Raw genomic sequence first — 144,179 nt, 5'->3', positions numbered from 1 at the left:
TTGTGCCTTTAACCACAACACTCAGAAAACAGAGGTGGGTATATTTGCCTCTGAGTTGAATGCCAGTCAAGTCTATGCAATCAGGTCCAGGACAGGTGGAAGTACACATTAAGTCACTGTCTCCTTTGCAAAAATCAGTGAAACAAACAAATGGGATAGAAAGAACTGAAAGGCTTTTATTGAAGTTCTTAAAAATAATTTTGCATTCACTCCAGTTCTCTATTTATCTTCCAGACATCTGAAGTGCCATAGTTTAAACTGTAATTCCAATAACATTCTGTAGAAAGGAATTTCATGTATAAAGCAGTTAAAATAGACAGATGAAAGCACTAGAAATATTAATGTTGGTCACAAATAATCAACACAGAGCTGGAGAGAGGGCAGAGCAATTCAGAGTTTTGCTGGTCTTGAATGGAGGTGGGCACATTTTCCAGTACTAACATGGGGATCGCAACTTTCCATTGTTCCATGATCAGGAATTCTGAGATCTTTTTATCACTTTGATGACCAGGTACCCATGTAATGAATATCCATGCAGACATATAAAACAGTCACATTGATTTTTTTTTTTTAAAAAATCAAATCAAGCATAACAAGCCAGAAGAAGTTCATGCACCTGCAATTAACTGACTCAGAATGCTCAGGCAGTATTAATGTCATAAGTACATGGCATCCTGGGAATCAGAGTGATACCCTCTTTCAAATTTTAAAATTCAACATATACAAGAATCTCAGCACAGCAGCATATACTTGACAGATAAAAAGCCTGTATTCCGCCGGCGGTGGTGGCACATGCCTTTAATTCCAGTACTCGGGAGGCAGAGGCAGGCGGATCTCTGTGAGTTCGAGGCCAGCCTGGTCTACAAGAGCTACTTCAAGGACAGGAACCAAAAGCTACAGAGAAACGCTGTCTTGGAAAAAAAAACCGTATATTCCAGGGCTGTCATGCAATAATATAAAAATGAATAGAGCCAGAAATGATGCCCCCTTTGTAGGGATAAGTCCCGCATCTTAGGGGGCGTGTTCGCCTCGGGCTAATGTCTGCTTATAAATTTGGCGAGCGTGCTCCAAGCTCTCGCTTCTGCTTTCCTGGTCTCCGCGGGAACGGTGGTTCTGTAAGTCTATTTCTACATTAAAACTATATATATTGTTACAATCTGTCTGCGTTAGTTTACGCCACTACATTTTGGCGTCCTACGTGGGGCTATTTTGCCCCCGACTCAAGCGGGTAGCCCGCTAGCTAACACAGCACCCTCCTGGGTGCTGTTTTTCAGTTCGTGACTCCGGCCCCAGTGCCGAGTCCGAGACATACTAGGCCACACAGGCCCATTCTGCCTGCCTTGGCTAAGTTTTGCAGCGGAACCCCAATGCCTGAATTAGCAGAAGCTCAAGTACCTGCGGTTTTGCAACAAAAGCTGCCACAGCGTCAGATTTGGTCTGATATAAAGTGACTTGGCCGGGCAGTGGTGGCTCATGCTTTTGATACCAGCACTTGGGAGGCAAGGGCAGGCGGATCTCTGTGAGTTTGAGGCCGGCCAAGCAGTGGTAGCGCACGCCTTTAATCCCAGCACTTGGGAAGCAGAGGCAGGCGGATCTCTGTGAGTTTGAGGCCTGCCAGGCCGTGGTAGTGCACGCCTTTAATCCCAGCACTTGGGAGGCAGAGACAGGCGGATCTCTGTGAGTTCGAGGCCAGCCTGGTCTACAAGAGCTAGTTCTAGGACAGGCTCCAAAAACACAGAAACCACCACTGGCAGGAACCGATCATTGCAGGTAAAAAAATTTTCTTTTATAAATAAAATGTCTGAACACATTACTGTTCAAGAATTTAACAGTTTTTTTTAATTGTACCATGTGGGAGATTTTACAAGAGGTGTCTATCACCCCACAACTATGGATCCTTCTGGGATTTGTAGTTTACATTGGCACCAAATGGTTTGATAATAGAAATATGATAAAGTCTTTACGAGACAAATCCAGGATTCTTAAGGCAGAGATTGAATGCTTAAAAACAATTGAGAATGATAACAATCTTCTCAAGAATCAGTTTGAAGTTCTCCAGGCTGATAACAATCTTCTCAAGAATCAGTTTGAAGTTCTCCAGACTGATAACAATCTTCTCGAGAATCAGTTTGAAGTTCTCCAGGCTGATGTTAAGGAGAAATTCATTACTATGGAAGAGGGAACAGCTGATCTGGATCGTAAGGTTCAGTCCCTTTCTGTAGGAACTGAAACATTAGTGGCTGATATTAAGGAGAAATTCATTACTATGGAAGGGGGAACAGCTGATCTAGACCATAAGATTCAGTCCCTTTCTGTAGGAAATGAAACATTAACTGAGAGAATCAAAACTGCTGAATGTGACAATCAGATTTTGTCTAAAGCTTATGACAGATTGACAGAAAGATTGTCAATACAAGAAGGCACAGTTTATGCCATAAAAATTATGTCCAAAGATGACATGTTGTCTCTAACGGACAAACTTCAAACTTTAGAATCCTCAATGAAGGCTTTGGAACATAATTCTGGACAGGAGATTCAGACATTGCAGAAGGCAATGGTGAATAGAATTGAAAATATTGAGGAATTTCTAAATTCTGATGAAGAAGAGCAAAGGGTAGAAAGGCAAATTTTAACTACATCTGTGGGTAAGTCTCTCCGGGACAATTTCCACAAAGCTCTACCTACAGCTCTACCTGCCTTTCCAGTAATAACAACAGAGAAGGTGATTGGTTCCAAAAACCCTAGGGTCATCAAGGAGGATACAAGGGAGCCTGTCCGTATGAATGACCTCAAGGAAATTAAACAGGCTGTCATGACTTTTGGGATGCAAGCCTCTTTTGTTAAAGAGATGCTAAGATCTTGGGCCACGACAAGCAGAGCAACCCCCTCGGACTGGCTCCAGCTGAGCTCTGCGGTACTCGAGAGTGGACCACAATTGAAATGGAAATGCTTATTCAGGCAAGAGGCTAGACTCTTAGAACAGCAGGAAGAAGCGAATGGAATTGACATTTCCCTAGATCAAATTCTAGGTGAAGGGCCCTTTTCCAATCCTCAGGAACAAGCTAATTTAGATGAAAACACACTCTCCATGTGTACTACAGCAGCCTTAAGGGCTTGGGACAGGGTACAAGACCCAGGACAGAGAATGGAATCATTTGTCGGAGTTAAACAGGGTCAGAGAGAACCCTTTAGTGACTTTTTACAAAGATTAACTAAGGCTGTACAAATAGGGATATCTGACCCAGAAGCAAGACGTATAATGATTGAGTCTTTGGCTTATGAAAATGCAAATGTGGAATGCAAAAGGATTTTGGGGCCATTAAAGCTCAGATCAGTGCCTTTGGAAGAATGGGTCTTGCATACACTCAATGTTGATACATTTGATTATGGCACTGAAGCATGGGTAGAAGAAGCAATTTCCAATGGTAAAAGGAGACACCAGAATACCAAATGTTTTAATTGTGGCAAAATGGGTCATAAGAAAAGGAATTGTAGACAATGGATTTTCAGAAATAATAATAATAATAATAATAATAATAATAATAATAATAATAATAATGCATCTTTCAGAAATAATAATAATAATGCATCTTCTAGAAATAACAGAAATAGGAGGACTCAGCCTTCAGGTTTATGTAGAAGATGTGGAAAAAACAGACATTGGATGAATGAATGCAGGTCTACAAGAGATAGACAAGGCAACCTGATACAGTCAGGAAACGTGAGAGGGGGGCCTCACAGGCCCCCATGGCAAACATGGTTCAGTCATATCCAGTTACTGCAGAGAACGTGCCTCATCAGGACAATTAGGAAGCCCCATGCCTACTGTTACAAGCAATAATGATCAGAAAGATAAGTTACGTGTGTTTTGGCAGACTTCTATAAATGATCAAAGACCTAAACTGAGAGTGTGTGTAAATGGCATTTTTATTACTGGCCTGCTGGACACAGGTGCTGATGTAAGTATCATTACCCCAGAATCTTGGCATCCGTATTGGCCTCTTCAGAATGTAAATGTTCGGCTCCTGGGAATTGGAACCCTATCTTGAGTAAGGCAGAGCACGAGATGGGTTGAATGTATAGGGCCAGAAGGACAAATAGGAAAATTAAAGCCATATGTAGCCAATATTGCCATGAATTTATGGGGTCGTGACCTATTACAACAATGGAATACCGAAATTAACATTCCTGCTACTTCTAGAGCCTATATTTCTGAGAATAATATTAAAAGTTATTACAAACAGAGAAAACCGGCCGTTCGGGCTGTACAAGAACAAGCAATTGATGTCCCTTCAGAGATACCAACAGCCTTGCCTCTAAAATGGTTGACTGAGAAACCAATATGGACAAAGCAATGGCCTTTAGCTGAGGAAAAATTACAGGCTTTAGAACAGCTGGTACAAGAACAATTAGATGCTGGACATATAGAAGAATCTACCAGCCCTTGGAATTCTCCTGTATTTGTGGTTAAGAAAAAAATCAGGTAAATGGTGAATGGTGACAGATCTCAGGACCGTCAACAAGGTTATTCAACCTATGGGCCCTCTGCAATCTGGAATTCCTTTGCCCTCTTTATTAACAAAAGGATGGCCTCTCATAGTTATTGATTTAAAGGATTGTTTTTTCACTATACCTTTGCAAAAAGAAGATAGAGAAAAATTTGCCTTCACAGTGCCTACTTATAACAATTCTCAACCTTCAAGGAGGTACCACTGGACCGTCCTCCCCCAGGGTATGTTAAATAGCCCCTCCCTGTGCCAATATTTTGTGAACCAACCATTGCAAATAATACGCAAGAAATTTCCCAAATCTATAGTATACCATTACATGGACGACATCTTGTTATCCAATTCAAACATGGATACCTTGAACAGACTGTTTGAAGAAATAAAGATACTTTTACCTAAGTGGGGATTTCAAATCACTCCTGAAAAGATTCAGAAGGGAGATTCTATTAATTATTTAGGTTATAAAATAGGTTTGCAAAAAATTAAGACACAAAAAGCACAAATTAGGAGAGATCACCTACAGACTCTTAATGACTTTCAAAGACTGTTAGGAGACATTTCCAGTCTACGACCAGCTATTGGAATAACACCTGATCTAATAATTCATTTGAACAAAACCTTGGATGGTGATAAAGATTTAAACAGTCACAGATTTAACAGCTGAGGCAGAAAAGGAACTGACAATGATTGAGGAAAAATTACAACAGGCACATGTGGACAGGGTGAATCCAGAGCTCGATTGTATTCTCGTCATACTACCATCAAAAATTTCTCCTACTGGAATTTTAATGCAGAGAGATGATATTATTTTGAAATGGATCTTTTTACCACATAAACCAAGTAAGAAACTGAAAACTTATGTGGAAAAAGTCTCTGAGTTAATTATAAAAGGCGAGCTGAGACTTTGTCAACTAGCAGGCATAGACCCAGCAGAAATTATAGTGCCTTTCACTGCTGATGAACTAAAGAAATTATGGGAAGATAATGAACCATGGCAAAGAGCTTGTGCTAATTTTTTGGGAGACATTAATAACAACTATCCAAAAAGCAAGAGGCTTAACTTCATAAAGAGAACTTCTTGGATTCTTCCTCGAATCGTCCGTGATGCTCCAATAACTAGAGCCCGTACATTCTATACTGATGCCAATAAATCAGGGAAGGCAGGTTACAAATCAGAAGACTTGGATAAGGTGGAACAAAGTCCGTATAATTCTGTCCAGAAGGCGGAATTATATGCCATTCTTATGGTGCTAAGGGATTTTAAAGAACCTATTAATATAGTTAGTGATTCACAATACGCAGAAAGAGTTATTTTACATATTGAAACTGCTGAATTTATACCTGATGATACAGAACTAACCTCATTGTTCCTCCAGGTTCAAGATTTGATCAGGAACAGGCTATGCTTTCAGGACTGAACATGTTCATTTGAACACACAAATAAGGAGATCATCCATGTCTGAAGCTAATTTACCCACTTGCAGTGAAGTTTTACTTGTTATTGATCAACATGATTCTGATCCTTAAGTGTCCTAGGCTGCCTTTGACAGAAAACATTATTAAAACTATGTTATGGGTATTTATTAATATTTATGTATTTTTAATAATATTAAGAATATGTAAACAAGAAGAAAACCTATTTAAAACAGAGTCACCTACATACCTTTTTCTTCAACATTTGCCAATCTGGTACCCTAAGGCCTGAAGAATATACCAGATCTTCAGAACCTACAATTACAGGGAGTTCTGACCAATCTGATATGTGTGCTATGAATCAAAGATGGGTACCCAAGAGGACCAGTACTCATGAGACAACTCTCTGGGTCCCACATATGTCATTACAATGCTGAAGGTGAAGGTGACCCACTCTTCTTTCTGTCTCTCATCACTTGAAAGATAAAATCACCTCTGGATCATTGTCAAAGGATCCCATGGACAGAATGGAAATGGAATTTGTATATTACTCCTTATTTTCATTGTTAAGACAGCTCTCTCTATGTGAGTAAAGAGAAAAAAGGATGATTGAATTCAGTCTAAGTCCAGCCAAATTTTATTAGGAAAAGTTCCATAATTTGAAGTAGGCTTTCTTCTGGGACTTTTTTGAGACAGGATATGTCTACATAAACATGGATGCCAGGAATTTATTATGAGGAACAAGCTGGCCTCAAACCCTCAAACTCACTGAGATTGGCCACACCCACACTCCTTTGTACAGTGATTACAGCCATACACCTCTAATTCCAGTTGAAATATGTATTTTAAAGGACATATCATTGAATGAGAGAAAAAGGAATAAAATAAGCTTTTAAAGGATAGCATGATTGTTTTGACGAATGTCAATATTCAGTCTAAGAGTTAGTAATAAGTCCAAGCTATGGTGCAAGCATTCATAAGTTTTACTAAGCTTCTGGGTCAATTGTTTATGAAGTGGCTGCTGTGTATTTGGGAGTTTTGGGTGGGGCAGAAACATCCACCTAAAAAGGCACCCAATGAAATAATAGGAGAAAATGTAGATTATTGAATCTTCTCTTTAACCCTTTAACTTGCTAAGCAATATGGCTATGGATAAAGCCTTGGCTTTGGCAGCTGGATCTACCCGATTCCTTAGCTTTCTGAGATTCTAGTCTCATGGCTGAGGTACTGGCAGGAGCCATGTTTATTGCCACAATTCTATGGAGTTTCAAGGTCCCTATCACCACCAAGAAGCATGATGGTGACTGTATATAAGACACCATTTAAGTGCTTGGTGTGGTGCTTCTTAAAAGGGCTGCAAGATTTTTACAGCTAAAGCTGAGTTAGGAAGCTTCTCCTAAATGAGAAACGCTTGCCTCTAGCAAACACAGCCCAGCAAAGAAAATGTTGATACCAAGAAAACATGCTTAACTCTGTTCTTTTGTGTCTTAATTTCCAAGCTCTCTCAGGTTTAAATTGGATTTAGTTATCCACATTGACAACATTTGTTAATAGAGGTTTCTGTTTCACCTGGTCCCCAAAAAACAAACAGAGGTCTACATTGATTTTGAACTGGTGTGCCTATTAGATCATGCTTCCTATTAACCCTTACATCCTACAATCACCCATAATCCTTGTCTGTGTCAGCCACATGGCTTGGTACCTTTTATCAGCAAGGCAATCTCATCTTATGTCCTCTGCCTCTGGGTGATAACTGCAGGCTGAACCTTTCCTCTTCCCAGAATTTCCTGCTTGGTCAGCCAGCATATACTTCCTGCATGGCTACTGGCCAATGAGCATTTTGTTAAAACAATACAATTGACAAATCTTTAAAAAGTTTATGACCATTGTCCCACAACAAACTTCTTCTAATTAAGAATCAAAAGGAATAGGTAAGGAATAGTTCAAAAGGACCCAAATTACATGATCAGTGTAATTGTAATTGTACCTGATTTCAGTCTAGGAGAAAAAGTAGCAAGAGACGTATAAATAATAGTCCCTGGAGGGATCTGATAAATTGCTCATAGTTCTTGATACAAAGAGATCAGAATTTTGGTTTGTAAACTCTTATTAGTATTATTGTCTATTACGCTAAAAAAACACATTTCAAACAATCAGAATGGAGTCAGGGCAATTGGGAATGTCCATATGTCCCTTTCCATAGAAGACAGAGAGTTTTCCCTGAAATTTCCTTTGGAAATGATATGGAAGCTGAGAGGAATTCACCATGGTGATAGAATGAGATAGTGACAGCAAAGACATGAAAAGAATGGGAAGTTTGTAAACTTTCTTCAAATCTAGTACCAGTGCATCAACTCTCCCTAGATTTTGTGTTTCATACAGAGTTTAAGAGAACACACTAATTCTAATTCATGCAAAATTACATCTGAAAACTCAGTCAGTAAAAACCATCCTCCTTTAATTCAGAATGAGTTACTTAGAATAGCTAGTACAACATTGGACCCATTTCTCCTATGTGGCTATGCAAGTGTAAAGATAGTTTCTATTGTATAAAAATCACACAATAAAATATAACCGTATTTTCACACAAAAAGGGATATAAAGAAATGCAAGTTTGGCCAGGAAATAGTGGTGCATGCTTTAAACTCCTGCACCTGGGAGGAAGAGACAGGCAGATCTCTGCTGTGAGTTTGAGAACAACCTGCTGTATGGTTTGTGTGCCAGCAGAGCCAGATATACACAGAGAAACCCTGTCTTGAAAAACCCACTAAAGCCTTGTTGGCCAGAGAAGGGTGATGTACACCTTTAATCCCAGCACTCGGGAGGCAGAGACAGGTGTATCTCTGTGAGTTTGAGGCCAACCTGGTCTACAAGAGCAGTTCCAGGCCAGGCTCTAAAACCACCTAAAATCCTGTCTTTGATGTGGGAGTGTCATATCAATCTGTTGATTTCATTGGTTAAGCAATAAAGAAACTACTTGGTCCTCATAGGTTAAAACACAGGTGGGAGGAGTAAACAGAACAGAATGCTGGGAGAAAGAAGCTGAGTCAGGAGTCGCCATGATTCTCCCAATCCTGGCAGATGCAGGTTAAGATCATTCCTGGTAAGCCAGCTCGTGGGCTACACAGATTAATAGAAATGGGTTAGATCGATATGTAAGAGCTACTCAATAAGAAACTGAAACTAATGGGCCAAGAGGTGTTTAAAAGAATACAGTTTCCAGCCGGGCAGTGGTGGCGCACGCCTTTAATCCCAGCACTCGGGAGGCAGAGGCAGGCAGATCTCTGTGAGTTCAAGTCCAGCCTGGTCTACAAGAGCTAGTTCCAGGACAGGAACCAAAAGCTACGGAGAAACCCTGTCTCGAAAAATAAAAAAAAAAAAGAATACAGTTTCCATGTAATTATTTTGGGTCATAAGCTAGCCATGTGGGCGTCCGGGTGCTGGGGACGCAGCCCCGCCGCTCATATTACAACATGTCTTGAAAAACAATAACAATAACAACAACAACAAAAACAAAACAAAACAAAACAAAAAACAAAACCCAAACCAAATCCTGTACCAGAAAACACATTGGAGAGAGTCTTAGTCCAGCAACAGATGGAGATAGAGACAAAGTCCCTCATCAGAGCAATGGACTGAGCCCCCAAGGTCCAGTTGAAGAGCAGAAGGAGGGAGAAAATGAGCAAGGAAGTCTGGACTACGAGGGGTTGGTCCACACACTGAGACAGTGTGCCTGTTATAATGGGAGCTCACCAAATCCAGCAGAACCAGGACTGAATGAGCAGGTGATTAAACCGGACTCTCTGAATGTGGCTGAAAATGGGGGCTGACTGAGAAGTAATTGATAAAAGCACTGGGATTTGTTTCTACTGCATGTACTGGCTTTCAGTTCAATTGTCTATTTGGATTCAAAGCTTCCTAGGACTGGATGGGGGGGGGTGCTTGAACTCACAACAGGGCAAGATTCCCTGCCCTCTCTTAAGGAGGGATGGTGAAGGAAGAGGGGGTGTGGGGGAATGGGAGGGGAATGGGAGGAGGGGAGGAAGTGAATGGAAAGGTAAAAAAAGAAACAAAAAAAAAACAAACCACCAAAAACAAAAACCAAAAAGACTTCAAAGATCAGAAACCCCAGTCTTGTGAAAGTGAAAAGCAAACAAACAAGCAATAAGTGAAGAAACTTAAAAACTGAAGTTTAAGAAATATATTCATGATCCATTAGACCCTGAATTCTACAGGTTCCACTCTGCCCTAAATCTCCAATTATACCCCTACAAACCCCCTACCACAAACGCAACGGAACACTGAAACACAGCCTGCTACTCCTCAGAGGGGACCAAGAGGTGAGTGACTACCCATGCAATAAGACACCCCACTCTCTAGGCCCTCCATACCAGAGCAAAACCCCAGGACCTCCCCCAGTGGCCTCAGCTTCCCTAGCCAGCTAGCCTGTGAGTTTCCTGAAAGGAGGCTGCTCCATCACCCCCATCCCATCCATTGAACCTTGAAAGCTACAAGTCCCACTCTGCCCCAAGCCCTCCTATCCATGCACCTGCAACGTAAGTGGAACTCTGCAGCACAGCCTGCTATTACACAGAAAGGACCAAGAGGTGAGTGATGACCCACCTAGCAGGACAACCTCTTTAGGACCTCCATACTGGGCAAAACTCTGGGCCCAAACACTACCTGCTTCAGTTCACTAGCCGGCCAACTGGCAAGTTTCCTCCAGGTGTGCTGCTCAAACACCTCCACACCATCCATCAGACACTGAAAGCTACAAGTCTCACTCCACCACCAAAACTTCCCATGCTACCTCCCAGCCTCTTGCAACTTCAGAGGAACATTAAAACACAAGATGGAGCTTCATAGGGTGGCCCAAGACAGGGACCCTGAAGCATAAGCTGTGACTGCACAGACTGGACCAAGAAAGTGACCCAGGTGTACAGACAAAAAGAGCAGGCCAAGAGAGAGTGCAAAGAGAGACCTCAGTGGCATGGCTCTCTGAAACACAGAGTTGGCCAAGAACAGGTCTCAAAGACACAAACCATCATTTTAAGGATTGGACCATGAGGAAAAGACACTGCTGTAACCAATTGAAGGATGAGAAGGGTAGGTGCCAATGCAAGAATTCATCCAATAACATAGAAAGCAACATGGTAACACCAGAACCCAGTGGTCATACTAAAGGAAGACTAAATCATCACAACCCAGGAGAAGCAAAAAAATAATAATAATTTTCAATGTGACTTTGTGAGAATGATGAAGTCCCCAATGTAACTATAGGAGGATGATGAAGTAAATAAAAACTCCCTTAAAGAAATCAAGGAAAAGACAGACAACAAATTGGAAGACATCAAAGAAACCAAGAAAAAACAATCAAACAGATGAAACAAACAGCTCAAGACTTGAAGACTGAAATAGAGGCAATAAAGAAAACTTTAATGAAGGGAATTCTGTATATGGAAAATCTGGTTAAACAAATGGGAACTATAGCAGGAAGTGTAACCAGCAGAATACAAGAGATAGAAGAGAGACTCTCAGATGCTGAAGATACTATAGAAGAAATCAAATCATTGGTCAAAGAAAACAACAAATCCAACTAATTCCTTACACAAAACATCCTGGGAATCTGGGACACCATGAAAAAAAAAATTAAAACCTAAGAATAGTAGGGATAGAAGAAAGAGAACAACACCAACTCAAAAGAACAGAAACTATATTTAACAAAAAAATCATAAAAAAAACCTTTCCCAACCCAAAGAAGAATATCCCTATGAAAGTACAAGAAGCTTAGAGAACACCAAATAGACTAGACCAAAAAAGTCTCCCCCAACATATAATGATCAAAATGCAAAACAGAGAACGAAGAAAGAATATTAAGAGCTGCAAAAGATAATGGCCAAGTATAATATAAAGGCAGACCTATCAGAATAACACCCAAATTCTCCATGGAAACCATGAAACCAAGAAGGCCCTGGACAGATGTGCTGAAGACACTAAGAGACCACAGACACCAGACCTTCCAAAGCTTTCAATCACCATAAATGGAAAAAAACATGATATTCCAGGGCAAAACCAGATTTAAACAATACCTATCCACAATCCAGTCAAGAAGAAAGTACTAGAGGGAAAACTCCAACCCAAGGAAGCTAACTTTAAAACCGGCAACAGATATCCTAACACCCACAAACCCCAAAGAAGGGAAACACAAACACGGCTACTGAAAAATACCAGGAACTAGCAGTCCCTTGTTATTTACATCTCTTAATATCAATAGACTCAATTAACCTATAAAATGGTACAGGCTAAGAAAATGGATACAAAAGCAGGATCCATCCTTTTGCTTTATAAAAGAAACACACCAAGATGCTCACCTTCCGGGACCTGGGGGGAGCAGGGAGGACCTTGGACTTCCCATAGGGTAGGGAACCCTGACTGCTCCTTGGACTGAAGAAGGAGAGGAAGGGGGTTGTGGGGAGGGGAGGGAAGTAGGAGGAAGGGAGGAGGTGGAAATTTTCAATAAAAAAATAAATTAATTAAAAAAAATTAAAACACACCTAAACCTCAAAGACAAACACTGCCAAAGAGTAAAGTGTTGGAAAAAGATTTTCAAATCAAATGGACCTAAGCAGCACACAAGTATAGGTATCCTAATAGCTAACCAAATAGACTTCAAAGTAAAGCCAATCAGAATAGATGAAGAAGGACCCTTCTTACCCATAACAGGAACAATTCATCAAGATGAAGTCTCAATCCTGAAAATCTATATCCCAACTATTAGAACACCCACTCATGTAAAAGAAACATTACTAAAGCTTAAATTGCATATCAAATCCCATACAAGAATAGTAGGAGGAAGTTGCTTTTTCGTCTCCACACTCCTGTTTCGCTGCCTGCGTCCTCTGGATGGCCTCGCAAAACTGCGACCCAGCTGCCGCCAGCATTCCGGCAGTTCGCGAGGGAACCGAGCCCAGCAGGGGTGGTCCCGGCCAGTGGGCAAGAGGCTACAACAGGAGCTGATGACGCTCATGATGTCTGGTGACAAAGGGATTTCCGCCTTCCCTGAATCAGACAACCTGTTCAAATGGGAAGGGCCCATCCATGCATGGAGCAGCCGGCACAGCATATGAAGACCTGAGGTATAAACTCTCACTCGCGTTCCCTAGTGGCTACCCTTACAATGCACCCATGATGAAGTTCCTCACACCCTGCTACCACCCCAACGTAGACACCCAGGGGAACATCTGCTTGGACATCCTCAAGGATAAATGGTCCGCGCTGTATGATGTCAGGACCATCTTGCTGTCTATCCAGAGCCTGCTAGGAGAACCCAACATCGATAGCCCATTGAACACACACGCTGCTGAGCTCTGGAAAACCCCCACAGCATTTAAGAAGTACCTGCAAGAAACCTATTCAAAGCTGGTCTCCAGTCAAGAGCCCTGTCACAAGCTTCTCCTTGTGTCGTCTTTTTTCTTAGATGGTCTGTCCTTTTCTTGATTTCTACGCTGTGGTGTTATTTTTGTTTTATTTGTCTTTTTAACTTAAGTCTGCTTAAGTTCTTACAATGTATATTAAATAAATACATGTTGATTGTTTTTGTATAAAAAAAAAGAATAGTAGGAGACTTCAACACCCCACTCTCCCCAGTGGGCAGGTTATACAGAAAAATAAGACAACTAACAAATGTCTTGACTTAAATGGACTCAATGGACATCTACAGAGCATTCCACCCAAACACAAAATATACCTTCTTCTCAGCACCTCAGGGAACCTTCTCTAAAATGGACCACAAACATGGTAACAAAGCAAACCTCAACACACAAAAAAAAAATGGAATAACCCCCTGTGTCTTTTCAGATCACCATGTTTTAAATTTAGGATTTAGTAACAACACTAATCACAGAAAACCTAAAAACTCATGGAAATTGAACAGTGCTCTATTAAACCACCCCTAGGTCAAGCAAGAAATAAAGAAAGAAATTAAAGACTTTGTGGAATTCAACAAAAATGATGGCACAGAATACCCAAATCTATGGGAAACTATAAAAGCAGTGCTAAGATGAAAGTTCATAGCACTAAATAAAGAAAGTGGAGAAAACTCACACCAGTGACTTAACAGCACACCTGAAAGCTCTAGAACAAAAAGAAGCAGACTCACCCAGGAGTAGAGGATAGGAAATAATCAAATTGAGGGCTAAAGTCAATAAAATACCAAAATTAAATCAACACCAGATGAACAATTCAAATCAGCTTATAACCTGCAAGGAAAGAGAAGAAGTTATCAAAAGCCTTCCAGCCAAAAAAAAAAAAAAAAAAAAAAAAAAAAAAAAAAAAAAAAAAGCCTAGGGCAAGGCAGTTTCAGTTCAGAATTCTGTCAGAACTAAGAACTACTAACTATACTCAAAGGATCCACATAATAGAAATAGAAGTAAGGGCCAGGCGACGGTGGCGCAGCCTTTAATCCCAGCACTTGGGAGGCAGAGGCAGGTGGATCTCTGTGAGTTCGAGACCAGCCTGGTCTACAAGAGAGAGCCAGGACAGGCTCCAAAGCCACAGAGAAACCCTGTCTCGAAAAACCAAAAAAAAAAAAAAGAAAAAGAAAAAGAAATAGAAGTAAGATTGCCAAACCCCTTTTATGATGATACAGTTACTCTTATACCAAACCATACAAAGATTCAACCAAGGAGAATTCCAGACCCATCTTACTGATGAACATAGAGGCAAAAATACTCAATAAAATACTAGAAAATAAAATCCAAGAACACATTAACAAAAAATAATTTACCATGATGAAGTCAGTTTCATCTCAGAGATGCAAGTACGGTTCAACATACAAAAATCTATTAAGAATCCTGCCCTCTAAAATATCCAAGTTATGTTAAAAAAAAGTCCTGTCCTCTTTAAGTTCCTCTCCTAACATCTTTTAAGAGTGAACAACAGCCAGGCAGTGGTGGCACACACCTTTAATCCCAGCACTTGGGAGGCAGAGGCAGGCGGATCTTTGTGAGTTCAAGAACAGCCTGGTCTACAAGAGCTAGTTGCAGGACAGGCTACAAAACCACAGAGAAACCCTGTCTCGAAAAACTAAAAAAAAAAAGTGAACAACAATATGGCAGTATAGGCCAAATTAACCCTTTTCTCCTAATCCTGGGTTTTGGTCATCGTATTTCATCACAACAATAGAAACCACAATTAAGACACCATGTGTGGTTGATATGTATGAGAGACCTGCTATTTTCTAAAGGTAAACAAAGAAGAGAGATTTGGGGGAAGGTTGGGACAGAGAGCAATGGTGGGAGGAAAGACTGCAGTCAAGATGAAAGAATAAATAAAAGACAAATGAAAGAGAGGAATGAGGAAAACTGAGGGAAGATTGGGTCAAGGAAAGGTGAAAATTTAGCAGGGCAAATGACAAATCTTGTGGCTCTATCTCAGGTACATGGGCTTTATTTCCAAAGGGCTTAGAAAGTTCTGTACCTGCTGAAGCATTAATCTAATTGACATTTAACAATAAGAAATCAGGAGTCAGAGAGCAGGGTAAGAAACTGAAAGATCAGAGAAGCAGTTAACCAGCAAATTGTGACTACCACCTCTTCAGTCTCTCCATGTTAGTAAAGTGCTAATATTCTCTTAGGCCTGCCTTAGGAATCCTGACTCCTATCTGCCCAAAGTCCTCCAAACCTCTATGGTAAATTTTGGTCAGGTAGTGATTAGCTCTGCTGTAATGCTAAGCAGGCTTTATTATCAGAATATAATCAATATATCACACATTTCCTATTTGTCTTATTAAAAGGTGAAGGTTTTAACTAACACAGTAAAGCTATATACACTAAATACAATAACTATATATAATATATACAGAGGAGAATTATACTAACAATGTCCAATCCATTTGCATTTGGTAAATTTAGAGAAAATGTTTGATCATCTATCCTATCTTAGTAAGCCCAAGGTGTTGTACCTAAAGTACTTTTTATCCTAACTGGTATTACTAACCTTAAATAATATTTCTGCCTCTTAGCTTTATATACATTATATATTTTTTAATTAATTTTTTTCAATTTGTTAACATGCATAATTACAATTATTGAGCTTTTAGCTCCATCAGAGAACTCAGAGGGATATAATATTCCCTGAGTAAACAGGAAGTATAAAGCAAACAACATTTAAAATGAAGAAACAACACCACCTGTCTATGTAAAATAAATTTTTGTCAGGCTATAGTGGTGCATGCCTTTAATCCCAGCACTTTCATAGCAGAGGCAGATATATCTCACTAAGTTAGAGGCAAGCCTGTTCTACAAAGTGAATTCCAGGAAAGCCAGAGGAATCTGTCTTTTAAAAAAAAGGAAACAAAATGTCTTTTTGTTTCACCTTGAAAACACACCTAACATGATTATAATAAGTGACTGTTAGGCCAATTTATTCTTTTGAAGAGGATATTTTATTTGGATGATGTGTTATTTTTTAGTTACCTCGGTTGTCTGTCATGGCCCGTGAGGGTCCAACATAAATTCCCTAATTCCTTCAACCGGCTGGAACGGACTCGCAAGGAAAAGAACCGACACAGCTTACACCGTCATCATGGAAAAGGCCAGATCGCCGTTTATTGTCCAAACATTTTATATAACCACACCAAATTTAGCGGGGAGGGGGAAAACCAATTATGCCATCACCTAGGCAACCAGGTGCCTTGGCTCAAGTCACATCTGCATCTAGCAGTCAGGTAGGCCCTGAATTAGCATCTCTATAAGACATCCTTCCAAATTACAAAAGGAAGGAAGCACCAAATATCTGAACTCTTAAGTCATCAGCTTCAGTCAAACATCTCTTCTCAGGTAATCCACATTTTAACAAAAGAAGCTAGGAGCAGGCATCCTGGCCTTTGTTAAGGGCAGAGACGCTTGTCTGCAGAGCTACATGATCAGCTCGGACCGGGCTAATGGCTTTTGTGCCATATCGAAATATGGGCCCACAGTTGTCTAGTGGTTTTTAGATTCCTTAGTTCAATGTTTTCATACTTTTGTAAAGACAAAACAAAACTCTGCCATAACCCTATCTTTATGAAGATTTATTGTTGGAAATTATATTTAATCAAAAGGAAGACATCTGTTAATCTTACAAATTAGTTAAGATTGAATGGTAATGCTCTCTGATGAACTACTGTTTCTTTTACTCAAGAGATTTTTTATTTATTTATTTATTTACTTATTTATTAAAGATTTCTATCTCCTCCCCGCCACCACCTCCCATTTCCCTCCCCCTCCCCCAGTCAACTCCCCCTCCATCATCAGCCCGAAGAGCAGTCTCAAGAGATCTTTTTGTTTGAAGCTAATCTTTAAGGATTGAAGTGGTATCTATAACTTTATTCCCCAATTTAATACATATCGTGGTTTTTATTCTGAATGCAATGTATCTTTAAAGCATACAGGTTGGTTAATTTAGCAGGGCTTTTTTATTATCTAAGGTCTCCCCTGTTGTTCCCTTGCAACACTACAACTCCCAACATCCCTCTGGACTCCAGCGCACGGCAAGCGCGGGACACATTTCCCAGAAGCCTTTGCATCCTCTGTTAAAAGCAAGGACAAGCCACAAGTTCGCCCTTTTTATTATCCCTTCCCCTTGTCCCTTCCTTTCACTTTTCCTAGTGTGTTTTCCCCTCCCATTAAAAAGTGTACCACGTGGTACCGCCGCGTGTCTGTGTCTTTTCCCTGCATAATCGTCTTTACCCCCATAGGACAAACAGAAATTAAGAACAACATTTTGGTGCCGCCGCATCGACTCGGAGACCTCTCCGTCCGGTGCCCGAGGCTTTTGCCTCTGGGTTTCACCGACAAGGTCCAAAGAACCGACAGCCTTTGCTCACCACCACCTGTTTCCACGGCCATTTCCACAGCTTCATCCTGATCCGTGAGTTACCCTGAGTTGGCTTCCTTCCCCCTGGGGCGTTCAAAGACTGTCCGGCCGGCTTTCTTTGCACACCTCGGGCTAAGGCTAGGTTGCTAACCCACTTCCCCCGGTTTTTTTTTTTGCCCTCGGCCGAAACGCTCAGTCCGCGCACCCGGAGTTCGGCGCTCCGGGCTTTTTTCTCCTTCTTTCTTCCTTTTTTTCTAACTTTTTTCCTGTCCACTTTTGGGCCACTTCTTGTGGCACCTCCGGGCCCTGTGCCCTAAAGAGCTTAATCGCCTCCTCTCAGCCAGGACTTTCTCTCCCGTACGGTTGCTGGGTCGGGGCAGTTAAGAGTTAGCACGCCCCAAGAACGCCCGGGACGCCAGCGCTCTTGGCTTGCCGTGTTCGCGGTAATTGTCTCCTCCCAGCCGGGGCCGGGGCTTTTCCTCCCCCCGTACGGTAGCTGGGTTCGGGCCAGTTACCTTTTGCGGACAGACTTCGTTTCAGTCGTGGGCTCTGTAACCAACCCCCACATCTGGAAGGCTGGTGCAATGCCATCCTTCCGGGGACCCTCTGCTCCCGTCGCTGCTATGGATCCCGCCGCTGCTATGGATCCCGCGGACAAACCTCAACCCCCCTACCTCCACACCCCCCCACCGCGCCTCGGGGGGGCCACTCACTCTCGCTCCGCCCAGTTGAGCGACAGCGACAGCTCACCCATTACCGTTCCTTCTCCGGGCCAGCCTCGCCCCACTTCTCCCGCAACAGGTCGTGCATGTCTTTCGTTTCTTCCCTGTCTCCTCTCCGCCACAGGCCACACAGGCAGCTTGGAGCATCTCCTCCCTGTCCTACGCCTCCCCCTCGATCTTCCAAGGCCCCTCTAAGCTCCCGCTGTCACTAACCACCACTCTCCCTTTGTTACACCTAAGGATATCAGGCTCCAAAAAGCTACAGCAGCCTCCTGTCAGATCTGCCAAAAGTCAGATCCCAGGACTAAATATCGTAGCTTCCCTTTCCCTACCCACCAAGCAAGGGGCTCCCTTCCAGGAACTGATTGGCAGCTGGATTTTACTCATATGCCCACAGTCAGGAGGATTAAATATCTCCTGGTTCTGGTGGATACAATGTCTGGGTGGGTTGAAGCCTTCCCCACCTCTAACAAGAGGGCCCAGACAGTCTCTGATTTTCTCCTCCGAGAGATTATTCCTCGGTTTGGACTCCCAACTTCTCTCCAGTCAGATAACGGTCCAGAGTTTACTTCTCAGATTTCTCAAAATCTGTCTAAAGCGCTCGGGATCCCCTGGAATTTTCATATACCGTACCATCCTCAGTCGTCAGGTAAGGTAGAACGAACTAACCGCTCTTTAAAGGAAGCCCTCATTAAGATGTCACAAGAACTCCACCTCGACTGGGTAAGGCTCCTGCCTTTAGCTCTTTTCCGACTCCGAGCCCTTCCAAGGGGCCCCCTCCTCATCTCACCCTTTGAACTCATGTATGGGCGGCCGGTCTTAACCCCTGGCTTCTCATCGGAGACTTCCCCCCTTCCTGACCACCTGCTCACTCCCCTCCTGTTCCACTTACGCTCATTACTATGGGACTTCACAGATCACTCACTACCTCGACCATGTGCTAATACATGTCCGCCGCCAGTTAAAATAGGGGATGAGGTATTACTCTCACCCCCAGGCCAGCGCCCTTCACCCCTTTCCCCTAAATGGCAGGGCCCTTTCAAAGTAATTCTTTTAACTCCCACAGCTGCCAAGCTTAAAGGAATTCCTCATTGGATTCACCTGTCACATCTTAAACCGTTTATCTCCACAGCTCAAGATAATCCTTCATACACGGTGACTCAAACCGGACCCTGTACTCTTAAGTTCCAAAGGACGCCGGATTCAGCCCCCCTACTACAGTCTAAGGACAACAATGGTCCCGATCCGTCGCTGTGTTAACACACCCTCCCTTCTTTAAATTCATAAATAACCGTCTAGCTGTCATTACAGGTACCCCCAACAAATACGAAGGCAAGTGGTAAGCAGATTCTCCTCTACAAAGCTCTTACGTAACAGGTCAGCCGCTGACTGCAGCAGCGGCCCCTGAAATGTTAAGAGATGTATGGTTAGAATCTATTTCTTTTAAGACAGTTTCCTTAAGCTCCGGGATGCCAGCCCAACGGATCAAACACAAAGGAATAAGTATCACTTAATTTTTTTTTTATCATTTCTTAACCCCGGACATCCTAAGACCCTCTCCCCCCCTCTTCACCCCAGCTCTCCAAAAATTCCCCCCCCCTTCTTTTAATTTTTTTCTTTTACTAATGCAACTTTTGCCTTCCAGCATCTTAATGATGACCCAGCTATTCAGGAAAAGCCACACAGATCTCTTCAATCAGCCGCCTCAGACGACAGCCAGGACTTCAAACATCAGTGACCAACTACACCAGCCAGCAACCCTGGACATCATTGACCAACTACACCAGCCAGCAACCCTGGACATCAGTGCCCGACTACACCAGCCAGCAACCCTGGACATCAGTGACCAACTACACCAGCCAGCAACCCTGGACATCATTGACCAACTACACCAGCGACCGCAAACACCAATGGGACATTGCCAAGATAATCGGACATTCCCTGGACCCCTCAACGCCCAAAGTCAGCAGGAAGCAGCCATGAGAGACTGGACTACGCCCCCATTCCCTACCCTTTAAGGTCCCCCATTTTTTTTAATCAAACCAAAAGGGTGAAATGTTGTTCCCTTGCAACACTACAACTCCCAACATCCCTCTGGACTCCAGCGCACGGCAAGCGCTGGACACATTTCCCAGAAGCCTTTGCATCCTCTGTTAAAAGCAAGGACAAGCCACAAGTTCACCCTTTTTATTATCCTTTCCCCTTGTCCCTTCCTTTCACTTTTCCTAGTGTGTTTTCCCCTCCCATTAAAAAGTGTACCACGTGGTACCGCCGCGTGTCTGTGTCTTTTCCCTGCGTAATCGTCTTTACCCCCATAGGACAAACAGAAATTAAGAACAACATCCCCACAGCTGTTGTTTCCTTTTTACTAGCATTTAAAACTGTAAAAGTTAATAATCTATTCTGTAACCTATCTTTATGGCCTTAATTCCTCCTTTCTGCTAACTGAGCATATATTTTAAGATGCCTGATGAAGTGTTAATCTAATTAATCTTTTTCAATCCCAAAACAACCTAAAAATGGTTTAAAATCTGCTTCCTGCTACATGGCATAGAGCAGAATATGTGGATTGTGCCCTATCTACCTGTCTACCACATTGCACACCTGAGAAATCTCTGCACATCAGAAACTCCTTTTGTCCCCTGGAACTAAGCTTCACTGGATCCCACGATTGCAGCTAGTGGTAACACCATGTTAAAAGCACTCTACTCTACTATTGCTCTACCAGGTCCTAAACAATTTGTAATCTTTATAACACAAACCTGAAACTGGAATGCAATATTCAGAACTTCTAGAAACTAAACCTTCAGTTTTCTAATCTCTCTTCCCACTGCACAGCAAAAGCAGTGCCCATGTGTGTACTCTGGACAGAGATACAACCAGCATCATTTCCTTCCATTCCAGGGTTGTAGTATTTATATACACAAAGAGGCTCAGAGAACAAGGGCCACTGCCAACATGAACCACATGGACCAACATAACTGCAGTCTAGCTCATGGTACTTCCAAGTCTCAGCAGAAATGACATTTCAACAGACCTGCTCTGAACACGCCCCACTCATTACAGGATTGCTTATGGTCTTCCTTACCACCCCCTACAGCAGAGACAGAAGAGAATCATGGAAAGAACTGACAAACTGTCTGCCACTAGTACTCTTGATGTCTAACCCTTCCTAGAATCCCTCACTGGCTAGGGCGACTCAGCTAGGCCTCTCAATATTAGCAGCTCCTCTACAGGAGGATCAGAGATCAAATGACTCAGACAGCACAATCCTTCCAGTGCTGCCCTCCCAGCCCAGCAGACAGGGCCCCAGTTTAGACAGTTTGTATTTAGTACACATTTTCCCACTCTACTAGAGCACATCCTCTTCCTCATCTAGAGCACAGGGTCCTTTGTGTGCACATTCCATTACATACCCACTCTCCAGTTCAGCCATCCTACTGCCTCAGAGATGGAAAATCCTGCAGACAAACAGGTCACATTCATAACATAACTAATGTAACTGTGTAACTGTGGTTACTTTGTAACTGTTGTTAAAGAAGAACAGACAGGGAATTAGAAAACAATCCAGGTATCTTAGGGCTTGGAGGCAGCAAGGAGAATGTAAATATGATGTAGTTGTCATCTCAAAAACGATTTTGAAAACTTGAGACAGACTTTATGGTCATGTACTCCAGAGACTAGGGATTTGTATTAAAGCACATTAAATTTTTTTCATGTATTTTCTCAAAAGATCAATGTCTTAATAGAGAAAAGTCCTGTTAAGTAGGGCCACAACATTTTACCCTGATTCTTGTAGATGAACTACTGTAAATATAGCAATTAGGTGTAAAGATAAGGTCACTCCCTTTCCCAGTTTCCTTTTGGCGCTGGTCTGTGGACTGCAAACAATGGTCAATCAGGACATTCATAGAGCATCTACAATTGACTACCTGATTCCACAGAGCTAATCTCAACGACTTATGAAGGAGGAAAGCTCTCACCCTCAGTCTGACCTTTCCCTTCCTGTGCTGCATCTCCACCAGCTTCACTAAACTCCTCCCCCTATTGTGGTCTGAGGACAGAAAGAATGCTCCATATGCAAATCCTTTCCCTGCAATTGTAATGCATAGTCAACTACATGCCTCACATGCATAATTTTAAAACTGTGAGGTGGTGCGATCCTTTTTGAAAGGAATTTTGAAAGTGTATCATACAGGACAGCAAGGTCATTGCCCTGGACAGCAGCAGACCTAGGGCACCTGAGTCAACATAAGAGAACTTGTCTCAGAAACTATTTTTCAAACAGGGTGGAAATGCAGCTGTTCTAGTATTAATATGCCTTTCTATTCACAAATCACTTCACACATTTAGGGTGCCAACCTGTAATGCCTCCTTGAAAGGCTTGATAGAGGTTGTTCTTTGATATGGAGATATGCCTGGTGTCTGGTTTTAAATCAGTGGTGGCTTCTTTGTTTGTAATGTATTGGAGCCAAATATCTGGACAATCCAGTTGAGCAATGTGTACCCTAGCAACCTAAACTCTAAGAGCCCTGTTTAAAACACATTTATTTCTGGGTGATGTAGAGGCAGCCCTCCCTCAGCTAATTCTACTTTCTGAGACTGAACTATTTCCAAGGCATTGGAAAATTCTTTACATCAGCAATTATCCTCTTCTACATTGCGGATTAGAAGTGCAGCGCTATCCAACAGGTGAGATGCCTTAATACCGTCCACATAGTTAAATATAAATGGAGATTGTATGTAAGGATGAATGCAAAGTGCTCAATATCGAGAAGATACTTGAGAAAGTAGGCTTCTCCGACTTTAGCACTTTAAAGTTGACAAGAAAGATGTTTGTACACACAGCACCCTGCTCCCAATTCTCTAAACGGATTAAGCCCAAAGCACAAAGTTATTCAGAGTTCCATACCTAGGTCTAGGAATTAACAAAGACCGCATGGGACTTCACAGTGCAGGGAATCTGGCGGTAGGTTCCCACGTGGATCCCAGGAGGACGCACCACGCTGTCTCCCGCACCTCACCCTCTGCTCCTCCCATCTGGAGACAGCATTCCCTCACTCACCATGTTGTGGTTTCTCAGCTTGCCAAATCTCTCAGTTTATCAACTTCCTGCAGCAGTAACTTCACCTCAACACAGGGAACCACCCGTGCCTGCTCCTCTGCAAAATCGAGACTAAATGCGGGTGCCTGGAAGAGCCCTGCAGAACATCTGACTGGCAGGCCACCTGGAGGGCCTGATTGGCTTGTGAGACCTGAGTGACAAGAACACCTCCCACAGGACTGAAGAGGACTTAAAGAGACAGCACAGATATTTCAGGCCATTCCATCCACCTGAGTCAAATATCTTTTCTTGATTGGCCAAGATATGCACTTCAATAGCCCTTGCTCCTAGCTATAAAAGCCAACACCATCATAATCTTGCACTCCATAGGAACTTTCCCTTTTGCCTCCAGAATACGACGTGGCCAGTTAGCTTGTACAGTGCACTGTGCTGTGCTTGGTGCGTGTAGGGCTTTCCTGTCCCACGGGGGAAAGAATGCCCAGAATATTAACAGCTAAAGAGAGTTTTTAAGGTCACAAAAGGAGATGTTTGTTCTGTGGCTTCATGCTGAGGTCAGATGAACTGAAGGTACTTTTTACATGGTTTTCACAGGGATTCACACAACAGAAAAGAGAAAAGCAGGAGCCAGATCTCAATCAAGATGATTTGTCTTGTGCTGGAGAGATGGCTCAGTGGTTAAGAGCATTGCCTGCTCTTCCAAAGGTCCTGAGTTCAGTTCCTGGCAAACACATGGTGACTTACAACTATCTGTAATGAGGTCTGGTACCCTCTTCTGGGCTGCATACATACAGACAGACAATTGTATACATAACAAATAAATAAGTAAATATTGTTAAAAAAAGATGATTGGTCTTTCCCCCATCGGAAAGCTGAATGATGACTCCATTGTTTATGGGTTTTATTCCTTAAATTCGAAGCAAACTCCAGGAATATGAATAATAATAAAAAGAGTAGTGTTCATGGAAATGTGAATATGTAGAGAATAATTGAGCTAGAAAAATGTCTTCATGAGCACTATTGTTAGCCAGGACATCTCCCTCCATGGTCAGGTGGATAAAATATACAACTGCAGTATTCAAGATTCTCTACATGAACAGGACAGGTAGAATGAATCTCAACATGTAAATAAAAAGTGGGACTAGTAGAATGTCTCATGAGCTGTGTTTCAGGTTGTCTTAAAATAGCTACTTATAATAGAAGAATCCACTAGATTTTGCTTCTCAGCCTTTTCCCAAAGATCAAGTCAAGAATCCAGTAGTTGTTCAGCCCATGAGGCTTGATGTCTCAACTGATTTTAAGTATTCACCAAAATTTCAAAGAAGTAGTCTCTAGTACTAGTAAAGGAATGAGCTTGGTAGCCAGAGCAAGTTGATAAAAAAGAGACTTTTCTACTTCAATATACTTTATATGCAATTGCTGCTACCAGAAGGTGAGAAGGTTAAAATTAGATCATAATCTTGTTTGATTCAGATTTTCTTGCTTTTGTGATTTAAGACAGGATTTTTCTGTGTAGGTGTGGAACTCATTCGGTAGGCCAGACTGGTCTCAAACTCAGAAAATCCCAGTGCCTCTTGTTGTGCCCAGATTATGACCACCAGAGAGAGACCACCAGATAGGTCCAGTCTGTAATAAGCAAGGTTTAATCAGCATAATACAAACATGTTTGGAACTCATCTCCATCCCCCTTACAGCAAAGTAGAGAGGAGTTGTAGCTCCTCTGTGGGGTAAGCTTTTAGAGAAATAACTACAAAGAGAATCTTTGACACTGCTTTGGCATGGGTACAAGGACTTTTGCTCCCTCCCATTCTGTTAAGTCAGCTTTCTCCTTGTTCTTAGAGCAAGGCCCCTGTTCTTGAGTTAGGCCATCTTTATCAGTCTGTACCAGGTGGCTGGGTGGGCTGAGCTAAGTGACCTTGTGCTTGGAGTCTCCCGGGTGGGAGAGGGGAATGCCACTATCTTCCTGGGAAAACATTCTGCTGGGAAATTTCTTTTTGCCCCTTTGAGAATAAGGGGTGAGGGTTCCACATACCCCACTCCTTTTGGTCCTAAGCTCAATCATGGGCTGGCTTTGCTAACATTGGCCAAATTGTCTTTTACAATTACAGAATTGTTTTTTATGGTTTTTTTTTTTACTTAGCATTTTAACCAGGGATAATTGGATGATGTATTCTTTTAACTGCTTCTAGCTGGCTTTAGGGCGTTGTTGATAAGGGTTAACAAAGGTGAATGAAATGCTAGTCAAAAAGAGAAAATTTTAGGAACGTTTGGTTTGTGGACTTTGTTGAAGAGGCAGGGAGCACTTACATCGACTAGACTGGTCCACATCAGTTTTTAACAAGTCCATGGTCCACAGTCATTTGGAGCAGGTTGTAGTAAGCAATTGATGCTTGTTTTTATCCACCAACCAAGGCAAAACCTGTTGAAACAAATTTAAACTAGGAACAGAAGTTAATACATTTGAAACTTTTAGGCCCATATTAAAATTCATATTATAGAAATAGCAAATAACAGATATCTATAAAACAGTAAAAATAGACTTATACCTTTGAGTCCCAGCAAAAACACAGAAAATCCTGAGCTTGTAACCTAACTAGTATATAGTCATTGTTTTATTGTTTATGAACTTTTATATCCTCAGATTTTATATATAATGAGCTAACAAGCTGACTATAGCTTTGTGTAAGTATCTGGATATCCTTTTTGCTCTTAAATTGATATTATAGCTGGCCTAGCCATTAATACAGAAATCTTAGAAGGATAAATAAATTATATTTAAATACAGACAAACGGAAAAATGACAGAGACCAGCCCATATAAAGTCATACCCAGGTCTCCATAGCACTGGAGGCAGACGTATCAGAACAGCAGGCTTTACCAGACCTCTAGGGTGATTGGTTACTGTGGAAGAGTGATGTGGAAAAGACTGACCTTATTTTGTCAAGGCAAAAGTGGTGCAATCAATTCTCCAAGGTTCTACTGTTTGTTCACAGTCTGGGCTGGGTCCTGACAGCCAGTGCTGTACTGGGGGTCATGGTTCCCAGTGGTCAGCATAATTGTTATCCAGGTGGAGACATTGTGGGGTCCCATAGTCTTCTTTGGAGACCTTGGGTCACTGTTAGGATCTCAGGGTCTCTGTCTGACACAACCTTTTTAAATTTTATTTTAAATGCCATTTTTATAGATCTCTGAAGTATTTGGGGCTGCATAGGTATCTCTCATTAGACAGATTTTATTTTAAATTACTTGTTTTAAGCTTTGGAACATATATAGGGGACTAAATAAGGCTTATCCCTGCATTTATATTAGTACTTTGAGGATGATTGATTATTAACTAGTATTTTTAACAGAGCAGAATTATATACCATATTTTTGTCAGCTTGAACCTTTAAATTAATGATTTTAGCAAAGACAATGAGAATAAAATCTAAATATTAACAATATGAAACATTTTATAAGCATATATGTTTTATAACCTAATTTATTGTAGCTGATGTTTTTGGTGACTATCACTTGGCATTGGTGTTTTTTCTCGTAACTTTTTTTGGGGAGTCTAGTCCCAGCTATTCTGGGTGGTAACTGACAATCTTATATATCAATAAAGAACAGCATAAAACAGTTTCTAACATTATATATATCAAAAAGACATTTAAATTTTTGTGAACCCAAATCTAATGACCAGAGCTCAGAGAAAAATTACAAGTACAAAACTTATAATTATCAAAGGCTAATTTTTTAATAAAACATACAAATGTTCTTAAGAAATAAACATGACGTTTTAACAAAACAAACAGAATTTAAAATAAACAGAATTAAACGTTAAACATTTAGGTACAAGAAAGTACAGCAAACATCTATTGGCCTTTTATAATTTTTTTTATATCTTTTGTGACTTTTTATATACCTTTTGTAATTTTTTATAACCCATTTTTCCCCTGTGGAAACAAAAGCATTTTTAGACAAAATGTATCTTTGAAATTTATTTTTAAATCAATATTTTTTAAAGTTACAGGTTGATAAAATTTAAAACTTCTTGTAAGCAATATCAGGACAGGAAAGGGTTAAGAGGAGAAACTGCTGGGCAGCAGAAGAACCTTGAGTGTTATCACACTAAAGAACTTGGCTCAGACAAGAAAAGAGGCACAGAGAGTGTCCTTGGCTGCCAAAGCTTTTGTAAAAGAGTTTTTTTAACCTTTTTTTGACCTTGATCTCAGATTCTCTGTTTTACATTTACCCAGGTTTTTAATTGCAAGCAGTCAATTCCATGTCACGCGCCTGCATGTCCCTCTCTCCTGTCAAAGCAAAGGCCCTCAAGATACAGAGAGAGAACAAGGGAAAGGGGGCTGCCCTGTTCTGCTGCAGCCAGCCTCTCTGGCACTAGCTCCACCTCCTGTCTTCTGAAGAGGCATTCCTCTGCCCTCAGCAGGGTGCTTGACGACTTTGTAGCCTGCTCTGTCCCAGGTGACGCTGCTCCCTGGCCTTGGAGCCCCGCAAGCCCCAAAGATCCTCTGCCACGTAGCATTTTCCAGGCTCAAGGCTTAGCTCTAAGCATCCAGGCAGTGTATTCTCTGCCATCAGTCCTGGCTCAGGGCTAGGGATACAGACCCTAGATGGGCTGCTGTCAAGTCAGCTGTATTTTTACATTTAAGTTTTGTCTTATTTTTTCTTTTTAGTCCTCGTCAGTCCAGTCTTAAACATAATAAGCAAAGAGACAACAGTTTTCTGGAACTCCAGGGGATCATCATTAACCGGATGTAGTGGCCCCAAAGACATTCCAAGTCATAGGCATGCACCCCCTACCCTCTCCACACCCAGTTTCTTTCTGGTGCTCTATAAGATTTTGCCTCTCTCTTCTCCATCCCTAGGGTCTGCAGGGGAGGGGGCTGGGGCTCCAGAGGAGCTGAAGGATCCTCTAGGATAGAAGTTGAGAGAAATTAAAAACAAAGCAACAATTACCATAACATAACACAAAGAGATTTTGACAAATTCCTGGGACAAGACACAGTGACACTTTCTCCCACGGTGGAAGAAACCCAAACAGCTTTCTTTGAGGTAGCTGCAAACGACCCAGGGATGGGAGAATGCTGGCCCCTGTCTATTGACCCGGAACTGGGAGAATTCCCATCTGGGAGCAAAACTCCCAGTCTAAAAAAGACCTGGGGCCAGAAAGGCCCCTGTCTGGAAATGGAAGACAAGGCATCCCTTGCTGATCCAGGGTCTCTGTACAAGCGTGTCCGCTTCAGAGAACACCTGTCAATACCAAAATCCCAAATCAGCTGACCGGTACTAAACCAAAGCAACCATAGTCAGACAGACAAGATGACAGAGACAAAGAGACAAGAGACAAAAGACAAAGAGAGCTCTCTCACCGGTAGATGCTAATAAACGTCCAGACTTTCATCATTCCGGTGGAATCCCTGGGGTTCCAGGCCAATGCACTAAATGTTGTGCCCAGATTATGACCCCCAGAGAAAGACCACCAGAGAGGTCCAGACTTGAATAAGCAAGGTTTAATCAGCATAATACAAACATGTTTGGAGCTCATCTCCATCCCCCTTACAGCAAAGTAGGGAGGAGTTGTATCTCCTCTGTGGGGTAAGCTTTTAAAGACATAACTACAAAGAGATTCTTTGAAGCTGCTTTGGCATGGGTACAAGGACTTTTGCTCCCTCCCATTCTGTTAAGTCAATGAAAGACCCCCAGTGCTGGGGAGACTCTCACTCAAGTCTCGGGATAACACGACCCCCCTAGTAACTCACTAGAGACCGTCCTTGCTGCAATCACAGGAGGCTTTAATCGATGAGACGGGAACCAGTGCACTGGGGCCGAGACTCATAACCCACTCAGGGGAAGAGTTCGACCCCGAGTGACCTGGAGAAGGGGTTTTTATAGGAAGAAACCACAGCCCAGTAATCCCAAAGGGGCAGGGAGGGTGTCATGACAACTCCCTGCCTCTCAAGATCACTCAAGGTCATAATCAGCTAGTTCCTGAAACACAGTATTCCAAAAATACCTAATGATAATCACAAGGGGAAAACTCCCTGTTTCTCAAGATTATTCTCAAGATTACAATCGAACTTTATCTTCAGCTAGTTCCTGAAACACAGTCATTGAACTGGCTAATGCTAGATTCCTGATTCTTCTCTTCCTGCTTAGATTTTCGGCTATTTTCTTCCTGCTGGGGGGGGGGGGTCTGGATTTATCCAGGTCTTTCATCTCCCCACTTCTGCTAGTACCTAGTTCTAATCATAGAACTAGATTTTAATATCTTCTTGACCTTGTAAAGCACTATATTGGTGGCATAACATCAAAATCTGAACAGCACTTACTCCTTCTCTAATGAAGGTAATTAGTTTTAATTCATTAAAGTACCAAGGGGCCTGTATGAGGGCAGCTACCCCGAGGCCCAGGATTTCTTAGCTTTCTCTCAGTCAAAAAATTCAAAGAAAACACAATAATATACATGATCCAGACTCTGTGTATATTCCATCTTTATGTGGCTTATTTATTTTATTCTTTCTTTTTTCTTTTTTTAATAATTTATTTAACTTTATTTTATGTGCATGGGTGTGAAGTGTCAGATCCATTGCAACTGGATCTTCACACAGTTGTGAGCTGCCATGTGGGTGCTAGGAATTGAACCCGGGTCCTCTGGAAGAGCAGTCAGTGCTCTTAACCACTGAGCCATCACTCCAGCCCCCTATTTTTATTCTTTCTCTTTAAAAACTTTACCTTTTTAAAAAGCATTAACTTTATTTTATGACTCTCTTTATTTTTTTTCTTCTGTCTTTCAATCCTACACACATCATTTAACACTATGACTTGTCTGCATTTGTCTTTATTGCATACCTATAATTATTTACTGTCCAGGGGTGCTTTTTCAAATGCTAAGCACTTCTTAAAAACTTAAGCTGCATCATTGCTAAGGAAAATACAGCAGAGCCTGCTTTCCCCACCCAGTCCAGCATGGCAGAGCTGCTTGCCACATATAAGCTGCACGCACTGTCCTAATTTCAGGGACACAGCCAGTGCATGCCACCATTAAGCAAGCTGCACCATGCTACTCACAAACCCCATCCAAATACCTGGTCTCCTGAAAAAGCCAGAGCTCATACTGGCAGCACGTCCCAGAAAGCTTTCATTTCAAAACAGTGCAGCTTCTTTTCTGCTGCTGCTGCTGAGTCAGGAAAACCTCTCTTAAAGGAGGTGTGGCATGCCACCAGCAAACGGCAAGAAGCTGTGTTAAAACTCTGCTTGTTTTTTTTTTCTGGAATTCCTTTTCAAGCCCTCTCAGGTTTTACATGGATTTAGTTGGCTATGTGGGCACCAATTTGTTGCAAAAAGAGGATGTATGGTTTAAGACCCCAAGCCAGGGCCAGTGTTTCTTTTTTCCTGCTGTCTAGAGATCTTGACATAGAAATCCCAACTTCTTATGATGCACCATGTCTCCCAGGGTGCTGTCATTCTTCCCTCTATGACAATAATAGACTAAACCTCTGAAATTAAATGTTTCCTTTTATGAGAGTTACCAAGGACCTGGTGTCTCTACAGAAAATAGAACCCTAAGACAAATGGCTATTAAAGGGGTTAAAGATAATCTAAGATAAACTATAATTATTCTCTGAACCTACATCATCCAAACCTCTCCACAATCCCAGAAAAATAATCAATTGATTATTCTTGCTGATGGCCCAGTATAGGTGTGGCACTCTTCTAGGAACTGTTCACAGTTGTTTAGTCCTGTGCTTTTAGGCAGAAAATCACAATGACTGGAAAGGTTACTGAGAAGTTTCTTTATGACATGGGGACTAGAACACAGAGAGAAGGAATACAGGAAAGGCCAGGGAAATATATAACTTGCACGACACATCTCCAGTGACCTACTTCCTCCAACTATACTCTAAAGATCACACTAACTCCAAATGGTGCCACCATCTGGGAAACAAGTCAACAACATATGAACTATGGGCTCATTTCATTTTCAAACTCTAACCATGGCAATGAACTCCTAAACACCAAACCAAGACTTCACAATTGATAGCCATTCTGTCTCATCATATATCAATCTGTTTATATAACATCTATCCATCTGTTCACACTGTTTTCATAACCTGCTTTCAAGGAAATGGCAGTGGGGCATGGGGGGATGTTAAAGTCCTGTGTGTAAGAATTAGATACCTGATTTTGGATTCCCAGAACCCACATAAAATGTCAAGTTCTGGATGCCTATGCCTGTGATCCCATGTAAGGGGAAGAAGCAGACATGAAGATTCCTGGGATTTGTTGATTAGCTAGAGTAGGAGAATAAGAGAGCTCCACTCTGAGATACTGTCTCAAAAAAAAAAACAAACAGAAAGATAGATTGATGGGTACATAGATAGGTAGGTAGAGAAATAGCAGAGGGAGATTGAGAAAGACTCTTCATATCAACCTCTGGCCTTCACATACACATATTTCACTTGGGGGCCAGTCTCAAGGCTATATGGTCTCAAACTCACTGAGATCGAACCCACCCGCACTCCCATGTTCTGTGATTATAGCCATGTACCTCGAAGTTGAGTTGAAATGTGTGTTTTTAAGGGACTTATCATTGAGTCATAAAAGCATAATGAAAGACTTAAAAGGAAACATCATTGCTTTGATAAATAACAATATTTCTTGAAATTCTATAATTTAAATCACCAAGTCATTTTGTATGTTCATAATCATGAGTCATTTTTATTGCATTGTCAATTCCATCCATTTAAAAATGTTTGAAGTGTGCTTTTGTGAATACACCTGCCATGTTGTGCATGTAGCACAAATAGGAAAACTAACAGGTGTCTATGATGTACTTCCACTTTGTGAGTTTTAGTCCTTAAACCTAGGGAGTCATTTGGCTGCAAATAACCTCAAAGACATTTCTTTGGGTTTAAAAATTATTTGTGAATGAGCTGATGTAGGAGTGTGTAAGTAACTGATGAAGTCAACAAATATGAAAAAAATTTGTAAGAGTATTAGGGTAATCAAGACATAGAAGCCAGGTTATCAGGCTTAGCAGCAATGAATTTTACTAAATGACGGAATTCTCTGGCATACAATTTTGGTTCTGAGAATGTATTACAAATACATGTCTTGTTCTATGAATGTAAAAATTAAAAAAATCTGTGCTGGTAAGAATATTTTCACATGCCAAGAGGATTGACTATTCAAATTATCCCATGTTCCTCTATTCCTGTATGAAATTACATTTCCAATTTGAAAAGAAAAGAATAATTTACTGTTGTAATATTTCTTCTAATTGAATTTGAGCACCAATGATATGACTCAGTGGGAAAGGACTGTTTTGTGCAAGACTAGAAACCTAACCTCGATGGCATCTTGAATTTTGCAGGAAAATAGATGGAGTTAGAAAACATCCTTTTGAGTGACGTAACCAAGACACAGAAAGACAATTATCACATGTACTCAATCATAAGTGGGTTTTAATCATAAAACAAAGAAAACCAGCCTACAACTCATAGTCCCAGAGAACTTAGACAACAATGAGGATACTAAGGAGACATACATAGTTCTAATATACATGGCAAGTAGAAACATTCAAGATCTCCTGAGTGAATTAGGAGCATAGGGACCTTGGGGGAGGATTGAAGGGGAGAGGAGAGGCAGGGAGGGGAGCACAGAAAAGTGTAGGGCTCAAGAAAGATCAATTAAAAAAATAAAAAAATAACATCAAGTTATAGTGTCAGATACACAGTTGATTGCTGATTATCCTACTTTATTATATCTATAAAGGATAAATTAAAATGTTTCTTTGTATACACACAAGGTATTTAATGTTTCATATACTTTATTTATTTTTTAAAAGATTTATTTATTTATTATGTATACAACATTCCTTCCATGTATGCTTGCCAGAAGAGGGCACCAGATCTCACCATAGATGGCTGTGAGCCACCATGTGGTTGCTGGGAATTGAACTCAGGACCTCTGAAAGAGCAGTCAGTGCTCTTAACCTGTGAGCCATCTCTCCAGCCCCATATAATTTATTTTATCAGTCATTTAACATAAATATTGTCAAATTCTGTTGAAAAAAAACACACACACACACACATTTGGAGTTCATCATCTACCCTTGGACTTGTATTCAGGAGGCAGACACATGGGCATCATGAATTCAAATTTATCCCTGATTCTTTTCTGACATCCAAGCTAGATTGAATAACAAACAACAAAATCTCAACAGAATTGGTGAAAAGATAAAAATCGAAACCGGAAACAACAACCCACCACATTTACTTGAAAAGTATGTTCCCACATGGCCTGACACTTCAATAACCAATGGGACACAAGTATGATGGGTTTACCATTCTATACATTACAGCAGAATAATACATTTGGTAAAGGCACAATAGAAGACTAACAAACTCCAATGAAGGAATATAAGGACTACAAAATAAAATTCACTAAATGGATTTGCCACATATAGCACACTTTAATACCTACCTCAAATATTTCAAAATAGAAACCAAAATGCCATGATTTCCATCAGTCTTGAGTGAACATGGCATGTAATTTACTTCCTTCAAGGCTATAATAAAAAATAATTTTACTTATAGCTAAACAAAACTGTGATGTCCAAAGACATTAACCAATTGTTTTCATCAATAGAACTTTCTTTTTTTTGAGTTTGTTCCTATTTCCAAACTTCAAAGTGATATAAATAGACTTAAATATTTAAGGCACTAGAGTTAGGCTAGGTGAGTGAAAAATGTTCATTCATAGAACTAAGGTCAGATGTCTGACAGGTTCCTATAATTCCTTCCGCAAGAAGATCCAAGGTATTAACTTTCTGTGGATACAGAATGCATATTCAAATACAGAGACATACACATACATCACATAATTACAATTAAAACAACTTTTAAGATAAATGATTTTTCACTCATGAACACTTTTCTCCTGTAAACATTCATTTCCTGTAAAAGAGGAGCTGAGAGGCATTTTACAGCTTACTTGCACAATGAATTGGTTCATGTGAAGAAAAACCAAAGTTAGATTTGAAGTAAGAGAAATCAATTTTTCTAAGAAAGTTTCCCAGTAGAAATATCTGGTGCTGATCTCCTCCACTCCCCTAAAGGAATATTAGGTAAGATATGTCCATTGTTTCTGTGCTCTTCTGGGCTGTTTCCAAACAGAGGTATCAATTGTCTCTTGGCTCAACTCCAGGAATTTCTCAACTATTCCAGTGAAAGAAGGTATTCACATTGTTAGGAATATTTTCCTAATGCGAGCTCTCCGCTGACACAAATTTCTAATCAAGCCAAATCAAAACAAGCCAAATTGAGAAGTATCCAGGTGTAATGGGAGTTTGGTCTCTTGGGTGGCCCCGAGGGGAAACCAGGAAGCTGCACAAATGAGACCACTGGGAGGGAAAAAAGGAGACCACGTGTTCCTCTTTTTGGGAGATCACTTAAATATTCTTGGGTGTGGTCCTGACCTCCCTCCAGGGAGGGATCAGGATTTGGCCTGCTGGGATTTGGAGTCCAAAGTGCTAACTCTAAGAGTTAGGGGTTTAGGACAGATGCAAAGGGCTGGGGATTCAGCTCCCAACTTAACATTCTAGACTCTTTGCATATAGGGGTGACAGAAAATTGGAGTGGTAATTATGACAAACATTTAGGCTCTCTTTGGAAAAAAGGGCATAGACTCATATCTGGCTACTTCCTATGGGCACGGGGTGATGTGGGAAAGGAGAAAGCTAGGTGTCCGTTCAGTGAGAGGTGTGGCTGGAAAGGCAAACAGCAGGTATCTGTTCCTTGGGGGAGATGAGAAGGAAGGTATCTAGGAAATAATTTTTTTTTTCGTTTTTTGAGACAGGGTTTCTCTGTGGTTTTGGAGCCTGTCCTGGAACTAGCTCTTGTAGACCAGGACATCTTGAACTCACAGAGATCCACCTGCCTCTGCCTCCCAAGGGCTGGGATTAAAGGCGTGTGTCACCATCGCCTGACTTTAGGAAATAAATTGTTATCACTAAAGACGAGTGTGCCAGAATGAGGAGCAGGTAGGACCTTTATTGTGGCATCATGGAAAACCAGAGATTTATTTGAGAGGGAAGAAAACATGAATATGAACACCTCAGCCAGTGTGGAAAGCGGCAGCTGCATACTGAATGAGCATAGGATTTCTTAGGACCAGACAGCATCAAAGAAGATTTTGAAGGTGAGAATTTGCTGGATTTCAATCCCTGAACCTGAAAAACTCAGAGATAAGCTTGATTTTATGCCAAGGGATTGGTTGTTTTTGTGCTCAATTGGACAAGGGTAGAGTTTGTTTTTATGATTCTGGTTGGAGATCCAAAGTGTATGTCTTTCACTGGCCCTTTTTAATGTTTTGGCTGTTTTCAGGAGGATGTTGTTTCTTTACCTAGTTCAGATTCAGAGACAAAGTGCTTACTGTTGACTCTGGTTTCAGGACCAATGTGTGTTTCTTTGAATACCCTTTCTCCAAACTATAATGCTTCATAAAAGGGTTTCTCCATTAGATTGCTAGTTCAAACTAAAATAAGAAGAGGTATCATGATGCTTGAACAGATTGTTGACACTATCAAATTATTTCTATACAATACAATAGTTAACTGACTGTAAGTGGCTTTAGATTTTAAGGAATAGTTTAAAATAAACCCTCAGTTTTTTTCCTCAGGTCCACAAGATTATGGTAATATGCACACACAAGCTTTATCAGATTGATTACACACAAAAAGTCTTACTAATATATGAAGCACAAAACATTATGACACTGAATTCATTTATAGAGTTTCACTACAGTATGGTTTTCCTCATGTGTTTGAAGAATAAACACATTAAGTTCAGAGTTTCTCTACAGGATGGCTAAATTCTGTTGTAATAGGAGCTGCGGGGCTGCGTCCCCAGCACCCGGAAGCCCCCATGGCTAGCTTTACCCGAAATAATTACACGGAAACTGTATTCTTTTAAACATCGCTTGGGCCATTTCTATCTAGCCTCTTCTAGACTAGCTCTCGCACCTGGACTAGCCCATTTCTAATAATCTGCTGTAGCCCACTAGCTGGCTTACCAGGAATAATCTTAGCCTGCGTCTGCCTGGAGTGGGAGAATCATGGCGACTCACTGACTCAGCTTCTTTCTCCCAGCCTTCTGTTCTGTTTACTCCTCCCACCTATGTTTTAACCTATGAGGACCAAGCAGTTTCTTTATTGCTTAACCAATGAAATCAACAGATTGATATATGACACTCCCATCAAAATTCATATGGTTTCTCCCCAGTATGTGTTCTTTTATGCTTTTGAAGATGACTGTGTTGAGCAAAGGCCTTACCACACTGATTACATTCATAGGGTTTCTCTCCAGTATGTGTTCTATTATGCTTTTGAAGATTACTCTTAGCTGCAAAGGCCTTAGCACACTGATTACATTCATAGGGTTTCTCTCCAGTATGTATTCTTTTATGAACATGAAGATTCTTTTGATTTGCAAAGGACTTACCACAATGATTACATTCATAGGGTTTCTCTCCAGTATGTGTTCTTTTATGCATTTGAAGATGATCCTTACGTGCAAATGCCATACCACACTGATTACATTCATAAGGTTTCTTTCCAGTATGAGTTCTTTTATGATTTTGAAAATTACAGTTTTGAGCAAAGGCCTTACCACACTGATTACATTCATATGGTTTCTCTCCGGTATGCATTCTTTTATGACTGCGAAGGTTATTTTGATATGCAAAGGCCTTACCACACTGATTACATTCATAGGGTTTCTCTCCAGTATGCATTCTTTTATGCAATTGAAGAAGACTGTGACGTGCAAAGGCCTTACCACACTGATTACATTCATAGGGTTTCTCTCCAGTATGTGTTCTTTTATGCATTTGAAGATGATCCTTTCGTGCAAAGACCTTACCACACTGATTACATTCATAGGGTTTTTCACCAGTATGTGTTCTTTTATGATTTTGAAAAGCACGGTTTTGAGCAAAGGCCTTACCACACTGACTACATTCATAGGGTTTCTCTCCAGTATGTGTTCTTTTATGACTTCGAAGAACACTGTGATAAGCAAAGGCCTTACCACACTGATTACATTCATAGGGTTTCTCTCCAGTATGTGTTCTTTTATGCAATTGAAGAAGACTGTGATGTGCAAAGGCCTTACCACACTGATTACATTCATATGGTTTCTCTCCAGTATGTGTTCTTTTATGATTTTGAAGAACACTATGATCAGCAAAGGCTTTACCACACTGACTACATTCATACGGTTTCTCTCCAGTATGTGTTCTTTTATGCAATTGAAGAAGACTGTGACATGCAAAAGCCTTACCACACTGATTACATTCATAGGGTTTCTCTCCAGTGTGTGTTCTTTTATGACTTTGAAGAACACTGTGATAAGCAAAGGCCTTACCACACTGATTACATTCATAGGGTTTCTCTCCAGTATGCATTCTTTTATGCAACTGAAGATTATCATCACGTGCAAAGGCCTTACCACACTGATTACATTCATATGGTTTCTTTCCAGTATGTGTTCTTTTATGCAATTGAAGATGACCATGACGTGCAAAGGCCTTACCACACTGATTACATGCATAGGGTTTTTCTTCAGTTTGTGGTATTTTATGTGTTTGAAGAACACTGTGTTGAGCAAAGGCTTTATCATACTGATTACATTCATCCAGTTTCTCTCTAATATGTGTTCTTTTATTCTTTTGAAGATGACTGTGATCAGCAAAGGCCTTACCATGCAGATTACAATCATATGAATTCTCTCCACTATGTGTTCTTTTATTACTTTGATGAGTTTCATAAAGAACAAAGTCTTTATCATCTTGACTATATTCATAGGGTTTCTCTCCAGTATGTGTTCTTTTACGCATTTGAAGATGACTGTGATAAGCAAAGGCTTTATCACATTGCTTAATTTCACAGCATTTTTCTCCGGTATGTGTTTTTTCATTCCTTAAAGGATGAGTGTTATAAGACAAGGCTTTAGCACAGTGAGAATATACTAAAAACTTCTCTCCAGTTTGATTTCTTTCAATCCTGAAAGGATAATTGGCACATGTAAAAACTTTACCACATTCAATGCACTGTTAAACCTCATATCTATATAAATTAATTTCATATTCTTTCCAATTGTAAAAAGGGATTAAATATTAAGGTTTTATAACTTTGTTTGAAATCATGTTTTTTGTTCTTTCCTTAGGGGCCATTTTGCATCTGGAAAAATATTTGTGATAAATTCCTTTGTGTCATGGTTTACCATTTCATCTATATCTAGCCCTATATTTTTCTATGATATTTTTCACATTTTTTAAATATTTATTTATTATTATGTTTTACAATATTCTGTCTGTGTGTATGTCTGCAGGCCAGAAGAGGACATCAGACGTCATTACAGATGGTTGTGAGCCACCATGTGGTTGCTGGGAATTGAACTCAGGACCTTTGGAAGAGCAGGCAATGCTCTTAACCACTGAGCCATCTCTCCAGCCCTATTTTTCACATTTTTGAAGAGAACTGCATACTCTGAGTTCTTTACCAACTCAACTTTTCTGCATTCATAAATTTTACTATATTGTGAATTATACATTTCCAATGAACTAAGACACACAGAAGTATTTGCACAGACCAAGAACTCATGGGGGTTTTTGTGATGTGAGTTGGTTTATGTATTAACAATGATGGTAGAAAACCAATTACTTGTATAATTGGACTAAACTCAACAAGTATACTCTACATGAGAAATACAGTTTATCTTCTAATTGTTCTATAGGAGAGATATGATAAATCTTTCCATATCCCTATGCTCATATGCTTGTGTCAAGAATAACATGATATACATAGGAAAGGAAGAATAGTGGAAGATTTCCACACTGAATTCTCACAATTTGACTTTCTGTTCTTCACAGACTTGCGGTATAGATATTAAGGTTTCTCCACAACATCTGCCCCTTGACCCTTGACTCTAACAGCTGCTTTCACTAAAATTAGCATAGTCACAAAAAGTATATGAGTAATACAAGACTTACCATGGGTTATTGATTTAGTAGAAAGTTTTGCAGCTCTACTCATCATCATTAAAATGTGTACACATTTTTTGTCATGAGTAGCAAGAAACCAATGGACCGGCAGATCAATAACATAGCTCTCGTGGTGCTATGAATCAAATGGTGATAGCTGTATAAATATTGCTTTCTTGACTTTTTCTTAAATGAAAGCCTTGCAAATGCAATTCACATACATGAAATTGAGGTATATGGATTTGTGAGAATTTAATAACCATCAATGCTTTAAAGCTGTGCTTATTTACACTGCTGTGAGTTTATAATGTGTCCTAGGACATTATAAACTCATCAGAGACACATTGTTATGAATTTGCACAAGAAAATTACCTTGCATCTCTTCTAGAACATTGACTATGTTCTTCATTGTTACAGTCTTCCCAAATGTATCCTAAAATACAGTACCAGAATATGTAAGTGATATTATTTAACATTGTGCAACAATTAGCTTATTATCTTAAGTGCACCTAAGAATTATGACTGCGTTATATACCCCATTTTCTTCTTTCTAAATCAAATTACAGAACAACATAATAAACCAAGGAAAAGTTGTCTCCTATTTTGAAACATGAAGGAAATTCATTTTTCCCTATAGCAGTGAGGTTCCTGTAGGTCTCCAGCATCACATCTTTGTAGAGATTCTTCTGGGAAGGATCCAGCAAATCCCACTCTTCCTGAGTGAAGTTTATATGCACATCATCATAGGTCACTGCCTTCAAAAATATACCACACATGTATACAATGTAAGCATGACAGTGACAACATTGGAAATGCATACTTCTTTGAAAGTACAGTTGTGGGCTGGAGAGATGGCTCAGAGGTTAAGAGCATTGCCTGCTCTTCCAAAGGTCCTGATTTCAATTCCCAGCAACCACATGGTGGCTCACAACTATCTGTAATGAGGTCTGGTGCCCTCTTCTGGCCATCAGGCATATACACAAGATAATATTGTATGCATAATAAATAAATAAATATAAAAAAAAGAAAGTATAGTTGTATGATTCTGGTGTTCCTTACTCTTATTCTAAGACGTAGACAGTCACTTTAGAAGGACATTTAAAGGAGAGACAAATCTGTCATTTCTCTACACTTTAAATGGAATTTCACCTTTTAAGAGCAATGTCTATTAACAGGGAGAGACAAGAAAAAAATCAATAGTATATCATATGCATGAGAAAATTGTATGAAAAGTTACTGACTACAGAAGGGAAAAGAAAGATGGACAAACTGGGTATATTGATGCAATGTGCCTTTAATCACAACACTCAGAAAACAGAGGTGGGAATATTTGTCTCTGAGTTGAATGCTAGTCAACTCTATGCAATCAGGTCCAGGAAAGGTGGCAGTACACATTAAGACTCTGTCTCCATTGCAAACCTCAATGTAACAAACAATGGGGTAGAAAAACTGAAAGGCTTTTATTAAGGTTCTTACAAAGAACTGTTTTCACTCCAGTTCTGTGGTCTTCTTCCAGACCCCTGAAGTACCCTAATATAAACTGAAATACAAATAACATTTTGAAGAAAAACAACTTCCTGTATAAAACAGTTACAAGTGGACAGATGAAAACAGTAGAAATATAAATGTTGGTCATAAATAATCAACACAGAGCTGGAGAGAGGGCAGAGTAATACAGCGCTCTTGCTGATCTTGAATGGAAGTGGACACATTTGCCAGTAGTTACATGAGAATCACAACTTTCCATTTTTCCATAGTCAGGATTTTTGAGATCCTTTGATCACTCTGATGACCAGGTATCCATATGGTGCATATTCAGGCAGACATATAAAATACTCATAGTGATTTTAAAAAATCAAAGCAAGCATAACAAGCAGGAAACAGTTCATGCAACTGCAATTTAATGACTCAGAATACTCAAGCAGTATTAATGTTATGAATACATGGCATCCTGGGAATCAGAGTGCTACCCTCTGTCAAATTTTAAAATTCAAAATGGACATGAAGCTAAGCATAGTAGCATATACTTGATATGAATAAAACCTACATTCCAGGGCCATCATCCAATAACAAAAAAAATAGAGCCAGGAATGATGCCTCCCTTTACTTTCAGAAATTTAGAGCCACACAATGACTCAGATAAGAAAACACAACAATTAAAACAGCAGGTTACAAAACTCCTTAGCACTGAATAGTAACTGTTTCTTCTATATCTTATGTGATTTAGAGATTGAGCCTATGATGATGATAAAAGCATTTCAGTATAAGTATGAAGGTGGTTGATTAATATCAAACACAACACAGCAGATATGAATGTCAGGAAATCCATGAGTATTGAGACTCATAGCATATAATCAGGAATTTCATCTAGAAAGGCTTCTCCTACTAAATATTCACAAAAAGATGAAAGAAAACCCACCAAAGAGAAAAACTTGTTCACATACATGATATTTTCTGGGAGGTTGTTCATTCAGTCAAGTACATTCTGATTCCAGTCACTATTGGCTCATGGTCAACAATGAAAAAACTGCATTTAGTCATTTCAATGACTCACATTTAAAGATCTTTGAAGGACACTTAAAAGAAATTAAACACTAGCTCAGAATTGAAAAATAGATTGTTATTTATTTGGGGGTAGACTCACAAATCACAAGTCTATGCTTGAACAAAGATCAAAAACCGAATTGTGCATCCAGAAAGCGACGAGACTCATGCTCTACATTGGCATATATACTATAAGAGGCCACACCCCAGTGGGCAGGAAACCACTGGCTGTAAGTCTCTCTACAGCACCTCCCCCTTTTGTTTAAATAAGAGTTCTAAGCCCAATACAAAATTATATACAATAAGAACAATATATTCAATAATTATCCTATCACCTAACTAGATTAAGTTTTGTATAATAAATAACTTGACCAAGTCATGAGTGGAAATTAACTACAACTATCTAGTCTTCAACCCCATTGAAGATCCAAGAAGGGAAATAATATTACTTGAGTAAGCAGGAAGTGCAATCAAGCAACTTTCAAAATGTGCAACAAATTACAGAGACAACTGGCTACCTGGGCAATCATCCATATTCTCATTTGCAATGTTGAAGCAACCAACTTTGGCTAAGACCTAGAATAACTGACAGACCAATTTCAGAGGTAGGAAATTAACAGTCCTGCTTATTCATTTTCGGATACCATCTATCTTGTCAGTGGTTGAGACATGAACATTTCTTTGCCCAAAGGCCAGTTTATGTCATCATTGAGGTGGCAGTGGTAACAAGTTATGACGTGTTATGGTAAAAAAATAAAAACAAAGAAGATTATATTCAGTTATCTTGTTCTGAGAAGAAAAAAAGAAGATATAGAAATTATAGGATAAATGATAGATTACTAAATTGGCTTTAAATCAAAACCAACCATTTTTATTAAATATTTTACATTATTATAGGTTTTTGTATATTAATACATATTTGAGGATATTTTTGTTATACTGTATATGTTTCTAATCTTGTTTAACATATTTTTATATATTTATGCAAATTCAAGGTTATTTTTGATAAAAACATACTGTACATATATTTCTACTCTTGTGTAAGGTTTTGTGCCCAACAAGTCACTTAACGATGTAAAATAAATCTCTAGCCCTGTTGCCAAATAAAGAGGTCCAGGCTCTTTCTAAGAGGGTATCTGACCCCAGAAAAACAGCCTACTGCAGGTTCCCAGGCTTACCGGGTCCTGTGGGGAGGAATTAGCACCAGCTTGGACCCCGCTGGCATGTGTGCCTCCACGGGAGGCCTTAGTTCCGTGACCCTGGCACTAGCACAGGCTACCTCCCTTGGGCAAGGGCCACAGATCTTTGGCGCGAGGCTTCACATGGCACCTGCAGAGGGGAGGCTGCCATTCAGTCCCTAGCACCTTAGTTTCCAGGGAGAACAAGCCTTCTCTTTGGAAAGGAGACCCTCCCCCACTCCGGGAACCCCATTGGGGATCCTCCCAGGACCTGGCTCCAGCCTCAGCTCCATCCACAGTGAGCTCCTAGCTGTATAGCACAAGCTTCCCACACCCCCACCTCAGTACTCACAGCAACCTAGCAGCTTTTCTCTGAATGGGATTCCAGAGGCCCCACTTGGAACAGAAGTGGATGAAGGGAATCACAGTTGTGCCAAACTGGCACATTCCCAAAAACCCCCAAAGAGAGACTGGGGAGGGTATGATCAATGGCTGACTTGACTGGTGGGCTGGGAGGAAAGCTAGTAAACCATCAGAGGCCCCATGAGGAATCCATTCTAGGGAACTTTTCAGGTCAGGATTGGTGGGCCATCTGGAAGCCTCAACTTAGTTCCTTGGGAAGGCCACATCCTTCACCATGGGAGGCTCCTCTTGAGCCCTCACACTAAGCCCAAGGATTGGGGAGACCAGGCCTGGCTGAGGTGGCGCTGGGAAATGCTAGCTTTTTCACATAGGCAGTGGGCAGAAGTGGAAGAGGAAGGCCCTTGAAGACACTCCTGCTTGTAAAAGCTGGGAAGACCTTGGCATTGGCTGCTATAGGGGGAGGGAACACCCCGGACTGTTTAAGGAAGCCCTCCTCCCCCGAGTCCTCCTGCACCGTGCTGGTGGACTCCAGTCAGCACAGGGACTTCAGGGGCAAGCATTCCCCTCTCGTGGATGCTCCTGCCCCAGTCTCTACCTGCTGTAGCAGGGAGCTGTGTGCAGAGGTGGGCAGGATTACACAGCCCAAGAGGAGTGATGAGCCATCAGCTGGGCTTATTCCTGAGCAGCGACTAAGGGAGCCAAAGCCTTTGTTTGGTTTTAATACAGCTAAGATGGCTCTCCCGTTAGTGAGCTCCCCTGTGGAGTGGGGTGCGGAGGAGGCTCAGTGCCGTCCCAAGACCGGGCTCTGAAGGAAGAGTAATGCGCCCTGGGCTCGGGAGATGATGCTAGGAGTTCGAGCGTCAGCGCGCTGGCGACAATAGCGGAGGCTGCTTGGCCAGGCAGCATAGCTGGAGCCCTTGGCGAGCCTTCCCGGGCCTGTCTTTTTGCCTATGGTGACAGCGGAGGCAGCAGGGCCGGCAGTCGCAACAGAGAGCAGTGCGGTTCAGCAATGCAGCCCAGGCAAGACAAGGACAGCCAGGGCCTGCCGTGAGGTGCAGGACTCCCGCGCTCCCCCCCCCCCACATCGACCCTGGCCTGGGGGCGCTCCCCAGAAGGAGGGTCAAAGAGCAGGCGGTCGGACTGGGTGTCAGGCAGGGGAGGGGCAGACTGCCTTTATCAAAGTCAGAGGGAAGCTGGCACAGTACCTGCCCTGTGCTCTGTGATGTAATGGTTTGACCCAGAGGAGGGGGGATTCTATGGATAAGCTCTCCCAGGTGACAATATAGGGAACCTGATCCAGTTGGCCATAAGGGTCAGGCTGGAAGATTTTTTTCTTTAACCTGCAAAACAGTATCTAGATTGAAGGCCCCGCCCTGTGGCCAGTCCAGTTTAAAAGTGGGCCATTCCAAGGAGCAGACCGCTTCCCAGCATTACTTTCGTATTTCCAAAGACTCTATCTTTAACCTCCTTCCAATGATCTAAAGTCAGGGTCGATGCGGTGGTCACTTGCTGCCCCATGGTACCAGATTTAGACTTGAGTACAAACAGATATACAAAAGCAGAGATGCTCCATGAAAAAGACATGAAAAGTCAAAACCAAACTCAAAATCAGAAGCTGCTCACCACTACAGATTCAGATGGAGGTAAGCGGCAAAAAGTCATGCCTCCTGGGAACTAGAGGAGTGACCTGGTCACTCTTAGCCCCTTCAGATTACTGGAGCATCCTCCAGATTTCATTCAGATATTGGCCCTACATAGGTACAATTTCTCAGAATACCAACGAACGCAAACTACAATAGTCACAGAAACAAAGCAGACAGGCAGACAAAGACAATATGAGCGCTCCTACCTCCATCTGGGCCTGGAATGGGTCTGGAAGCAACTCACTTCTCGGCCAATGCACCAAAATGTTGGACTAGAAGTCCAAACATCAGGGAGGAGTTGCTCCAGACACCACTCACATAACCATAATTGATGCAAAAGCAAGAGGAATTTATGCTGTTATGACAGGGTCCTTCAGGTTCGGGATATAAAGGACATCCGATAGCTGCTACAGCCCATCTTTTAAAGTGAAAAGCCATTGACACAAGGGGGGGAACCTGAAGGTTGCTTTCCAAGTTATTGGATTGGCTTATTCACAGGGTTACTAACAGTGACTGGTCTATTCCAGGGCAGGAGAATAGCTTCCTGATCAGGCGAGATAAGGAGGAACATCTGTGAGCCATCCTGACCTTGTCCCAGTGACTAAATCAACACATCAGGAACTGAGTCAACATCTGTGGGTTGTCTTTGCCTCAATTCCCAGAATGGAGTTCTGTTTGAAGATTATTCACAAGGACACTGGAGGATGAGTAGTCAGGATGTGTGTGGGAGACTGTCGGGTTTCCAAATGCTGAGAGGCTTCAGAAAATGTCTTTAGAGCTGAGAGGCCTCAGAAATGCATTTAGAGTCCTTCAGCGATGTGCCTGGTGTCTGGTTTAAATCCGTGGTGGCTTCTTTGTCATGGTTTGGAGCCAAATATCTGGACAATCCAGTTGAACAATGTGTACCCTAGCATCCTAACCTCTAACAGCCCTGATTAAAACACATTTATCATCTGGGTGATGTAGAGGCAGTCCTCCCTCAGCTAATTCTTCTTTGTGAGACTGAACTATTTCCAAGGCATTGGAAAATCCTTTATATCAGCAATTCTACTCTTCTACATTGCGGCTTAGAAGTGCAGCGCTACCCAACAGGTGATATCCCTTGATATCCTCCACATAGTTAAATATAAATGGAGATTTATGTAAAAGTTAAAGGCAAAGTTCTCAATATTGAGAAAATACAGGAGAAATTAGGCTTCTCCGAGTTTGGCATATTGAAATTGACAAGAAAGATGTTTGTACACACACCGCCCTGCTCCCAATTCTCTAAGGTAATTAAGCCCAAAGCACAAGTTATTCAGAGTTCTGTCCCTAGATTTAGGAATTAACAGGACCGCATGGGACTCCATAGTACAGGGAATCTGGCAGCAGGTTCCCACACAGATCCCGGGAGGACGCACCATGCTGTCTCCCGCCCCTCACCCTCTGCTCCTCCCCATTAGGAGACAGCATTCCCTGGCTCACCATGTTGTGGTTCCTCAGCTCGCCAAAGCTCTGTTCATCATCTCCCTGCAACAGCAGATTCACTGCAGCACAGAAGCCACTGGCGCCAGGTCCTCTTCGAAGTCCATTCTGAAAGCGGACGCACTGAAAAACCCGGCACTACTCCTGACTGGCAGGTCACCCAAAGGGCCTGATTGGCTAGTGAGGTCTGAGTGACAAGAACACCTCCCACAGAGCTGTAGTGTGCTTAAAGACACAGCACAGAGGTTTCTGGTCATTTCTTCCACCCCAGTCAAACATCTTTTCTAGACTAACCAAGGTATGCATTTCAATATTACTTTCCCTGGCTCCAAAAGTAGACACTGCCATCTTCTTGAACTCCATAGGAACTTTCCCTTTTTCCTCCAGGACACACTGTGGCTAGCTAGCTTGTACAGTGCACTGTGCTAGGTGGCTGCAGGGATTTCCTGTCCCACAGGGGAAAGAATGCCCAGAATATTAACAACTAAAGAGAGTTTTAAGGTCATAAAAGTAGATGTTTATGCTGTGGCTTCATGCTGAGGTCAGATGAACTGAAGGTACTTTTTACATGGTTTTCACAGATATTTCACACAACAGAAACGAGAAAAGCAGGAACCAGATCTCAAACAAGATGATAGGTCTTTTCCCCATCAGAAGGCTGGATGATGGTTTTATTACTGAAATTTGAAGCAAACTCCAGGAAAATGAATAATAATAAGAAGGGTAGTGTTCATGGAAATGTGAATACACAGAGAATAATGGAGCTAGAAGGAATGACTTCACGAGCACTATTGTTAGCCAGCACATCTTCCTCCATGGGAGGTGAATAAAATATACAACTGCAGTATTCAGGATTCTCCACATGAACAGGACAGGGGGAATGAATTTCACCATGTATGTAAAAAGTGGGCTTATTAGAATGTCTCACAAGCTCTGTTTCAGGTTGTCTAAAAATAGCTACTTATAAATGACAATTAAAGAATTCAGTAGATTGCTTCTCAGCCTTTTCCCAAAGATCAAGTGAAGAATCCAGTGGTTCTCTTTTGGCGCGTAGCATCGCCCAGCGCAGCCTATCTGGGCGCTGGGTCCCAGTACCCGGGGCTCCCAGGCGGGCAGCAATTCCTTTGTTTCTGTGGCCTGCCTGCACCAAGCGGGGTAGGCGCTTTGTCTGCGGGCTGCCCAACCAGCACGGAGGCCTGATCTTTCGGCGCCAGGAGACCCAGCATTGGGGTGAGTTTCTGGCCCACGGCGCCAGCCTGGGACGGGGAGCTCGGGGGTTTCTTGGCCCCCTGTCCTGCTTGGGCTCTCTGCTGCCTCTTTCTTCCTGGCCCACCCAGCTTCCGTCCAGACCCCTCCCCACTTCGCCCCCACTGCCCTCTTTTGGCGCGCAGCATCGCCCAGCGCAGCCTATCTGGGCGCTGGGTCCGAGTACCCGGGGCTCCCGGGGGGCAGCAGTTCCTTTGTTTCTGTGGCCTGCCTGCACCAAGCGGGGTAGGCGCTTTGTCTGCGGGCTGCCCAACCAGCACGGAGGCCTGATCTTTCGGCGCCAGGAGACCCAGCATTGGGGTGAGTTTCTGGCCCACGGCGCCAGCCTGGGACGGGGAGCTCGGGGGTTTCTTGGCCCCCAGTCCTGCTTGGGCTCTCTGCTGCCTCTTTCTTCCTGGCCCACCCAGCTTCCGTCCAGACCCCTCCCCACTTCGCCCCCACTGCCCTCTTTTGGCGCGCAGCATCGCCCAGCGCAGCCTATCTGGGCGCTGGGTCCGAGTAGCCGGGGCTCCCGGGGGGCAGCAGTTCCTTTGTTTCTGTGGCCTGCCTGCACCAAGCGGGGTAGGCGCTTTGTCTGCGGGCTGCCCAACCAGCACGGAGGCCTGATCTTTCGGCGCCAGGAGACCCAGCATTGGGGTGAGTTTCTGGCCCACGGCGCCAGCCTGGGACGGGGAGCTCGGGGGTTTCTTGGCCCCCTGTCCTGCTTGGGCTCTCTGCTGCCTCTTTCTTCCTGGCCCACCCAGCTTCCGTCCAGACCCCTCCCCACTTCGCCCCCACTGCCCTCTTTTGGCGCGCAGCATCGCCCAGCGCAGCCTATCTGGGCGCTGGGTCCGAGTACCCGGGGCTCCCGGGGGGCAGCAGTTCCTTTGTTTCTGTGGCCTGCCTGCACCAAGCGGGGTAGGCGCTTTGTCTGCGGGCTGCCCAACCAGCACGGAGGCCTGATCTTTCGGCGCCAGGAGACCCAGCATTGGGGTGAGTTTCTGGCCCACGGCGCCAGCCTGGGACGGGGAGCTCGGGGGTTTCTTGGCCCCCTGTCCTGCTTGGGCTCTCTGCTGCCTCTTTCTTCCTGGCCCACCCAGCTTCCGTCCAGACCCCTCCCCACTTCGCCCCCACTGCCCTCTTTTGGCGCGCAGCATCGCCCAGCGCAGCCTATCTGGGCGCTGGGTCCGAGTAGCCGGGGCTCCCGGGGGGCAGCAGTTCCTTTGTTTCTGTGGCCTGCCTGCACCAAGCGGGGTAGGCGCTTTGTCTGCGGGCTGCCCAACCAGCACGGAGGCCTGATCTTTCGGCGCCAGGAGACCCAGCATTGGGGTGAGTTTCTGGCCCACGGCGCCAGCCTGGGACGGGGAGCTCGGGGGTTTCTTGGCCCCCTGTCCTGCTTGGGCTCTCTGCTGCCTCTTTCTTCCTGGCCCACCCAGCTTCCGTCCAGACCCCTCCCCACTTCGCCCACACTGCCCTCTTTTGGCGCGCAGCATCGCCCAGCGCAGCCTATCTGGGCGCTGGGTCCGAGTACCCGGGGCTCCCGGGGGGCAGCAGTTCCTTTGTTTCTGTGGCCTGCCTGCACCAAGCGGGGTAGGCGCTTTGTCTGCGGGCTGCCCAACCAGCACGGAGGCCTGATCTTTCGGCGCCAGGAGACCCAGCATTGGGGTGAGTTTCTGGCCCACGGCGCCAGCCTGGGACGGGGAGCTCGGGGGTTTCTTGGCCCCCTGTCCTGCTTGGGCTCTCTGCTGCCTCTTTCTTCCTGGCCCACCCAGCTTCCGTCCAGACCCCTCCCCACTTCGCCCCCACTGCCCTCTTTTGGCGCGTAGCATCGCCCAGCGCAGCCTATCTGGGCGCTGGGTCCGAGTACCCGGGGCTCCCGGGCGGGCAGCAGTTCCTTTGTTTCTGTGGCCTGCCTGCACCAAGCGGGGTAGGCGCTTTGTCTGCGGGCTGCCCAACCAGCACGGAGGCCTGATCTTTCGGCGCCAGGAGACCCAGCATTGGGGTGAGTTTCTGGCCCACGGCGCCAGCCTGGGACGGGGAGCTCGGGGGTTTCTTGGCCCCCTGTCCTGCTTGGGCTCTCTGCAGGGCCTCTACTCCCCGGGTGCTGCCTCTTTCTTCCTGGCCCACCCAGCTTCCGTCCAGAGCCCTCCCCACTTCGCCCCCACTGCCCTCTTTTGGCGCGTGGCATCGCCCAGCCCAGCCTATCTGGGCGCTGAGTCCGAGTAGCCGGGGCTCCCGGGGGGCAGCAGTTCCTTTGTTTCTGTGGCCTGCCTGCACCAAGCGGGGTAGGCGCTTTGTCTGCGAGCTGCCCAACCAGCACGGAGGCCTGATCTTTCGGCGCCAGGAGACCCAGCATTGGGGAGTCCCAGCATTGGGAGAGCCAACATTGGGGAGAGACAGCGTTTGGTAGGCAAGGAGACCTAATCCGGTAAAAGAAGATCCATAGGGAGCATTTGGAAGAAGAGATGGGCCGACGTCAAGGCAAGAATTCGCCCAACAAGCTGAAAAGCAACATGAAGCTACCAGAAACAAGCGACCTCACAACGGGAGGACAAGAACCCCTTAATCAAGAGGAAGGAGAAAAGATTGACTTCATGAAAGTGATTGACACCCTTAAACAGCATGTAAAAAATGCCCTTATAGAAATGGATGAGAAATATAACAGAAAGTTTGAAGAATTGAATAAATCAGTGAATGATACCCTAGAAAACCAAGGAAAAACAATCAAACAGATAATGGAAACAGTTCAAGACCTGAAAACTGAAATGGAGGCAAAGAAGAAAACACAAACAGAGGGCCGTCTGGACATGGAAAATCTAGGTAAACGAATAGAGACTACAGAAACAAGCATAACCAGCAGAATACAAGAGATAGAAGAAAGACTCTCGGATTCTGAAGATACCATAGAGAAAATAAACACACTGATCAAAGAAAACAGCAAGTCCAACAAACTCTCATCACAAAACATTCAGGAAATATGGGACACAATAAAAAGACCAAACCTAAGAATAATAGGAGTAGAAGAAGGAGAAGAAGGGCAGCTCAATGGTCCAGAAAATCTATTTAATAAAATTATAGAAGAAAACTTTCCCAACCTAAGGAAAGATTTTCCTATGAAGGTGCAAGAAGCATACAGAACACCGAATAGGCTGGATCAAAAAAAAACATCCCCTCGCCATATAATTATCAAAACACAAAGCATACAAAATAAGGAAAGAATATTAAGAGCTGCAAAGGAAAAAGGCCAAATTACTTATAAAGGTAAACCTATCAGACTTACACCTGACTTCTCCATGGAAACCATGAAAGCCAGAAGGTCCTGGTTAGATGTACTGCAGAAACTGAGAGACCATGGGTGCAAGCCCAGATTACTATACCCAGCCAAGCTTTCATTCACTATAAATGGAGAAAATAAAATTTTCCAGGATAAAAACAAATTTAAACAATACGCAGCCACAAAACCAGCCTTACAGAAAGTAATTGAAGGAAAATCACTAACCAAGGAGTCCAACAATGACCACAATACCTCAGACATCTAGAGACCCTTCACCAACACAAAACAAAGAAGGGAAACTCACAAACTCTACGACTAAAAAAAAAAATGACCGGAGTTAACAACCACTGGTCATTAATATCACTTAATGTCAATGGACTCAACTCACCTATAAAAAGGCACAGGCTAAGAGATTGGATAAGAAAACAGGATCCAACATTCTGCTGTTTACAAGAAACACACCTCAACCACAAAGACAGGCACCTACTCAGAGTAAAGGGCTGGGAAAAGGCCTATCAAGCAAATGGTCCTAAGAAACAGGCAGGTGTGGCCATACTAATCTCTAACAAAGTTGACTTTAAACTTAAATCAATCAGAAGAGATGGAGAGGGGCATTTTATACTCATAACAGGAACAGTTCATCAGGATGAAGTCTCAATCCTGAACATCTATGCCCCTAATATAAAAGCACCCACGTACATAAAAGAAACATTGCTAAAATTCAAGGCAGCCATCAAACCGCACACACTAATAGTAGGAGACTTCAACACTCCTCTCTCACCAATGGACAGGTCAATCAGACAGGAACCTAACAGAGAAATAAGAGAATTAGTGGAGGTAATGAATCAAATGGACTTAACAGACATCTATAGAACATTCCATCCAAATAGGAAAGAATATACCTTCTTCTCTGCAGCTCATGGAACCTTCTCGAAAATCGACCACATAGTCGGTAACAAAGCAAACATCCACAGTTACAAAAAAATATTAGTAACCACCTGTGTCTTATCAGATCACCATGGATTAAAGTTAGAATTCAACAATAATGCTACCCCCAGAAAGCATACAAAGTTATGGAAACTGAACAGTCAACTATTGAACCATAGCTGGATTAAGGAAGAAATAAAGAAAGAAATTAAAGTCTTCCTGGAATTCAATGAAAATAAAGAAACAACATACTCAAACTTATGGGACACTATGAAAGCAGTCCTAAGAGGAAAGTTCATAGCACTAAGTGCCCACTTAAAGAAAACAGAGAAAGCTCACATTGGAGACTTAACAGCCCACCTGAAAGCTCTAGAAAAAAAAGAAGCAGACTCACCTAGGAGGAGTAGAAGACTGGAAATAATCAAAATGAGGGCTGAAATCAACAAAATAGAAACACAGAAAACAATACAAAAAATCAATGAAACAAAAAGCTGGTTCCTGGAGAAAATCAACAAGATTGACAAACCACTATCCAAGCTAATCAAACGGCAGAGAGAGAATTTGCAAATTAATAAGATCAGAAATGAAAAGGGGGACATAACCACAGACACAGAGGAAATTCAGAGAATCATTAGATCTTACTACAAAAGCCTATATGCCACAAAATTGGAAAATGTAAAGGAAATGGATACTTTTTTAGATAAATATCATATACCAAAGTTAAATCAGGACCTGGTGAACAATCTAAATAGACCTGTTAGTCGCGAAGAATTAGAAGAGGTTATCAAAAACCTCCCTACCAAAAAAAGCCCAGGACCAGATGGTTTCAATGCGGAATTCTACCAGATCTTCCAAGAAGATCTAATACCTATACTCCTTAATGTATTCCACAAGATAGAAACAGAAGGGTCATTACCAAACTCCTTTTATGAAGCCACAATTACTCTGATACCAAAACCACTCAAAGACTCAACCAGGAAAGAGAACTACAGGCCAATCTCACTCATGAATATCGACGCAAAAATCCTCAACAAAATACTGGCAAATCGAATCCAAGAACACATCCGAAAAATTATCCATTATGATCAAGTAGGCTTCATTCCTGAGATGCAGGGCTGGTTCAACATACGAAAATCTATCAATGTAATCCAGCATATAAATAAACTGAAAGAAAAAAACCATATGATCATTTCATTAGATGCTGAAAAAGCATTTGACAAAATTCAACATCCATTTATGTTAAAAGTCTTGGAGAGATTAGGGATACAAGGGTCATACCTAAATATAATAAAAGCTATATACAGCAAGCCGACAGCTAACATCAAATTAAACGGAGAGAAACTCAAAGCCATCCCACTTAACTCAGGAACACGACAAGGCTGTCCACTCTCCCCATACCTCTTCAATATAGTGCTTGAAGTTCTAGCAATAGCAATAAGACAACATAATGGAATCAAGGGGATTCGAATTGGAAAGGAAGAAGTTAAACTTTCGTTATTTGCAGATGATATGATAGTGTACATAAGCGACCCCAAAAACTCCACCAAAGAACTCCTACAGCTGATAAACAGCTTTAGTAATGTGGCAGGATACAAGATCAACTCCAAAAAATCAGTCGCCCTCTTATACACAAAGGATATGGAAGCAGAGAGGGAAATCAGAGAAGCTTCACCATTCACAATAGCCAAAAACAGCATAAAATATCTTGGGGTACATCTAACCAAGGAAGTGAAAGATCTATTTGACAAGAACTTTAAGGCATTGAAGAAAGAAATTGAAGAGGATACCAAAAAATGGATGGACCTCCCTTGCTCTTGGATTGGGAGGATCAACATAATAAAAATGGCAATTCTACCAAAGGCTATTTATAGATTCAATGCAATCCCCATCAAGATCCCATCAAAATTCTTCACAGATCTGGAGAGGACAATAATCAACTTTATATGGAAAAACAAAAAACCCAGGATAGCCAAAACAATCCTATACAATAAAGGATCTTCTGGAGGCATTACCATCCCTGACTTCAAACTCTATTACAGAGCTACAGTAATGAAAACAGTGTGGTACTGGCATAAAAACAGAGAAGTCGACCAATGGAATCGTATAGAAGACCCGAATTTTATCCCACAAACCTATGAACACCTGATTTTCGATAAAGGAGCTAAAAGTATAAAATGGAAGAAAGAAAGCATCTTCAACAAATGGTGCTGGCACAACTGGATGTCATCTTGTAGAAGAATGAAAATAGACCCTTATCTATCACCGTGCACAAAACTCAAGTCCAAATGGATTAAAGACCTCAATATCAGCCCGAACACACTGAACCTGATAGAAGAGAAAGTGGGAAGTACCCTACAGGAGCTGGGCACAGGAGATCGCTTCCTATGTATAACCCCAGAAGCACAGACATTAAGGGCAACATTGAATAAATGGGACCTACTTAAACTGAGAAGCTTCTGTAAAGCAAAGGACATAGTCAATAAGACACAAAGGCAACCTACTGATTGGGAGAAGATCTTCACCAACCCCACAACAGACAAAGGTCTGATCTCCAAAATATATAGAGAACTCAAGAAACTAGACTTTAAAATGCTAATTAACCCAATTAAAAAATGGGGCACTGAACTGAACAGAGAATTCTCAGCAGAGGAAGTTCAAATGGCCAAAAGACACATAAAGTCGTGCTCAACTTCCTTAGCAATCAGGGAAATGCAAATCAAAACAACTTTGAGATATCATCTTACACCTGTCAGAATGGCTAAAGTCAAAAACACCAAGGATAACCTTTGCTGGAGAGGCTGTGGAGGAACGGGTACCCTCATCCATTGCTGGTGGGAATGCCATCTTGTGCAACCACTGTGGAAGTCAGTGTTTCGGTTTCTCAGGAAATTCGGGATCAACTTACCCCTGGACCCAGCAATACCACTCCTGGGAATATACCCAAGAGATGCTCTATCATATGACAAAAGCATTTGTTCAACTATGTTCATAGCAGTATTATTTGTAATAGCCAGAACCTGGAAACAACCTAGATGCCCTTCAATGGAAGAATGGATGAAGAAAGTATGGAATATATACACGCTAGAGTACTACGCTGCGGTAAAAAACAATGACTTCTCGAATTTTGCAGGCAAATGGATGGAAATAGAAAACACTATCCTGAGTGAGGTGTCCCAGACCCAAAAAGATGAACATGGGATGTACTCGCTCATAATTGGTTTCTAGCCATAAATTAGGGCCACAGAGTCTACAATAGGTGAACCTAAAGAAGCTAAGTAAGAAGGTGAACCCAAGGAAAAACATATAGTTATCCTCTTGGCTAAGGGAAGTAGACCCAATTGCCGGGGAGAAAATTAGGATTTTGGGGGTGGGGTGGGATGAGGGTAAGGGGAGATGGGGAGAGAAAAGGTAGAAGGGAAGGAGGGGGGACTTGGGGAATCAGGAGAATTGGGATAAAGGAAAGGTGGATAGGGGAGCACGGAACCACAATTCTTAGTTAAGGGAACCACTTTAGGGTGAGCAAGAGATTTGACCCTAGAGGGGCTCCCAAGTGCCCAACATGAGGTTCCCAGTTAGTTCCTTGGGTAGCTGAGGATTGGGAACCTGAAATGACCCTATCCAAGAGCAATACTGACGAATATCTTGCATATCATCATAGAACCTTCATCTGGTGATGGATGGAGACAGAGACAGAGACCCACACTGGAGCACTGGACTGAGCTCCCAAGGTCCCAATGAGGAGCAGAAGGAGGGAGAACATGAGCAAAGAAGTCGGGACCACGAGGCGTGCACCCACCCACTGAGACAGTGGAGCTGATCTACTGGGAGCTCACCAAGGCCAGCTGGACTGTGACTGAAAAAGCATGGGATAAAGCCAGACTCTCTGAACATGGCGAACAATGAGGGCTGATGAGACGCCAAGGACAATGGCACGGGGTTTTGATCCCACTTAATGTGCTGGCTTTGTGGAAGCCTAGCCAGTTTGGATGTTCACCTTCCTAGATATGGACGGAGGGGGGAGGACCTAGGACTTGCCACAGGGCAGGGAACCTGGACTGCTCTGTGGACTGGAGAGGGAGGGGGAGAGGAGTGGGGGGAGGGGTAGAAGGGTGGGAGGAGGGGGAGAAGGGTGGGAGGAGGGGGAGGGAGATGGGAGCCTGGGAGGAGGTGGAAACTTGTTTTTTGTTTATGTTTTTTTTTCTTCTTTTCTTAATAAAAAAATTATTAAAAAAAAAAAAAAAAGAATCCAGTGGTTTTTCAGCCCATGAGGCTTGATGACTCAGCTGGTTTTAAGTATTCACCAAAATTCAAAGAAGTAGTCTCTAGTACTAGTAAAGAAATGAGCTTGGTAGGCAGAGCAAGGTGACAACAAAGAGACTTTTCTACTTCAATATACTTTCTATGTAACTGCTGCTACCAGAAGGTGAGAAGGTTAAAGCTAGATCATAGTCTTGTTTGATTCAGATTTTCTTGTTTTTGTGATGTCAAGACAGGATTTTTTCTGTGTATGTTTGGAAATCATTAAGTAGGCCAGACTGGTCTCAAACTCAGAAAATCCCAGTGCCTCTTGTTGTGCCCATATCATGACCCCCATACAGAGACCACCAGAGAGGTCCTTTAAAATCCCTTAGTACAGAAAATAGAACACTAAGACAAATAACTATTAAAGGGACTAAAGATAATCTAAGATAAACTATAATTATGCTCTAAACCTACATCATCCAAACCTCTCCAGAATCACAAAAGTTCTAATCAATTGATTATTCTTGCAGAAGGCCCAGTGTAGGTGTGGCGTTCTTCTGGGAATAACTGTTCACAGTTGTTTAGTCCTGTGCCATTAGGCAGAAATTCACAATGACTGGAAAGGTTACCGAGAAGTTTCTTTATGACATGGGGACTAGACAGCAGAGAGAAGGAATACACGAAAGGCCAGCAAAATGTATAACTTGCACGGCACATCTCCAGTGACCTACTTCCTCCAACTATACTCTAAAGATCACACTAACCCCAAATGGTGCCACCATCTGGGAAACAAGTCAATAATCATATGAACTATGGGCTCATTTCATTTTCAAACTCTAACCATGGCAATGAACTCCTAAGCACTAAAGCTAGACTTCACAATTGCTAGCCATTCTGTGTCATCTGTTTATCTAACATCTATCCATCTGTTCACACTGTTTTCAAAACCTGCTTTCAAGGAGATGGCAGTGGGGCATGGGGGGATGTTAAAGTCCTTAGTGCAAGAATTAGATACCTGATTTTGGGTTCCCAGCACCCCCATAAAATGTCAGGTTCTGGATGCCTATGCCTGTAATTCCAGGTCAGGGGAAGAAGCAGACAAGAAGATTCCTGGGATTTATTGATTAGCTAGAGTAGGAGTATTTGAGCGCTCCACTTTGAGATACTATCTTAAAAAAATTAGAAAGACAGATTGATAGGTACATAGATAGGTAGGGAGATAAAGCACTTGGAGTCCAATCTCACGGCTACATGGAACTATCTGACAAACTAAACCAAAACTAAACAATGCTGACAGAATATCTGTAGTTGAGAGGGCAGAGAAGACAGGTGAGATTTTCTTGTAAGAAGAAGGAACTCAGTTTGAGCCCAAGAATCCATGCTGAAGAGAAAACGAAAAAAGTCACAAGGACTTTTAACACTAGTAATGGGAAAGGGACATGGAGACAAATGAGTACCTGGGGCTTGTTGGTCAGCTAGCCTAGTCTACTTGGAAAGTTACAAAGCAATCAGAGACCCTATCTGAAAAGAAATAGAAAATAAAAGTTTGATCAAATCAAAGGCCTGAAACCAGAGATTCACTTCTGTCTTCCAAATATATACACACACATATATACAATCATGTACTTATATTTCCACAAGTATATATACACAGAATGCCCAAACATACACACACAGATATACAATAGCACATACAAATTCATACAATAGTCCATACAATTCATTGCTAGCTTTGATTGTGTCTTTCTATGGTTATTTATGCTGGTTTATATTTGTAACACACACATTCTCAGCTATTAAGTAGGTCTGATGTAAAAAAGATATCAGCTTCGTGACAGGTTTTGAATATTTTGCAAAGCAAATCCCATGTACAAGGAACTTCTGTGGTGGAGTGATTATTCTGTTGTATAATCTGAAGATTTGTCACTCAACTTGCTTTAATAAAACAATGACTGTCCAGCAAGATAGGCATGAGACAGAGGGAGCATGTCTAGATTGTGTCATGCTAGTAAATGTTCAACTATGTGGAGAATATGTGTTAACTTAAAAATGTCACAGGTAGTTAGCAATAAGCCTGATATATTGGTCAAGTATTTTCAATTATTAAAAGCCTCGATGTAGTTACTTTGAAGTGGTATGTAGGAAAGAAATGACGGTTTAAAAATGGCGTTCCAAGGCAGGCGGATCTCTGTGAGTTCGAGACCAGCCTGGTCTACAAGAGCTAGTTCCAGGACAGGCTCCAAAACCACAGAGAAACCCTGTCTCAAAAAACCAAAAAAAAAAAAATGTCATTCCAATGTGTGACTAAAATTATCAGATAAAATCGGAAATACCTTGGAAAAGGAATCTAAACACAAAACTACATAGTCAAATGCAGCTTCTCGGTAACTGCCTTTTCTTTGGTGGGCTTTGCTAGAGATCAGTGATCAGAGGCTTGCCTCCTTTTACAGATGGCATTCTCAATCAGCATTTCCAGAAAATAGGCAGTTCTTTTAAGAGACATCAAGTTTACTCATACAGTGTCGTCTTTCCCTTGCTGATCTGAGAACCTAGGTTAAGAACCTGCTGGCCACACCCCTGTATTTCTGCAAATAAAAAAAAAATCAAAGAATGTGTGGAGCCCTGACTTGGTTCTCCAGGACAGACATGCTCAGGTGTTAAGGTCATGTGTTTGTGGCTGAAGCCCACCTTTGGTCTTTTATTCGACATGACTGCATCTTGAATAGATTCTAGATAGCATTATTGGGAATTACCTTCAATACCTTCACAGAAATGTCCTTTCTTAGTCAGTACACTGATCTTTGCTACTGTGCACTATATCGTATAGAAATTTACCATAAAGTTCTGTGTTCAAAGATATGATTGCCGGGGAAGAGAAGGAAATCTTTAATAAATAAATAAATTTTAAAAAAATTTTAAAAAAGATATGATTGCTGACTACTACTGCGGAATGGTATTTTCCCCATTTTTAGTTCTGTGTCCAATTTCTGGATAGTTCAGAATTTTGAGTTATTTAAATGCATGATGATTATGGTCTATAAACAAAAGTCAGGATAAGAGAAAATTTTAAATTGTGAATACAAAAGTGATGTGTTTGCTGTCATTAGTAGGTGCCACCAATAAATGATAACATGATTGCTCTTTCTGGCCAGCCAAGAATGATCCACAACCTTGTAGAATGAACTTAAGCAAGGGTACACCTGAATAGTGAGTTTTTATGTTCCAATTATGGCCAATTGCTTTGGTTCAATAGCCAACTATCTTTTAAAGACTTACATTTTCAGCTTGTTTCCTGATTATTTGTTTTGTACTTTTCCCTCATTTGAGGAACATTTGGGCTCAGGAATTCTTTAAGAACAAAGACTAAGTTAGTTTCCAATACTATCAGTCCTTTATTTCTTCTGGGCCAAGATGAGTTAAGATGAACTTAGATCAGCCTTTTATACCTTACTATTATTAATGACATTTTCATGAGGCTGAAAAGAAGGCTCAGCACTTAGAACATTGGTGACTCATCCAGAGAATCTTTGATACCCAGCACCCACAAGACAGCTCACAACTGTCTGTACCTCCGGTCAGAGGAGAGTAGACACTGTCTTCTGGTCATCACTAGTACCTGAGATACACTTGCTACACTCACTGTTCAAACTCCTACATCTAAATTGAATTTCATTCCTTTTTAAGGTAACAGACACATGAAGAAAACCTAGTTAAAATATAGAATCAAATACAGATCTGTCTTTTCAGTATTTGCCCATTTTGTACCCTAAGAGGCCAGAGAATGCACCCGATCTTCAGGACCTCCAATTACAGGGAGTTCTATCCAATAAGATATGGTGCTATGAGTCAAACCTGGGTACCCAAGAGGAGTAGTACTCCTGAGACAACTCTCCAGGTCCCATATGTGTCATAATTCTTAAGGGAGAGGAGTCACACTGCTCCTTCTGTCTCTCATCACTTGAAGGATAAAATCCACTCTAGATGGTTGTCAAAGATTCAATGGATGGAATGTGAATGGAATTTGTATATTATTTTTTATTTTCATTGTTAAGAGAGCTCTCTCTATGTGAGGGAACATTTAAAGGTTGGTTGAAATCCATTTGATTCCAGCTAGATTTTATTAGGAAAACATCTTTAACTTGGGATAGGCTGTCCTTTGTGATCTTTTTGAGATAGGATATGTCCATGTGGCCATTGATGCCAGGTATGCATTATGTGGAACAGGCTGGCCTCAAACTCACTGAGATTAGACCCACAGAGACTCCATGTTCCATAATTAGAGCCATGCATCTTTAAGTTGAGCTGAAATGTTTTTAAAGGACTTACTGAGTCAAAAAACATAATGAAAGACTTAAAAGGGAACATCATTGTTTTGATAAATAACAATATTTCTTCTAATTGAATTTGAGCACCAATGAGATGACTCAGTGGGAAAGGACTCTTATGGGCAAGACTAGAATCCCAATCTCGATTACATCTTGAATTTTTCAGGAAAATGGATGGAGCTAGAAAACATCATTTTGAGGGAGGTAACCCAGACACAGAAGACAATTATCACATGTACTCACTCATTAAGTGGGTTTTAATCATAAAGCAAAGAAACCCAGCCTACAAATCACAGCACCAGAGAACTTAGACAACATGAGGACACTAAAGAGACATACAAAGTTCTAATATACATGGGAATTAGAAAAAGACAAGATCTCCTGAATAAATTGGGAGGATGGGACCTTGTGGGAATACTGAAGGGAAGGGAAGAGGCAGGAGGGGAGCAGCAAAAAAATGTAGAGCTCAATAAAGATCAAAAAAATTTACAAGAAAAGAACATTAAGTTATGGTGTCAGATAAACTGTTGATTGTTGATTATACTACTTTATTACATCTATAAAAGATAAATGAAAATGCTTCTTTGAATAAACATAAGGTATTTAATGCTTCTTATTATTTATTTTATCAGTGAAGACAGATTGATAGGTACATAGATAGGTAGGGAGATAAAGCACTTGGAGTCCAATCTCAAGGCTACATGGAACTATCTGACAAACTAAACCAAAACTAAACAATGCTGACAGAATATCTGTAGTTGAGAGGGCCTAAGAAGACAGGTGAGATTTTCTTGTAAGAAGAAGGAACTCAGTTTGAGCCCAAGAATCCATGCTGAAGAGAAAACGAAAAAAGTCACAAGGACTTTTAACACTAGTAATGGGAAAGGTCATGGAGATAAATGAGAACCTGGGGCTTGTTGGTCAGCTAGCCTAGTCTACTTGGAAAGTTACAAAGCAATCAGAGACCCTATCTGAAAAGAAATAGAAAATAAAAGTTTGGGGGCTGGAGAGATGGCTCAGAGGTTAAGAGCACTGACTGTTCTTCCAGAGGTCCTGAGTTCAATTCCCAGCAACCACATGGTGGCTCACAACCATCTGTAATGATACCTGGTGCCCCCTTCTGGCCTGCAGGTGTACATGCAGGCAGAACGCTGTATACATAATTAATAAATAAATCTTTAAAAAAATAAATAAAAGTTTGGTCAAATCAAAGGCCTGAAACCAGAGATTCACTTCTGTCTTCCAAATATATACACACACATATATATAATCACATACTTATTTTTCCACAAGTATATACACACAGAATGCCCAAACATGCACACACAGTTGTACAATAGCACATACAAATTCATACAATAGTCCATACAATTCATTGCTAGCTTTGATTGTGTCTTTCTATGGTTATTTATGCTGGTTTATATTTGTAACACACATTCTCAGTTATTAAGTAGGTTTGATGTAAAAAAGATATCAGCTTCGTGACAGGTTTTGAATATTTTGCAAAGCAAATCCCATGTACAAGGAACATCTGTGGTGGAGTGATTATTCTGTTGTATCCTCTGAAGATTTGTCACTCAACTTGCTTTAATAAAACAATGACTGTCCAGCAAGATAGGCATGAGACAGAGGGAGCATGTCTAGATTGTGTCACGTTAATAAGTGTTCAACTATGTGGAGAATATGTGTTAACTTTAAAATGTCACAGGTAGTTAGCAATAAGCCTGATATATTGGTCAAGTATTTTCAATTATTAAAAGCCTCTATGTAGTTACTTTGAACTGATATGTAGGAAAGAAATGACTGTTTAAAAATGGCATTCTGGAAGAGCAGAGGCGTTCTGTAGGGCTGGGTTGAAAGTCTCTGTCTAATAGCATCCGCCTGACCCCCAGTTCGGGGGGCACCTAGCCAGGGGCTGTCCTCCCTTACTCTAGCCTTGCATGTACTTGGTATTAACCGAGATGCGGAGAGCTGGTCTCGCTCAGGGATCAGAGAAGGAGGAGAGTGACCGGTCCTGGGCTGTTCCTGCATACCCGGCGGCCACCAGAACTCCAGCCCTAGGGAGTGGGCAGGGCCTCTAGCCGCCTCGCTCCCTGCTTTTCCTCTCCTTCAGCGTTGTCTACTAGCTACTTTTCCTGCTCTCTCTCCCAGGAGACGAACGTTTGAGCCTGAGATGGCAGCCACCCTGCTCATGGCTGGGTCCCAGATCAGACTTAATGCCAATGCCTTCTCGACATTTCTAACCATGTCTCTAATTTCAAGAAGAAAGGCTGGGACTAAACTCCTAGATGCTAAGTAGTGAGGAAGCATTGTGTGATTTCAGGCCCCTGTGACGTTTGAAGATATGGCCATGTACCTCACTCGGGAAGAATGGAGACCTCTGGATCATGCACAAAGAGACCTTTACAGGGACGTGATGCAGGAGAATCACGGAAATGTTGTCTCACTGGACTTTGAGATCTGGAGCGAGAACGAAACAAATTTGAAAGAGGAGCTTAGTGAAGATGTGGAGTTTGTGACCATGTCCGAAGAGCCTATTGGGGATGCTGAGAAGAACCCGGAAAGCGAAGAAGTCTTTGAAAGTGGGGACAGGTCCGAAAGACAGTGGGGAGAGCTGATCGCAGAGGAGTGGGTCAGCTACCCTCTCCAGCAGGTCACAAAGAAGTTCACACAGGCATCCGCTATCACATGTGTTCTCAGTGTGGGGAGGCCTTTAGTCAGATTTCAGACCTCAATCGACACCAATAAACGCACATGGGACACCGAGCCTACAAGTGTTAAGAATGCGCCAAGGGCTTCAGCCGCAGCTCCCACCTTAACCAGCATCAGAGAACACACACGGGCGAGTATCAAGGTTATGATAAAAATTTTTACTTAAAGCTAAAGAAAACTGTGATGTCTAAAGAAAGTATCCAATTGTTGTCATGAATTGAACTTTCTTTTTTCTATGAGTGTGTTCCTATTTCCAGACTTCAGAAAGATATAAATAGACTAAAAATATATGAGGCACTAGAGTCATGCCTAGGTGAGAACTATTGTTAGATGTTTGACAGCTTCCTGTAATTTCTTCTGCAATAATATCCAAGGTATTATCTTTAAGTGGATACAGAATGCACATTCAAATACACACAAGAAGATGCAGGGCTGGTTCAACATATGAAAATCTATTAATGTAATCCATCATATAAATAAACTGAAAGAAAAAAACCATATGATCATTTCATTAGAAGCTGAAAAAGCATTTGACAAAATTCAACACCCCTTTATGATAAAAGTCTTGGAGAAATTAGGGATACAAGGGTCATACCTAAACATAATAAAAGCTATATACAGCAAGCCGACAGCTAACATTAAGTTAAACGGAGAAAAACTCAAAGCCATCCCACTAAAATCAGGAACACAACAAGGATGTCCACTCTCTCCATACCTCTTCAATATAGTGCTTGAAATTCTAGCAATAGCAATAAGACAACATAAGGGGATCAAGGGGATTCGTATCAGAAAAGAAGAAGTTAAGCTCTCGTTATTTGCAGATGATATGATAGTACACATAAGCGACCCCAAAAACTCTACCAAAGAACTCCTACAGCTGATAAACACCTTTAGGATTGTGACAGGATACAAGATCAACTCCAAAAAATCAGTGGTCTTCCTATACACTAAGGATAAGGAAACAGAGAGGGAAGTTAGAGAAGCATCACCTTTCACGATAGCCACAAATAGCATAAAATATCTTGGGGTAACTCTGACCAAGGATGTGAAAGATCTATTTGACAAGAACCTTAAGTCTTTGAAGAAAGAAATTGAAGAGGACGCCAGAAAATGGAAGGACCTCCCTTGCTTTTGGATTGGGAGGATCAACGTAGTAAAAATGGCAATTTTACAAAAAGCAATCTATAGATTCAATGCAATCCCCATCAAAATCCCATCAAAATTCTTCTCAGATCTGGAGAAGACAATAATCAACTTTATATGGAAAAACAAAAAACCCAGGATAGCCAAAACAATCTTATACAACAAAGGATCGTCTGGAGGCATTACCACCCCTGACTTCAAACTCTACTACAGAGCTGCAGTATTGAAAACAGCTTGGTATTGGAATAAAAACAGAGAAGTCGACCAATGGAATCGAATAGAAGACCCTGACATTAACCCACAAACCTATGAACACCTGATTTTCGATAAAGGAGCTAAAAGTATACAATAGAAAAAAGAGAGCATCTTCAACAAATTGTGCTGGCAAAACTGGATGTCAACTTATAGAAGAATGAAAATAGATCCATATCTATCACCATGCACAAAACTCAATTCCAAATGGATTAAAGACCTCAACATCAGTCCGAACACACTGAACTTGATAGAAGAGAAAGTGGGAAGTACTCTACAACACATGGGCACAGGAGACCACTTCCTACGTATAACCCCAGTAGCACAGACATTAAGGACCTCATTGAATAAATGGGACCTCCTGAGACTGAGAAGCTTCTGTAAAGCAAAGGATATTGTCGCTAAGAAACAAAGGCAACCCACTGACTGGGAGAAGATCTTCACCAACCCTGCAACTGACAAAGGTCTGATCTCCAAAATACATAAAGATCTCAAGAAACTAGACCGTAAAAGGCTAATCAATCCAATTATAAAATGGGGCACGGAGCTGAACAGAGAATTCTCAACAGAAGTCCAAATGGCCAAAAGACACTTAAGGTCATGCTCAACTTCCTTAGTGATCAGGGAAATGCAAATCAAGACAACTTTAAGATACCATCTTACACCTGTCAGAATGGCTAAAATAAAAAACACCAAGGATAGCCTTTGCTGGAGAGGCTGTGGAGAAAGGGGTACACTCATCCATTGCTGGTGGGAATGCAAACTTGTTCAACCACTTTGGAAAGCAGTGTGGTGGTTTCTCAGGAAATTCGGGATCAACCTACCCCTGGATCCAGCAATACCACTCTTGGGAATATACCCAAGAGAGGCCTTATCATACAACAAAAATATATGATCTACTATGTTCATAGCAGCATTGTTTGTAATAGCCAGAACCTGGAAACAACCTAGATACCCTTCAATAGAAGAATGGATGAAGAAAGTATGGAATATATACATATTAGAGTACTACTCAGCAGTAAAAAAACAAGGACTTCTTGAATTTTGCATGCAAATAAACGGAAATAGAAAACACTATCCTGAGTGAGGTAAGCCAGACCCAAAAAGAGGAGCATGGAATGTACTCACTCATATTTGGTTTCTAGCCATAAACAAAGGACATTGAGCCTATAGTTAGTGATCCTAGAGAAGCTAAATAAGGAGAACCCAAAGAAAAACACATAGGCATCCTCCTGAATATTAACCTTCATCAGGCGATGAAAGGAGACAGAGACAGAGATACACATTGGAGCACGGGACAGAAATCTCAAGGTCCAAATCAGGAGAAGAAGGAGAGAGAGTACGAGCAAGGAACTCAGGACCGCGAGGGGTGCACCCACACACTGAGACAAAGGGGATGTTCTATTGGGAACTCACGAAGGCCAGCTGGCCTGGGTCTGAAAAAGCCTGGGATAAAACCGGACTCACTGAACATAGCGGACAATGAGGACTACTGAGAACTCAAGAACAATAGCAATGGGTTTCTGATCCTACTGCACGTACTGGATTTGTAGGAGCCTAGGCAGTTTGGATGCTCATCTTATTAGAACTGGATGGAGGTGGGGGTTCCTTGGACTTTTTACAGGGCAGGGAACCCTGATTGCTCTTCGGGCTGAGCAGGGAGAGGGACTTGGTTGGGGGAGGGGGAGGGAAATGGGAGGCAGTGGCGGGGAAGACACAGAAATCTTTAATAAATAAATAAATTTAAAAAAAGAAAAAAAACAAATACACACAAGAGACACACACATACATCACATATCTACAATGAACACAAGTTTTAAGACAGTTTTTCACTCATGAAAACTTTTCTCCTGTAAACATTCATTCATTTCTGTAAAAGAGGAGCTGAGAGTACAGTTTACTTACACAATGAATTGGTTCATGTAAAGAAAAAGCAAACTTAGACTTGAAGTAAAAGAAATTAATTCTTCTAAGAAAGCTTTCCAGGCCGGGCAGTGGTGGTGCACATTTTTAATCCCAGCACTTGGGAGGCAGAGGCATTTCCAGGACAGGCCCCAAAGCTACAGAGAAACCCAGTCTCAAAAAACAGAAGAAAAAAAAAACAAAAACCAAAAAAAGAAAGTTTCCCAGTAGAAATATCTGGTGCTGATCTCCTCCACTCCCCAGGAAATATTTCATAATATATGACCAATTCCTCTGTCATCTTCTGAACTAAGTTCCCAAACAGAGGCATCAATTGTATCTTGGCTCAACTCCAGGAGTTTCTGAAACATTCCAGTAAAAGAGGTATTCACATAAATCTTGAATCAGATTTATTTGAGAAGGAAGAAAACATGAGTATGAATACCTCTGCAAAGTGTGGAAAGGGGTAGCTGCATACTGAATGAGCATAAGACTCAAATAGGACTTCTTAATAACCGAGAGCAAAGGAGATTTTGATGGTGGGAATTTGCTGGATTTCAATCCCTGATCCTGAAAAAGCTCAGGGATGAGCTTGATTTTATGCCAAGGGATTCATTGCTTTTGTGCTCAGTGGACAAGGATAGAGTTTGTTTTTATGGATCTGATTTGAGAGGCAAATTGTGTGTCTTTACTGGCCCCTTTTAATGTTGGCTCTTTTCAGAGAGATGTTGTTTCTTTAACTACTTCTAGATTCAGAGAAAAGGTACTTTCTTTTGGCTCTGGTTTCAGGACAAATGTATGTTTCTTTAAATACCCTTTCTCCAACCAATAATGCTTCATAAAATGTTTGTCCATTAGTTTGCTACTTCAAACTAAAATAATAAGAGGTATCATGATGCTTGAACAAATTGTTGACACTATAAAATTCTTTTCTATACAATAACTGTTTTTGTTTAAAGAATAGTTTACAAAAAGCACTCAGTTTTTTCCTCAGGTCCAAAGATTATGGTAATATGCACCACAAACTTAATCAGATTGATTACACACAAAAAGTCTTACTCCTATATGAAGCACAAAACATTCTGACACTGATTTTCATAGAGTATCACTACAGTATGATTTTTCTCATGTTTTTAAAGAACACACATATTAAACTCAGAGTTTCTCTATAGGATGTCTTATTTTACATATTTGGAGATGATTGGGAAAAGGGATTCAGGACAGATTCCATTCACATGTATCTCTCCAGTATGTGTTCTTTTATGCAATTGAAGATGATTGTGACATGCAAAGTCCTTACCACATTGATTACATTCAAAGGTTTTCTCTCCAGTATGTGTTCTTTTGTGCCTTTGAAGATGACTGTGTTGAGCAAAGGCCTTACCACACTGATTACATTCATAGGGTTTCTCTCCAGTATGTGTTCTTTTATGCACTTGAAGAGTACCACGTTGAGCAAAGGCCTTATCACACTGATTACATTCATAGGGTTTCTCTCCAGTATGTGTTCTTTTATGCCTTTGAAGAGTACCACGTTGAGCAAAGGCCTTACCACACTGATTACATTCATAGGGTTTCTCTCCAGTATCTGTTCTTTTATGGTATTGAAGGTGACTAAGATGTGCAAAGGCCTTACCACACTGACTACATTCATAGGGTTTCTCTCCAGTATCTGTTCTTTTATGCTTTTGAAGAGTACCGCATTGAGGAAAGGCCTTACCACACTGATTACATTCATAGGGTTTCTCTCCAGTATGTGTTCTTTTATGCATTTGAAGAGTACTAGGTCGAGCAAAGGCCGTACCACACTGATGACATTCACAGGGTTTCTCTCCAGTATGTGTTCTTTTATGCCTTTGAAGATGACTATGACGTGCAAAGTATTTACCACACTGATTACATTCATAGGGCTTCTCTCCATTTTGTGTTCTTTTATGCGTTTGAAGATTACTGTTCTGAGCAAAGGCCTTACCACACTGATTACATTCATAGGGTTTCTCTCCAGTATGTATTCTTTTATGCATTTGAAGAGTACCACATTGAGCAAAGGCCTTACCACACTGATTACATTCATAGGGTTTCTCTCCAGTATGTGTTCTTTTATGTGTTTGAAGACTATCCTGACGTGCAAAGCATTTACCACATTGATTACATTCATAGGGTTTCTCTCCAGTATGTGTTCTTTTATGCATTTGAAGAGTACTAGGTCGAGCAAAGGCCTTACCACACTGATGACATTCACAGGGTTTCCCTCCAGTATGTGTTCTTTTATGGTATTGAAGCTGACTATGATGTGCAAAGTATTTACCACACTGATTACATTCATAGGGCTTATCTCCATTATGTGTTCTTTTATGCCTTTGAAGATTACTGTTCTGAGCAAAGGCCTTACCACACTGATTACATTCATAGGGTTTCTCTCCAGTATGTATTCTTTTATGCATTTGAAGATTACTGTTCTGAGCAAAGGCCTTACCACACTGATTACATTCATAGGGTTTCTCTCCAGTATGTGTTCTTTTATGTGTTTGAAGATTATCCTGACGTGCAAAGCATTTACCACATTGATTACATTCATAGGGTTTCTCTCCAGTATGTGCTCTTTTATTCTTTTGAAGATGACTGTGATCAGCAAAGGCCTTACCAAGCAGATTAAGTTCATATGATTTTTCTTCATTATGTGTTCTTTTATGACTTTGATGAGTTTCATAAAGAACAAAGTCTTTATCATCTTGACTATATTCATAGAGTTTCTCTCCAGTGTGTGTTCTTTCATGCATTTGATGATGACTGTGATAATCAAAGGCTTTACCACATTGCTTAATTTCACAGCATTTTTCTCTGGTATGTGTTTTTTCATTCCTTAGAAGGTGAGTGTCATAAGACAAGGCTTTAGCACAGTGAGAACATACTGAAAATTTCTCTCCAATTTGATTTCTTTCAATCCTGCAAGGATAATTTACACATGTAAAAGCTTTACCACATTCAATACACTGTTGAACCTCAGATCTGTATGAATTAATTTCATAATTTGTTCCAATTGTAAAAATGAATCAAATATTAATGTCTTATAACTTCATTTAAAATCATGTTTTCTTCTTTTATTAGGAAAAATATTTGTGATGATAAATTCCTGTGCGTCATGGTTTACCATTTCATCTATACCTATCCCTATATTTTTCTATGATATTTTTCACATTTTTAAAAAAAAATCCATACACTGAGTGCCTTACAAACTTTACTGCATTCATAAATTTTACTATGAATCATTATACATTGGCTAAGTGAACTAAGACACCAAGAAGTATTGGCAGACTTAGAACTCTTTGGGCTTTTTTGTAATGTGAAGTTGTTTATGTATTAACAATGATGGTAGAAAACCAATTACTGTATACTTGGACTTAATTGAACAAGTATACTCTCCATGGGAACTACAGTTTATCTTCTAATTGTTCTTAATGAGATGTATGCTATATCTTTCCATATCCATATTCTCATATGCTTGTATCAAGGGGAACATATGATATACATAGTAAAGGAAGAATAGTAAATAAAAGATTTCCACATTGAATCCTCATGGTTTCACTTGCTGTTCCTCATAGACTTGTGGTATAGATATTAAGGTTTCTCCACAACAACTGCCCCTTGACCCTTGACTCTAATTGCCACTTTCACTAAACTTAGCAAGTCACAAAAAGTATATGAGTAATCCAAGTCTTACCATGAGCTATTGATTTAGGAGAAAGTTTGCATCTACACTCATCACTGAAATGTGTATACAGTTTTTGTCATGAGTAGCAAGAAAGAAATGGACTGACAGATCTACTACATAGCTCTCACATTGCTATGATTCAAATGGTGATATCTGTTGAGTCATTGCTTCCTTGACTTTTTCTTAAATGAATGCCTTGCAAATGCAATTCACATATGAGAAATTGAGGAATATGGATTTGTGAGAATTTAATAACCATCAATGCATTTAAAGGTGGGCTTATTTACACTGTTGCTTCTGATTAATTGTTCCAGGACATATTACAAACTCATCCGAGGCACATTGTTATAAACTTGCACAGGAAAATTACCTTTCAGGTCTTCTAGAACATTGACTATGTTCTTCAGTGTTACAGTCCTCCAAAATGTACCCTGAAATACAGTACCAGAATATGTATGTTATATTACTTAATATTGTACAACAATTAGCTCATTATCTTAAGTGCACCTAACAACTATGATTGTGTTATTCATCTCATTTTCTTCTTTCTAAATCAAATTACAGAACAACATTATAAGGCAAGGAAAGGTTGTCTCCATATTTTGAAACATGAAGGAAATTCATTTTTACCTATAGTAGTGAGGTTCCTGTAGGTCTCCAGCATCACATCTTTGTAGAGATTTCTCTTGAAGGACTCAGCAAATCCCACTCTTCCTGAGTGAAGTTGATATGTAGATCATCATAGGTCACTGCCTTCAAAAATATACCACACATGTATACAATGTAAGCATGACAGTGACATCATTGGAAATGCATACTTCTTTGAAAGTACAGTTGTATGATTCTGGTGCTCCCCATTCTTATTCTGTGATATAGTCAGTTACTTTAGAAGTAAATTGAAAAGGAGAGTCAATTCTGTCATTTCTATACACTTTGAATGGGATTTCACCTTATAAGAACAATATCTATTAACAGGGTGAGACAAGAAAAAAGATCAACAGTAAATTGTATGCATGAGAAAATTGTATGAAAAATTACTCATTATAGAAAGAAAAAAAGATACACAAATGTGTGAATTGGTGTATTGTGCCTTTAACCACAACACTCAGAAAACAGAGGTGGGTATATTTGTCTCTGAGTTGAATGCCAGTCAAGTCTATGCAATCAGGTCCAGGAGAGGTGGCAGTACAGACTCTGTCTCCATTGCAAACCTCAGTGTTACAAACAATGGGATAGAAAAACTAACAGGCTTTTATTGAAGTTTCTACAAAGAGTTGTTTTCTCTCCAGTTCTGTAGTCTTCTTCCAGACCCTGAAGTATCCTAATATAAACTGCAATACCAATAACATTTTGAAGAAAAACAACTTCCTGTATAAAACAGTTACAAGTGGACAGATGAAAACAGTAGAAATATAAATGTTGGTCATAAATTATCAACACAGACCTGGAGAGAGGGCAGATTAATTCAGCACTCTTGCTGATCTTGAATGGAGATGGACAAATTTGCCTGTCCTTACATGGGGATTACAACTATCCATTTTTCCAGGGTCAGGATTTCTGATATCCTTTGATCACTCTCATGGTACATATCCATGCAGGCATATAAAACAGTCATATTGATTTAAAAAATCAAAGCAAGCATAACAAGCAAGAAGATGTTCATACAACTGTAATTTAATAACTAAAAATACTCAGGCAGTATTAATGCTATCAATCCATGGGATGGCATCCTGGGAATCAGAGAGATACCCTCTGTCAAATTTTTTTTAAAGATTTATTTATTTATTATGTATACAACATTCTGCCTCCATGTATGCCCACACGCCAGAGGAGGGTGCCAGATCTCAGTACAGATGGTTGTGAGCCACCATGTGGTTGCTGGGAATTGAACTCAGGACCTCTGGAAGAGCAGCCAATGCTCTTAACCTCTGAGCCATCTCTCCAGCCCCCTCTGTCAAATTTTAAAATTCAAGATAAGCATGAAGCTCAGCACAGCAGCATATACTTGACATAAAAAATACCTGCATTCCAAGGCCATCATCCAATAACATAGGAACAAATAGAGCCAGGAATGATGCCTCCCTTTAGTTTCAGGAATTTAGAGCCACACAATTACTTAGATAAGCAAAAAAAAAAAAAAAACAATTAAAACAGCAGGTTACCAAACTCTTGTGCACTGAATAACAACTGTTTCTGCTCTTTCTTATGTGATTTAGAGATCGAACCTATAATGATGGTAATAGCATTTCAGTATAAGTAGGAAGTTGGCTGATTAATGTCAAGCACAACACAGTATATAAATGTCAGGAAATTACTTTAGGGTATTGAAACTCATAGCATACAATGAGGAATTTCATCTAGAAAGGCTTCTCCTACTAAAGATCCACAGAAAATTGAAATAAAACCAATAAAGAGAGAAAGTTCTTCAAACACATGATGTTTTCTGGGGGGTTGTTCATTCAATCAAGGACATTCTGAACCCAGTCACTACTGGTCCATGGTCAACAACTGAAAGAAATCATTTCATCACATCAAAGCTTCACATTTAATGATCCTTAAAGGACTCTTAGAAGAAATGCAATACTAGCTCAGAAATGAGAAATAGATGTTTATTTATTAGGGATAGACTCACAAATCAGAATCCTATGCTTGAACTGAGTTCAGAAACTGAATCATGCAGCCAGAAAAGAGGCTGGACTCATGCTCTATACTGGCATATATAGTATAAGAGGCCACGCCCCAGTGGTCAGGAAACCACTGGATGTAAAACTTCCTACAGCACATTCTCCTTTTGTTTAAATAAGAGAGTTCTAAGCCCAATACACAATTATATACAATAAATAAGAACAATATATTCATTAATTATCCTATCCTAACTAGTTTATGTCTTGTATAATAACTTGGCCAAGTCATGAGAGGAAAGTAACTTCAACTATCTAGTCTTTAACCCCATCAAAGATCCAAGAAGGGAAATAATATTACTTGAGTAAGCAAGAAGTGCAATCTAGCAACTTTCAAAATGTGCAACAAATTACAGAGACAACTGGCTCCCTGGGCAATCATCCAAAGTCTCATTTGCAATGTTGAAGCAACCAACTTTGGCAAAGACCTAGAATAACTGACTGACCACTTAAGGAGGTAGGAAATTTTTAAGAATCATCTTATCCTGTCTTGGCAAGATTTAACAGTCCTGCTTATCCATTTTTGGATATCATGTATTTTGTCAGTAGTTGAGATATGAACATGTCTTTGCCTAAAGGCCAGTTTTGCCAAGAAGAAAACAAGCTCCAAGTAAAATGACTGGTGCTCAACATTCTCTGGGGAATAGATCCGTGCTACCAGGAGCAATTGTGTCTCACTTCAACAGTACCCTAAGTTATTTAAATGTCATATTCTACAGCTCTTTGAAGTGGTTGAAGATTATTTATCTATGCAGAATATAATCTCTACTTATCTAAAAAACCTGACTAGTCTAACTATAAGTATGACAAACATAGATGACTATTGATCTATAATTCTCAATACCTATATAATTTAAAGACTAAGACTTCATATGAGAATATTATACAATAAACAACTGTGCAACAAATGAGGACAATGAATTCAAAATGTAAACAATGTATAAGTATCTTTATCAGAGGTAGAAATGTACATTGCAAAATGATAAATATATTTCAATATATAAAAATGTTTGAAGCAGAGGTAGAAACATGGATGCATTCAATATTCAATATAATTGAACATTGTATCAATGTACAACAATCTATACCAATGTAATTGCCTGTAAATTATAACTCACAAGCATTCACTCTATTACTCACTATTATTAGTGTGAGTAAGCTCACACTATTCTATTATGCCATCCAATTTTCCCTTTTTTTTTCAAAGAGATTATTGAGCCTATAAAATTTCCCTTCCAACCCACAACCCTATACCAATTATTATCAACCCTTCAATGATGTCCCTAACCCTGAGGACAACCTTTGTTTGGAGAGGGGATGTCATCTTTTAGAATTACTTCCAGCGGTCATGGGGTTGATATTCTTTCTATGGGAGCCTATGAAAGTAAAATGATGGTTAGGTTCCAAGATTACTATCTGGTATAATTGCAAATAGTCTCTGAGTACTTGGTAGGGTTATTCTGACTTCCTATTGGGAGGTCTGCCCAGAACGTTGTAAAAAAGTGCACCACTTCAGCTAAACAAGTTGGAGCCATCTTGATGAGCTGCTAGGCAAAACAGGTCTAGTAGTAGTGCTATCATCATCAAGATGTAATATCAAACAGGTTGAGTTGTTGTTCCTGGAAACTTCAAAAATTACTGCAGGAAAATTCATTGTTCATTGCGGAAAACTTAAACTTTATTTATATAGACATATGCAGACATATATATTCAATGACATGTACAACAGAGACAAAAATTAGATATGAAGAAAAGTAAAATTTTATTCTAAATTCTTTTTTTCTTTCTGTCCCATATTATGGCTCTTAACAGGAGACAGAATCTCTGATTTTTATTTTAACAACATGCTTGGATTTATAGAGGGACAGAGCCAGTGTCAAACTCCAAAGCCAACTCTATAGATTCATAAATATACATCCACCTACAAAAGGCACCCAATGAAATGAGGATAAAAGTGTAGATTATTGAATCTGCTCTTGTTGCGGGAGGTCCTCCTGCTCCTCCAGCCTATAGCTGCTGAGATACCTGCCCATTGGGGCGTGGTCTCTCTCCCTTTAAAAAAGCGGCCACTTCCCTCTCGTCTCTCTCTTCACTTCCTACTCCACTCGTGACTAGACTCCCTTCCTGGTTGCATAGAGGGCTGTTGCCTGGGACAGTGATCTGTAAGTTTTTTCCCCTTTAAATAAATACCACCCTATTAATCATAATTCCAAACTGGTGTGGCATTGTTTGTGACTTACGCCTTCATGATCTAAAAAGAATAAAGGGGCATATATATGTATTCTGATAAGATAAAAGGGTGGATCATTAAAATTAATTTTAAAAAGTAACTACTGATTTATGTATTTTACATTGATATAGATATGGATGCTTCCTTTTGATACTAATTTGACATTATTTTTTGTTAAAACATAATGTCTATAATTTTATATTCTTACTCAAGATATTTACCTAACACAACTCACTTAAACATGTAATGAAAATATCTAGTCCTTGAAAGTTATTATTATCAGCTAGAATATGAAGTACTGCATGTTAGTACATGTTATTGCAATTGAAATTATATTCAAGTTAGGTAGGTTTTCAACATTATACAGAATTTTATTAGCTGATTCATATGTACATACATTAGAGAAAATGTTTGAAGAAGTAGAGCAAACTTTGTCTCATTGGGGATTACAAATTACTTCTGAAAATATACAAAAAATATACAAAAAAATATAAAAAAAATCATTCTAAGTGAGGTAAGCCAGACACAAATGACAGTGGTGTGAACTCCCTTATACATTAATATTAGTTGTAAAGGGTAATCATGCTACAACCCACAGACACAGAGAGGTTAGTTAACAACAAAGGCTCAAGCGGGGATACATGGATCTCCCTCAAAAGGGAAACTAGAATAGGTCTTCTTCTGGATTGATGGGGGTAGGTGGGGATGGGTATAGGAGAAAGCAGGATCAGGAGAGTTGGATGTAGTGAGAATGAAGAAAGTCTACAGGAATTGGAGAACATTTGGAAGTTGGTATGGTACCTAGTACAGTAAATACTCATTAGATTGTGTGAAAATGCCCCTAGCAAGGACTTGTAGGAAAGGGGAATAAGAAGCCTGTGGAGCCTTCTCTAAGCAGGCAAAGTTTTCTATGTTGGGACTGGGACACCAACCCAGCAACAGTATCTTCAATCTACAACTCGTCCTGCTTGCAAGATATATTGAGTTACTTGTTCTTAGAACTTGTAGGAGTAAACAACAAATAACTCGTGAAACTTCAGGCCCATTCCATTAGAGGGAGACAATGCCCATACTAATTGGATGTTCAAGACCTGAGCTCACTACACTACAGGTCTATGATAGAGCCAAACAAGATAGGAAAAAAGTCCAAGAAATGATTTTTCATGATATTCTGCTATTCTCATAGAATGGTGCCTCAGCCAATTGTTATCAGACTGGCCTATTCCAGGAACTGAAAGCACCAGGAGCAGACACGGGCATTCAAACAATAAGAGGAGCTAAGGAGACCCTGCTGGCAATGGGGAGGAAGTACCATAGCAACCACCTCCCACCTTGGTTGAGGACACTAGGTTAACACAGCCCACAGAATCAACTAAGCTGGAGTTATTAGTGCTCACAGAGACTCGTGATCTTATAGGGGCCTGTGCTAAAAGCTTTGCATATACATTATCAGTACATACTTTGGTGTTTTGTGGGACCTGTAATACTGGGTGTGTATATGTGGGGTGTACTTTAACTCATTTGATAGTTCTTGAGACCCCTTTCCTCATACGGGGTTTTTATATTCAGGCTTGATATGGATTCTGCCTAGTCTTTATTTAACTTGTTGTTCCATGTATATGGGGGTTCCCATGGAGGGGAGGCTGAGGCTGAGGATAAATTAGATTAAGAGAAATGAAGACAGACTCATAGGTTAGATTGAGAGGATGAAAGGTCAGTAGGAAACAGCCCGAGTTTATTTCTCAGCCAGCATATACACTAAACACAGTCAAAAGGCAGATCAAAAGCAGTACAGTCAGCTCCCCACCTCCCTGCACTGTGCTTGGAGGCAGCTCAAACCTGTGCATTATCTGATTCAGCTAAGCAGCTTCTAATCACTAACAAAAAGTGCCTCTGGATGGCCTACACTAGCACAATCTTAAAAGAAAAAAAAATGAGCTCTTTCAGCTGGGCAAAATGCTTTTTCTGTTGAGAAACGCAGATGTTACTCACAGCCCTCAAGGTTACTGGAAGAAGCACAGCAGGCATGCTTGAACTCAAAGGCTTTTTTAAGTCTGAAATGATTCCAGATGGAAACTGAGTCACACGTGGGCTCCCACATTGGACTGGGAATTTTATAGAGCTAAGAACTAGGGGCTGGATGCTGTGCTTCTCTGATCTTTCAGCTTTCAGCCCTACTCTCTGACTACAGGGTTTATAAATAAGATCAATTTGCACAACACCTAAAAACTAATTTTTAAAAAAGGGGTTCTTCTTAATTCCTATTCATGATTTTGGGTCTAAATCTCTACTAGCAAGTAACTAACAATTAAGTTTTTGAATTCTGTATGTAAATAATAAACTATGCTCTTTTAACCTCTTTGAGCTTTACTACATACAGCACTTAAAAGGTTTTCTATAGTAAACCACGATCATTCTTAACAGTGACCATTAAAATCTTGGGGCCCCACACCATTGATTCCTCCTAGAGTGTGGTAATGCCACTAAACTGTCTGCTCCCCCCCCCCAAAGGTCAACTTTGGGCTATGAATTATTCAGGAAATTTCCAAGATTACTATCTAAGATGGTCCTCATGCACTATACTAGCCAGAACTTGAGATAATTCCTCCACTTTCCCATTACACAAAGACTGGACAAGAGATAATACAGGCAATTCTCCCATGAATTGAAATTATCTTAGGTTTATTTCAGGGACCCTTATAGATAGATACCATTGCCCACAGACAACAAAAAATAATTTCAAAAGCATGGTTCCCATATTCCCAAGTGTTGGGGTAAGCTGTTTGGTCATCCATTAGGTCATGATTTATGTCATCATTGAGGTGGCGGTGGTAACAGGTTACTACGGGTTACGGTAAAAAATATAAACGAAGAAGATTATATTCAGTTATCTTGTTCTGAGAAGAAAAAGGGAAGGTATAGAAATTATAGGATAAATGATGGATTACTAAATTGGCTTTAAATCAAAACCAACTATTTTTATTAAATATTTTACATTATGATAGGTTTTAGTATATTAATACATGTTTGAGAATATTTTTGTTATACTGTATATATTTCTAATCTTCTTTAACATATTTTTGTATATTTATGCAAATTCAAGGTTATTTTTGATAAAAACATACTGTACATATATTTCTACTCTTATGTAAGGTTTTTGTGCCCAACAAGTCACTTAACGATGCAAAATAAATCTCTAGCCCTGCTGTCAAAATGAAGAGGTCCAGGCTCTTTACGGGACATTTGCTTTCTGACCCCAGTAAAACAGCCTACTGCAGGTTCCCAGGCTTACTGGGTCCTGTGGGGAGGAATTAGCACCAGCTTGGACCCCCGCTGGCATGTGTGCCTCTACAGGAGGACTTAGTTCCGTGACCCTGGCACTAGCACAGGCTACTTCCCCTGGGCAAGGGCCACAGATCTTTGGCACAAGGCTTCACATGGCACCTGCAGAGGGGAGGCTGCCATTCAGTCCCTAGCACCTTAGTTTCCAGGGAGAACAAGCCTTCTCTTTGGAAAGGAGACCCTCCCCCACTCCGGGAACCCCATTGGGGATCCTCCCAGGACCTGGCTCCAGCCTCAGCTCCATCCACAGTGAGCTCCTAGCTGTATAGCACAAGCTTCCCACACCCCACCTCAGTACTCACAGCAAGCTAGCAGCTTTTCTCTGAATGGGATTCCAGAAGCCCCACTTGGAACAGAAGTGGATGAAGGGAATCACAGTTGTGCCAAACTGGCACATTCTCAAAGACCCCTAAAGAGAGACTGGGGAGGAAATGATCAATGGCTGACTTGACTGGTGGGCTGGGAGGAAAGCTAGTAAACCACCAGAGGCCCCATGAGGAATCCATTCTAGGGAACTTTTCAGGTCAGGATTGGTGGGCCATCTGGAAGCATCAACTTAGTTCCTTGGGAAGGCCACATCCTTCACCATGGGAGGCTCCTCTTGAGCCCTCACACTAAGCCCAAGGATTGGGGAGCACCAGGCCTGGCTAGGTGGCACTGAGAAATGTTAGCTTTTTCACATAGGCAGTGGGCAGAAGTGGAAGAGGAAGGCCCTTGAAGACACTCCTGCTTGTAAAAGCTGGGAAGACCTTGGCATTGGCTGCTATAGGGGGAGGGAACACCCCGGACTGTTTAAGGAAGCCCTCCTCCCCCGAGTCCTCCTGCACCGTGCTGGTGGACTCCAGTCAGCACAGGGACTTCAGGGGCAAGCATTCCCCTCTCGTGCATGCTCTGGCCCCAGTCTCTACCTGCTGTAGCAGGGAGAACTAGCTGTGAGCAGAGGTGGGCAGGATTACACAGCCCAAGAGGAGGGATGAGCCATCAGCTGGGCTTATTCCTGAGCAGCGACTAAGGGAGCCAAAGCCTTTGTTTGGTTTTAATACAGCTAAGATGGCTCTCCCGTTAGTGAGCTCCCCTGTGGAGTGGGGTGCGGAGGAGGCTCAGTGCACTGAGGGAAGAGTAATGCGCCCTGGGCTCGGGAGTTGACGCTAGAAGTTTGAGCGCCAGCGCGCCGGCACCAATAGCGGAGGCTCCTTGCCCAGGCAACAGGCCTTGACACCGTCCACATAGTTAAATACAAATGGAGATTGTATGTAAAGGTTAAAGGCAAAGTGGTCCATATTGAGAAAATACTGGAGAAATTAGGCTTCTCCGAGTTTGGCATACTGAAATTGACAAGAAAGATGTTTTTACACACAGCGCCCTGCTCCCAATTCTCTAAGCCGATTAAGCCCAAAGCGCAAGTTATTCAGAGTTCTGTCCCTAGATTTAGAAATTAACAGGACCGCATGGGACTTCACAACACAGCGAATCTGGCGGCAGGTTCCCACACGGATCCCGGGAGAGCGCAGCACGCTGTCTCCCGCCCCTCACCCTCTGCTCCTCCCCTTCAGGAGACAGCATTTCCCCCGCTCACCATGTTGTGGTTTTCCAGATTGCCAAAGCTCTCAGTTCATCATCTCCCTGCAACAGCAACTTCACCGCAGCACACCAGGCCACTGGCGCCAGGTTCTCTGCAAAGTCCGTTCTGAATGGGACGTCCTGAAAAACCCGGCACTACTCCTGACTGGCAGGTCACCCAAAGGGCCTGATTGGCTAGTGAGGTCTGAGTGACAAGAACACCTCCCACAGAGCTGTAGTGTGCTTAAAGACACAGCACAGAGGTTTCTGGTCATTTCTTCCACCCCAGTCAAACATCTTTTCTAGACTAACCAAGGTATGCATTTCAATATTACTTTCCCTGGCTCCAAAAGTAGACACTGCCATCTTCTTGAACTCCATAGGAACTTTCCCTTTTTCCTCCAGGACACACTGTGGCTAGCTAGCTTGTACAGTGCACTGTGCTAGGTGGGTGCAGGGATTTCCTGTCCCACAGGAGAAAGAATGCCCAGAATATTAACAACTAAAGAGAGTTTTAAGGTCATAAAAGTAGATGTTTATGCTGTGGCTTCACGCTGAGGTCAGATGAACTGAAGGTACTTTTTACATGGTTTTCACAGATATTTCACACAACAGAAAAGTGAAAAGCAGGAACCAGATCTCAAACAAGATGATAGGTCTTTTCCCCATCAGAAGGCTGGATGATGGTTTTATTACTGAAATTCGAAGCAAACTCCAGGAAAATGAATAATAATAAAAAGGGTAGTGTTCATGGAAATGTGAATATGTAGAGAATGTCTTCATGAGCACTATTGTCTGCCAGCACATCTTCCTCCATGGTCAGGTGAATAAAATATTCAACTGCAGTATTCAAGATTCTCCACATGAACAGGAGAGGTAGAATGAATCTCACCATGTACGTAAAAAGTGGGCTTATTAGAATGTCTCACAAGCTGTGTTTCAGGTTGTCTAAAAATAGCTACTTATAAATGACAATTAAAGAATCCAGTAGATTGCTTCTCAGCCTTTTCCCAAAGATGAAGTGAAGAACACAGTGGTTTTTCAGCCCACGAGGCTTGATGCCTCAGCTGGTTTTAAGTATTCACCAAAATTTCAAAGAAGTAGTCTCTAGTACTAGTAAAGGAATGAGTTTGGTCGCCAGAGCAAGGTGATAAAAAAGAGACTTTTCTACTTCAATATACTTTATATGCAATTGCTGCTACCAGAAGGTGAGAAGGTTAAAGTTAGATCATAGTCTTGTTCGATTCAGATTTTCTTGTTTTGGTGATTTCAAGACAGGATTTTTCTGTGTAGGTGTGGAAATCATTCGGTAGGCCAGACAGGTCTCAAACTCAGAAAATCCCAGTGCCTCTGGCTCTTGAGTCACAGTGTTAACGGTGTGCATGGCCACCAAGCAGCTAAAGGTGTATCCTATTATCTCAGACTATGCAGATTAATGGAGGATTTTCCCATTTAAAAACATTTAAGTAAAATCCCTCTCGGGTATAATTAATTCTTTGTCTACTAGTTAATTCCAGAGGAAGTCCGTTTGACTACCAAAAATAGCCATTTCAACAGCCAAGACAGAAGAAATGAGAAAAAAATTCTTGCCTGTAGAAGACATCAACAACTACGAGATTCTTCACTTGATCTTTGGGAAAAGGCTGAGAAGCAATCTACTGGATTCTTCAATTTTTATTGGTAGGCAGCTATTTTTCCCTTATCCCCCTTCCTGTGACCATAGGGCAGTTGCTAAGGCCTGGGCCTGTAGATTGTTGTAGCTTTGTCTGTCGGGAAGACTCAGCTGATTCTTCTCAGGCATTAAAAACTTTAAAGGCCATTTTCACTAATTCCCATATAGGAGTTTGGGGACCATCCTCAACTTTTTTTCCCTAATATCTGGTTCTGACTGAGGAAGCAGAATTATTAGTAGAAAAGGAAAGCAGCTACTTTTCTTTTTTTTAAATATTTATTTATTTATTTATTATGTATACAATATTCTGTGTGTCTGCCTGCAGGCCAGAAGAGGGCATCAAATCTCATTTCAGATGGTTGTGAGCTACCATGTGGTTGCTGGGAATTGAACTCAGGACCTTTGGAAGAGCAGGCAATGCTCTTAACCACTGAGCCATCTCTCCAGCCCAAGCAGCTACTTTTCTACCTGATAGATTTGGAAGAGAAAAGGGAACAGGGGAGAGACTAGCCCAGTGTGCATAAGGGATCCAGGAGTGCAGAGAGGTGGGAGGGGGAGGGGAAGGTTGAAATTGACCTTGAACCTCTGAATTGGGAAAGGGAGGGGGAAAGAATGTTGCTCCATGGGAGGGGTTGGGAAGTGTGGGTTTCAGGGAGTTGGAGAGGGGCCAGTGCCTCTGGCACTGTGGTGCTGAGAGACACTGGCTACTAAGTGGGGGAGGGGGGGCAAGAGTGCAGAGGCCAAAAATCATGGACATATATATGTAAGCTCTGTTTATTTGTATCAGACAAGCTCAATTTAAAAAGATCTTTGTAAGAGGCTCATAGGGGCAACAACAGACCTGGCTTTGAACTGTAAGTGTCCATTTTAGTCTATGCCCAACCACGTGGCCTAAGTCCATTTTAGCATGTCCTCAACTGTATATTGGATGCCTGGTGTCCCAGGACAGACAGATCTCCAACTCAGCCAAGCCTGATCCCACGGGATTGACTGCCACCTGACTTGACTTCCCGGTGTGAGTTCATGACTTCAGCGGGAATCCGAAAACGACAAAAATAAGTATGAATGGGTCCCCTAGAACTCTATAGCATCGATAAGAAAAGGGACTCATCAAGACGCCGCTGTGGCCCAGAAGCCATTTGTCAGCGTGGTGTAGAGAGCTCAAACTATAGAGTAGGGGCCTTCCAACACATGGCCTGCGAAGTGGAAAGGGCCTGGCCTAGCTTGGCGGGAACCTCCAAAATGTTAGGAATATTCATTTTTTAAAAAATGTATTTATTTACTTTATTATGTACACAATTGTCTGTGTGTATGCCTGCAGGCCAGAAGAGGGCACCAGACCTCATTACAGGTGGTTGTGAGCCTCCAAGTGATTGCCAGGAATTGAACTCAGGACCTTTGAAAGAGCAGGCAATGCTCTTAACCACTGAGCCATCTCTCCAGCCCCTAGGAATATTTCTTACTACTAGCTCCCTGCCGACGCAAAATTCCCAATCAAGCCAAATCAAAACAAGCCAAATTAAGAAATATCCAGGTTTAATGGGCGATCTGTGCTCTCAGGGGGCCCTGAGCGGGAACCAGGAAGCCGCAGAAATGCTACCCCCAGGAGGAAGAGAGGGAGACCACGTGTTCCTCTTTTGGGGAATCACTTAAAGACCCTGCAGAGTGGTCCTGACCCATCCCTGGGGGTGGGGTCAGGACCTGGCCAGCTGGGAATTAGTGTCCAGACCAGGCCTGGGGGCTGGGATAGATGCGAGGAACTGGGGTCTACGCTCCCAACTTGACAGTTGTGTTTTGAGAGTGTGTTTCTTTCACTGGCACATTTTAATGTTTGGGCTGTTTTCAGGGAGATGATGTTTCTTTAACTAGTTCGAGATTCAGAGAAAAAGTGCTTTCCTTTGGCTCTGCTTTCAGGTCCAAGGTGTATTTCTTTGACTAGCCATTTCTCTTACCCAAAAGGCTTCAAAAAAAGGTTTTGGCCATTAGTTTGCTGGTTCAAACAAAATAAAGAGATATCATAGTGCTTGAACAGATTTTTACACTATCCATTTTTATCTACACAATAACTGCTATTGGCTAACTGACTATATGTGTGTGGGCTTAAGATCTTTAAAAAATAAGTTATAAAAAGCCCTCCGTTTCTTCCACAGGTCCAAATGATTAGGGTAATATGCATAAGCTTTCTCAGATTGATTACACACAAAAGTCTTACTCCTGTATGAAGTACAAAACATTAAAACACTAAATTCACTTAGAGTTTCACTATAGTATGAGTTTTCTCATATTTTTGAAGAATACACACACCGAGTTCATAGTTTTCTGCAAGATGGTTTATTTTATGCATTTGGAGATGGTTGTGACAAAGGATTTACCACAGACTCCATTCACAGTTATCTCCCCTGTCTGTGTTCTTTTATGCATTTGAAGATAAGATGTGAATAGGCTTTCTCACACTACTATACATTCATAACGTTTTCCTCTACTGTGTGTTCTTTTATTACCTTGAAGAGTACAGTGGTCTCCAAAGGCCTAATCACACTGACTACATTCATAGGGGTTCTATCTAGTCTGTGATGTTTTGTATTTTTGAAGATGGCTGTTTTGTGCAACGGCCTTACCAAAAATATTACAATCATAGGATTTCTCTCTAGAATGTGTTCTTCTATGCAATTGAGGATTACTGTGATGTGCATGGCCTTACAACACTGATTACACTCATAGAGTTTCTTTCTCTCCAGTAGTTTTCTTTTATGCAATTGAAGACTATTTTGATACGCAAAGGCCTTACCACATTCATTACATTCATAGGGTTTCTCTCCAGTATGTGTTCTTTTATGCAAATGAAGATGAGTATGTCGTGCAAAGGCTTTACCACACTGATACATTTATGAGGTTTTTCTCCAGTATGTATTCTTTTATGCTTTTGAAGACTACTGTTGTCAGCAAAGACCTTACCTCACTGATTACATTCATAGGGTTTCTCTCCAGTATGTGTTCTTTTATGCTTGTGAAGAGTACCATTTTCAGCAAAGGCCTTACCACACTGATTACATTCATAGGGTTTCTCTCCTGCATGTGTTTTCTTCTGCTTTTGAAGATCAGTTTGACATGCATAGGCCTTACCACACTGATTGCATTCATAGGGTTTCTCTCCAGTATCTGTTCTCTTATGCTTTTGAAAATCAGTTTGACATGCATAGGCCTTACCACCCTGATTGCATTCATAGTCTTTCTCTCCCGTATGTGTTCTTTTATGACTTTGATGAGTCTCATAAAGAACAAAGTCTTTATCACCTTGACGATATTCATAGGGTTTTTTTCCAGTGTGTTTTCTAAGCACTTGAATATGACTGTGATAAGCAAAGGCTTTACTGCATTGCTTACTTTTAGAGGGTTTTGCTCCATTATATGGGTTTCATTCCTTAGCAGGTCAGTGTCATAAGACAAGACTTTAACACCGTGAGTATACACTGAAAGTTTCTTCTCTCCATTTTGATTTTCTTCAATCCTACAAGGATAATTGGCACATTTAAAAGCTTTGCTACATTCAATACACTGCTGAACCTTGGTATTTGTATGAATTAATTTTATAACTTGTTCCAATTCTAAAATGGAATTAGTTATTAAGGTTTTATAACTCTGTATAAAATCATGCTTTCTTTTTAATTAGGGTTCAGTTTGCATCTAGGAAAATAAGTATAATGATAAATTCCTTTGTTTCATGGTTTACCTTTTGACATTTACAAAAACATTTTATATGTTATTATTCATATTTTAGAAGACAACTGATTAAACTGAGAGCTTTAAAAACTTTACTGCATTCATAAATTTTACTATACTTGAATCATATTATATTTGCTAAGTGAACTAGGACATTCAGAAGTATTTGCACAGACCTATAATTCATGGGGAATTTTTGTAATGTTTATATATTAATAATGATGGTAGAAAACCTTCATTATTGCATACTTGAATGAAATTCAACAAGTATACTCTACATGGGAACTACTGCTTATCTTCTTTTTGTTCTTAAGGAGAGGTATGTTAAATCTTTCCATATCCCTATGCTCATAAGCTTATATCAAGGGTACTGTATGATACACCTAGTAAAGGAAGAATAATTCACATACATGAAATGGAGGTATATGGATTTGTGAGGATTTAATAACCATCTATGCACTTATCTGTGCTTATTTGCACTGCTGCTTTTGTTTAAAAGTTCTAGGAGAAAGTGCGATCTCATCAGAGGCACATTGTTATCAACTTGCACATGAAAATTACCTTGCATGTCTTCTAGAACATTGCCAATGTTCTTCAGTGTAATGGTCTTCCCCAATGTATCCTAAAATACAGGACCAGAATATATGTTATATCATTGAACAATGTGCACGATTTAGCTTATTATCTTAAGTGCACCTAAGAACTATGACTGCTGTATTCACCTCATTCTTTTTCTAAATGAAATTGCAGAACAAAATCCTTAACCAAGGAAAAGTTGCTTCCATATTTTATTTTATTTTTTATTTTTTGGTTTTTTGAGACAGGGTTTCTCTGTGGTTTTGGAGCCTGTCCTGGAACTAGCTCTTGTAGACCAGGCTGGTCTCAAACTCACAGAGATCTGCCTGCCTCTGCCTCCCGAGTGCTGGGATTAAAGGCGTGCACCACCACTGCCCGGATGCTTCCATATTTTAAAACATGAAGGAAATTCATTTTTACCTATAGAAATGAGGTTCTTGTAGGTTTCCAGCATTACATCTTTATAGAGATTCTTCTGTAGTAATAAGGGAGGCAGGGCTGCGTTCCCAGCACCCCGGCCGCCTGCTCGGCTAGCTTATGCCCCGAAATAACAACACACAAACTGTATTCATTTAATCACTGCTTGGCCCTTTAGCCCTAAAAGCCCTTACTGGCTAATTCTCACATCCCGATCAACCCATCTCTAATAATCTGTGAGAACCGGTCTTACCGGGAAGATTCTAGCCTAGTCCATCCTGGGTCGGAGCTTCATGCCGGGAGCGGGGCATGGCGGCTCTCTCAGGCTTCTGCTCCTGAGAGGAAAGCTGTCGAGACTGAGCTCACTTCCTCTTCCTCCCAGTGTCCTGTTCTGCCTACTACTCCCACCTATCCTCTAACCAATAAAATGGGCCAGGGCAGTGCCTTTATTAGCCAATGACCTTCCTCCATCATTTCCCCTTTTTTGGTTTAAACAAAAAAAAAGGCTTTAACATAGCAAAATTACATATAACAAAACAGTTATCAAGTAAAAGTTACAATAATCTTTATCATAACTAAGCAAAACTATAACTATAACTAACTATTCTTAACTCCATCAAAGACTCCAGAAAGATATATTACCTAAGTAAACAAGAACTAAGAAACTTCAAACTCTAGAAATGACAAAGACATCTCGCTGCTTGGACAGTCACCCAAAGTTCTTTTGTACCGTTGGGGCATCCATCTTCAGCCTTCAGGCCCATGGTATCCAGCAGACATTTCCATAAAGCAGGAAAATTCAAAGTCAGTTCAGTCACTATCTGTTGTGTCCTGCAGAATGTCTCACAGACTCTTTCAAAATGAATCAGGAACCCCGAAAGATCATCTCACCTTAGGCAAGTTCAGTAGTCCTCTCTCTGCGGGTTCTCTGTGTCCAGTTTATGCAATAGTCCAGGCAAGAGCAGTTTCTTGCCCAAATGGCTATCAAACTCCATAACGAGCCTCCTCGATGCCCATCTTCCTCTTGAAGTACATTGGTGCTGCCAGGAGCAGAGTGTCTCATTGTCATGAAAAGTCCTCAGTTATTAAAACATTAAATGTCCTATTCTGTAATTTTTGAAAGTCATGAAGAATGTCTATCTAAAATATATCTCTATATATCTAGAAAATCTTACTAACATGACTACAAGCTTTACTATTATCGATGATTATCCATTAACAACCTATATTTCTTAATTATACAGTACATATTTAAATGAACTACACAATACCTTATTCAAAATCAGAAACACTTATATATAACAAAATTGACCTTAAATCACTAAAACAAAATCCATATCAATGTAAATTATTCATATCTCTATCATATCCCCCTTTAAATGTAAAAGAACATTTATAAACAATATTTGGGAATATGGGCGCAGTTATTTCTCTCCAAACTGCTTCCTGCTGAATGGGGGCGTCGTTAATTAGGTCTTTCATGGTATAACCTGTGTGTTAGTTTCATCTCAGTTGGCAGTTGAGCGAAGCAATTTTCTGAAGATGTTCACCACAATCCTTCAGGAGGGCGTGGTCCATCATACCAAATCGGAATAGAAGAAATGAACAGCGTCTCATCCTCTGTGAAAACAAAATAAGAAACTCCTTTCCAAAGCATCATGTCCTTAGATCCAAATTTCAAATTCAAGGCCTCAAAATATCTATGTTGGATTAGCTCAGCAGCATTTATAAATAAATATCTTTTAGCATCTGTTGCTCCTTCCTCAGCATTTAAATAATTTAAAGAGAGCATAATAGCATACAGTATCAAAATTCTCTGTCTATTTTCCATCTTTGTACAGCTTTGTTTTAACCTCTATTTTGTTTATTTTTACTTTTAACTCTTTGCTTTTTGAGACAGGTTCTCTGTATCTTTGACCTGAAGTAACTCTGTAAACCAGGCTGTCTTCGAACTCTCAGAGATCCGCCTGTCTCTGCCTCCCAGGCATTTGGGATTAAAGGTGTACACTACTACACATTGAACTCACAGAGATCTGTTTGCCTCTGCCTTCTAGGCACTGGGATTAAATGCGTGTGCTACCACACACAACAACTCTCTTCCTTTTTTTGTTACTTTAAGAACTTTAAATTTTAGTCTGCATATATTTTTAACACACTTCAAACCATTTAGAAATTTTCTTTGTCTTTGAATCTCTCTTTACTGTATATCTCTCTTTTTCTGACCACACGAGACTTTAAATTACTGAGCAATATGGGTAGGATTAAAGGCGTGGCTTTGCCAGCTAGATCCAGTCCATTCCTTAGCTTTCCAGCCTCATGGCTGAGGTACTGGCTGTAGCCACATTTACTGCGACAACTCTACGGCATTTCAAGGTTCCTGCCAGCAAGCGAGCTTCAGCAGCCTGTGCTTGCAAACCACATGAACTGCCTGCGTAAAAGAGTCAGAGTTTGCCCTGGGCTGTCCGGCATTTTTAAACGGCGCAGCTTTTTTCCTGCTATGGCTGAGAACCCAAAAGCTTTTCGTCAACACCATTTAAGTGTTTCGTGGCAGGACCTCTTAATGAACTGCAGGGTTTTGCAGCTAAAGCTGAGTCAGGAAGCTTTTCTCAGATAAGGCGCTTGCTTGCCTCTAGCAAGCAGAGCAGACCCGAGAACACAGCGAGTCTAGTTGCCATCAAACAAATCGTAGCACTTTACTCCAAATGCTCTATTCAAAAGCTCTGTCTCCTGTAGGAGCCAGACAGAGATCGCAATGGCAGCACAGCCCCAGGAAGTCGCGCTTTAAAATGACACAGCATTTTTTCTGCTATTGTTGCCGAATCAGGAAATCTCTCTACAGCACGCCACCAACAAACAGCAAAAATCTGTGTTAAACTCTCTCTCCCTTATTTTTAAGCCTTCTCAGGTTTTTTAAGTGGATTTAGTCCATCACGTGGGGCGCCATATGAAGTAATAAGGGCGGCAGGGCTGCGTTCTCAGCACCCCCGGCCGCCTGCCCGGCTAGCTTATGCCCAAAATAATTACACGGAAACTGCATTCATTTAATCACTGCTTGGCCCTTTAGCCCTAAAAGCCCTTACTGGCTAATTCTCACATCCCGATCAACCCATCTCTAATAATCTGTGAGAACCGGTCTTACCGGGAAGATTCTAGCCTAGTCCATCCTGGGTCGGAGCTTCATGCCGGGAGCGGGGCATGGCGGCTCTCTCAGGCTTCTGCTCCTGAGAGGAAAGCTGTCGAGACTGAGCTCACTTCCTCTTCCTCCCAGTGTCCTGTTCTGCCTACTACTCCCACCTATCCTCTAACCAATAAAATGGGCCAGGGCAGTGCCTTTATTAGCCAATGACCTTCCTCCATCATTCTTCTGGGAAGGATTGAGCAAATTCCACTCTTCCCGGGTGAAGTTGATATGCACATCATCATAGGTCACTGTCTCCTAAAATATACCATAAATGTTCAAAATGGAAAGCATGACAGGGACAATGTTAGAAACATACTTCTTTGACAGTATAGTCATATGATTCTGGTGTTCCCCACTCTTATTCCATGACTTAGACAGTCACTTTAGAGGAAAATTGAAAAGCAGAGTGAACTCTGTCATTTCTGTACCCTTTGTATGGGATACCACCCCATAAGAGCAACATCTATTGAGAGGAAGAGGTATTGAAAAAGATCAACAGAAAAAAAAAAGATCAACTGTATATAGTATGCATGAGAAAATTGTATAAAGAGTTACAGACCACACAAAAAAAGTAATATGGACACACTGGGTGTATTGGTGTATTGTGCCTTTAACCACAACACTCAGAAAACAGAGGTGGGTATATTTCTCTCTGAGTTGAATGCCAGTCAAGTCTAAGCAATCAGGTCCAGGGCAGGTAGAAGTACACATTAAATTGTCTCCATTGCAAAAAACAGTGAAACAAAAAAACAAATGGGATAGAAATAACTTAAAGGTTGTTACTGAAGTTCTTACAAGTAATTTTGCATTTACTCCAGTTCTGTATTCATCTTCCAGACATCTGAAGTGCCATAATTTAAACTGTCATACCAATAACTAAAGCAGTTAAAATGGACAGATGAAAACACTAGAAATATAAATGTTGGTCACAAATAATCAACAGAGAGCTGGAGAAAAGGCAGAGGAATTCAGAGATCTTGCTGGTCATGAATGGAGGTGGGCACATTTTCCAGTACTTACATGGGGATCACAACTTTCCTTTGTTCCATGAACAGGAATTCTGAGATCTTTTGATCACTTCGGTGACTAGATACCCATGTAATGAATATCCATGCAGACATATAAAATAGTCATATTTGATTTAAGAAAAATCAAATCAAGCATAACCATCCAGAAGAAATTCATGCACCTCCAATAACTGACTCAGAATTCTAAGGCAGTGTTAATGCCATAAATACATGGTATCCTGGGAATCAGAGTGAAACCCTCTTTCAAATTTTAAAATCCAAGATATGCATGAGGCACTGCACAACAGCATATAGTTGACATATAAAAAAACCTATATTACAAGGCTATCACCCAATAATATAAAAATGTATAGAGCCAGAAATGATGCCCCTCTCTACTTTCAGGAATTTGGAGCCACACAGTAAGGGCTACTTCAACAAGCAAAGAAAAAAATTAAAATAGCAGGTTGCCAAACTCCTTAATAGCAACTGTTTCTGCTACATCTTATTTTAACCTATAGAATATAGGTAATATATAGAATATAGAAATCAAGCCTATAATCATGGCAAAAATATTTTAGTATAAGACGGAAATTGTCTAATTAATGACAAGCACAAAACAGTAGATACAAATATCAGGAAATTAGTTGAGTTTATTGAGACTCATCACATACAAAGAGGAATTTCATCTAGACAGGCTTCTCTTACTAAAGATCCACAGGAAATTGAAAGGAAGCCACAAAGGAAAGAAACTTTTTCAAATACATGATCTTTTCTGGGAGGTTGTTCATTCAATCAAGTACATTCTGACCCCGGCCACTATTGGCTCAAGGTCAACAATGGAAAAATTGCAGTTAGTCATTTCAAGGATAGACATTTAATGATCCTCCTCTGCAATGGTCCCTACACTGTCCAAATGTGTAATGTCTCCTCTGGCACTCAAGACAATCTGTTGACAGCAACATCTTATAAAACCTGAAAACACATTACCTCTTTCTAACATCAGTGGCACAAAATACCATTAACATCCCAAAAGAGAAAAATAAAGACACAGTAAGGGAAGTTTGAACCAAGACTGAAGCAGAGCAAGATAAACATCAAATCCTGTAGCTCTCTTGTCAGATGTATGGCTTCAGTTTCAAATGACTTAAATGGCCCTATCCTTGCAACTTCTCATGCATTTCTCTCTTTGGTAACTTCCACTCACTATAAGCAGCTAGGTCTCCATGGAAGTTGTGTCATAACTTAGGTATCTTAACATCTTTGGGCTCAAAATGTAACCCAGTATGTTGTGAAATAACATTTTTAAGTGTGTTTTATTTATTTAAGCTGTGGAAAATTGTTTTAATGATGCAAGGAATTGCTGCATTGGTTTAGCTCTGTGAAGTTTTGATGCTTTGCCTATTTAAAATACCTGGTTGGTGTAAAAAAAAAAGATTGAATGACCAATCGCATGGCAAGAAAGGACAAGCAGGGCTGCCAGGAAAAGAGAATACATCGGAAGGGAAATCTGGGAGGAAAACAGAAAGAAGAGGCAACAGGAGGAGAAAACAACAGGAACCTTTAATCCAACTACACAGCAAGCCATGGAGTAAGAAACAAAGAGAGGAATACAGAATAAAGATAAAGGCCAGGGGGAAATTGTAGAGAGAACAATTAAGTTAAATCAACATGCCTTGAAACAAATCAAAGTCAAGCATTTATAAGAAAAAAAATAAGCCTCCATGTGTGAAATTTAATTGAGAACTGGGTGGCAGGCCCTAAAGGAACAAGAGAGGAAAAGATACCACACCACACCCAGCTTCGATCCTCACAGCTTCGTGCAATGAACTCTCACTGTCTCCTCATTGGGCTTCTGACTCTGCCAAACACAGATGCCTGCAACAATGGTAAACTGTAACCATAAACTAAAAATCCATGATCTTAAATTGTGATTCTCTCATGTTCCCAAGACCAATACATTACTGGTGATGCTGAGAAATTAGATCTCTTAATTGCAAAGAACACTAACGAGCTTGGACCACAAGTGCAGACAGTTTTGAATGAAGTAGCTTCCTGAGACTATGAGTCACATTGCTACCCTAAAGTGAAGGTTTAAGTGCATGGAGTCTTACCCTTAGGGCACCTTGATAAGCTTCCACTGCAGAGTAATGGCTTTTCTTTAATGATAATTAACTCTTGGAAAATTCCTGCCTGCTTTAACACAAAATGCCCTTTGAAATTATCTTTTTATTTTCTTTTATTTCTGCCCTACTTGGATTTTTTTACTGTGCACCTAAATGAGTCATGAATGATAACCATTGAACAGCTTCAATATTCCATTTAAGACATTAACCCATTACTTTTGAATTTGGCATTACTAAAGTTCTAGTGCATAGGCAGAAGAAGAAAAATTGTGGAGCCAAAATATCACACAAAAGTCTGGATGGTCATGACACACGCCTTTAATCCCAGCACTGGGGAGGCAGAAGCAGGTGAATCCCTCTGAATTTGAGGCCAGCCTGGTCTACAAGAGCTAGTTCCAGAACAATAGGACTGTTTCACTGGGAAACCCTGTCTTGAAAAACCAAAAAGAAAAAAAATCAGACAAAAGTCCTCAGGATTGGTTTTTTTTATCAAGTTTATTTTCAACTGAAATCCTATGATCTCAATACCCACTCTCTGCCATTACATTTTAATTTTCCTGGTCCTATAAGAACAGTTAATTATGTTCATGTTTCTTTTTTGTGTCACATAAAAATCTTGATATCTTCCACATTGTGGCAAAAGTCATCATTCCTATATTCTACTGACAAACAAAATCAACTTTTGTGTTGTAATTGTTTGTGCTGCCTGCTTTTATGCTACTGTGATTAAATACTCCAACTGAAAGCATCTCAGGCAGTAAATGGGATTATTTCATTGATTGTGTCAAATCACACTCAATCATTTTGGAAATGTAGGAGAAACTGCACGCTAACAATTGAAGGCAAAACACATTTGCAAAGACTGTTTACAGCCTTTCTCTTTTGCCTAGTCTCTACCTCATGCTCAGAATGCTCCATATCCCAGCACAGGTCTACCTTCTTAGGGGCTTCCTACATCAATCATCAATCAACACCATCTCTCACGGACACAGCAGTTTCTGGCTATTATGAACAGAGTCGAGCAAATGTCCTTGTGCTGGGATGGAAGAGCGAGTTTTGGGAATATGCGCAAGAGGGGGATACCTGAGTCATGGGGTAGATTGACTCTCAATATTCTGAGGATTTTTGCATATTGATTTTCACAGTGGCTGGATTTTTACAATTTTGCACCGCAAGAGCAATGAGTCCCCTTGCTCCACATCCTTGAAGCCTTAGCTGTCACTTGTGTTGTTGAACTTATCCTTTCTGTCAGGTTTATGATGAAATCTCCTGATGGCTAATGATACTGAACATATTTTAAATGTGTCTCATCTATTTTAGATTCCTCTACTGAAAATTCCATTTAGAGGTGTACCACACCGTATCTGAATTATTTGGTTGCTGTGTTGTTGCACGACTATTTTTTACCCTGAGTGAGGCAACCCAGAAGCACATAAATCAAAATGGTTTACTCAGTTATAAGTGGATATGAGCAGGTAAGTAAAGTACAACCATAGTAATCACAGTCAATCACAGTACAAGCCATAGATGCAGAAAGGCTAAGTAACAAGAACTGCTCTGGGGGACATGCATGGATTTCTCTGGGAAGACAGAATAGAATAGATTTTGTGGGTGCACTGGAGGCAGGTGGGGATGGGAACAAGAAAGATCAAGTAAGCAAGGGACAGAGATGACGTATAGGAGGGAGAGATGATAGGAATAATGGAGCTTTTTGCAGGAGGTATGGAAAGAGTACACTGCAAACTTCCAGAACTACAAGAAAGACACTATTGAAGATTCCTAGTAGTGAGGAATACAGAGGCTGAACCAGCCTTATTCTGTAATACATACGGCTCCCATTGGTGGGATTGGGACACAAAGTCAGTCACTAAACTGAGAACTATACTTGTTCTGCTAGCAAGATTCACTGGGGAAAAAGTGGCTTAGAGTTTGTGAAGTGAACAACCAATGACTGATCTTTTAGTCCAAGCTGTGAGAGGAAGCCAATGTCTGATACTGCTAGGATGGCCAGGAACCAGAGCTTGATGGCTTCCAGAATTAGGGTAGAACCAAATACAACTAAACAAGAAAAAAAATAAAATGATTCATATCTAAAATCATAGATAGATTCCCAGGAAAAATGCCACCAGAGAGAATTCTTCCAGCAGCTGATGGTTACACATGCACAGATCCCTACCCAAACATTACCTTGAGTTCTTGGAATCCTGTGGAAGGAAGGGGTAAAAAATGTAGGATCTGGGGGGTTTGTGGAACCCAGGAAAACCAAAGCTACAGAATCAACAAAACAAGTCTCATAGGGTCTCAGACAAAATGAAGTGAGAATCATGGAACATGAACAGCTCTGTGCATGCCCTGTGCATGCATGCTTTGGTTGTTAGCTTGGGGTGTTTGTGTGATTACTAACTGTAGAACTCTTGGTATCTCTTACTCTTGCCAATTTTTGTGACCTTTTCATTCCTATTCACTTGCTTTGTCCAGTTTTGATAAGGGATTTTTACCTAATTTTCTTGAACATTTTTTTAAAGATTTATTTATTTATTATGTATACAACATTCTGCCTCGATGTATGTCCGCACACCAGAGGAGGGTGCCAGATCTCAGTACAGATGGTTATGAGCCACCATATGGTTGCTGGGAATTGAACTCAGGACCTCTGGAAGAGCAGCCAGTGCTCCTAACCTCTGAGCCATCTCTCCAGCCCTTTCTTGAACATTTTTATGAAGGGTTTCTTTGATATCCCTTGGAGGCCTTCTATTTTATGACAGATGAAAAAGGAGCAATGGACCTGGGGGAATGAGTACTGTGGAAAACTGGAAGTGGTGGAGGAACTGGACGCAGCAGTCAATATGTATTGTATGAGAAAAGAATAAATAAAAGAGAAAATAAAAAAATTAAATGCATTTAGTCTGAGTTTTTTGAGCTTCATAATCTGTAATAACCCAAAAAGCACAAATGTCTATAAACTCTTCTGGAATTCCAGCCAACCTCTTGTCTGACACATTTTGAAATTTCAAGTAACAAATTAAGGATTTCCAACATGCAATGGCATAGGATAAACTCCCATTCAGGAAAAGGAATATAGTTGTGCTTCAGCCCCAAATTCAAGCAGAAAATCCTTGCTCATGTGCACATCATCCCAGCCAGAAGAACAGGTAGGCAGTCCACCAATCTATGAAACTAACACACTCACTAAATTCCCAGATACAATCCCCAACAAGCTAGGGCTTGTTTGTCTGGAGGAGATTATATATTGTGGAATCATAATTCCATGAGTATGTGAACTTAGAGATAATATTAATAAAGCTCAAAATATGCCTGTCTAGGGCTGTAGAGCTGGCTCAGTAGTTTGGAGCACTGACTGCTCTTCCAGAGGACCTGGGTTCAATTCCCAGCATTCATGTGGCAGCTCACAACTGTCTGAAGATCCAGTTGCAGGGGATCTGACACCTTCACACCAATGCACCCAAAATAAAGTTAAATAAACCATAAAAAAACTTTAAATGCCTATTAAGTTTGACATGCAAGCAGGAGAAGGTGATTGTAAAGACTTAGATCATCAGTTGAAATTTGACATGGCAGTATATGCTCAACTTAATATTACAGCAAAAAAAGGCCTGGTACAAATTACCTGGCACTGGAAAGAAAACAAAAAAATTGTCTAAGATGAAACAGAAACCTGATGAATTGTTTCAAGATTTTGTTTCTCAATTGATGACAACTGTAGGGAGACAATTAAGAGATTCAGAGACTGAACATTACTTGAAAACAGTATATATGCTGTCTGAGAAATAAACTCGGAGCTGTTTGGTACTGGCCTTCAGTCCTATGGCCTTCAGTGGTTTAACCTATGTTTGTGTCTTCATTTCTCTTGATCTAAATTTTCCTCAGTCTCAGTGTCCTTTCCCAGGGAACCCTAACTGAATTCTGCTGGACAGACCATATGGAGTATTCTACCAAGCTTGAACAAAATTGACTACAGGTTCTGTATGATGTTGCCCTGAGATAAGGAATTTTGTTGCATATGCCTTCTATAAATAAAGAGATTAGCTAGATACATTCTACACTGTAAGGTACATTGCTTGGCTTTCAATGCAGAGCAAGGGTCTTCCCTTTAATGGTGTAAAATCCTTGAAAATATCTCTTTTTCACCACTGGACTGTCATCTGAAATTACCTAATGCTTTTCTTTCTTTTCATTCCTTTCTATGTGTTTCTTTTTGACTGTAGACCTAATGTAGTCAGCAGTAATAACTATCCAACAGAAATAATATTTTTCTAAGATATCAGTCTATTACTCTTTAATTGTGCCTTAATAACCTTCTTGGCATATAAAAATGTTAAGAAAGATTTGGGGCCAAAGAATCACAAAAATAATCTCTAGGAAAATTTTTATAAAGTCTTCTAAGCACCTGTAGTTACTTACCAGACCAATATCACCTAATAAACCCACAAGGAAAGAGGACAGACTTGGGCTGGAGGGACCAGAGCTAGATGATGCTAAGAAGCTTATTGACAGCAATCAGAATTTTTATATATTTATCAAGAACTGAAGTTAATGGCAATTTCTGGGCTCAAGACATTTGTGGTTCCCCAGATGCCATGAAGATTGTAAGCTATACAGGGAATACAAGTTCATTGTCTCAGACCAGTTGCCCTATAAAGCTTCTGAGCTTCCTTGACTACTAAGGGATTATAAAGAGAAACACACATTAGCCTGAATGCCTCTGTGAGTGAGTCCATCAATCTGTCAGGAACTGGAAGTCACGCTGTGCCCCAGTAGCCATTGACTTAACCTGAAATCCCTGAGACACAGATCTCTCAGGACTGATAGTCCAGATCAACTCCTTTTTGCCCATTAAAATCCTATGACCCTGCCCTCCACTGCCTGCCAGCACTGTCAACGTTCCAGGCTTTCAGGTCCTACAAGAACAGTCAGTTACGCTCTGTGTAGAGCTTTCCTTGACTTTTGGATTTTTGCCATCTAAAGTCTCGATATCTTCAAAATTCTTCTGAAGTCCATATTTCCAAGTCCATTGCAGCAACAAAATCCCTTTTGAGGCACCATTTTTTGTTGCTACTTTCATCTCTGTTGCTGTAATTAAATTATCTAACCAAAAGAACTGTGGAAATGAACGGGTTTATTGGGTTGTTATGCCTAAGTCAGAGTACACCACTGTGGGAGCTTAGGATTGAAAATCAAGTTAATCACTGAAGGCAAAACATGCAGAACCATTGTTGCCTAATTTTCTCTTTTGCCTTGTCACTGTCTTGTGCTCAGCTAGCTCTCTTCATCAGCCCAGGCCCACTTGCTTAGAGACATTGCCACCTCAGTGGAAGATCTTCCAAAATCAATTGTCAATGGACACAGTGTATTTCAGACACAGATCAGACATTCTTATCTGAGCACATGCTTAATTGATGTGCCCTCAGGGAAACCTTGGCTTTGTCATGTTGACAACTGAGGCTAATAAGCACAGACACAATAATATATGAGAAGGTTTTAGAGAACCAAAGGCAATGTATTAATCTAGTCAATGAGCTAAACAGCAAAGACTCAAACATGAAGACAGCAACAACTAGAAAGCACAGACATGCCAGGAAATGGAAAGGGGTAAGCATCTAAGATCAATAAGAGAAAACTAAAACTGTTTATCCCAGAAACTATTATAAATGAACAATTAAGGATCAAATAGCATAAGCAATATTCTGAATACAAATTGGTGAAGGTCTATAATTTTCAAGAAAATGAATGATGTAATAAGTTTACGGTTCAAAAAAAAATAGATGGCACCATTATAAAATACAATACAAGCACAGATCTACATATATATATATATATATATATTATGTCCATTAAACATGAACTACAAGATATTCATCAAAATCAACCTCCAAGAAATCACTGGCATCCTATACACTCCAGTTCTCTCCTTTAGCAATGATAGAAAATGGGTTGGGTGAAAAGGGCTGGTCTAAAAAAGTCAGAAGCTTCACTTGAAGTCTTCTGATGGTTTTACTTTGTAGAAAATAGTTTTGCTTATTAAAACATTTCATTCTCTTATGATAAAAAAATAATGTGTCTCAGGATAACTTAGATAACATTTTGTTACCTACAATTGGTGAATGAATGTAAGTCTGCATCCCAGTGAGGAAATAAAAACTTTTTAATAGAAATTTCAAGAGAACAGATTTTTGAAGAATCAGGGTACATGTAAAGCAAATTCCTTTGCCCTGACTTTAAGACACAAGCACCTTTGCAAACAAGGTTATTGCTATTTCTTGTGTATGTTTGTGTATGGGAGACAATGTCTTGCATATGTATACAGGTGACACACAGAAAAGGAGGTTGTCAGATCTGCTGGATTGGGAATAGTAGAGATTTATTAACCTCCCATCTTGAGTGTAACTATCTGAACTCAGGTTACTCACAAAAAGAATATGTGCTGAGCCACTTGCCAAGACACATGAAATCTTATATCCAATAAGTCAAGTCTATTAATATTGATAAAAACAAGAAAAACAAATCATAAATAAAGAAATAAAAAATGATCCTTAGGAAGATGATGCATCAAAATTAAGATTTTGTGTCTGGTAAATTTTCACAATTAAATGAATGGAATCCAATGAGTTTGTCCAACAATTTACAGCAGGAAAGCTGAATACAAAGCTACATCCACAGTGGAAACACAAAGAACACCCAAAGAGATTATGTATTGTTCATACCAACACTTAGGTAGCAAAGACTCAAATATGAAGATAGCAACATCTATAAAACACAGATACACCAGGAAATGGAAAGAGGCAAGCATCTAAGATAAAAAAAAAAAAATGAGCCTCTCCAGGTAAACTATTCCCAAAACCAAAACTTAAGACTGATCACAGAAAATACTTTCTGAATAAAATTGGTGAAGGTCTACCATTTTAAAGAAAATGAATAATATAGTTAAATTACAGTCATACATTACAGAAAAAACCAGGTTCATATGACTTCTTTACTTTCCACAAATTCACATCAATCAAGAATGTTTATAAAATTTGTGAAAGAATAAGAGGGTTGGAGAGAAACAAAGAACAGAAGCAGTGAAATATTGTCAAGTTTAAATCAAAAGACCAAGGAAAACTTAGGTAAGGAAAAATGTGAACTTGACCAATGTTACCCAGCTGCCTTTGATAAGAAGTGAACAGAAATTAAATAATCACAAACTTCACAACTTTCACAAAAGTTTTTCAAAGTGATCCTTAAACTGTTATTTCTGACCCCTAAGTTACTGATGTCTTCCAAAGAAAGAAGCCTCATGATATAAATGCTGTATTTCCAATGGGGGAGATTTCTTTCAATGGCTCTCCTGCCCATCATGCTTTCTTCTGGTTTCTGGGAAAGGCAGCCCTACTGATGACCAATCCCAAAACAAGCATAAAATGATTTAAAATGGATTCCTGCTACATGGAATATGGCAGGAGATGTGGATTGTGTACTATCTAATTGTCTAACACGATGCACACCTGAGAAGTTTCTGCACATCAGAAATTCCTTTTGTCTTCTGGAACTAAGCTTCACTGTATGGTACATCATTGGGGCTAGCAGCAACATCTCGTTAAAAGCCTACAATACACGTATCGCTGTAAAATGTTTAATATCATCATTTTCCTAGCAGGTACCAAAATATTTAAAACCTTTATAACACAAACCTGAAATTAGAATTAGATGAAAACTTCTGGAATCTAGACATTCAGTTTTTTAATCTCACTTCCCACTGCACAACAAAAGCAGTGCCCATGTGGATACTCTGGAAGTGATACAACCTGCATCATATTCTTCATTTCCAGGGCTCCAGAGTCTCCCTTTACCCTGTAAATCTCTAAAAAAGGAGGCTCAGAGAACAAGGGTCCCTGCCAACATGAACCACATGGACCAACATGACTACAGTCTGTCTCATGGTCCATTCAAGTCACAGCAGAAATGACAGTTCAACAGACCTGCTCTGAACACCTTCCACTCAACATGGTATAGCTTTTTGTCTTCCTACAACAGAGGCAGAAGAGAAACATGGAAAGAACCCACAAACCTGCCACTAGTACTCCTGATTGCTAACCCTTCTCAGAATTCCTAATTGACTAGGGTCAACTAACTGGGCCTCAGGATACTAGCAGCTCCCGTACAGGATGACTAGAGATTAAATGACTCAGACAGCACAGTTTTTTCAGTTCTGCTCTCCCAGCCCAGAAGACAGTTCCCTAGTTCACTTTGTATTTTAGTACACATTATTCCCCTCTCCTAGAGCAAATTCTGTTCCTCATCCAAAATAGAAGATCTGGGTAAAATGTTTTGGTCCCGCCAAACAGAACTGTTACTTTTCTGGATTAAGATTTTCATCTTTAGAGAAAATATATAGGACATCTTTAATGGGCTGTAATAAAAATCCCTAGTTTCTGGAACATATGGCCAAAATGTCGGTTTCAACATTTGAAAATGAGTTTTGAGATTAAACCTGTATCATATTCACATTGTCTTTGCTCCCTCCAAGCCCTAACATGACCCCAATTGTTTTCTAATTGATGGTCTGCTGCTTTAACAACAGTTACACATTAATAGTAGTTATTTTATGAATATGATACTATAGATATAGCAATTAGGTTTAAAATAAGGTCTGTAACTTACCCAGATTCTTGATTGCCATGGTCTGTGCAATCAAACAATGGTAAATCAGAATAATCATACCACATCTACAACGGACTGCTGATTCCTCACAGGTAATCTCAACTACTGTTGAAGGAGGAAAGCTCTCGCCCTCCATCCATCCTCTCCCTTTCTGCACTGTGTCTCCACAGCTTCACAGTTGGTCAATGAACTCAATCCTTGCACAGGTCCCTCTTCTTCTTAGTCCCCAATAAAAACCAGAAAGATCAGCAGAAACTGTTCTATTTTTCTTTCTCATTGCTAGTCAAGGCCAAACCTGGAAGAAGTTGCAAGTTTGTTTTCCCAGCACCGGGCAGCAGAGGCAGGATTACATGTTCAAAATGATTCTCAGTTACCTAACATGAGGCAAGCCTAAACTATAGGAGACATTTCTCTACAAAGAAATCAACAGTCAACATCATGAGAGAAATGAAATGAAACTAGTCATGACTTAGAAACATTGGAGAACAGAAACAAACAGATAAGAGCAGCAATACACTGAAATTAAATATTTGAAAATGATTCCAATAAGTGATTTCTAAATTGATAAAAATATTACACTTTTAAGATTAAAAATCTTTGTATATTGACTTTGAAAAAGAGTAGGTCCTTCCCTAAGAGAGAACATCATTAATAAGAGATAGATTGATGTTGCCCATATGCATGTGTTGGCTGCTGAGATAGGAAACCTGACAAGAAGAGTTACAATAGTCACAATCAATGGCTTCTTTTCCAAATCTCTGAGCAGAAACAACTGTGTCAAGCAAGATCATTCATATCTTCATAGGATTGTTTCCTAATTGCAAATTTGATGTTCATTGGCTCACGATAACCTTCCCAAAGTGTTCACCACTCACCATCTGCTCTGTATACATTAACATGGCATTAATTAAAATAAACCATACTGGGAAATTACAAAATCACTCCCTGTACCACAGTCCAGTCCTTTTTCATAATGGTGGCACCAACACCTGATTGCCAATGCTGTGTCCCCTGCAGTATACACAATAATCTATTCCTCCTATTGTGGTCTGAAGACAGAAGGAATGCTCCATATGCAAATCCTTTTCCTGTGACTGCATGGCATAGTCAACTACATGACTCAAATACATAATTTTAAAACTGTGAGGTGGTACAGTGCCTTTTATTTAAGAATTTTGAAAATGTAATACAGAGAACAGCAAGTTCATTGGGCTGGACAGCAACAGACCAAGGCCACCGAAGTCAATATAGCAGAAGTTGTCTCAGAAACAATTTTTCTAACAAGATGGAAATGCAGCTGTTCTAGGACTGATATGCCTTTGCATTGAGAAACCACTTCACTCACTTAGGAAATTAATAAAGAAAAATCTGTTTAATGATGGCATGCATCCATCTCTGGCTAATGCTCAAAGAGGAGCAAACTAAGAGAGATTTTGAGTTCCACATATGCTATTATCCTTGAGTGTCCTTTAGGTTCAGGCTCCAGGTTACACCTTGAACAACTGAAATAAAAACAGAAAACTTGCCAGGCTAGACATTTAGGCAAACAAGAGAGTTACACGACATGGTTATTCTCAGAATAATTTCTTAAGTACACGGGTGACCTGAGACAGCAGGGAATTCTTCACTGGCAGGGTTCTGAGGTGAAGTCACAGGGGATGAGAAAGACAGGACAAGTACAATGTAAAAAGGACAGAAGCTAGGTTAAGGTGGACTTGGAGACGATATGGCCTATGCTTTGTAAGCTTCTTAAGAAAAGTAGTATCTTGCCAGGCAATGGTGGCACAGGCCTTTAATCCCAAGACTCAGGAGGCAGAACCAAGTAATCTCTTTTAAAGCAAGCCCGGTCTACAGAGATTGTTCTAGAATAGTCAAGACAGTCTAGGATAGTCAGGTCAGTCCTACAGAGAAACTGTTCTAAAAAACAAAAACAAAATAAAAAAGAGAGAAGAAAAGCATCCTGTATCTCGTATACTTGCAGGGAATAAATGGAAAGAAATGGAAGAATTTTATGAAGTCAGTAGAAACTATTACACAATGGGAAAAAATTTAGGAGGAGGCTAGTCAAACAATTCTACACAATGGGAACACAGGGCATCTCAAGAACTTTCCTACGTGCAGAGTTGGCTTTGGGACTGAAAATCATAGCTCCATATGCTAGGAAGAGTTGGTTTCTAAGGACCTGAAGAAACTTCTCCACAAAGGGCTTATTGCCAGACCATTACCAGCGCTTCCAAACATATTCCTGGTTTTAGATAAGGGGCTTTGTTTTATTATCAATACATCGGGCCCTAAGGGAAGGCTTCCAAGAATGTTTTTTCTCTCTGCCTGAGGTCCTAAATGAAAGCCTTGATTGACCAGGTCAGTCCATACCAAACAGTATTTTGCTTTTCAAAGATTTGTCAGCTGATGTCATTTTGCCCATCTGGCAGAACTATGCTTTTCTTACAAAGAAAGGGGAACTTTAAGGCACACCAGGCCTTAAGGTTGGTTGTGACCCTCTAATGCCTCCTTGAACAGCTTGTTAGAGGCCTGTTTTTTTGACATGAGGAAGAACCAAGAAGTTTAAATGGCTTCTTTGAAATATACCTTCTTCTCAGTACCTCACAGATCCTTTCTAACATGGACCACAAACATGTTAACAAAGCAAACCTCGACACACAAAAAATGGAATAAACCCCTGTGTCTTATCAGATCACCATGTTTTAAAGTTAGGATTTAACAACACTAATCATAGAAAGCCTAAAAACTCATGGAAATTGAACAGTGCTCTATTAAACTACCTCTAGGTCAAGGAAGAAATAAAGAAAGAAATTAAATACTTTGTAGAATTCAACAAAAATGATGGGACAGAATACCCAAATCTATGGACACTATGAAAGCAGTGCTAAGATGAAAGGTCATAGCGCTAAGTGCCTACATAAAGAAATTGGAGAAAACTCACACCAGTTACTTACCAGCACACCTGAAAGCTCTAGAACAAAAAGAAGCAGACTCACCCAGGAGGAGGAGAAGATAGGAAATAATCAAATTGAGGGCTGAAGCCAATAAAATACCAAAATTAAATCAAGACCAGATGAACAATTCAAGTTAGCTTATAACCTGCAAGGAAAGAGAAGAAGTCATCAAAAGCCTTCCAACCAAAAAAAGCCCATGGAAAGACAGTTTCAGTTCAAAATTCTGTCACAACCAAGAAGTAATGACTATACTCCTCAAAGGGTTCCACATAATAGAAACAGAAGTAAGATTGCCAAACCCTTTTTATGAAGCTACAGTTACCCTTATACCAAACCACACAAAGATTCAAACAAGGAGAATTCCAGACCCATCTCACTGATGAACATACATGCAAAACTACTCAATAAAATACTAGCAAATCAAATCCAAGGACACATCAAAAAAATCGTCTACCATGATGAAGTCATCCTTCATCTCACAGATGCAAGGATGGTTCAACATACAAAAATCTATTCAGGGTCCTGCCCTCTTTAAGTTCCTACCATGACATCCTTTAATAGTGAAAAACAATATGGCAGTATAAGCCAAATTATCCCTTTTCTCCCAATCTTGCATTTTGGTCATTGTGTTTCATCACAACAGAAACCCTAATTAAGACACCACATTCGGTTGATATGTATGAGAGACCTGCTCTTCTCTAAAGTTAAACAAAGAAGAGAGATTTGGGGGAAGGTTGGGACAGAGAGCAATGGTGGGAGGAAACACTGCAATCAAGATGAAAGAAGAATAAATAAAAGACAAATGAAAGAGAGGAATGAGGAAAACTGAGGGAAGATTGGGTCAAGGAAAGATGAAAACTTAGCAGGGCAAATGACAAATCTTGTGGCTCTATCTCAGGTATATGGGCTTTATTTCCAAAGGGTTTAGAAAGTTCTGTACCTGCTGAAGCATTAGTCTAATTGACATTTAACAATAAGAAATCAGGAGTCAGAGAGCAGGGTAAGAAACTGAAAGATCAGAGAAGCAGTTAACCAGCAACTTGTGACTACCACCTCTTCAGCTTCTCCATGTTAGTAAAGTGCTAATATTCTCTTAGGCCTACCTTAGGAATCCTGACTCCTATCTGTCCAGAGTCCTCCAAACCTCTATGGTAAATTTTGGTCAGGTAGTGATTAGCTCTGCTGTAATGCTAAGCAAGCTTTATTATCAGAATATAATCAAAATATCACGCATTTCCCTATTTGTCTAATTAAAAATGAAGGTTTTAACTAACACAGTAAAGCTATATACACTAAATACATTAACTATATATAATATATACAGAGGAGAATTATACTAACAATGTCCAATCCTTTTGCATTTGGTAAATTTAGAGAAAATGTTTGATCATCTATCCTATCTTAGTAAGCCCAAGGTGTTGTACCTAAAGTACTTTTTATCCTAACTGGTATTACTAACCTTAAATAATGTTTCTGCCTCTTAGCCTTATATACATTATACATTTTTTAATTCATTTTTTTCAATTTGTTAACATCCATAATTACAATTATTGAGCTTTTAGCTCCATCAGAGAACTCAGAGGGCTATAATATTCCCTGAGTAAACAGGAAGTATAAAGCAAACAACATTTAAAATGAAGAAACGACACCACCTGTCTATGTAAAATAAATTTTTGTCAGGCTATAGTGGTGCATGCCTTTAATTCCAGCACTTTCACAGCAGAGGCAGATATATCTCACTAAGTTAGAGGCCAGCCTGTTCTACAAAGTGAATTCCAGGAAAGCCAGAGGAATCTGTCTTTTAAAAAAAAAGGAAACAAAATGTCTTTTTGTTTCACCTTGAAAACACACCTAACATGATTATAATAAGTGACTGTTAGGCCAATTTATTCTTTTGAAGAGGATATTTTATTTGGATGATGTGTTATTTTTTAGATACCTCGGTTGTCTAGTGGTTTTTAGATTCCTTAGTTCAATGTTTTCATACTTTTGTAAAGACAAAACAAAACTCTGCCAGAACCCTACCTTTATGAAGATTTATTGTTGGAAATTATATTTAGTCAAAAGGAAGAAGACATCTGTTAATCTTACGAATTAGTTAAGATTGAATGGTAATGCTCTCTGATGAACTACTGTTTCTTTTACTCAAGGGATTTTTTATTTATTTATTTACTTATTTATTAAAGATTTCTGTCTCCTCCCTGCCACCACCTCCCATTTCCCTCCCCCTCCCCCAGTCAACTCCCCCTCCATCATCAGCCCGAAGAGCAGTCTCAAGAGATCTTTTTGTTTGAAGTTAATCTTTAAGGATTGAAGTGGTATCTATAACTTTATTCCCCAATTTAATACATATCTTGGTTTTTATTCTGAATGCAATGTATCTTTAAACCATACAGGTTGGTTTAATTTAGCAGGGCTTTTTTATTATCTAATGTCTCCCCACAGCTGTTGTTTCCTTTTTACTAGCATTTAAAACTGTAAAAATTAATAATCTATTCTGTAACCTATCTTTATGGCCTTAATTCCTCCTTTCTGCTAACTGAGCATATATTTTAAGATGCCTGATGAAGTGTTAATCTAATTAATCTTTTTCAATCCCAAAACAACCTAAAAATTGTTTAAAATCTGCTTTCTGCTACATGGCATAGAGCAGAATATGTGGATTGTGCCCTATCTACCTGTCTACCACATTGCACACCTGAGAAATCTCTGCACATCAGAAACTCCTTTTGTCCCCTGGAACTAAGCTTCACTGGATTCCACCATTGCAGCTAGTGGTAACACCATGTTAAAAGCACTCTACTCTACTATTGCTCTACCAGGTCCTAAACAATTTGTAATCTTTATAACACAAACCTGAAACTGGAATGCAATATTCAGAACTTCTAGAAACTAAACCTTCAGTTTTCTAATCTCTCTTCCCACTGCACAGCAAAAGCAGTGCCCATGTGTGTACTCTGGACAGAGATACAACCAGCATCATTTCCTTCCATTCCAGGGCTGCAGTATTTCTATACACAAAGAGGCTCAGAGAACAAGCGCCACTGCCTACATGAACCACATGGACCAACATAACTGCAGTCTAGCTCATGGTACTTCCCAGTCTCAGCAGAAATGACATTTCAACAGAACTGCTCTGAACATGCCCCACTCATGACAGGATTGCTTATGGTCTTCCTTACCACTCCCTACAGCAGAGACAGAAGAGAATCATGGAAAGAACTGACAAACTGTCTGCCCACTAGTACTCTTGATGTCTAACCCTGCTCAGAATTCCTCACTGGATAGGGCCACCTAGCCTAGCCTCTCACTATTAGCAGCTCCTCTACAGGAGGATCAGAGATCAAATGACTCAGACAGCACAATCCTTCCATCCAGTTCTGCCCTCCCAGCCCAGCAGACAGGGCCCCAGTTTAGACAGTTTGTATTAAGTACACATTTTTCCACTCTACTAGAGCACATCCTCTTCCTCATCTAAAGCACAGGGTCCTTTGTGTGCACATTCCATTACATATCCACTTTCCAGTTCAGCATCCCATTGGCTCAGAGATGGAAAATCCTACAGACAAACAGGTCACATTCATAACGTAACTACTGTTAGAGTGTAACTGTGGTTACTTTATAACTGTTGTTAAAAAAGAACAGACCAGGAATTAAAAAACAATCCAGGGATCTTAGGGCTTGGAGGCAGCAAGGAGAATGTAAATATGATGTAGTTGTCATCTCAAAAACTATTTTGAAATCTTGGGACAGACTTTATGGTCATATACTGCAGAGACTAGGGATTTGTATTAGAGCACAGTAAAAATTTTTCATGTATTTTCTCTAAAGATCAATGTCTTAATAGAGAAAAGTCCTGTTAAGTAGGGCCACAACATTTTGCCCAGATCTTCTATTGTAGATGAACTACTGTAAGTATAGCAATTAGGTTTAAAGATAAGGTCACTCCCTTTCCCAGTTTCCTTTTGGCACTGGTCTGTGGACTGCAAACAATGGTCAATCAGGACATTCATAGAGCATCTACAGTTGACTACCTGATTCCACATAGCTAATCTCAACTACTTATGAAGGAGGAAAGTTTTCACCCTCAGTCCAGCCTCTCCTTTTCTGCACTGTGTCTCCACCAGCTTCAATAAACTCTTCCTCCTACTGTAGTCTGAGGACAGAAGGAATGCTCCACATGCAAATCCTTTCCCTGCAACTGCAATGAATAGTCAACTACATGACTCTCATTTATAATTTTAAAACTGTGAGGTGGTGCAATCATTTTTAAAGGAGTTTTGAAAGTCTAGTGTACAGGACAGCAAGGTCATTGCCCTGGACAGCAGCAGACCAAGGCCACCTGCATCAACATAAGAGAACTTGTTTCAGAAACTATTTTTCTAACAGGGTGGAAATGCAGCTGTTCTAGAATTAATATAACTTTCATTGAGAAATCACTTCACACACTGACAGTGCCAAACTGTAATGCCTCCTTGAAAGGCTTGATAGAGGTTGTTCTTCGATATGTGGAATCAACAGTGGATTCTTTGTAATAGTTTGGAGCCAAATATCTGGACAACCCAGTTGAACAAAGTGTACCCTAGCATCCTAAACTCTAACAGCCCTGAATAAAACACATTTATCTTTTGGGTTATTAAGAGGCAGTCCTCCCTCAGCTAATTCTACTTTGTGAGACTGAACTATTTCCAAGGCATTGGCAAATCCTTTATATCACCAATTCTCCTCTTCTACGTTGCAGCTAAAAGTGCTGCGCTACCCAACTGGTGAGATGCCTTGATACCATCCACATAGTTAAACTTAAATGGAGATTGTATGTAAAGTTAAATGCAAAGTGCGCAATATCGAGAAGATGCTGAAGAACCTAGGCTTCACTGACTTTGGCATATTGAAGTTGACAAGATGTTTGTACACACAGCACCCTGTTCCCAATTCTTTAAGCGGATTAAACCCAAAGCGTAAAGTTATTCAGAGGTCTGTCCCTAGGTCTAGGAATTAACAGGACCACGTGGGACTTCACAATGCAGAGAATCTGGCGGTAGGTTCCCACGCGGATCCTGGGAGGACGCACCATGCTGTCTCCCGCACCTCACCCTCTGCTCCTCCCCATCTGGAGACAGCATTCCCCTGCTCACCATGCTGTGGTTTCTCAGCTCGCCAAAGCTCTCAGTTTATCAACTCCCTGCAGCAGCAACTTCACCGGAACACAGAAACTTCACCGGAACACAGAAAACAAATGGCGCCAGCTCCTCTGCAAAATCGAGACTGAATGCGGTGCCCGGAAGAGCCCTGCACAACATCTGACTGGCAGGTTACCTGGAGGGCCTGATTGGCTAGTGAGGGAGGCCTGAGTGACAAGAACACCTCCCACAGGACTGAAGTGCCCTTCACGAGACAGCACAGAGATTTTGGGCCTCTCCAGCCACCAGAGTCAAAGATGTTTTCTTGATTGGCCGAGATATGCATTTCAATAGCACTTGCCCTGGCTATAAAAGCCGACACCATCATAATCTTGCACTCCACAGGAACTTTCCCTTTTACCTCCAGAATACGACCTGGCCAGTTAGCTTGTACAGTGCACTGTGCTGTGCTAGGTGGGTGTAGGGATTCCCTGTCCCACAGGGGAAAGATGCCCAGAATATTAACAGCTAAAGAGAGTTTTAAGGTCACAAAAGGAGATGTTAGTTCTGTGGCTTCATGCTGAGGTCAGATGAACTGAAGATACTTTTTACATGGTTTTCACAGGGATTCACACAACAGAAAAGAGAAAAGGAGGAACCAGATCTCAAACAAGATGACTGGTCTTTCCCCCATGAGAAGGCTGGATGATGGCTCCATTGCTTTATGGGTTTTATTACTGGAATTTGAAGCAAACTTCAGGAAAATGAATAATAATAAAAAGAGTAGTGTTCATGGAAATGGGAATATGTAGAGAATAATGGCGCTAGAATGAACTGCAGTATTCAAGATTCTCTACATGAACAGGATTGGTAGAATGAATCTCAACATGTATGTAAAAAGTGGGCTTAGTAGGATGTTTCACAAGCTGTGTTTCAGGTTGTCTAAAAATAGCTACTTAAAAATGACAATTAAAGAATTCCGTAGATTGCTTCTCAGCCTTTTCCCAAAGATCAAGTGAAGAATCCAGTAGTTGTTCAGCCCATGAGGCTTGATGTCTCAAATGATTTTAAGTATTCACCAAAATTTCAAAGAAGTAGTCTCTAGTACTAGTAAAGGAATGAGCTTGGTAGCCAGAGCAAGTTGATAAAAAAGAGACTTTTCTACTTCAATATACTTTATATGCAATTGCTGCTACCAGAAGGTGAGAAGGTTAAAATTAGATCATAATCTTGTTTGATTCAGATTTTCTTGCTTTTGTGATTTCAAGACAGGATTTTTCTGTGTAGGTGTGGAACTCATTCGGTAGGCCAGACTGGTCTCAAACTCAGAAAATCCCAGTGCCTCTTGTTGTGCCCAGATTATGACCACCAGAGAGAGAGACCACCAGATAGGTCCAGACTGTAATAAGCAAGGTTTAATCAGCATAATGCAAACATGTTTGGAACTCATCTCCACCCCCATTACAGCAAGGTAGAGAGGAGTTGTATCTCCTCTGTGGGGTAAGCTTTTAAAGCCTTAACTACAAAGAGAATCTTTGATGTTGCCTTGGCAAGGGTACAAGGACTTTTGCTCCCTCCCATTCTGTAAAGTCAGCTTACTCCTTGTTCTTAGAGCAAGGCCACTGTCCTTGAGTTAGGCCATCTTTAACAGCCTGTACCAGGTGGCTGGCTGGGCTGACCTAGGTGACCTTCTGCTTGGAATCTTGCAGGTGGGAGAGGGGAATTCCTCTATCTTCCTGAGAAAACATTCTGCTAGGAAATTTCTTCTCTTCCCTTTGATAATAAGGGGTGAGGGTCCCACACCTCTTGCTCCTGTGTCATGGTGTTAAAGGTGTGCATGGCCACCAAGCAGCTAAAGGTGGGTCCTATTATTTCAAGCTATCCAGATTAGTGGAGGATTTTCCCATTCCAAAATCTTTAAGTAAAATCTCTCTCAGGTATAATTAATTCTTTGTGTATTGATTAATTCCAGAGGTAGTCAGTTTGACCACCAAAAATAGCCATTTCTACAGCCAAGACAAAAGAAATGAAAACAAAATTATTCTTGCTGGAGGCACAAAGTGCAAGGGAGTTATTTTTAAAACAGTGTTTATCCTCAACAAAGGAAGAATGGGGATTTTCCTTAGGATGTCTGAACACACTCATGTAATGTTCTCCCTTTTCTTAAGCATGCTAAATTAACAAATCCACTAATGAACATGATTCCAATGTAAAAACAGATATTTAGGAAATCTTACCATGAAGTCTTGTAGGAACATATGTAAATTAGACAAATGATGGAAAGAAATGTCTCTGGCATGTTTATATTTTACCATAAGGTCTTAGTTGAAAATCAAGTAGATGACATTGTGAAAAGTAGATTGTCAGTCTTGATGATCAATCTAAAAGATAACTGTACCAACACCATATATCTCACAGACACAAAAGATAGAGAACACAAAACCAGAAAACTTCAAGGAAAAGTCACCTAAAAGCCCTCTATACAGTGCTCCTGGATGAACGGTTATGATGGTCTCTGTTACTCTCAGAGCAAAGCTGGTTTTGCTCTGAGCAGGGTGGCAAGACAGAAGGCCACAGCTGCTTCCATGCAAGGTAAGAAGGAGTCCATTTTAACTAGACCTGGCTTGCTGTCTGTCTCGGGGTCAGGACATCACTGTAGAGAATTTCATTTTTTCTTTTCTCTAACCTTAAAAAAATCTTTAGTTATACAGTGTTTTGCTTGCATGTGCCTATGCACAGTACCTACAGAGGGCAGAAGAAGGGATGAGATACCTGGGACTTGAATCAGAACAAATGGTGAGCTAGCATGCAGGGTCCAGGAATGGAATCAGGGTCCTCTGTGAAAACACCCAGTGATGAGCCATCTATCTAGCCCCTCTTTTTAATTTAAAATTAATCTTTAAAATTTGTTAATCAAAAGAAAATACATCATTTTTTTATTTCTTTATTCCATCCCTGCCACAATTCCCTTCCAACTTCATCCTTGTTAAGTGTGGGTAAATATGTATGCTGAAATACATAAATATGTTATACCCAAATCTGCAAAGTCTCCACAAAGCCAACAAGGAGATCAAGTCCTATACATAAAAGCAAAGAGCCTTTATTTTATGCAAGTTTGCAAACTCGGTCTCTCTGCATGTCCTGTGTATTGGAATAACTGGAGAGCTCTGAACTGAGTTAGAGTTTGGTTTTTATAGTAGTCAAGGTGGGGGTGAGGGGTTTCTAAGGTTCAGGACCCCTGATTGGTTGACATTTGTCTAGGGGTGTCCTGGTGAGTGTGTGCTGGCAGGTGATCCTATCTAAAATGGTTGGAATGTTAAGCGTTTCCTTTGGATGGTCTATTTTTGGGTGGTGCTTGGGTAATCTCAGTTTATATTGATATAGATTTTTGTAAATTGATACAAATTTACAGTTGTTTTGTTAGAAAATTATATATATATATATATACATACATATATTTGTTTTTAATCTCAATCAAAGTATTGTACCTATATACCTTATATAACAATTCAATGCAAATGTGTAGGCCTTTAAAGTTATTATATCAACTAATTAGAATATCATGAAATATAAATTAGTAGTCATCAATTATAATCCATCTTGTAGTTATATTAGGTATATTTTCAAGGTCAAGCTGAGATATATTTTAGATAGTCTATGACAATTGGGCATGACTTACCATGGGTATGTTTTTCTCTGTAAATATGACCAAAAAAAGGGAGTAGAAGTTTATGTTCTCTCTTTGTTAGTCAGAACTGGTGCAATCCTGGCTGTTGGTCATCATAGCTCTTGGGAGAATTACAGGACAGGAGCATCTAGAACAGTGGCATCTACCTAGTTCTCTATTTCTGAGTTTATTTTTCCTTTGAACCCTGAATAAATTGTTAAATACACTTTTGTGGGTTCTCACTTCAATAGGTAGCATGGTGGTGTGCACGCAGACTTGGTACTAAAGAAAGAACTGAGAGCGCTACATCCAAATCACCAGGCAGCAGATAGTGAAAAATACTTATATGTCCCTTGACCCAAGAATGAACAAGGAAAGGGGGCTACATTTACATAACTGAGTACTTCACAGTAAAATAATGACATCTTGAAATTTGCAGGCAAATGGATGGATCTAGAACACACTATATTGATTGAGGTAACCCAGACCCAGAAAGAAATATTGTATGTATTCACTCATAAGTAACATTTAGACATAAAGCGAAGAAACACCAGCATAAAATTCACAATTCCAGAGAACCTAGACAACATGAGGACCCTAAAGAGGCATACATGAATCTAATATACATGGGAAGTAGAAAAAGACAAAGTCATGACATCTGTTAGTTCTCAAACACAGTGGTGTTTGTTTATACAGCTTGTTCCCATGCAATAGAAAAGAAATTTTTCTTTTTTTTAAATATTTATTTTTTTATTATGTATACAATGTTCTGTCTGTGTGTATGCCAGCAGGCCAGAAGAGGGCACCAGACCTCATTCCAGATGGTTTTGAGCCACCATGTGGTTGCTGGGAATTGAAATCACGACCTTTGGAAGAGCAGGCAATGCTCTTAACCTCTTAGCCATCTCTCCAGCTCCTGGAAAAGAACTTTTTCAATCCTGCTATTGACATGATATTTTTATGAATTCTGATGTCATCATCACATTTCCAAACAATAATTATTTAGTTTCTACATTTCCTTATGCTAGAGGACCTGACAGACCCATATGGGATCTAATGTGTGCTATATATGTAAGACAAAGCCTATTCCTGATTATATCTTGAACCTGAAGAAATAATGCAGTCAATTCTGCATCATCTGGTATAAATTCTGTGGTTTCAATATCCAAAGTTACTTTTTCTGCATATTGCAAATCAATAACTATGTTGAGAAGTCCTTTAAAATCCCTTAGTACAGAGAATAGAACACTAAGACAAGCAACTATTAAAGGGACTAAAGATAATCTAAGATAAACTATAATTATGCTCTAAACCTACATCATCCAAACCTCTCCAGAATCACAAAAGTTCTAATCAATTGATTGTTCTTGCAGAAGGCCCAGTATAGGTGTGGCATTCTTCTGGGAACAACTGTTCACAGTTGTTTAGTCCTGTGCCATTAGGCAGAAATTCACAATGACTGGAAAGGTTACTGAGAAGTTCCTTTATGACATAGGGCATAGAAAACAGAGAGAAGAAATACACGAAAGGCCAGAGAAATATATAACTTGCACGGCACATCTCCAGTGACCTACTTCCTCCAACTATACTCTAAAGATCACACTAACCCCAAATGGAGCCACCATCTGGGAAACAAGTCAATAAGCATGTGAACTATGTGCTCATTACATTTTCAAACTCTAACCATGGCAACGACTCCTAAACACTAAAGCTAGACTTCACAATTGCTAGCCATTCTGTGTCATCAGTTTATCTAACATCTATCCATCTGTTCACATTGTTTTTATAATCTGCTTTCTAGGAGATGGCAGTGGGGCATGGGGGGATGTTAAAGTCCTTAGTGCAAGAATTAGATACCTGATTTTGGGTTCCCAGCACCCAAATAAAATGTCAGGTTCTGGATGCCTATGCCTGTAATTCCAGGTCAGGGGAAGAAGCAGACAAGAAGATTCCTGGGATTTATTGATTAATTAGAGTAGGAGAATTTGAGCGCTCCACTTTGAGATACTGTCTCAAAAAAATTAGAAAGACAGATTGATAGGTACATAGATAGGTAGGGAGATAAAGCACTTTGAGTCCAATCTCAAGGCTACATGGAACTATCTGACAAACTAAACCAAAACTAAACAATGCTGACAGAATATCTGTAGTTGAGAGGCCTGAGAAGACAGGTGAGATTTTCTTGTAAGAAGAAGGAACTCAGTTTGAGCCCAAGAATCCATGCTGAAGAGAAAACGAAAAAAGTCACAAGGACTTTTAACACTAGTAATGGGAAAGGGACATGGAGACAAATGAGTACCTGGGGCTTGTTGGTCAGCTAGCCTAGTCTACTTGGAAAGTTACAAAGCAATCAGAGACCCTATCTGAAAAGAAATAGAAAATAAAAGTTTGATCAAATCAAAGGCCTGAAACCAGAGATTCACTTCTGTCTTCCAAATATATACACACATATATACAATCACATACTTATATTTCCACAAGTATATACACACAGAATGCCCAAACATACACACACAGTTGTACAATAGCACATACAAATTCATACAATAGTACATACAATTCATTGCTAGCTCTGACTGTGTCTTTCTATGGTTATTTATGCTGGTTTATATTTATAACACAAATGCTCAGCTTTGAGTAGGTCTGATGTAAAAAAGATATCAGCTTCGTGACAGGTTTTGAATATTTTGCAAAGCAAATCTCATGTACAAGGAACATCTGTGGTGGGGTGATTATTCTGTTGTATACTCTGAAGAATTGTCACTCAATTTGCTTAAATAAAGCAATGACTGGCCAGCAGATAGGCATGAGACAGAGGGAGCATGTCTAGATTGTGTCATGCTAATAAATGTTTTACTATGTGGAGAATATGTGTTAACTTAAAAATGTCACAGGTAGTTAGTAATAAGCCTGATATATTGGTCAAGAATTTTCAATTATTAAAAGCCTTGATGTAGTTACTTTGAACTGGTATGTAGGAAAGAAAAGACTGTTTAAAAATGGCATTCCGGAAGAGCAGAGGCGTTCTGTAGGGCTGGGTTGAAAGCCTCTGTCTAATAGCATCGGCCTGACCCCCAGTTCGGGGGGCCCCTAGCCAGGGGCTGTCCTCCCTTACTCTAGCCTTGCATGTACTTATTATTAACCTAGACGCGGAGAGCGGGTCTCGCTCGGGGGTCAGAGAAGGAGGAGAGTGACCAGTCCTGGGCCCTTCCTGCATACCTGGTGGCGACCTGAACTCCAGCCCTAGGGAGTGGGCAGGACCTCTAGCCACGCCTCGCTCCCTGCTTTTCCTCTCCTTCAGCATTGTCTACTAGCTACTTTTCCTGCTCTCTGTCCCAGGAGACGAACGTTTGAGCCTGAGATGGCAGCCACCCTGCTCATGGCTGGGTCCCAGATCAGACTTAATGCCAATGCCTTCTCGACATTTCTAACCATGTCTCTAATTTCAAGAAGAAAGGCTGGGACTAAACTCCTAGATGCTAAGTAGTGAGGAAGCATTGTGTGATTTCAGGCCCCTGTGACATTTGAAGATATGGCCATGTACCTCACTCAGGAAGAATGGAGACCTCTGGATCCTACACAAAGAGACCTTTACAGGGACATGATGCAGGAGAATTACGGAAATGTTGTCTTACTGGACTGTGAGATCAGGAACGAGAACGAAACAAACCCGAAAGAAGAGCTTAGTGAAGATGTGGAGTTTGTGACCATGTCCGAAGAGCCTATTGGGGATGCTGAGAAGAACCTGGAAAGCGAAGAAGTCTTTGAAAGTGGGGACAGGTCCGAAAGACAGTGGGGAGAGCTGACCGCAGAGGAGTGGGTCAGCTACCCTCTCCAGCAGGTCACTGACCTGCTGGCCCACAAAGAAGTTCACACAGGCATCCCCTATCACATATGTTCTCTGATGGAGGAAGGTCGTTGGTTAAATAAAAAGAAACTGCTTGGCTCTCATTGGTTAGAAGATAGGTGGGAGGAGTAAACATAACAGAACGCAGGGAGTATGAGGAAGTGAGCTCAGACTCCACAGCTCTCCTCTCAAGAGCAGACGCCTCAGAGAGACGCCATGCTCCCAGCTCCCGGGAAGATGGATGTGATGAAGCTCAGTCCCAGGATGGACGTAGGCTAGAATCTTCCCGGTAAGCGCACCTAGATGTGCTACATAGAATATTAGAAATGGGCTAGTCCAGGTGCGAGAGTTAGCCTAGAAGAGGCTAGATAGAAATGGGCCAAGCAGTGATTAAAAGAATACAGTGTCCGTGTAATTATTTCGGGGCATAAGCTAACCAAGCAGGCTGCCGGGGTGCTGGGAACGCACCCCGCCACTCTTTGTACTACAGTTCTCAGTGTGGGGAGGCCTTCAGTCAGATTTCAGACCTCAATCGACACCAAAAGCGCACACGGGACACAGACCCTACAAGTGTTACAAATGCGGCAAGGGCTTCAGCCGCAGCTCCCACCTTATCTAGCATCAGAGAACACACACGGCGAGCGACCCTATGACAGCAACAAGTGGGGGAAGAGCTTTGGAAGGAGCTCTCACCTCATTCAGCACCAGACAATCCACACCGGGGAAAAGCCGTAGCACTGCAACGAGTGCGGGGAGAACTTCAGCCACATCTCGCACTTGGTCCAGCACCAGCGGACGCACACGGGAGAGAAGCCCTACGAGTGCACGGCCTGTGGGAAAAGCTTCAGCCACAGCTCCCATCTGATCACACACCAGAAAATTCACACCAGGGAGAAGCCCTATGCGTTTAACGAGTGCTGGCGAAGCTTCGGGGAGAGGTCAGATCTGATTAAGCACCAGAGGACTCACACAGGAGAAAAGCCCTACGAGTGTGTGCAGTGTGGAAAGGGGTTTACACAAAGCTCCAACCTCATCACCCATCAAAGAATTCACAGGGAAGTGAAACCTTATGAATGTACCAAGTGTGACAAGAGTTTCAGCCGGAGCTCAGCTCTTATTAAACAGAAGAGAGTCCATACCGACTAAGTCCTATATTCCCGAGTAAGAAATGACTCGTGGAGGTAGTTATATTTGATTTGATATCAGTGAGCTTCCTTTAGACTGACTTTCCTTATTGTTGGCCACATTTTCAAACATGGTAGAATATGACCCCTTTGAATTTCCGACCCACAGCGTTGGGGAAGTTTTCCCCTTCTCCAAAATAGTTAGTTTTCTTCACCGGTTTTATTACAAGAATCGCTTCATCAGAAGCAGCCCCCGTTCCTAGTAACTTGAAAGCTGAAGACCATACGACAAGATGCTGGTGGATGCTTAGTCCTGGAAATGGAGTAGGTTTTTAAAAAGTTGTTTTTTCCTCTCGTATCTTTGGCCGCAAAAGACTGTAGTGGGAATGTAGAACTGGACTAGGGTGGCCGCAGCTGCTCTGGCAGAAGGCATGCGGACTTGTCCTGGGTAGCCACTGTTCACACACCGCAGTGGCCGGGCTCATGCACTTCCCTTCCAAAGGGCTTTTTCCTTGAGTAGCTCATATTGGTACCTTGCCATCTTGTGCACAGGATTCTGCACGCTGAAGGCAGTAACTGAATCATTTCCCTTGTTTCTCACTTGTGTATAGCTTGCACGCTTTTGAAAGCTACCCGAAGATACAGAGTGAAAGGAGAAGGGTACAAGGTTGAGTACCAAGGGCCCTTGGATGGTGGTGACCTTAGCAAGAGATACCCATTGATGCTGTCATTAATCAGGTTTATGAATTGTCTTCAGAAATCACTTTAGAGATCGCAGTGTGGAAACTGCCTTTAGGAAAGGACAGGACCGCAGGTGATGATGGAAGGAGTAGAAGTGGGTTGACTCCTTCAGGGAAGGGAGCACTGAGCCCTTCCCAGGGAGCGACAGTCCTTTCTGTGTCCTTTGCCATCTAACTTTAACAGTTAGGTCAGTCGCCCTTGTACTGCTAACTCTAGGGTTTGATAGGGCCACGCCCCAGTCTTTATCATAGCTTGCATAAAGGCATGTGTATGTATAGTGAAGTGTGTATTCTAATAGCAGAGACGGAATTCCTAAGAATCAGCATGTTCTTACGTGATGTAGACCATAAGATAGAACTGTAGGCATACTCCATGTGAGAGAATTCCTTTATTTTTCTTGTGTTATGGGAAAGAATTTGAACACTAGTGCACAGGCGTGCACTCTCCTGTAAGGCTTGGTTTTGTACAGAACTAAACTCTTGCTCGTATGTGTCCATCAGTTGTGAGACAATGACTGGACAGTTAGGTCCTTTGCCCTTTCTCTGACTGAGTTATCTTCTCCTGTGATGAAACGTCTTTGGCCTCATCAGAAGAAATGAATAAACCTAAAGAGGAGTGTGTTTCCTGCCTCCAGGTACAAAGAGTTACAGTGAGAGTTGCCCAGTGTCGCCCAGTACCTCAGTTCTCTTTATCTCAGCCCAGGCAGGAATTATGAGTAGCCCAGATATTGGTGCTTACTCCGTCCCGTGGGGATGGAAGTGGATGGAGCCCAGTGCATTTTATGGTGCGTAGTGCAGACTTGCAAATGTTAACATGTTTTTTTTTCAAGAAACCTTTTTTTCTTTTTGCAGGGGTGGGGATTGGGGGTAGCACATGCCTTTAATCTCAGCACTTGGAAGGCAGAGGCTGGCAGATCTCTGTGAGTTCAAGGCCAGCCTGGTTTACAGGATCGAGGTCCAGGAGTGCCAGGGCTACACAGAGAGTCCCTGTCTTGAAAAAAAAACAAAAAACTTTTTTGTTGAAGTTCTTTGGGATTTGGCATTTAGTGCTTTCACTACAGAGTCACTGCGAGCGTAGCTGGTGACACCTACCATGTCATTCACTAGTGACAGCCTCAAAAGCAACCAAATGAAAAGCACTCCGAGTGGCCCCTCCCATTTGAGTATGAACTTGGGGCAGGCACGTGGTTTCTATTCTGTACAACAACTAGCCTGCCATGGGTATTCACATTTTAACCATTAGGTGACTTATGTATCCTTGGTAACTAAACTCAGATATGGCATCTGTATGTAGCCAATGACTTGGTTGAGTCACTGTAAGTGTCTGCTTGGGAGTAGCTTGTAGAAGACAGCACCTCTGATCCAACTTCATTTTACCCCTTTCCCTACCCGGTCCCCATCCCCCCAGCCCTGCAACACCTCCTCCAGCCTAAAGGTTTTGCTAGTGTGCCATTTGCTGCTTTTGCCTTGTAGATGAAAGGCTCAGGGAGGGTCTCTGATTGCCTTCCCATCTCCCCATACCTGTCTGCACCAGCTGAGTGCTCTCCCTCCTGCAGTCATCCGCTGCCCACTCCCAGTGCTGAGCTCTGTGGAAGTCGTGCCTCTGTCACGCTTCACCAATACTGTTTGCAGGCCCCTGGCTGTTCCTGCACATTCCCAGACACTCTGTGCCTGTGTTCTGTGGTTGTGGAGAGCGGATCCCGTTGGTATTGGTCTTGTCTATGGCTGTATTATCCTAACAATATTCTATAATTAAAGGTATAATTTTTAAAGTAAAAAAAAATAAAAATGGCATTCCAATGTGTGGCCAAAATTTTCAGATAAAATCTGAAATACCTTGGAAAAGGAATCTAAACACAAAACTACATAGACAAATGCAGCTTCTCGGTAACTGCCTTTATTTGGTGGGCTATGCTGGAGATCTGTGATCAGAGGCTCGCCTCCTATTACAGATGGCTTTCTAAATCAGCATTTGCAGAAAACAGGGAGTTCTTTAAAGAGACATCAACTTGGGAGGCCGAGGCAGGCAGATCTCTGTGAGTTCGAGACCAGCCTGGTCTACAGAGCTAGTTCCAGGACAGGCTCCAAAGACACAGAGAAACCCTGTCTCGAAAATCCCCAATAAATAAATAAATAAATAAAGAGACATCAAGTTTACTCATACGGTATCTTCTTTCTCTTGCTGACCTGAGAGCCTAGGTTATGAACCTGCTGGTTATACACCTGTATTTCTGCAAAAAAAAAAAAAAATCAAAGAATGTGTGGAGCCCTGACTTGATTCTCCAGGACAGACACGCTCAGGTGTTAAGGTCATGTGTTTGTGGCTGAAGACCACCTTTGGTCTTTAACTCGACATGACTGCATCTTGAATAATTTCTAGACAGCATTATTGGGAATTATCTTCAACACCTTCACAGAAATGTCCTTTCTTAGTCAGTACACTGATCTCCTTTGCTATTGTGCACTATATCATACAGAAATTTACCATAATGTTCTGAGTTCAGAGATATGATTGCTGACTTCTACTGCAGAATGGTATTTTCCCCATTTTTAGTTCCTTCTTGATAGTTCAGAATTTTGAGTTATTTAAATGCATGATGATTCATTATGGTCTATAAACAAAAATCAGGATAAGAGAAAATTTTGAACTTTGAATATAAAAGTGATGTGTTTACTGTCATTAGTAGGTGCCACCAATAAATAACAACATGATTGCTTTTTCTGGCCAGCCAAGAATGATCCACAACCTTGTAGAATGAACTCAAGCAAAAGTACACCTGATAAGTCAGTCTTTATGTTCCAATTATGGCCAATTGCTTTGGTTAAATAGCCAACTATTTTTATTTATTTATTTATTTATTTTTGATTTTTTTTTTTCGAGACAGGGTTTCTCTGTAGCTTTGGAGCCTGTCCTGGAACTAGCTCTGTAGACCAAGCTGGTCTCGAACTCACAGAGATCTGCCTGCCTCTGCCTCCCGACTGCTGGGATTAAAGGAGTGCGCCACCATTGCCCGGCCACCAACTATCTTTTAAAGACTTACATTTTCAGCTTGTTTCCTGATTATTTGTTTTGTATTTTTCCCTCAGTTGAGGAACATTTGGGCTCAGGAATTCTTTAAGAACAAAGACAAAAAAGAACAAAGACTAAGTTAGTTTCCAATACTATCAGTCCTTTATTTCTTCTGGGCCAAGGATGAGTTAAGATGAACTTAGATCAGCCTTTTATACCTTACTGTTATAAATGACATGTTCAGGAGGCTGAAAACAAGGCTCAGCTCTCAGATCATTGGCGACTCATCCAGAGAATCTTTGATACTCAGCATCCATAAGACAGCTCACAACTGTCTGTACCTCCAGTCCCAGGAGAGTAGACACTGTCTTCTGGTCATCACTAGTACCTGAGATACACTTGCTACACTCACTGGTCAAATTCCTACATCTAGATTGAATTTCATTCCTTTTTAAGGTAACAGACACATGAAGAAAACCTATTTAAAATATAGAATCAAATACAGATCTGTCTTTTCAGTATTTGTACATTTTGTACCCTAAGAGGCCAGAAGAATGCACCCATTTCCAGGACCTCCAATTACAGGGAGTTCTGTCCAATCAGATATGGTGCTATGAGTCAAACCTGGGTACCCAAGAGGAGCAGTACTCCTGAGACAACTCTCCAGGTCCCACATGTGTCATAATTCTTAAGGGAGAGTAGTCACACTGTTCCTTCTGTCTCTCATCACTTGAAGGATAAAGTCCACTCGAGATGGTTGTCAAAGATTCAATGGATGGAATGTGAATGGAATTTGTATATTGCTTCTTATTTTCATTGTTAAGACAGTTCTCTTTAGGTGAGGGAATATTTAAAATGTTGGTTGAAATCAGTCTGACAACAGGCAGATTTTATTAGGAGAACTTCCATAATTTGGGAGTCTTTGTCTTTTGTGATCTTTTTGAGATAGGATATGTCCATGTGGCTGTTGATGCCAGGTATGCATTATGTGGAACAAGCTGGCATCAAACTCACTGAGATTGGACCCACCCACACTCCGTGTTCTGTGATTAGAGCCAAACACCTCTATATTGAGCTGAAATGTTTGTAAAGGAATTATTGAGTAAAAGAAAACATAATGAAAGACTTAAAAGGGAACATCATTGTTTTGATAAATAACAATATTTCTTCAAATTGTATAATTTAAATGGCCAAATAATTTCATATGTTCAAAATGAGTCATTGTTATTGCATTGTCAATTCCATCCATTTAAAAATGTTTGAAGTGGTGCTGGAGAGATGGCTCAGTGGTTAAGAGCATTGCCTGCTCTTCCAAAGGTACTGAGTTCAATTCCCAGCAACCACATGGTGGCTCACAACCATCTGTAAAGAGGTCTGGCGCCCTCTTCTGGCCTTCAGGCATACAGACAGAATATTGTATATATAATAAATAAATAAATATTTAAAAAAAATATTTGAAGTGTGCTTTTGTGAATACACCTGCAACATGATGTGCATGTAGCACAGATAGGAAAATTAACAGGGGTCTATGATCTACTTCCACTTTGTGAGTTTTAGTCCTTAAACCTAGGGAGTCATTTGACTGCAAATACACTGAAAGACACTTCCTTTCGTTTAAAAATTGTTTGTGAATGAGATGATGTAGGAGTGTGTATAAAAACTGATGAAGTCAGCAAATATGAAAAAATTTGTAAGAGTATTAGGGTAAACAAGATATGGAAGCCAGGTTATCAGACTTAGAGTCAATGAACTTTAATAAATGATGCAACTTTTTGGCATGTAATTTTGGTTTTGAGAAAATATAAATACATGTCTTGTTCTCAGAGTGAAGAAATTAAAAAAAATCTGTGCTGGTAAGAATATTTTCACATGCATAGCGGACTGACTATTCAAATTTTCCCATGGTCCTCTATTCTTGTATGAAATTGCATTTACAATTTGAAAAGAAAATAAGACTCAACTTCAATTAGAAGAATTTGAGCACCAATGAGATGACTCAGTGGGAAAGGACTCTTATGGGCAAGACTAGAATCCCATCTTGAATTTTTAAGGAAAATGGATGGAGCTAGAAAACATCATTTTGAGTGAGGTGACCCAGACACAGAAGACAATTATCACATGTACTTAGTCATTAAGTGGGTTTTAATCATAAAGCAAAGAAAACCAGCCTACAAATCACAGCACCAGAGAACTTAGACAAGATGAGGACACTAAAGAGGCATACAAAGTTCTAATATACATGCAAATTAGAAAAAGACAAGATCTCCAGAGTAAATTGGGAGGATTGGTCCTTGTGAGAGTATTGAAGGGAAGGGAGGAGGCAGGAGGGGAGCAGCAAAAAATGTAGAGCTCAATAAAGATCAAAAAATTTAAAAGAAAAGAACATTAATTATGGTGTCAGATAAACAGTTGATTGCTGATTATACTACTTTTTTTTTTTTAATAATTTTTTTATTAAGAAAAGAAGAAAAAAACATAAACAAAAACAAGTTTCCACCTCCTCCCAGCCTCCCATTTCCCTCCCCCTCCTCCCACCCTTCTCCCCCTCCTCCCACCCTTGTACCCCTCCCCCCACTCCTCTCCCCCTCCCTCTCCAGTCCACAGAGCAGTCCAGGTTCCCTGCCCTGTGGTAAGTCCTAGGTCCTCCCCCCTCCGTCCATATCTAGGAAGGTGAACATCCAAACTGGCTAGGCTTCCACAAAGCCAGCACATTAAGTAGGATCAAAACCCCGTGCCATTGTCCTTGGCGTCTCATCAGCCCTCATTGTTCGCCATATTCAGAGAGTCCGGTTTTATCCCATGCTTTTTCGGTCACAGTCCAGCTGGCCTTGGTGAGCTCCCAGTAGATCAGCTCCACTGTCTCAGTGGGTGGGTGCACGCCTCGTGGTCCCGACTTCTTTGCTCATGTTCTCCCTCCTTCTGCTCCTCATTGGGACCTTGGGAGCTCAGTCCAGTGCTCCAGTGTGGGTCTCTGTCTCTGTCTCCATCCATCACCAGATGAAGGTTCTATGATGATATGCAAGATATTCGTCAGTATTGCTCTCGGATAGGGTCATTTCAGGTTCCCAATCCTCAGCTACCCAAGGAACTAACTGGGAACCTCATGTTGGGCACTTGGGAGCCCCTCTAGGGTCAAATCTCTTGCTCACCCTAAAGTGGTTCCCTTAACTAAGAATTGTGGTTCCGTGCTCCCCTATCCACCTTTCCTTTATCCCAATTCTCCTGATTCCCCAAATCCCCCCTCCTTCCCTTCTACCTTTTCTCTCCCCATCTCCCCTTACCCCCATCCCACCCCACCCCCAAGATCCTAATTTTCTCCCCGGCAATTGGGTCTACTTCCCTTAGCCAAGAGGATAACTATATGTTTTTCCTTGGGTTCACCTTCTTACTTAGCTTCTTTAGGTTCACCTATTGTAGACTCCGTGGCCCTAATTTATGGCTAGAAACCAATTATGAGCGAGTACATCCCATGTTCATCTTTTTGGGTCTGGGACACCTCACTCAGGATAGTGTTTTCTATTTCCATCCATTTGCCTGCAAAATTCGAGAAGTCATTGTTTTTTACCGCAGCGTAGTACTCTAGCGTGTATATATTCCATACTTTCTTCATCCATTCTTCCATTGAAGGGCATCTAGGTTGTTTCCAGGTTCTGGCTATTACAAATAATACTGCTATGAACATAGTTGAACAAATGCTTTTGTCATATGATAGAGCATCTCTTGGGTATATTCCCAGGAGTGGTATTGCTGGGTCCAGGGGTAAGTTGATCCCGAATTTCCTGAGAAACCGAAACACTGACTTCCACAGTGGTTGCACAAGATGGCATTCCCACCAGCAATGGATGAGGGTACCCGTTCCTCCACAGCCTCTCCAGCAAAGGTTATCCTTGGTGTTTTTGACTTTAGCCATTCTGACAGGTGTAAGATGATATCTCAAAGTTGTTTTGATTTGCATTTCCCTGATTGCTAAGGAAGTTGAGCACGACTTTAAGTGTCTTTTGGCCATTTGAACTTCCTCTGCTGAGAATTCTCTGTTCAGTTCAGTGCCCCATTTTTTAATTGGGTTAATTAGCATTTTAAAGTCTAGTTTCTTGAGTTCTTTATATATTTTGGAGATCAGACCTTTGTCTGTTGTGGGGTTGGTGAAGATCTTCTCCCAATCAGTAGGTTGCCTTTGTGTCTTATTGACTATGTCCTTTGCTTTACAGAAGCTTCTCAGTTTAAGTAGGTCCCATTTATTCAATGTTGCCCTTAATGTCTGTGCTTCTGGGGTTATACATAGGAAGCGATCTCCTGTGCCCAGCTCCTGTAGGGTACTTCCCACTTTCTCTTCTATCAGGTTCAGTGTGTTCGGGCTGATATTGAGGTCTTTAATCCATTTGGACTTGAGTTTTGTGCACGGTGATAGATAAGGGTCTATTTTCATTCTTCTACAAGATGACATCCAGTTGTGCCAGCACCATTTGTTGAAGATGCTTTCTTTCTTCCATTTTATACTTTTAGCTCCTTTATCGAAAATCAGGTGTTCATAGGTTTGTGGGATAAAATCCGGGTCTTCTATACGATTCCATTGGTCGACTTCTCTGTTTTTATGCCAGTACCACACTGTTTTCATTACTGTAGCTCTGTAATAGAGTTTGAAGTCAGGGATGGTAATGCCTCCAGAAGATCCTTTATTGTATAGGATTGTTTTGGCTATCCTGGGTTTTTTGTTTTTCCATATAAAGTTGATTATTGTCCTCTCCAGATCTGTGAAGAATTTTGATGGGATCTTGATGGGGATTGCATTGAATCTATAAATAGCCTTTGGTAGAATTGCCATTTTTACTATGTTGATCCTCCCAATCCAAGAGCAAGGGAGGTCCATCCATTTTTTGGTATCCTCTTCAATTTCTTTCTTCAATGCCTTAAAGTTCTTGTCAAATAGATCTTTCACTTCCTTGGTTAGATGTACCCCAAGATATTTTATGCTGTTTTTGGCTATTGTGAATGGTGAAGCTTCTCTGATTTCCCTCTCTGCTTCCATATCCTTTGTGTATAAGAGGGCGACTGATTTTTTGGAGTTGATCTTGTATCCTGCCACAGTACTAAAGCTGTTTATCAGCTGTAGGAGTTCTTTGGTGGAGTTTTTGGGGTCGCTTATGTACACTATCATATCATCTGCAAATAACGAAAGTTTAACTTCTTCCTTTCCAATTCGAATCCCCTTGATTCCATTGTGTTGTCTTATTGCTATTGCTAGAACTTCAAGCACTATATTGAAGAGGTATGGGGAGAGTGGACAGCCTTGTCGTGTTCCTGAGTTAAGTGGGATGGCTTTGAGTTTCTCTCTGTTTAATTTGATGTTAGCTGTCGGCTTGCTGTATATAGCTTTTATTATATTTAGGTATGACCCTTGTATCCCTAATCTCTCCAAGACTTTTAACATAAATGGATGTTGAATTTTGTCAAATGCTTTTTCAGCATCTAATGAAATGATCATATGGTTTTTTTCTTTCAGTTTATTTATATGCTGGATTACATTGATAGATTTTCGTATGTTGAACCAGCCCTGCATCTCAGGAATGAAGCCTACTTGATCATAATGGATAATTTTTCGGATGTGTTCTTGGATTCGATTTGCCAGTATTTTGTTGAGGATTTTTGCGTCGATATTCATGAGTGAGATTGGCCTGTAGTTCTCTTTCCTGGTTGAGTCTTTGAGTGGTTTTGGTATCAGAGTAATTGTGGCTTCATAAAAGGAGTTTGGTAATGACCCTTCTGTTTCTATCTTGTGGAATACATTAAGGAGTATAGGTATTAGATCTTCTTGGAAGATCTGGTAGAATTCCGCATTGAAACCATCTGGTCCTGGGCTTTTTTTGGTAGGGAGGTTTTTGATAACCTCTTCTAATTCTTCGCGACTAACAGGTCTATTTAGATTGTTCACCAGGTCCTGATTTAACTTTGGTATATGATATTTATCTAAAAAAGTATCCATTTCCTTTACATTTTCCAGTTTTGTGGCATATAGGCTTTTGTAGTAAGATCTAATGATTCTCTGAATTTCCTCTGTGTCTGTGGTTATGTCCCCCTTTTCATTTCTGATCTTATTAATTTGCAAATTCTCTCTCTGCCGTTTGATTAGCTTGGATAGTGGTTTGTCAATCTTGTTGATTTTCTCCAGGAACCAGCTTTTTGTTTCATTGATTTTTTGTATTGTTTTCTGTGTTTCTATTTTGTTGATTTCAGCCCTCATTTTGATTATTTCCAGTCTTCTACTCCTCCTAGGTGAGTCTGCTTCTTTTTTTTCTAGAGCTTTCAGGTGGGCTGTTAAGTCTCCAATGTGAGCTTTCTCTGTTTTCTTTAAGTGGGCACTTAGTGCTATGAACTTTCCTCTTAGGACTGCTTTCATAGTGTCCCATAAGTTTGAGTATGTTGTTTCTTTATTTTCATTGAATTCAAGGAAGACTTTAATTTCTTTCTTTATTTCTTCCTTAATCCAGCTATGGTTCAATAGTTGACTGTTCAGTTTCCATGACTTTGTATGCTTTCTGGGGGTAGCATTATTGTTGAATTCTAACTTTAATCCATGGTGATCTGATAAGACACAGGTGGTTACTAATATTTTTTTGTAACTGTGGATGTTTGCTTTGTTACCGACTATGTGGTCGATTTTCGAGAAGGTTCCATGAGCTGCAGAGAAGAAGGTATATTCTTTCCTATTTGGATGGAATGTTCTAAAGATGTCTGTTAAGTCCATTTGATTCATTACCTCCACTAATTCTCTTATTTCTCTGTTAGGTTCCTGTCTGATTGACCTGTCCATTGGTGAGAGAGGAGTGTTGAAGTCTCCTACTATTAGTGTGTGCGGTTTGATGGCTGCCTTGAATTTTAGCAATGTTTCTTTTATGTACATGGGTGCTTTTATATTAGGGGCATAGATGTTCAGGATTGAGACTTCATCCTGATGAACTGTTCCTGTTATGAGTATAAAATGCCCCTCTCCATCTCTTCTGATTGATTTAAGTTTAAAGTCAACTTTGTTAGAGATTAGTATGGCCACACCTGCCTGTTTCTTAGGTCCATTTGCTTGATAGGCCTTTTCCCAGCCCTTTACTCTGAGTAGGTGCCTGTCTTTGTGGTTGAGGTGTGTTTCTTGTAAACAGCAGAATGTTGGATCCTGTTTTCTTATCCAATCTCTTAGCCTGTGCCTTTTTATAGGTGAGTTGAGTCCATTGACATTAAGTGATATTAATGACCAGTGGTTGTTAACTCCGGTCATTTTTTTTTAGTCGTAGAGTTTGTGTGTTTCCCTTCTTTGTTTTGTGTTGGTGAAGGGTCTCTAGATGTCTGAGTTATTGTGGTCATTGTTGGACTCCTTGGTTAGTGATTTTCCTTCAATTACTTTCTGTAAGGCTGGATTTGTGGCTGCGTATTGTTTAAATTTGTTTTTATCCTGGAAAATTTTATTTTCTCCATTTATAGTGAATGAAAGCTTGGCTGGGTATAGTAATCTGGGCTTGCACCCATGGTCTCTCAGTTTCTGCAGTACATCTATCCAGGACCTTCTGGCTTTCATGGTTTCCATGGAGAAGTCAGGTGTAAGTCTGATAGGTTTACCTTTATAAGTAATTTGGCCTTTTTCCTTTGCAGCTCTTAATATTCTTTCCTTATTCTGTATGCTTTGTGTTTTGATAATTATATGGCGAGGGGATGTTTTTTTTTGATCCAGCCTATTCGGTGTTCTGTATGCTTCTTGCACCTTCATAGGAAAATCTTTCCTTAGGTTGGGAAAGTTTTCTTCTATAATTTTATTAAATAGATTTTCTGGACCATTGAGCTGCCCTTCTTCTCCTTCTTCTACTCCTATTATTCTTAGGTTTGGTCTTTTTATTGTGTCCCATATTTCCTGAATGTTTTGTGATGAGAGTTTGTTGGACTTGCTGTTTTCTTTGATCAGTGTGTTTATTTTCTCTATGGTATCTTCAGAATCCGAGAGTCTTTCTTCTATCTCTTGTATTCTGCTGGTTATGCTTGTTTCTGTAGTCTCTATTCGTTTACCTAGATTTTCCATGTCCAGCCGGCCCTCTGTTTGTGTTTTCTTCTTTGCCTCCATTTCAGTTTTCAGGTCTTGAACTGTTTCCATTATCTGTTTGATTGTTTTTCCTTGGTTTTCTAGGGTATCATTCACTGATTTATTCAATTCTTCAAACTTTCTGTTATATTTCTCATCCATTTCTATAAGGGCGTTTTTTACATGCTGTTTAAGGGTGTCAATCACTTTCATGAAGTCAATCTTTTCTCCTTCCTCTTGATTAAGGGGTTCTTGTCCTCCCGTTGAGAGGTCGCTTGTTTCTGGTAGCTTCATGTTGCTTTTCAGCTTGTTGGGCGAATTCTTGCCTTGACGTCGGCCCATCTCTTCTTTCAAATGCTCCCTATGGATCTTCTTTTACCGGATTAGGTCTCCTTGCCTTCCAAACGCTGTCTCTCCCCAATGTTGGCTCTCCCAATGCTGGGTCTCCCCAATGCTGGGTCTCCTGGCGCCGAAAGATCAGGCCTCCGTGCTGGTTGGGCAGCTCGCAGACAAAGCGCCTACCCCGCTTGGTGCAGGCAGGCCACAGAAACAAAGGAACTGCTGCCAGCCCGGGAGCCCCGGGTACATGGACCCAGCGCCCAGATAGGCTGCGCTGGGCGATGCCACGCGCCAAAAGAGGGCAGTGGGGGCGAAGTGGGGAGGGCTCTGGACGGAAGCTGGATGGGCCAGGAAGAAAGAGGCAGCACCCGGGGAGTAGAGGCCCTGCAGAGAGCCCAAGCAGGACAGGGGGCCAAGAAACCCCCGAGCTCCCCGTCCCAGGCTGGCGCCGTGGGCCAGAAACTCACCCCAATGCTGGGTCTCCTGGCGCCGAAAGATCAGGCCTCCGTGCTGGTTGGGCAGCTCGCAGACAAAGCGCCTACCCCGCTTGGTGCAGGCAGGCCACAGAAACAAAGGAACTGCTGCCCGCCCGGGAGCCCCGGGTACATGGACCCAGCGCCCAGATAGGCTGCGCTGGGCGATGCCACGCGCCAAAAGAGGGCAGTGGGGGCGAAGTGGGGAGGGCTCTGGACGGAACCTGGGTGGGCCAGGAAGAAAGAGGCAGCAGAGAGCCCAAGCAGGACAGGGGGCCAAGAAACCCCCGAGCTCCCCGTCCGAGGCTGGCGCCATGGGCCAGAAACTCACCCCAATGCTGGGTCTCCTGGCGCCGAAAGATCTGATTATACTACTTTATTACATCTATAAAACATGAATGAAAATACTTCTTTGAATACACATAAGGTATTTCATGTTTCTTATTATTTATTTTATCAGTCATTTTAATGTGAATATTGTCAAAGAGCAGAGAAATTTATATACTAATTAAGGGAGCCATCCTAGAGTTGGCAAGAGACTTGACTCTAGTGGGGCTCGCAGGTGTCCAGGGAGATGTCCCCAGCTAGTTCCTTTAGCAACTGAGGGGACAGAACCTGAAATGACCCTATCCTATAGCCATACTGATGAATATCTTTCATATCACCTTAGAGCCTTCATCTGGCGATGGATCGAGATATAGACAGAGACCCAAATTGGAGCACTTGACTTAGCTTAAGATCCCAAGGCCAGCTGGAATGTGACTGAAAAAGCATGGGATAAAACCGGACTCTCTGAATCTGGCGGACAAAGATGGGTGCTGGGAAGCCAAGGACAATGACACTGTCAATGATCCTACTTCATGTTCTGGCTTTGTGGGATCCTAGCCAGGTTGGATGTTCACCTTCCTAGTTTAGGATGGAGGGGGGGGCACTTTGGACTTTTCACAGGGCAGGGAACCCTTACTGCTCTTCAGTCTGCAGAAGGAGGGTAGAGCAGTGGGGGGAGGGGAAGAAGAGTGGGATGAGGAGGAGGGAAATGGGAGGCTGGATTAAGGCAGAATTATTTTTTTCTTTTTTTTTTTATTTTTTAAATTTATTTATTTATTGATGGAGGAAGGTCATTGGCTAATAAAGGCACTGCCCTGGCCCATTTTATTGGTTAGAGGATAGGTGGGAGGAGAAAACAGGACAGAACGCTGGGAGGAAGAGGAAGTGAGGTCAGAGACTTGACAGCTCTCCTCTAGGGAGCAGACGCCTGGGAGAGACACCATGCCCCGCTCCCGGCATGAAGCTCCGACCCAGGATGGACTAGGCTAGAATCTTCCCGGTAAGACCGGTTCTCACAGATTATTAGGAGATGGGTTGATCGGGATGTGAGAATTAGCCTGTAAGTGCTAGAGCTAAAGGGCCAAGCAGTGCTTAAAAGAATACAGTGTCTGTGTAATTATTTTGGGACATAAGCTACGGCCGGGGGTGCTGAGAACGCAGCCCTGCCGCCCCTTTTACTACATATGGCGCCCCAACGTGATGGACTAAACCCACTTAAAAAACCTGAGAAGATTTAAAAATAAGGGAGCGAGAGTTTAACACAGATTTTTGCTGTTTGTTGGTGGTGTGCTGTTGAGAGATTTCCTGATTCGCCAACAGTAGCAGAAAAAACGCTGTGTCATTTTAAAGCGCGACTTCCTGGGGCTGTGCCGCCATTGTGATCTCTGTCTGGCTCCTGCGGGAGACAGAGTTTTTGAATGGAGCATTTGGAGTAAAGCTCTACGGCTTGCTTGATGGCAATGTGGACTGCTGTGTGCCTGGAACTGTGTGTGGCTCAGGGGCACCAAATGGCTCTGAGGCAGGAGCGGCTTGGCTCAGCTCTGCCATGCTGAACTGTGATGGTCTCAGGCAGGAACTACCGTAATTACCATAAAAACAGCACATTTAAGGTTTCAACTGGGCAAGACACAGGCGGTACCGTATTACCTGTACATGGCGCAACTTAAGTTTTTAAGAACTGCTTAACATTTTAAGAAATGTTCCTGGATAGTAAAAAAATGTTACAGATTCACAATAAAACAGATTCAGACATAAAAGACCACACTGTTGGATGAATGCACATGGACTTGAGAGAGAGAAAAAAAAGAATATAGAAAATAAAGTTAATGGTTTAAAAAAAAGGTAAAGTCTTTAAAGAGACAGAGTACAGATAGTTAAGAGATTAAAAGAAATAAAGAAAAATAAGCCACGTAAAAATAAAAAATTCACAGAGAGTCTGGATTATGTACATTGTGCTTTCTTTAAAATTTTTGACTGTAAAGGAGCTAAGTACAGAGAGACATTTCATTACATGGGCTGCTAAGCTAAACCAGAATGGATATAAGGGTATTACGATTTCAAAATTTGGGTTTAAGAATATGATGCTTTGGAGAGGGTCTTCTTTTGTTTTCACAGAGGACCAAACCCTGTGGATTTCTTCTATTACAATTTGGTATGATAGACCACGCCCTCCTGAAAGGTTGTTGTGAACATCTTCAAAAAATTACTTCGCTCAACTGCCAACTGAGATGAAACTAGCACACAGGTTATACCATGAAAGACCTCATTAACGACGCCCCCATTCAGCAGGAAGCAGTTTGGAGAGAAAAAACTGTGCCCATGTTCCCAAAATATTGTTTATAAATGTTCTTTTACATTTAAAGGGGGAAATGATATAGGTATGAATAATTTGAATTGGTGTGGATTTTAAGGTCAATTTTGTTATATGTATATGTATTTCTGATATTGATTAAGGTATTGTGATTGTGTAGTTCTTTTAAAATGTAATGTATAATAGGAAATATAGGTTGCTAATGGATAATCATCGATGATAGTAAAGTTTGTAGTCATGTTACTTAGATTTTCTAGATATATAGAGATATATTTCAGATAGGCATTCTTCATATCTCTCAAAGGCTACAGAATATGGCATTTAAAATATTTTAATAACTTAGGACTTTTCATGACAATGAGACATATCTGTTCCTGGTGGCACCAATCTACTTTGAGAGGAAGATGGGCATCGAAGAGGATCCTTATGGAGTTGGATAGCCATTTGGGCAAGAAACTGCTCTTGCCTGGACTGTTGCATAAAATGGACACAGAGAACCCGCAGAGAGAGGACTGCTGAACTTGCCTAAAGGTGAGACGGTCTTTTGGGGTTCATGACTCATGAAAGAGTCTGCGAGACATTCTGCAGGACACAGCAGATAGTGACTGAACTGTCTTTGAAATTTCCTGCTTCATGGAAATGTCTGCTGGATACTATGGGTCTGAAGGCTGAAGATGGATGCCCCAACCATACAAAAGAACTTTGGGTGACTGTCCAGGCAGCAAGATGTCTTTGTCATTTCTAGAGTTTGAAGTTTCTTAGTTCTTGTTTACTTAGGTAATATATCTTTCTGGAGTCTTTGATGGAGTTAAAAATAGTTAGTTATAGTTATAGTTTTCCTTAGTTACGATAAAGATTATTGTAACTTTTACTTGATAACTGTTTTGTTATATGTAATTTTGCTATGTTAAAGTTAAAGCCTTTTTTTTTTGTTTAAACCAAAAAAGGGGAAATGATGGAGGAAGGTCATTGGCTAATAAAGGCACTGCCCTGGCCCATTTTATTGGTTAGAGGATAGGTGGGAGGAGAAAACAGGACAGAACGCTGGGAGGAAGAGGAAGTGAGGTCAGAGACTTGACAGCTCTCCTCTAGGGAGCAGACGCCTGGGAGAGACACCATGCCCCGCTCCCGGCATGAAGCTCCGACCCAGGATGGACTAGGCTAGAATCTTCCCGGTAAGACCTGTTCTCACAGATTATTAGGAGATGGGTTGATCAGGATGTGAGAATTAGCCTGTAAGTGCTAGAGCTAAAGGGCCAAGCAGTGCTTAAAAGAATACAGTGTCTGTGTAATTATTTTGGGACATAAGCTACGGCCGGGGGTGCTGAGAACGCAGCCCTGCTGCCCCTTTTACTACAATTTATTAAGGATTTCTGCCTCGTCCCCACAACCGCTTCCCATTTCCCTCCCCCTCACCCGATCAAGTCCCCCCCCCCCCTCATCTGCTCGAAGAGCAATCAGGGTTCCCTGACCTGTGGGAAGCCCAAGGACTGCCCACCTCTATCCAGGTCTCGTAAGGTGAGCATTCAAACTGCCTAGGCTCCCACAAAGCCAGTACGTGCAGTAGGATCAAAAACCCACTGCAATTGTTCTTGAATTCTCAGTATTCCTCATTGTCCGCTATGTTCAGCTAGTCCGGATTTATCCCATGCTTTTTCAGACCTAGGCCAGCTGGCCTTGGTGAGATCCCAATAGAACATCCCCATTGTCTTAGTGTGTGGGTGCACCCCTCGTGGTCCTGAGTTCCTTGCTCGTGCTCCGTCTCCTTCTGCTCCTGATTTGGACCTTGAGATTTCTGTCCGGTGCTCCCGTGTGGGTCTCTGTCTCTGTCTCCTTTCATCGCCTGATGAAGGTTAATATTCCTGAGGATGCCTATGTGTTTGTCTTTGGATTCACCTTATTTAGCTTCTCTAGGAACATGAATTATAGGCTCAATGTCCTTTATTTATGGCTAGAAACCAAATATGAGTGAGTACATCCCATGTTCCTCTTTTTGGGTCTGGCTTACCTCACTCAGGATAGTGTTTTGTATTTCCATCCATTTGTATGCAAAATTCAAGAAGTCCTTGTTTTTTACTGCTGAGTAATACTCTAATATGTATATATCCCATACTTTCTTCATCACCATGCACAAAACTCAAATCCAAATGGATTAAAGACCTCAATATCAGTCCGAACACACTGAACCTGATAGAAGAGAAAGTGGGAAGTACTCTACAGCACATGGGCACAGGAGACCACTTCCTATGTATAACCCCAGCAGCACAGACACTAAGGGCATCATTGAATAAATGGGACTTCCTGAGGCTGAGAAGCTTCTGTAAAGCAAAGGACACTGTCACTAAGACAAAAAGACAACCCACTGACTGGGAGAAGATCTTCACCAACCCTGCAACTGACAAAAGTTTGATCTCCAAAATATATAAAGAACTCAAGAAACTAGACCGTAAAAGGCTAATCAACCCAATTATAAAATGGGGCACTGATCTGAACAGAGAATTCTCAACAGAAGAACTTCAAATGGCCAAAAGACACTTAAGGTCATGCTCAACTTCCTTAGCGATCAGGGAAATGCAAATCAAGACAACTTTAAGATACCACCTTACACCTGTCAGAATGGCGAAAATAAAAAACACCAATGATAGCCTTTGCTGGAGAGGTTGTGGAGAAAGGGGTACACTCACCCATTGCTGGTGGGAATGCAAACTTGTGCAACCACTCTGGAAAGCAGTGTTTCGGTTTCTCAGGAAATTCGGGATCAACCTACCCCTGGATCCAGCAATACCACTCTTGGGAATATACCCAAGAGAGGCCCTATCATACAACAAAAGTATATGCTCAACTATGTTCATGGCAGCATTGTTTGTAATAGCCAGAACCTGGAAACAACCTAGATGCCCTTCAACGGAAGAATGGATGAAGAAAGTATGGAATATATACATATTAGAGTATTACTCAGCAGTAAAAAACAAGGACTTCTTGAATTTTGCATACAAATGGATGGAAATAGAAAACACTATCCTGAGTGAGGTAAGCCAGACCCAAAAAGAGGAACATGGGATGTACTCACTCATATTTGGTTTCTAGCCATAAATAAAGGACATTGAGCTTAGAATTCATGTTCCTAGAGAAGCTAAATAAGAAGGTGAATCCAAAGACAAACACATAGGCATCCTCAGGAATATTAACCTTCATCAGGCGATGAAAGGAGACAGAGACAGAGACCCACACGGGAGCACCGGACAGAAATCTCAAGGTCCAAATCAGGAGCAGAAGGAGACGGAGCACGAGCAAGGAACTCAGGACCACGAGGGGTGCACCCACACACTAAGACAATGGGGATGTTCTATTGGGATCTCACCAAGGCCAGCTGGCCTAGGTCTGAAAAAACATGGGATAAATCCGGACTAGCTGAACATAGCGGACAATGAGGAATACTGAGAATTCAAGAACAATTGCAGTGGGTTTTTGATCCTACTGCACGTACTGGCTTTGTGGGAGCCTAGGCAGTTTGGATGCTCACCTTACGAGACCTGGATAGAGGTGGGCAGTCCTTGGGCTTCCCACAGGTCAGGGAACCCTGATTGCTCTTCGAGCAGATGAGGGAGGGGGAATTGATCGGGGGAGGGGGAGGGAAATGGGAAGCGGTTGTGGGGACGAGGCAGAAATCCTTAATAAATAAATAAATAATTAAAAAATAAAAAAAAAAAAAAAGAAAAGAAGAAAAAAACATAAACAAAAACAAGTTTCCACCTCCTCCCAGCCTCCCATTTCCCTCCCCCTCCTCCCACCCTTCTCCCCCTCCTCCCACCCTTGTACCCCTCCCCCCACTCCTCTCCCCCTCCCTCTCCAGTCCACAGAGCAGTCCAGGTTCCCTGCCCTGTGGTAAGTCCTAGGTCCTCCCCCCTCCGTCCATATCTAGGAAGGTGAACATCCAAACTGGCTAGGCTTCCACAAAGCCAGCACATTAAGTAGGATCAAAACCCCGTGCCATTGTCCTTGGCGTCTCATCAGCCCTCATTGTTCGCCATATTCAGAGAGTCCGGTTTTATCCCATGCTTTTTCGGTCACAGTCCAGCTGGCCTTGGTGAGCTCCCAGTAGATCAGCTCCACTGTCTCAGTGGGTGGGTGCACGCCTCGTGGTCCCGACTTCTTTGCTCATGTTCTCCCTCCTTCTGCTCCTCATTGGGACCTTGGGAGCTCAGTCCAGTGCTCCAGTGTGGGTCTCTGTCTCTGTCTCCATCCATCACCAGATGAAGGTTCTATGATGATATGCAAGATATTCGTCAGTATTGCTCTCGGATAGGGTCATTTCAGGTTCCCAATCCTCAGCTACCCAAGGAACTAACTGGGAACCTCATGTTGGGCACTTGGGAGCCCCTCTAGGGTCAAATCTCTTGCTCACCCTAAAGTGGTTCCCTTAACTAAGAATTGTGGTTCCGTGCTCCCCTATCCACCTTTCCTTTATCCCAATTCTCCTGATTCCCCAAATCCCCCCTCCTTCCCTTCTACCTTTTCTCTCCCCATCTCCCCTTACCCCCATCCCACCCCACCCCCAAGATCCTAATTTTCTCCCCGGCAATTGGGTCTACTTCCCTTAGCCAAGAGGATAACTATATGTTTTTCCTTGGGTTCACCTTCTTACTTAGCTTCTTTAGGTTCACCTATTGTAGACTCCGTGGCCCTAATTTATGGCTAGAAACCAATTATGAGCGAGTACATCCCATGTTCATCTTTTTGGGTCTGGGACACCTCACTCAGGATAGTGTTTTCTATTTCCATCCATTTGCCTGCAAAATTCGAGAAGTCATTGTTTTTTACCGCAGCGTAGTACTCTAGCGTGTATATATTCCATACTTTCTTCATCCATTCTTCCATTGAAGGGCATCTAGGTTGTTTCCAGGTTCTGGCTATTACAAATAATACTGCTATGAACATAGTTGAACAAATGCTTTTGTCATATGATAGAGCATCTCTTGGGTATATTCCCAGGAGTGGTATTGCTGGGTCCAGGGGTAAGTTGATCCCGAATTTCCTGAGAAACCGAAACACTGACTTCCACAGTGGTTGCACAAGATGGCATTCCCACCAGCAATGGATGAGGGTACCCGTTCCTCCACAGCCTCTCCAGCAAAGGTTATCCTTGGTGTTTTTGACTTTAGCCATTCTGACAGGTGTAAGATGATATCTCAAAGTTGTTTTGATTTGCATTTCCCTGATTGCTAAGGAAGTTGAGCACGACTTTAAGTGTCTTTTGGCCATTTGAACTTCCTCTGCTGAGAATTCTCTGTTCAGTTCAGTGCCCCATTTTTTAATTGGGTTAATTAGCATTTTAAAGTCTAGTTTCTTGAGTTCTTTATATATTTTGGAGATCAGACCTTTGTCTGTTGTGGGGTTGGTGAAGATCTTCTCCCAATCAGTAGGTTGCCTTTGTGTCTTATTGACTATGTCCTTTGCTTTACAGAAGCTTCTCAGTTTAAGTAGGTCCCATTTATTCAATGTTGCCCTTAATGTCTGTGCTTCTGGGGTTATACATAGGAAGCGATCTCCTGTGCCCAGCTCCTGTAGGGTACTTCCCACTTTCTCTTCTATCAGGTTCAGTGTGTTCGGGCTGATATTGAGGTCTTTAATCCATTTGGACTTGAGTTTTGTGCACGGTGATAGATAAGGGTCTATTTTCATTCTTCTACAAGATGACATCCAGTTGTGCCAGCACCATTTGTTGAAGATGCTTTCTTTCTTCCATTTTATACTTTTAGCTCCTTTATCGAAAATCAGGTGTTCATAGGTTTGTGGGATAAAATCCGGGTCTTCTATACGATTCCATTGGTCGACTTCTCTGTTTTTATGCCAGTACCACACTGTTTTCATTACTGTAGCTCTGTAATAGAGTTTGAAGTCAGGGATGGTAATGCCTCCAGAAGATCCTTTATTGTATAGGATTGTTTTGGCTATCCTGGGTTTTTTGTTTTTCCATATAAAGTTGATTATTGTCCTCTCCAGATCTGTGAAGAATTTTGATGGGATCTTGATGGGGATTGCATTGAATCTATAAATAGCCTTTGGTAGAATTGCCATTTTTACTATGTTGATCCTCCCAATCCAAGAGCAAGGGAGGTCCATCCATTTTTTGGTATCCTCTTCAATTTCTTTCTTCAATGCCTTAAAGTTCTTGTCAAATAGATCTTTCACTTCCTTGGTTAGATGTACCCCAAGATATTTTATGCTGTTTTTGGCTATTGTGAATGGTGAAGCTTCTCTGATTTCCCTCTCTGCTTCCATATCCTTTGTGTATAAGAGGGCGATTGATTTTTTGGAGTTGATCTTGTATCCTGCCACAGTACTAAAGCTGTTTATCAGCTGTAGGAGTTCTTTGGTGGAGTTTTTGGGGTCGCTTATGTACACTATCATATCATCTGCAAATAACGAAAGTTTAACTTCTTCCTTTCCAATTCGAATCCCCTTGATTCCATTGTGTTGTCTTATTGCTATTGCTAGAACTTCAAGCACTATATTGAAGAGGTATGGGGAGAGTGGACAGCCTTGTCGTGTTCCTGAGTTAAGTGGGATGGCTTTGAGTTTCTCTCTGTTTAATTTGATGTTAGCTGTCGGCTTGCTGTATATAGCTTTTATTATATTTAGGTATGACCCTTGTATCCCTAATCTCTCCAAGACTTTTAACATAAATGGATGTTGAATTTTGTCAAATGCTTTTTCAGCATCTAATGAAATGATCATATGGTTTTTTTCTTTCAGTTTATTTATATGCTGGATTACATTGATAGATTTTCGTATGTTGAACCAGCCCTGCATCTCAGGAATGAAGCCTACTTGATCATAATGGATAATTTTTCGGATGTGTTCTTGGATTCGATTTGCCAGTATTTTGTTGAGGATTTTTGCGTCGATATTCATGAGTGAGATTGGCCTGTAGTTCTCTTTCCTGGTTGAGTCTTTGAGTGGTTTTGGTATCAGAGTAATTGTGGCTTCATAAAAGGAGTTTGGTAATGACCCTTCTGTTTCTATCTTGTGGAATACATTAAGGAGTATAGGTATTAGATCTTCTTGGAAGATCTGGTAGAATTCCGCATTGAAACCATCTGGTCCTGGGCTTTTTTTGGTAGGGAGGTTTTTGATAACCTCTTCTAATTCTTCGCGACTAACAGGTCTATTTAGATTGTTCACCAGGTCCTGATTTAACTTTGGTATATGATATTTATCTAAAAAAGTATCCATTTCCTTTACATTTTCCAGTTTTGTGGCATATAGGCTTTTGTAGTAAGATCTAATGATTCTCTGAATTTCCTCTGTGTCTGTGGTTATGTCCCCCTTTTCATTTCTGATCTTATTAATTTGCAAATTCTCTCTCTGCCGTTTGATTAGCTTGGATAGTGGTTTGTCAATCTTGTTGATTTTCTCCAGGAACCAGCTTTTTGTTTCATTGATTTTTTGTATTGTTTTCTGTGTTTCTATTTTGTTGATTTCAGCCCTCATTTTGATTATTTCCAGTCTTCTACTCCTCCTAGGTGAGTCTGCTTCTTTTTTTTCTAGAGCTTTCAGGTGGGCTGTTAAGTCTCCAATGTGAGCTTTCTCTGTTTTCTTTAAGTGGGCACTTAGTGCTATGAACTTTCCTCTTAGGACTGCTTTCATAGTGTCCCATAAGTTTGAGTATGTTGTTTCTTTATTTTCATTGAATTCAAGGAAGACTTTAATTTCTTTCTTTATTTCTTCCTTAATCCAGCTATGGTTCAATAGTTGACTGTTCAGTTTCCATGACTTTGTATGCTTTCTGGGGGTAGCATTATTGTTGAATTCTAACTTTAATCCATGGTGATCTGATAAGACACAGGTGGTTACTAATATTTTTTTGTAACTGTGGATGTTTGCTTTGTTACCGACTATGTGGTCGATTTTCGAGAAGGTTCCATGAGCTGCAGAGAAGAAGGTATATTCTTTCCTATTTGGATGGAATGTTCTAAAGATGTCTGTTAAGTCCATTTGATTCATTACCTCCACTAATTCTCTTATTTCTCTGTTAGGTTCCTGTCTGATTGACCTGTCCATTGGTGAGAGAGGAGTGTTGAAGTCTCCTACTATTAGTGTGTGCGGTTTGATGGCTGCCTTGAATTTTAGCAATGTTTCTTTTATGTACATGGGTGCTTTTATATTAGGGGCATAGATGTTCAGGATTGAGACTTCATCCTGATGAACTGTTCCTGTTATGAGTATAAAATGCCCCTCTCCATCTCTTCTGATTGATTTAAGTTTAAAGTCAACTTTGTTAGAGATTAGTATGGCCACACCTGCCTGTTTCTTAGGTCCATTTGCTTGATAGGCCTTTTCCCAGCCCTTTACTCTGAGTAGGTGCCTGTCTTTGTGGTTGAGGTGTGTTTCTTGTAAACAGCAGAATGTTGGATCCTGTTTTCTTATCCAATCTCTTAGCCTGTGCCTTTTTATAGGTGAGTTGAGTCCATTGACATTAAGTGATATTAATGACCAGTGGTTGTTAACTCCGGTCATTTTTTTTTAGTCGTAGAGTTTGTGTGTTTCCCTTCTTTGTTTTGTGTTGGTGAAGGGTCTCTAGATGTCTGAGTTATTGTGGTCATTGTTGGACTCCTTGGTTAGTGATTTTCCTTCAATTACTTTCTGTAAGGCTGGATTTGTGGCTGCGTATTGTTTAAATTTGTTTTTATCCTGGAAAATTTTATTTTCTCCATTTATAGTGAATGAAAGCTTGGCTGGGTATAGTAATCTGGGCTTGCACCCATGGTCTCTCAGTTTCTGCAGTACATCTATCCAGGACCTTCTGGCTTTCATGGTTTCCATGGAGAAGTCAGGTGTAAGTCTGATAGGTTTACCTTTATAAGTAATTTGGCCTTTTTCCTTTGCAGCTCTTAATATTCTTTCCTTATTCTGTATGCTTTGTGTTTTGATAATTATATGGCGAGGGGATGTTTTTTTTTGATCCAGCCTATTCGGTGTTCTGTATGCTTCTTGCACCTTCATAGGAAAATCTTTCCTTAGGTTGGGAAAGTTTTCTTCTATAATTTTATTAAATAGATTTTCTGGACCATTGAGCTGCCCTTCTTCTCCTTCTTCTACTCCTATTATTCTTAGGTTTGGTCTTTTTATTGTGTCCCATATTTCCTGAATGTTTTGTGATGAGAGTTTGTTGGACTTGCTGTTTTCTTTGATCAGTGTGTTTATTTTCTCTATGGTATCTTCAGAATCCGAGAGTCTTTCTTCTATCTCTTGTATTCTGCTGGTTATGCTTGTTTCTGTAGTCTCTATTCGTTTACCTAGATTTTCCATGTCCAGCCGGCCCTCTGTTTGTGTTTTCTTCTTTGCCTCCATTTCAGTTTTCAGGTCTTGAACTGTTTCCATTATCTGTTTGATTGTTTTTCCTTGGTTTTCTAGGGTATCATTCACTGATTTATTCAATTCTTCAAACTTTCTGTTATATTTCTCATCCATTTCTATAAGGGCGTTTTTTACATGCTGTTTAAGGGTGTCAATCACTTTCATGAAGTCAATCTTTTCTCCTTCCTCTTGATTAAGGGGTTCTTGTCCTCCCGTTGAGAGGTCGCTTGTTTCTGGTAGCTTCATGTTGCTTTTCAGCTTGTTGGGCGAATTCTTGCCTTGACGTCGGCCCATCTCTTCTTTCAAATGCTCCCTATGGATCTTCTTTTACCGGATTAGGTCTCCTTGCCTTCCAAACGCTGTCTCTCCCCAATGTTGGCTCTCCCAATGCTGGGTCTCCCCAATGCTGGGTCTCCTGGCGCCGAAAGATCAGGCCTCCGTGCTGGTTGGGCAGCTCGCAGACAAAGCGCCTACCCCGCTTGGTGCAGGCAGGCCACAGAAACAAAGGAACTGCTGCCAGCCCGGGAGCCCCGGGTACATGGACCCAGCGCCCAGATAGGCTGCGCTGGGCGATGCCACGCGCCAAAAGAGGGCAGTGGGGGCGAAGTGGGGAGGGCTCTGGACGGAAGCTGGATGGGCCAGGAAGAAAGAGGCAGCACCCGGGGAGTAGAGGCCCTGCAGAGAGCCCAAGCAGGACAGGGGGCCAAGAAACCCCCGAGCTCCCCGTCCCAGGCTGGCGCCGTGGGCCAGAAACTCACCCCAATGCTGGGTCTCCTGGCGCCGAAAGATCAGGCCTCCGTGCTGGTTGGGCAGCTCGCAGACAAAGCGCCTACCCCGCTTGGTGCAGGCAGGCCACAGAAACAAAGGAACTGCTGCCCGCCCGGGAGCCCCGGGTACATGGACCCAGCGCCCAGATAGGCTGCGCTGGGCGATGCCACGCGCCAAAAGAGGGCAGTGGGGGCGAAGTGGGGAGGGCTCTGGACGGAACCTGGGTGGGCCAGGAAGAAAGAGGCAGCAGAGAGCCCAAGCAGGACAGGGGGCCAAGAAACCCCCGAGCTCCCCGTCCGAGGCTGGCGCCATGGGCCAGAAACTCACCCCAATGCTGGGTCTCCTGGCGCCGAAAGATCTGATTATACTACTTTATTAC

The 144,179-nt window shown here is 41.1% G+C and overlaps 2 pseudogenes; both read left to right on the top strand.

The window, feature by feature from the left end:
- The first annotated feature begins 12,824 nt into the window (after positions 1–12,824).
- LOC121443844 lies at positions 12,825–13,418 on the top strand (annotated as a pseudogene).
- Positions 13,419–62,983: 49,565 nt separating this feature from the next.
- Positions 62,984–118,438, top strand: LOC121443843 (annotated as a pseudogene).
- Positions 118,439–144,179: the final 25,741 nt, after the last annotated feature.

The sequence above is a fragment of the Microtus oregoni genome, unplaced genomic scaffold, assembly GCF_018167655.1.
Source record: "Microtus oregoni isolate MIOR12 unplaced genomic scaffold, Mior012 000113F_ref0000058, whole genome shotgun sequence".
Classification (NCBI taxonomy): Eukaryota; Metazoa; Chordata; class Mammalia; order Rodentia; family Cricetidae; genus Microtus; species Microtus oregoni.
The sequence above is the reverse complement of the archived record's forward strand: the minus strand, read 5'-3'. Positions and strand labels throughout refer to the sequence as shown.